The 144,179-nt window shown below is 39.7% G+C and overlaps 2 long non-coding RNA genes across 4 annotated transcripts; both read right to left on the reverse strand.

Moving 5' to 3' along the window:
• Window positions 1–502: 502 nt before the first annotated feature.
• LOC143653025 (uncharacterized) lies at window positions 503–22,627 on the reverse strand. Of its 3 annotated transcripts, XR_013161029.1 has the most exons (5): window positions 22,392–22,627; window positions 9,123–9,320; window positions 4,815–5,010; window positions 1,257–1,362; window positions 503–918 (listed from the first exon to the last, which is right to left on the reverse strand). It is a non-coding gene; the product is annotated as an uncharacterized LOC143653025 (long non-coding RNA). The 3 variants fall into 3 exon arrangements; XR_013161030.1 differs by lacking the exon at window positions 9,123–9,320 and having other exon boundaries at window positions 511–865; XR_013161028.1 differs by lacking the exon at window positions 9,123–9,320 and having other exon boundaries at window positions 511–918.
• Window positions 22,628–43,668: 21,041 nt separating this feature from the next.
• Window positions 43,669–120,273, reverse strand: LOC143653026 (uncharacterized). Its single transcript, XR_013161031.1, has 3 exons — window positions 120,194–120,273; window positions 115,316–115,411; window positions 43,669–43,736 (listed from the first exon to the last, which is right to left on the reverse strand). It is a non-coding gene; the product is annotated as an uncharacterized LOC143653026 (long non-coding RNA).
• Window positions 120,274–144,179: the final 23,906 nt, after the last annotated feature.

A 144,179-nucleotide genomic window follows, 5' to 3' on the forward strand; every position in this document is an offset into this window, starting at 1 on the left:
GAAGCAGATAGGCAACCTTTCCCTCTGCCTCTACACACCTCAACCTTCAGGGTTGGGAGCTGAAAGAGGACTCCTTCCACAAATCATCTACATGGCCATATCCAGATGGGGAGAGTGTTGTGCATCATATTTTAGTCATTTTTTGTAGCTACTTGTTTTACCAGGCTTTGTAAGCACCCCTAGATTTCAGAATATAAATTATTAATGTCCAATTTGGAAAAGTCAGCAGCATTAACGGCAGCACTGGCAAAGTAAATGAGAAGTGGAATACCACGAGCAGGGTACTAATTATCTGGCACTCCAGACACAGGTGGGCAGATATATGAACCCTGTCTACCCTGGCCACCATGATGCATTCTCATGGGTCATATTTATATGGTCTCTGCTTTATCTTATGCTCTGTCATGGAGCCCTCTAGCCCTCTAGCCCCAGAAACTTTCATACTCAACTTTTTCATTGAGTTGAGAAAAATTGGAACCTCTATTGATAATTTTACTTGCAAGGTGAGGCGAAAACTTCTCAGAGAGCTACCTCTTTCCCCTCAGGAAGATTTTATTAGAATAACCATTCTGAGCACTTCTCAAAGACACGCTGAAGGAAAAAGGAGAGCAAACTCAACTTGGGAAATGATACCAATCGGTGAAGACAGGGTCTCCCCCACTTTGATGGGGATCGACCAATGTACTGTTGAGATGAGTATTACTGGATGCATGAAATGAGTGTGAAATGATGGGAATTTAAAAAAGAAAGTCAGTGCTAAGAGGATTGTGTTCTCTCATTCTTCTTTTTGGTTCTCTTGATTTCTTCTGTCTTCCAGTCTGTACCTCATGATTCTCAGTCTATCTTCTTTCTCTCATTTGGTTCCCTGGAAATTCCATCCTCAATTCAGACTGCCTGCTGCTGTTTATGATGCTTTTCCTGTAGTATCATTTTGACTTTATTGGGCTGAAGGGCCTCTTCCTCCACGACAGAGGTGAGGGAGGCAGGGTCAGGGAGGTGGGGGGGGGGCAGACACTGCTACTCTGCCATGGTGACCTTGGGTTCGGGGAAGTGGTAATCCTGAAGACACTCAGGGCTGGTGCTGAGGCTGTGGAACCCTCTCAGGCTCTGACACATCTGAGTCAGGCTCTATGGGCTGAGTCTGATCGGCTTCCATGGAAGAGACATAGCTGTTGTTTCTGGGGGATGGACTTGAGGGCTGGGGCACAGGTGGCTGGCTCCCATTTTTAAGGGGTTTGCTATCTTTCCTGTCCTACCTTCTCTAGGGACTGAAGAGGCAGATTCCTACTCTGAGAATAGTTGGTTTGTAGTCTGGGCAGTTGTGTTTATGTGACTGCTTCATTGTATCATGTCTTGGTGGCCCTGCAAATTCAGAAAACAAAAATGATATAGAGCACTATATTGGGTCAATAGTATGTACATTCCTAGAACAGAGCCTTAAAAGAAACAGCATATATATATATATACATGCATATATATTTTTGTTTCTTATTATCAACATCAGGAATGAAACAGTATTTTCTCACTTTACATGGCGTATGACACCATTTAATATGATTTTATAGCCTTTTTCTCTACAGTTTCTCTACTTCCCCCATTAGATTTCTTTGAATTTGTTCATATAGTTTGGGATTTTAGATTGATATTATTAACAAATTTAATAATATTCTCTGTAATAATAATATTCTTTATAATAATAGCCAACTGTGAGCTAGAGACTGGTCTAAACACTTTACATTTAATTCTCACAAACTGTGTTTCAATCATTTACAGCAGTTTTCTAACCATTTTAACAATAATTATTATACTCTTGTAATCCATGAAGATTAAAGGAGGAAGTAAAACAAGGGTCCTGCAAGGGAGTAATTAAATGATAAACTAGGGCATCTGAATGGGGCTAAGCAGAACATAATGACAGTTTGTACTGATTTTATGTTTTTAGTTTGTACTAATTTTATGTTTTTTTCATGTTCTTTCTGGTTTTGATGGGTCTTTTGGTGATGTGGGGTGTGCCAGCTTCAGAAAGTTCAAGATATATGATGTTTTGGTTTGTTGAAACTGCCAGAATGCAATATACCAGAAATGGATTGACTTTTATAGTGGGGATTTATTAAATTACAAATTTAGAGTTCTAAGGCCATGCAGATGTCCAAATTAAGGCATCAAGAGTGAGATACCTTCTCTGAGGAAAGGCTGCTGGCATCTGGGGTTCCTCTGTCACATGGAAGGCACATGGCGATGTCTGCTGGACTTTCTCTCCTGCTTCTGGTTTTGAAGATTGTCTAAAAATGTCTCTGGGCATTTCTTTCCCTCTTAGCTTCTCCTGGGACATTTTCTTTCCCTGCCTTCTTTCCAAAAAGTCGCTGCCTTTTATCCTCTCGTGAAGGACCCTAGCAAGGGGATTAAGACCCGCCTTGAATGGGATGAGTCGCATCTCCATGGAAACCATCTAAGCAACATGTCCCACCCACAAAAGGTCTGCCCCCACAAGGATGGGTGAAAAGAACATAGGCTTTTCTGGGGTACAGAACAGCTTCTAACCAGCACACATGGTGAGCATGCCTGGACTTGCTGAAACCCTGTTGTCCTCATACAGGAGTGAATGCTTGGCAGGACCAGAATCTTGAGATCACAGTTTTTACTACTCAAATATGGCACAATTACTTAATTGTCTTGGGATTTTAGGGAAGAAGTCATCATTCAATCTGAATTTTGTTACTTTGAAAACAGTTGTGTTTTATCTTATAGGGTGCTTAAGATTTTTCTTTCACTTTGAAATTAAAGAAAAAATCACAAGGATAGAAAAAGTATGGGCATTATTTTATTAGTTTTACTTTTGTTAAGAATCCCTTTTGATTTTCTGACTCAGGTTGGTACTGAGCAGGTGGATATTTAGGGCTTTTCCACATGGGTTGAAAGGGGGGAGGAAGTAAAATGAGGATCCTGTAAGGGAGCAATTAAATAGTAAGCTATGGCATCTAAACTGGGCTAGACAGAGCGTGAAGACAGAGGAGAATGGATAATGGATAATGCAATAATGAAGGGAATCAATGTGTAGGAGGTCTTGTTGGGGATACATAATTATTGCATTGGGCATGCTAAAATAAACTTACTGGAAGAGAAGAAGGACTGGTGAGAAAGTGGAAAACCCAAAGTTGAGATTTTTTTGGCAGTCCTCTTTGATTTAGGCAATGTTGGAGGGATTGGAGTTGGGGGCTGGGATGGAGTGGTGGGTGGCATGGAGTTCAAGGAGCTGATTGACCAGGCTGGGTTTGGGGTAGGTCATCCACATGGATGTTAGACTAGACAGAGGGGGAGGGCAGGAGCAGAGATGGAAATACAGACTATGACTCCAGAGGTCTAGAGTGGCCATAGGGTCTGTCTAGGAGGTTAGTAAGTAGTAAACATGAGAGGGGTGGTATAACTGCAAGGCAGGGCTGCTTCAGAGATCAGAGGAGGAAATATTTGGGCAGCAGCAAAAGAGGCATGTGTGGCAAAGAGGACATCTTTTACATTAGGAGACTTGATTGGAAAAGTTAACAGCATCAACTTTGTAAGGCTTCAGGTGAGGCAGTGGCTTTAGGGGATAATTGTGTTATAGGAGAAGGTAAAGGTCCATGGGACTTGGTGGAGTTTTGGGCCAACTAAAGGGTAAGTGGATCAGCATGGAGGACATCCAGATTAATTTGAGTAGGGTGATCTGGCTGGCACCGGATGTCCAAGCAGGAAAGATTTTAAATAGTGTCTGAGATGAAGAGGAATGAGGAGAAGGCACAGCTGGCTTCCCACACGACCCTGCACTTAGAAGGGCTCCAATGATGGTTTATTCCTCAGCATAGGTCATGTAGCTAGTCCTGGGAGGGGGTTCAGGTCTGACCAGGAGAGTGCAGTTCACACTAGTTCCTGGATGCCTTTGGGTGTGCTGGGCTGATTGCTTGGATTCACAAGCTCATTGGTGTCCTTCCCAAAAGTGTTAGAGCAAGTGTTTGTGTTAATCGGCTGCCACCGGGTGCCTCACTTCCTTCCCAGACATCTCCAGGTGGAGTATCTGGGGTTTCTTTTTGGATTTCTTATTCTAACTTTGTGGATCATTGGTAAGAAGGAGTGGATCACATCAAGCATTTTTCAATACAGACCACTCTATAGGATGCCTTGTAGAAGGTTCTAAAGTTTTCTAGCATAAGAATATCTCCATTTCATAGTTCTCACCACTGGTAATAGCTTTGCTTCTAATTTTATGAATTTTGGCCATTTAATGAGAACTGGGGTGCGATGAGAAAGAAGAAATACAGTTACATGTGTTTTAATTGCCCTTATAAGAGAATATTTTTCTTTCTCTTTCTTAATATGTTCCCCCCAACTCTTTTTAAAGGATTGGAGAAATATCCTTATCCTTCAAGTTCTCTCTGCCCTAAGAGACACTTGTATTATTAGACTTAACTGATGGCTGGATATATAATTTAATTTTGGCAAGTTGCCAGTACTCATTGTAGCCCAACTCAGTGCAAGAATAGAGAACTATTGACTACAGGAAAATCAATTCAGGGCTGACCTAGCAGCAAACAATGTAGTATCAGTAGGTTACTTCTTTCTGAAAAGAAATTCCTCTCTCTACTTCCCCCCACCTCTCTCTCTCACTTTTTCTTCCCTTTATAACCTGTTGCCTTATTAACTGCATATACTTCCACACAACATCATCAATTCACTGCTGCATTTCACATTAAGTGCACAAGAAAAAATCCCCACATAGCACAGATTAGTTCCTGTGCATACAAAATGATATCTAAATAAGCAAGACCTGCAAGGGAAGTGACCTTATTCATCTTGTTCATTCTTCACATTTTATCTCATTTAAGAAGCATGAAAATAAAATTCTTTTTGCCTTCTGACATGCTCTGTGGCTTGAACAGCCTGTAACAGTTATGTATGTTAAGAGGAGGACATGTTGGGGTCTTCTGAATGTCATCCAGTTGGCCAAATCCCAGGGCTTTCTACAGAGAATATTGATACCTAAAAAACATGCAAACAAAACATTAAACTAATGAGCTGACTGTTGGAAAGGAGTGAGGGAACTGAAATTTATTACAGACCTACTGTGCGTTGGCTATCAGCCAGCTGCCTTCATTCACCATCTCATTGAATGATTTAACAACCCCAAATAATTTATTTTATATTTCTCATATGAGCAAAATGAGACACAGAGAGATTGAGGATAAGTCATGGATGGAGGCAGGATTGCCTAGAAATAAAGCTTCCATTTTTTTCTCATTACCTTGTTGTGTTACATTCTAGATTCTGACATATGAGATGTGAAGGTCTAGTTCCATGGTGAAAATGGAAGCCGAAGCAAGGTTTAAATACAGATTCCCTGACCATTTGGGGTGAGGCATATACTGGGGCTGGTGTCCATTTGGTAACCATCTAGGGAGCAGACTTGGCTTTTTGAAGAATGTGTACATGACACAACCTGACCTTTTGGCCTCCCCAAACACATCCCTGCAGTCCCATTCCAATCTGTGTGTTCTGTTGCTTTTACTCTCATCCTTCTCTTGTGGGAAGTGATCTGCACCACGTGTCATGGGGCAGAATGAAAATGGAAGGTATTAAAGTACTTAAAAATTGGCATCCTTCAGCAAGAGAATGAATCCCAACTCCTTCTTAACAACCTCTTATTTTTTTCTTTGTAGATAAAAAAGTTGGCACATTGAAGGGAAAACTCCGTGGGTCTTGACTTCCTTCGGAGCTTGCTTCCATTCCCCAGTGGATTATGTTTAGTATCCTTTCATCCAATCTTCTGGATCTGAAGTTTTGAATCCATATTTCTGCTGCTGTGATTACCTTTCAGCACCTCCCTCCCACCTGGGTACACAGTGGGCATGCATACTGGCATGCTGCAAGTGGTAGTAACACCTCAGAGACCTTCATCTGTATTGGACCTGGAGCTGGGTAGAAGCCTTAGATTTGTGGGGCAAGATTAAATTTCTAATTCAACCCCTGGCATTTTTTTTTACATAGGCAGTTGCCTGATTTGTTGGAAATCCTGATGCTATCCAAGGATAGGTTATATCTCTGCAATATCCATTTCCTTACAGAGTTTGGATTCTCATGCATCTTAGCAATATGGGATATTTCAGTCTACCTAAGTAACACACTCATAAATTCCTTTCTCGCCTTCTTTTTCTAAATATTATTGGGTAAAGATTAAATGCCGGGAACTAGAAATTCAGAGACCAAGAAGATACAATATGATAGTTGGTAATCAGCGTGTAAAATATTGATTATAACAATAAAAATTATTATGGATAAAGGGCATCAGAGAACATCTTACAAAAGACATTTCCTTCGAGGAGAACCTTGTGGGTGGGCATGGGAAGGCTGAGAAGTCAGGACAAAGGGCACTCAGGCAGAGTTAGGGCAAGAACAGTTTTGGCATGGTTGAGAAAGAATAGTTGGTGGATAATATAGCATAAGCATATGGAGGTGGATGGCAGAAAGTGAGATGGAACAATGGGTGGGAGATATTGAAGACATAGACCTTACCTGCTATCATAAAGAGTCAGAATTTTAAATAAAAAGAGTGCAATGGGCAGATTTGTACTTTAGAATAAAGCCTAATGATGCAGCAAGGGTGGACTGAGCTGAATGGGGATGAGGAGGGACCATGGTGAGGAGACCCATGCTGAGGCTAGCTGAGCACCTGATTTAGATAACAGGTGATGGAACTAAGGATGAGTAATGTATTTTGTTGAAATCCTGAAGATAGAATGGCTGGAACTTGGTTATTGATTAGGATTTGAGTCATTTGAGAGAGGAAAAGATAAAGAATGGTCCCAGGTTTCTAGCTTGGACACCCAACGGGACAGAGACCAGGCTGTCTTTTAATGAGGTGAGGAACACAGGAATATAGAAGGGGGTTGTTGAGGGGATGGTGGAGAGCAGAAGGCATGCTGTCTTTGTGGCATTGCTTTCTGTTGCACTGGAAACATTGGCTGAAGAGCAAATTTACCCCACGGTGATGCCAGTAGAGTTCTTCCTCCTTCTGTAGCTCCCAGGACACTGCCAATGGGGCTGGTGAGCTAATATCATCCCCAGTTCTCCATCCTAACAGATATAGGCACAGGATATGAGCAACTTGAAAGATGCATGAAAAGAAGCAAGGATGTCTGCATCTCAAGTTGAATGATTGAGGCAAGCCAGGGCTTTCTTGAATACAATGAGATATAGGTATCGGACCATAGTTTACAGTTAATAAATCTCAGCATTGTCCCCAAATTGTAGTCATTCAGTATTCAAAAGAGCTTCCTGTGGCAGCTTATAAGTACAAGCTGAATGATCAGAGCCATTAAGTGATTCACATTATTTTGTGCCTGGCATTGTCTCTGGTGATTATAACTCTGACAATGTCCTGGCCAAAATATTCTCTTGTAGAGGACCCTCTGCACTTGTCTTCATGAATAGACATGGTGAGCAAGGGAGGTATGGGCTGTCTGGTTAAACACAGAACAGAGAGAACAGAAACTCTAAAATCTTGTTGAATCAGGACAGTGCATGAAGAAGAAACCCATTTTTCTGCTAAATATGAGCTCCCGCTTTATGCAAGTCATCTTTATGGAAAATAACCTTACTGGCTAACTCTTCCAAGAATGCTTACAGCGCAGGCAAAAAGATAAGTCTCAGGGTTGGTGAAATGCCTTAATCATGTCTCATACCATTTCTGGAGGGTCAGGAAGGTACTGGGAAATAGCAATATTGTGCTCCCTATCAGGAATCATTGTGTAAGCTTCTGGAGTGCCATTCTTTGCTCTGTAGGCCATGTTATCTCTCATCATCAAAACTAGAGTACAGTATAGTAGCCCATGACAAACTCTGGGATCTGTCCTGTAGCTACTTGTCGAAGAGTGCTTTGAAAACGATTGCTTTTGTATTTCTTTGCTTTGTATATATGTTACACTACACAATAAAAAAAGTTAAAAAAAAACCTACATAGAATATAAAGAAACATTAACATATCCTGTTTTTTCTTTTCCTTTTTGCATGGGCAGGCACCAATACATTCTGTTTGAGAACATTTTATTAAACATTTTTGGAATACTCCTTCCTACCTTCAAAGTTAAGGTATAAAATAACCTTTTTAATAAATCCAAATCTACACTAAACTCACATTCTTTTGTGTGAAGAAATATGAAGAAATGGGCGTTAATCTTTAAAAGTTAACCATTTCACTGCAGAAATGTCTTTATTCTATACCAATATGGTTTTGCCCACTGAAAATTTACAGCTGTGGCAGTGTGCTCAGGCTACGTTGATACTGGCCGTATCCCTCTTCTCGGGATCCAGAGTTTCACCAATTTCATGAAACTCTTCACTAGCACATTCATTCCCAGGTCATCTCTAGCACTGTTTCCATCAATCAGAAGTCCCTGCCATAGGACCTCCTTGTCAGTCAGGCTCCCACCTCATCAGTGAGGTGTCAGCTGAGGTCAAACTCCCACAGTGCAGCGTGTGAACTTCTGAAAGCCTGAGACCTCAGCTGGGTGCTCCCGCCGCCCCTCGCTGCAGCCCCAGCTTGCTGCCCCCGCCCATCCCCCACCTAGAGGCCATCCTGGAGGCCACAGGAGGCCACAACCTGAGTTTGTGAACTTAAGTTTAACTAACAGGACTGGGTTAAAACAAAGCAACAAAACAAAACAAAATGAAACAAAAGCCAGAGCACAGAGCTGAAAAGAGGCACGGAGGATGGATCAGGCGAGATGAGTCACCCCATGCACCCCATATTTCCCGGGATCCATGCCATCCTTGTCTCAACTCTGCTCCCGTTGTCATAAATATGCAAAGTCATGCAGTTGTCCAGCCCAGGGCCAGCACGGCCCATCAAATTTTATCTGCATTCTCTGTGTAAGGAGAAAATTATGAGCTACAAATCCAACTGAAGGCAGAGACAATTAATGCAGAACACACATAGCTAAATAAGCTATTTAAATGTATGGCTACAAATTCCCAGTTCTGCCTATTTGGAGGGGGGCCAGCAGGTGAGAGCCCATCAAATGGTTCAGAACTGACTGCCAGGCAGATATCTAAGTATAAAACCCTGGAGGGTTCCTCAGGAGATGTTTATGAAATACCTTTATGAAGAGTGGTGGAGGGCTCCATGGACAGGCAGAATGCTGGGATGTGAATGAAGCAATTGTCACTCTCCTGTTCCCCAGATGGAGTTAAATTTGGCCAGAGAGACACAACACTTGGTAAACTGAACATGAGCATTAGCTGAACTTGGAGTCTTGGCCTGGGGAGTCTCCGAATGGGCCCAATCAACATTCATTCTGAGAGTTGGGAAGGAAGCATGTTCAGAAATTTAACATTCCACTTTCCCCAAGTCCTGTAAGGTTATGGTAAAATATTGTATAATTTGAATATTTGTAGGGATACTAAACTTTGAATCAAAATTGGAAGTAGACTAGGAAATAGGTTGGCTAGACTAGCTGAGACTATGATTACAACTGTTGACTTGGAAATTTTCCTAGAGGTAAAGTGATAAGGTAAACAATTTTGTTGGTTTGTTCTGGGGAATCTCTTGGAGTCCATGGGTTTTGCTTCTTTCCTCCAAGATCAAGAATCTGTTTTATTGTCAGAAGGCACAATTTTTCAGGTCATGACTTCCCAGGTTATTTGAAGTCAAGGAATCTTTGTGTTAAAAAATTATTAGAAACATAGATATTTGAGGTTCCTTTGGCATGTTGACCTCTTTTTCCTGGCATATTATTGAATTTGACTGTAGAATAAAGGCACTTGATAGGATTTCTATGAAATTGTCATTAATTAAAAAAAAGATTTGGGAATATCTCTTTATAAACTTCATATTTGAAAAAATATCCTTTGGAAAAAAATCCAAATAACATTTGTTTGGTTGGGAATCCTTTATAAAGAGGTAAAATTCATTGACATGGGATTGAAGAGGCTTCATCATTAATGCATGATCTTGGGCAAACAACTTCACCTTCCTGAATTTTCATTTCCTCATCTACCTAATAGGAAGATTGGATGAAATATGTTGAAGAGCTGGTTTCTATCCCCTGCCCGGCTCTTCCCAACTGTAACCTACCGAAGACTTACAACTTGCTACTCTAGGTGTTCAAGGTGTGTCCCGGGACCAGCAGCAGTGGCATCCCCACCTGGCACTTGTGTGGCGCACAGTATTTGGACTCCACCCCAAACTACAGAATCAGATTCTATGTGTTAATGAGACTTCAGGTGATTTATAAACACACGAACATTTGAGACATGCTGATCTACAATCCAAAAGCTCCTGTATTTACACTCCAGTGTCTTGATTTGGGCTCCAACCACCTCCTTACCCTGCACCACTTTGCTAGCTGGACATACTCCTCTCCTCTGTACTTTCCTTTTCCACTTCCCTCCCCTAAACAAACTGAGCTCCTGGAACGTGATACCATTGACAGACTCTTGTATGCACTTCTGCTCAAGTCAGTTGAGTAGTCAACTGTATGACATTCATATTCTTGGGTAACCCATACTGTTTGTCTTTTCTATGAAGTCTGTTAGTATCTGATAACCATACTGATTCAACTGAATAATTTAGTGTCCAGAGTGAACAAAACAGGACTTGAATCTAAATTTTACCTTAGCAGCCTCACTGCTGTTAAGAAATGTTGTATGCTACAAATGCATCTAAAAAGTACATGTTCACTTTCCTTCACTGTATACCCTACTGTGGCCCAAATACATCAGATACTTTTATGATGCACAGTGTCTTCATTCAGGGTTTCTAGGGAATGTATATTTGCTATGTCTGAGTTGTTTCATGTATTTAAGATTAATTACTGTGTGGATTTCAGCTCTGAAAACTGTTTCCAGTGTTCTAGTTTCAAGGACAGACATTACCAGACAATTAGGCTATGATTATATGGTAGTTGATTTGCAATTCTCAAGGTCAGGATTAATAGAATAAATATAGTGCAAACACAATATTGGCATTTTTAACCTTTTTTTTCCCTACTGAAAGAGAAAATCATTTTCTCCCTAGCTTGCTGAGCCAGCTCTCTTTGTGCAAACAAAAGCCACCTCCTGTTATCAGTCATTGCTGGAAATAGGAGAGGTGGCTCCTGGATCAGGCTACTGTCAGAAACAGCACAGCCATTAGCCTGGGGTCATCACTCTTGGTTGATGATTTCAGACTGATAGGACAAAAATTTGTATAGGATGGGAAAAAAGAGGAGGGGGGTTCAGGACAAAGTGGGGCAGGTTTCATGAGCCAACATATTTTTTGGATGAGAAAGTTCAAAATTAAGACTAGGAGATACAGGCCCAGCAACAAAGCAGCTCTAAGATTTGTGAGACTTCTTACTTTATATTAAGGGCAAGTAAACTATGTTTCATGGGCCAAATCTGGCCAGCTGCCTATTTTTTTCTTTTCTTTTTTGTAAATAAAGTTTTATTGGATCCTAGCCCTGTTCATTCATTTATGCATTATCCATGGCTGCTTTGGTGCTATGATGGCAGAGTTGAGTAGTCCTGATAGAAATTCTATGGCTTGCAAAGCCTAAAATATTTATTGTCTGATCCTTTACAGAAGAAGTTTATCAATTCCTGCCTTATACGCATTTTTTTTTAGTTTTAAATATGGGAAGGGGGATATTGATGGAATTCAGTTAGGGTCAGGATTTATGATGACATCTCCCCCTACTCCAATGCAAAATTTGTGTCTGAACAAACATTGAAAATCTCTTGAGCTTAAGACCTCAGTCAATTGGTCCAGCTGTCCTAGGTGAAATACTTAAGCATCTATTCTTCTAACAAATTGGGCTTATTCAGACACACACCCATAATCCCACAGTACTTGATTCATCAGTAATGATGTGCCATGTAGCCATCATCTCTCCAGCATCCAAAAGGTCCTATGACCTACTATCTTAGTTTGCTGGGTTGCTATGACAAATACCACACAATGGGTTGGCTTAACAATAGGGATTGAAAGGTTCATGCTTTTGAAGTTAGAAGAAGTCCAAAATCAAGGTATCAGCAAGATTTTGTTTTCTCCAAGTGTCTGTAAGTTCTGGTGCTGACTGCAGGGCAATTTTGTGTTCCTTGACTTGTATTTCTGTCTCAGGCCACATGGTGATGTCTTCTCCTTTCTAGCTTCTGTGACTTCCAATTTCTTGTTATAAGACCTCCAACAATTCAGATTATTCCCTACACTCATTCAGTGGGCCCCTCACCTTAACTACAATGAACATTTTCCAAAGGTTCTGTTTACAATGGATTCACACCACCAGACCCAGATTAAAATTAAAATGTGCTTGTTGGGGTACATTATTCAACCTACCATAGTTACTTTGCTTCACTTGAGCACAAATCCAACTACTGCATCTGGTTACCAAGAATGCTGTGTGTGAACTGGGCATGTATACACAGGGGAAGGGCTGGGAGGCAGCTCATGGCTCAAGAGAGCCCACCTGGTAGCACCAGGGAATCCTAAGAAAGTGTCACATCACTTGCCTTTCTGATATGCTCTGTCACCACTCAGATCCTTAGCCCAGGGCTCTGACCTCCGGAGTCCTTACAGCTCTAATTGCAGTCAATTTGTATCAATAAGAGGGCCCTGTTTTCTCAAGAAGTCTGCCAAGAAAATCTAATATTTTAAGCAGGGAAAAGCGTCAAGTTGTCAACAATAGAAATGACAAAACTCCCTTTCTTTCTTTTTTTACGTTTTTTAAATTTGAAGATGAAATATACAGTAGGTGTTTTAAGTCACAATTGTCAAAATTTCTGGGGATACTATCTTTCCTCATTATGGTTGTATTAATTAAAAGTCAATTAGAAAAAAAGAATTTCTATTATAGATTATTTCTGGCTTTTTGGTTCTGCCTATTTGAGTTGAGGTCTGTAAGGTATTTGGTAAATTCTTTCTTCTCTCTTTACAAAAGCATAGCTTATGGAGGGCAGAGAAGGAAAGTTTAAAAAAGACATACTGGAGCAGATCATGGGTGACAGGAATTATTTTCGATATTTTACCTTGCTGACTCCCACGTCTCAGAAGCCTTTAATATGTCATTACCTCAGTGTGAAGCAATTAAGAGTAGAACACAACCTTTCAATCATGGCCTGTGAAATCTCAGGTTTTACTTCAGCCTTGGGTTGTTAAATGTCAGTAATTATATTATGATAAGCCTTCAGATTCAGGTTATCCCATCAAAAGCAAGAAAACTCTGATAAGTGTCTGATAAAAGTAGTCTTTAGAGTCACAACAGGCTTGAACTCTTAACTCAATAGCTAGCACACTAGCTGTATGGTCTTGGACAAGTTAATTAATTTGAGCCTGGGCCTATGAGTAACTGAACACCAACTTGGGGAAACCAAGATACTCTGTAACTAAACCTGCCCATCATGGCCTGACTGCTATTGGGCACAGATTTCATTCATTATGTTGAAAGTGGTCCATTAGAGATCACACTCAATCAGACAGTGGTCCATTTAAATAAAGTTTTAAACCGAGTAATAATAAAATACTAGTATACATACTTAGATAAAGTTTACTTGGAGTAAAATAAAATATTCAATGGGAATGAAAACATCACATTCAGGCTAGTGGTTATCTTAGGAAGTGAGGGGAGGGCAGTGTAATTGGGGAATGCTTCAACTTCATTCATTCATTTCCTTTTTACACTGAGTGTAGGTTCACAAGTGTCATTTATTTTATCTTTTTAAATTAGTAAAATCTCTCATGCATAAAGTAAGAAACTTCTGAAGATATTTATAACTCTAATAAATTACCAAAGACAAACACTTTCCATAATGAGGAAGTTCAGGGTGAGACATAAGGTAGAAGTGGAACCAGTGGCCTATCAGTGGCAGACCCAGGTTTGCATCTCCATCTTCTTACCCCAAGCCCTGGGGTTTTCCCCAAAAGCACAGCCATACTCCCAGCCTGCATGCGGCATAGGCTGTGCACCATAACACACGCTCTGTTCTAATTTGCTAGCTGCCGGAATGCAACACACCAGAGACGGATTGGCTTTTAATAAAAGGGGATTTATTTTGTTGGTTCTTCAGAGGAAAGGCAGCCAACTTTCCACTGAGGTTCTTTCTTATGTGGAAGGCACAGGATGGTCTCTGCTGGTCTTCTCTCCAGGCCCTTGGGTTCCAACAACTTTCCCTGGGGTGACTTTTTTCTGCATCTCCAAAGTCCTGGGCTGAGCTGCGAGTGCTGAGATGAGGAATACCGAGCTGCTTAACTTTGCTACGTTGCAATCTCTCATTTAAGCACCAGCCAATTAAGTCAAATGTCACTCATTGCAGTAGACATGCCTCCTAGCCGACTGCAGATGTAATTAGCAACAAATGAGGTTCACATACCATTGGCTTATGTCCGCAGCAACAAGACTAGGTATGCTCACCTGGCCAAGTTGACAACTGAATCTAACTAACACACTCTCCTACAAAGTAAGAGTTGGCAAACTTTTTTCTAAGGACCAGATGAAAGTATCTTTAGTTGGGCAGGCCACATAGGCCCTGTTGCAAATGCTCAACTCTGTCGTTTTTGGTACAAAAGCAGCCACAGACCATACATAAATGAATGGGTATGACAGCTACAGGATTTGTTGGACTCAGTGCAAAGGAAAATGCAGGGCTCCTTATTCAAAATTTATTAAGAATTTCAAGCAACAACAATCAAGTGCAACTGCAAGTTCAAGCCAGGTGGGCCAAGTGCAGAGCCCTTCTGAACATGCGGCTGTTTGCAACTGGACTGATGGCACACCCATGAAGTTGGCCTTGGTCATGGTCCAGGAATTTTTTTTTTTTTACTATAGTAGGTGATAGGTTGGATTTGGCCCAACAGCTATAGTTTGCCAGATCCCTGCTATGCAAAATCAAATAGCAACATGTATCTCTACTTTGAGTAGGTGGATGCTGTCAATTCATCTATTCAGCCATCCCTCACTTTATCCACATCTGTGTGCCATGGACGAAAGTCTATATGATGGCCATTGACTTAGAATTGGCCCCTGCAGAGGGACCGTTATGGCCCTGGAGGGTCCATCTGCCAGATTACCCATGGGAAAACAAAAGAGGCCTTTTTCTTCCCGTTCTTTCTTTCTAGGTAACTTTGTGTTGACTTTCTCCCAAAGTGTCCTTGACATCCGAAATGTTTTCAAAGACCACTTTTGAAATAAATACACAGTAATACTTTCAGAAACTTGGGAGCCTTTGATTAGGATTTGCTGACTCTTTCAGAACATGTCGTGTCACTTCTCTTGAGTTTTCAGGGAGGCGTTTATAGTGTCTGGAATATTTTTTGTATGCGCTTTCAATTCTCCAAATCAGAATCGGGCTCTTGAGGAGTCTGTGGACTGGGCTTGCTGGTTTCCATTGCAGCTCACTTTGTTTTTTTGTTCGAGGCCTGATTAGTCAGAGTTTGGCATTTTAAGACACTAATCTTTCTTCAGGTAGCTGAAGAAATTAACAACAACAACAAAATCCTATGGTGACAGTAGTGGGAGCACAACCTAAAGAAAAGAAGTGGTCTGCATGATTGCAATGGAAACCTACCTCTTTTGCCCACTTCCTATCTTTGGGATTGGCTTTTGCATTTGAGCAATGGATTCATGTGATATGAGATTATTGAACAACACATGTATTCTGTGTGAAGTTTCAAAGTCCTTTCCACAAAGCACAGAGTTGTGAATAAAGGGTTTATATCAGACTTGGTTGATCCGGGCCTATCTGGGAGAATGAACTCCAAATCTGTGTAATCGTAGTCCTATTTTCCTAGAAACTGTAGAGTTAGGATAAATGTGGAATATTGTATCCGCTTTGTCTGCTGCAATTCTCCCAAACCACTCAAACCTCTTGTGTAGAGACAGACTTGTCTTGGTAGAGCAAATCAGCGAGAGAATCCACTTGTATTGCATCCCAGCCACGTGGGCACAGAGGCCGATCATCAGGCTGGAATGGGGGCATCCCATTTGTGTCAGCGATTGCTTTCTGACAATCAGCTTATAGGGGAGACTGATGCAAATGGCTACAAGATTGCCTTGTTTACTATCAAGGCATAAATGCTGCAGCATAACAGCCTGGGTCCAACCAGCACAACAGGGGAAAGGTTGTCCCAGCTGGAGCAAACAATCAGCAACAGCACAAAGAAATAGCTCCCAATTACAGGGGGAGTAGGTAGGGCTGTGACAAGGCATATTTACAAGTCAATCTGTGAGCTGGGTCAGAGATGTTATTAGATTTGTAACCCCTAGAAGATCTAGATATGGAAAAGGTGAATTTCTTTTGGCTGCCTCTTGGGTAGCTCTGGGTGTTCCTGCAGCAGACAGCTTCTTGCTCTCAGAGGACTCTTCATGGGGATATGGACTGGGCTGAGAGCAGAGAGATGGAACTCACTCAGAATTACTCACAGAGTTTAGACAGATTTCATTGCTTGCCTTTCTAGACCTACTTCTAGGAGGGGGAAATATGCTCTGCATATTTGCCTTCCTAGCTAATGTGCAATGAGGGTGGCAGTCATTTTCCATCTGCAGGTCTCTGCAGGGAATCACTTGGATTTGAGGGATGAAAAGTGGGCCTGCCAAGCAGGTTCTGCTTTCCTGTCTTCCAGGAGAGCATGTTCTTGGTCCTTGTGTCATTGGAAAGTACGTGTGAGCCCCATCGGGGATTTGACATGATGGAGGTATAAGCTGGCATAGATGGAGGTACAGAGGGAGTGGTGGTGGGGGGGAGGTGATAGCTGGGAGGCAGCACATGGGGACACACAGGCAGCAGTGGGAATGACCTGGAAGACTCGGTCCAGGGATTGAAGGCATTTCAGGAAAGGATGCTTGTAGTACTCAGGGTGCACCTGAGAGGAGGGGAGGTCATGCTGGGCCACGAGGGGGAAAGGAGTGCCTGGGAACCAGTAGGGCTGGAAGATGGAAATGGGGAGAGTGGGGGCAAGGAGGTTGGCAACCAGCTTTCTAAACTTAATCTTCTGGAAGATTCCACCACACTCTTCTTGTTTTCTCTTCTCAGTACACTGAAGTGAGGGTTGCAAATATTGTCCGTGAGGTCCTTAGCATGACCATAGCAATAGTGTCCTAATACCTGACAATTTCCTTTAATAATTATGTTTCTGCATATGTGGCAAATAGGTTTTGTGGTGTGGGTATAAGATTTTAGCATAAGAGCATAAAATAGTTCTATTCTCCTTGTTAGAGTTAGCACTCCTTGGGGTTGTGAAAAATTGATGGTACTAGAAACATTGAATGACAAAACAACAATGTTATAAATAATAGAGCTAACATCGATATGATTCTTACTATGGGCCATGTGCCCTTCTAAGCACTTTTCGTACATTAACTCATTTAATCCTTATAACATCCAGGTGTCAGTGTCATGATACTGGGCCTACCTTTTTATATCTGTGGGAACTGAAGCCCAGGAAGTCTAAGTGGCCAAGTTCAGGTAGAGAACCTGGAGAAGATGGCATTTGGACCAGGCAGTGGTCTTCCTTGGGGTCTGTGCTCTGGACACTGGACCATGCTGCCTCTCCTGTTCCTGTCATGACCTATGCCCTTAGGCAAGTGACCTCCTCTCTAAAATGGAGATCCACAGCTTACCCCACTGGGGCATTGGCAGGGTTGAGCACATGGAATGTTCCTAATCCAACCAGGACCTGGGACACGATCGTGGGACTTGATCTTCCTTCTGTGTCCTTTCTCAGAGGATGGGGTGATTTGTGCTCCCTTATTCCAAAAGGAAGATGAAGCAAAGCCAGTGATGTGGCATCACTGGGTTTTAGAAACATGACAATTTTGCTGATGAGTAATGGCACCTAGGATATATTCATCTCTCTATTTGGAGAAATGATAAGTTAGCAGATGCATTATGTGTATCCTGACAAGCCCCATTGTGAGAAAACCCTGGGGCAAGTAGACTGTTTTCCAAAAGATCCTCAAGGAAAAGCCAAGGAAAGACCTGAATCAAAGGTGGAGAGAATGTGAACTCATGGTGGATAGACCTGGGCACTGGTCTTGCTGGGTGCTGACCCTGCTGGGTACTGGCCTTGTTGGGTGCTGGTTCTGCTGGGTGTTGACCCTGCTGGGTGCAGTCCCTGTTGGGTGCTGGCCCTGTTGGGTGTTGGTTCTGCTGGGTGCTGACCCTGCTGGGTGCTGACCCTGCTGGGTGCTGTCCCAGTTGAGTGCTGACCCTGCTGGGTCTGGTTCTGCTGGGGGCTGACCCTGCTGGGTGCTGGTTCTGCTGGGTGCTGACCCTGCTGGGTGCTGACCCTGCTGGGTGCTGTCCCTGTTGGGTGCTGACCCTGCTTGGTGATGGCCCTAATGGAGAATAGTCTTGCTGAGCACTGGTCCTGCTGGGTGCTATTCATGGTGTGGCCTTGGAAGTCACTTCTCTCTCTGGACCTCTGTCTCCTTATTGACATGCAATGGAGCTGGGGTTGGAAAACATCCACGATACCTTCCTACTTGGAAAGTTCATATTGTCCCCATCAGAGACTTCTATCTTGGGTTTTGAGAACTGTTGCAATTGGATCCCAGCTCATAGACTTGGGATTATCTGAGTCCACCAGCAGCCACAGGCTGTGAGACCACAGAGAATGCAGGGGGGGGGGGGCAGATGGCTGGGTGCTGACCCTCCTAAAGGGGGCCGCTGCTTCTCCTGTCCAACTGACTGCCACCTTGTGGAAACGTTGGTCCAGAGTGACAAGTTCTTCTAACTCCTCAAGAAAGGTCAGAAATCCATATTTTTAAGTGACATTTCCTAACTTAAAACATGGAAAATCACTGAGAGAGTCAGGAAAATATTCTTGGGCCAGATTTGGCTTGAAGATCACTGTGACCCCTACTCTGGAGCAATGAACCCCAGTCTCTGGTCTTGGGAGCCAGGGTGGGCTGTGAAGAAGCTTCACTCAACACAGATATTCGCTGACAAGTCTGGGACACCTGCCAGAGCTTCAAGCAGCAGACTCAAGTTAGGCTCCCCTGGCATCCTCCCTCTGTTAAGGCCAGAAGTGGCTGGTGACATGGAGATCCTGGTTCCTTGACATGGTTCATTTCCTCCCAATATTCCAGACTGGGTGAAATAGCATTGTGGTTTCTTCTATTTTTGCCAATATGCCTGTTGATATTTTTGTCAATATATTGAGGTGGGTCATATTTTTGACAACTACAATAAAGACAAAATACCACTTCCTACTGCACCATTGGGTATGCATTCCCTAGCATTTGCTTGATATATAAATATTCATGTCTTTGTTTTTAAAATCCTGTCTCTTTTCCTTTTAGGTATGTCCTTGTAATGGTGTATGCATCTTATTTATGTTTTTAACCTGGTTAATGAGTTAATTGGGGAATTTAAGCCAGTTTTGAGTCCCAAAGTTTAAACTCTATTTGTCATTCTTTCTCCTCTTCCCTTTTAATTTATTTTATTGTTTATTGAATTGACTCAGAGTTCTTTGGTTTTTCCTTCTTTTGGAATGTCTTCGCGTTCCTATTCCCCCTATTCTTCCTTTAACCTAATTTTATTTCTCTCTTCCTCTTACGGTTCTGTAGTTCATTTTGAGATTATCTGGGATTTTGGTTTCAGATTGTGATTTATGAATGTTTTGTAAAACCTCCAATTAATGGTTATTTAAATTTAACTACAGGTTTTACTGATTTCTTAGTTCTCATTGACTACCTTGTCTCTCACATAATTTTCTTACTTGCATTCATTTTTTATAGTATGTATTCAATGAATTCTTTTAATAATGTACTGTGAGAAGATATTTTTTTAAGTCCTTGCATGCTTGCGTATTTCTATATTTTGCTTTCCTTTTGGATATTAGTTTGAAGGGATATAGGATTTTAGGTTCAAAAGAATTTCCTTGAGAATTATGAAGATTTGCCTCTTTTTTTTTTGTATCCAATGTTTCCAAAGGGAAGTTGAATGCTAATCTGGTTTTTATTTCTCACTGTGACATTTTTTTTGCGTTTGTAGAAGTTTATATATTTTTTCAGTGTTTTGAAATATCATCATCTTCTAGTTGTGCCTTTTCTTTCCAACCTGCTTAGCACTTGGTGAGCCTTGAGTCTGAATTTAATATTTCCTCAATCCTGAGAAATTTTTATTTTTATTTTTATTTCTTTGATTACTTTATACATTTTCTTCTCTTTCTGTAACTCTTTTTTCTAGCAGTTTTGTTATGATGGACCATTAAAAATTTTAGTAGCTTAAAATAACAGTAATTTATCATGTTTCTTGATTCTGACATTGACTAGGCTGAATTTTTGCTCCAGGCTGTGCTGGCTGGGCCCATTCATCTTTGCCATCATGTGGAAACTTAGCTGGAACACCTAAGTTCATTTCCCAATAGCTTTTCTCTCCATGTGGAATCTTCCTCCAGAGTCTCTCCACATGGCCTTCCTTATGACAAGGTGAGTGGGGTTGAAGAGGAAGCTGTCTTAGTTTTCCCAGATGCTATGATGAATACCAGACACTGGTATTTGGCCAAACAAACATAGGAATTTATTAGCTCACAGCTAATAAGACATCAGTGGGGCAATGCTTTCTCCCCAAAGTCTCTGGTGCTCTGATGCTAGCTTGCCACAACCCTAGGGGTTCCTTGGCTTGTGTCCTTACCTCCCAATCTCTAGGCAACTTCTCTTTCCTTGTGCCTGCTCTTCCAGTTTCTTCTAACTTCTGCTTCTGGCTCTGCTGTATGACATTCTCTTGACTCCTGGTTTTTGGTTTTTTCTTTATAAAGTCAGTAATTAAGATGACCACAACTAAACTAAAAATAGCATCTTCAAAAGTTCTTATTTACAAAAGTTTCACAACCACAGGAATGCAGATTAAGATTAAGAACATGTCTTTCATTGGGGCACATATTTCAGCCTGTCATAGGGGCATTCCAAGAAGACAAAACCCTACTTGCGACTCTGCTGATGCCCCATTGTCAAAGCAAGTCACATGGGCAAGTCCAAGTTAATGGAGAAGTTTCTCTGTGAGAGTATAAAAGCTAAGAGGCAGGGTTTATTGAAAGGTAATAGTGAAATATTCGACCAAAGTTGGGGTGCTAGTAGCTTACCTTCTGAGTACAAGATTTTTTGGTCTCTTCTGAGGTTTAATATCCATCTGAGACACTGCCTAGCCTTTCCCAGGGCCCACACTCTATGGTCTAGTTATTGGGAAAGTGTTTCTATCACCACTTAGTAGCTCTGGTGGGGAGTCAGAGGCATTCACTTTATCAGCTGCCCTAAATCCAGCTTCTTAATTCAGCATGTTGAGCGCTTTGTAATGCCCTCATTCTTCATGTCTCTCAGCCTCAGGGTGTTCCAAAGCCCAGCAGTCAGTGCAATAGTCTTAGCCTGCATGGTTTTGGTTGCAACTTTCTTTCTCCTTGGCTGTACCTTTCTGAATCTTCTTTCTTCCCTTTTTCCCCAACTGGAGATATGATGCTGTCCTTTAAGAAATATAAATAGGGTTTTCTTCCAGAAATAGGTTTACCTTTATGTTTGTGTGGTGTGTGTGTTTAAGGTGTTTCACTGCAGTCTTTACAATTTAATAATCAAATATTAATTGCCTTTAGCCAGTATTTGTTGAACGACTCAATTAACAAGATAGAATCCATTGGCTGAGCTTCATAAAATCTGTTATCAGAAGCATTAGTGTTGGGGGTACACCAAGAGATCACCTAGATTAGCGCTTCTTAAACTTTGTTTACAGTTCATCAGCAGTTTCTTACTGCACTAATGATAAGGCCCTGCTTTCTTAGTAGTTCATAAAGGAACTTTTGTTGTCTATCTACAGTGTTTAATTATATGGCCCTGTTCCAACCCAGCTCTTGGAGGGCTTAGGTCACAGCAGCCCAAAGATCAAAGGACATGGAGTTCAACATGAATGTTAATTAGGACTTACAAACAAGAGAGACCCTTCCATGGTGGCAACTGGCTGTAGAAAATGGAAGTTGATGCTTTGTGAAGGGGGTGGAGGGAGTGCATAGGGTATGATAAAGGGTTTAAAACAGAGTCTCAGCAGGGTTTCATGACACAAGGGTTTGGAGGTTTGTTATCAACAGAGATCAAGGGAAGGGAGTTTCAGTGTCTTGTTTATGATACCATTTGTACATTCTTCTCCTCCTGAGGAGGTTTGATGACCTTTAATGTCTGTCCCAGTCATGTAGACAGCTATGTGCAATGATCTGCTCTCAATATGGAGGGGAATTCTGGGCCCTGGGTCCCCACAGGCCCCATCTGTTACTGTTTCAGTTTGCTAAAGCTACTGGAATGCAATATGCCAGCAATGGGTTGGCTTTTTCAATGGGGATTATTTAGGTTACAAGTTTACAGTTCTAAGGCCATGGAAATGTTCACATTAAAGCATCAAGAGGAAGACACCTTATCTGAGGAAAGGCTACAGGCATCCAGGGTTCCTCTGTCACATGGGAAGGCACCTGATGATGTCTGCTGGTCCTTCTCTCTTGATTTTCATTTCAAAATGGCTCTTTCACCTCCTGTAGGTCCTTCTTACTTCTCCCAGGACATTTTCCCTCTAAGCCCTCTCTCCTGTTGTTTCTGTCTTTTATGTTCTCGTAAAGAACCACAGCAAGGGGATTAAGGCCCACCTTGAATGGACTGGGTCACATCTCCATGAAAGCAATGTGATCACAAGGTCTTACCCAACAATAGGTCTGTCTGCACAAGGATGGGTTAAGAAAATATGGCCTTCTAAGGCATATATGATAGCTTTAAACCAGCATCCCTACTGTGAATTGTTTCTTCTTCTATATTTGAGCCAATCTTTATTCAGGCCCTTAAAAGTGTTACTCTTTTTCAATTCTGGGTTTCTGCACACACATGGTTTTCTGTTGGGAAGACCCTTCCCTCTTCATTAGGTGGTGTTCTAGTTTGCTAGCTGCCAGAATGCAATATACCAGAGATGGAACAGCTTTTAAAAGGGGAACTTAATAAGTTCTAAGGCCATGGAAATGTCCATAGCAAGTCTATAGAAATATCTGATTTAAGGCATCCAGGAAAAGATACCTTGGTTCAAGAAGGCCAATGAAGTTCAGGGTTCCTCTCTCAAGTGAAAGGGCACATGGCAAACATGGTGGCATTTACTGGCTTTCTCTCCAGGCTTCTTGCTTCATAAAGCTCCCCAGGAGTCATTTTCCTTCTTCATCTCCAAAAGTTGCTGATTGGTGAACTCTTTGCTTCATGGTTCTGTAGTGTTCTGAAGCTTTCTCTAAAATACCTCTTCTTTTATAGGGTTCCAGTAAAGTAATCAAGACCCACACAGAATGGGTGGAGACATGTCTCCATCTAACAAAGTTGAAAACCCACAATTGATTCAGCTCTATCTCCATGGAGATAACTTAATAAAATTTCCCACCTATAGTACTGAATAGGGATTAGAAGAAATGGTTGCTCCCACAAGATTGATTAGGATTAAACCACGGCTTTTCTAGGGTACATAAATCCTTTTAAATTGGCACAGGTGGTTAACTCTAACCCATGTTTTAGATCCAGCTTGGAATTTACTTTCTCTGGAATATAGACTAAGATTCTGCCAAATTGCTGAAGCTGGCTCAAAATGCCCTCTACTATGCTTTAAAATTCTCCTGTGTTTGCATTTAACACACTGCAATGTAGTCACGTATGTACTGTCTGGTCCACCTTATAGACCATTAATTCTATGAGGCAGGACTGTATTAGGTATCCAGCTGGTAGCACATTATTAGGATAGCCTTTCCCAACTGAAACTCGTTTGATACAAAAACATTTTTCTGATGATGGGCTAGTGATTCTGGGGACTTTAGGAATGGATACATTCCTAAATGAATTATCAAATTAATGTGCTTCAGGAGAACCTTATAAAATTTGGAGAACATTTTCTATCATTAGCCTACATTTGAACATCATGAAGTGCCTGCTTAACACGTTGATATACATTTGCAATCTGAAAGTGCTGCTCTGGCATCTTTGCACAAGGAAGGCATGCTCCTATAATGCATCCATTTGATATACTAAGGTGTGATAAAAATTTCCAGGGGAAACACTGTTCTGCAGCTAAAAAGTTAGAAAATCCTGGCCAGGGCATTTCAGAGATGCAGAATGGATGTGCTCTTAAATTTAATCCATTTCTGTGGGTTTAAACTCACTGTAAGTAGGATATTTAGATGAGGTTACCTCAGTTAATGTGTGACCCACCTCATTCAGGATGGGACTTGAGCCTCTTACTGGAGTCCTTTATGAATGGAATGGAGTCCTTTATAAATGCAATGAAGAGAAAGAGAAAGAGAAAGAGAAAGAGAGAGAGAGAGAGAGAGAGAGAGAGAGAGAGAGAGAGAGACAGAGAGAGAGACAGAGAGAGAGACAGAGAGACAGAGAGACAGAGAGACAGAGAGAGAGACAGAGAGAGAGACAGAGAGAAAGAGAGAGAGAGAGAGAGAGAGAGAGAGAGAGAGACAGAGAGACAGACAGAGAGAGAGAGAGAGACAGAGAGAAAGAGAGAGAGAGAGAGAGAGAGAGAGAGAGAGAGAGAGAGAGAGAGAGAGAGAGAGAAAGAGAAAGAGAGAGAGAGCTATGGAAGCAAGAAGCTGAAAGCAATAAAACCTGGAAGAGATGGAAAAGACCAGCAGACACTGCCGTGTGCCATGCTGTAAGATAGAGCAGCCAAGGATTGCTGGCAGCCAGTCTTCAGAAAGCAAATCTTGCCTTGATGATGCCTTGATTTGGACATTTTCCTGGACTCTAACTGTAAGTGAATAAATTCCCATTGTTCAAGTCGACCATTTCAAGGCATTTGCTTTGAGCAGACTAGGAAAGTAAACTGCAAGGCCATTTCTAAAACTAGGCATAAAAGACACTTTGATATTCTTCTCTTTACTACATTAGGGGAGCCAAAAGTCCCAGAGCGACTGTAATAATTACAGAGCCTGGAGGAAAGGTTAATAAAAGGTAAAAGGAAAAACAAAGGAACAACATGACCACACTCCCTTTCCCACCATAGATTTTCTCTCTGTCCTCCATTGTGGCGTTTTGGGCCAGGGAGGGGGGTGTTAATTTGGAGGAGAGATTGAATTTTCGTATTAGAATTGCCTGGACATTTCTGCTTCTGAATATGAGACCACTTGTTAATAAACTGAGAAGACTGAAAAACTAGGGGGATCTGTCCGAGGTTTCATTCAGGAGCAGGCAAGAATGATTTGGCTGAGCAAGTTTAGCAGAAACCTGAGAAGAAACACATTTGCTTTCCTCTTGCACCCTGTTGGGTCCAGCTCGTTCAATCAACCAGTTACACTTAGTTTCCTTTCTTGTTAATTTCCTGCTGGGGCCATGCTGAGGGCAAAAGACTGGGTGTGAAATCCTTTGGTTTGGAAGGTTTTCTTAGAGTAGTATTTCCCAAGTGTGTCCCATGTTCTATTGGATGCTAATAAGTGCCAATTGAAAAGAGTTCTCTGTGGCCAAATAATGTGGGAAACCATTGGGCTAAATAAAGCTCAATTGCATTCTTTACTGCAGTCCTTTCCAAAGCCTTTAAAATACTAAATATGATATGAGGATATTAGGATAGCCTTTCCCAACTGAAACTCATTTGATACGAAAACATTTTTCTGATGATGGGCTAGTGATTCTGGGGATACTTTAGGAATGGATACATTATAGGTGCATGCCTTCCTTGTGCAAAGATGCCAGAGCAGTGCTTTCAGATTACAAATGTGTGGCAGGATAATATGTTGAGACATTAACTGAGATTTTTGCCCTTGCTTCTCAGCCTATACATGTCATGCAGCAATTTCAGGTCTGCTCTGTTATAACTCACTATCCTGAGCAAGAGGGCTTCTTTTAGATGTTTTGTTCTCGCAGGTGTGCACTGAAGACCTCCATGGAGTGCCAATTCACAGAAGTATCAATGGGAGCTGCGCCATGGTGCAGCCCATTTCCCTGTGAGCGTCTTCTGGAAAATGAGGTGGATGACCTACTTGCTCTCAAATCACCAAATTCTATGCCCATCCTGAGGCTCATTCCTTTCTTTGCAGGACCTCCTTCTGAGATACCCACCAATCTGCATGTGCCCTGTTCTCCTGGGATATATTTTTGAGATTCTGGAGTATAGTAGCATGGCCTTTTAGTATAAGGCTTGCTTGGGGCGTGGGGAGGCTCAGGGCACCAAGGTCCTTAGCACAAAAGCTCTGGAACTGGGCAACGATGGAGATCCCGTGCAGAGTGAAGTCTGGCATGGATGAAACAGCAGCATCTGTCATTTGGACAGGGGGCCCCAAGGAGAAAATTCCATTTGACTAGGACAATTCTTTTCAAGGTCCAACTTAAAATTTCCTCAATACCTCACATGCAACTTTTGCCCTTGTGGTAAAAAATCCTATGGTTGAATAATAAAGCACTGCTAGAGGAAGGGAACCAACAGCCCAGGAACACGTTACTGCCTTCCTATGCTTGTTGTTGATACTTGGTGGAGCTTGGGAAATTACCGGGGTAAACACGGACCCTCCCGTGTGCTTGTGGAGAACACTTTCCAGAGCCACCGAGCCTGATCAGCTTCCCCCTCACCTCTCCACACGGCATCTCACCCCCTCCTCTACAGCCTGTATTCCCAGAACCTCCAGGCACTGAGGAGGATAAAAGAAGAGAATGTGGCATGATTTAGAGGAGTTAAAACAAACACCCTGTGAGTGTCTCAAGAGAACAGGGCACCTGAAAAAAAGAAATGCACAATTCATCTCAGATTTCCCTTCAACACAGAACTGCCATCTCCAGAGGCAGATATGAAGGAGGTTGTGACCCAAGAATTCTCTGTTCAGCCAAATTGTCGGCCAGGTGTGAAGCCATAAAAAGACACTTTCAGAAATGAACTCTCTTAGAAAGGGTGCCACTTTCTTTTTCTTCCTGGAAACTGCTCAGAGACATATTTCAGTTGACCAAGAGAGAAATTGAATCATGGATTCATGAGCTGATTACGCCAAACACTGCAAAGAAAATCTCAGTATATGCCAAAGAGTAAAAAATAGCACAAGCCAGGTTTTCTGACTGAGATGCAACAGAATGAAAAGCATATATAATTAATGAATAAAAAATAATTTTCACATTGACCTGCTGGATGTAAGATAAAATAATAGTGCAATTATAGGCTATTTAGCAAATGAAGAAATGGATACAAATGAAAACATTTCAAAGTTTAATCATCATCATTTCATCTATGAATAAAAAGTTATCAAACCATCTGGTTCTACTTGTGCCAAGGGAGAGAGGGTGGGGTAATAGCCCCTACTTCCCCTACAAAATGAGGGAAATAGGAGCATTTGGCACCTGAATTGCCCCCCAAATAGGAAAGCTTTGAGAGAGGGTAGATGAATTTATTCGATAGAAGTTAGCTGAGGGGAAAGAAGAAGTATATTAGGATGTCACTCTTGAGGGTAAAGGGACAGAAGTGGAATCATAGATGGCAGTATCAAAGAAAGTCCAGCAGTCTTTGTAATGTAGATAAGTCCTTACTCCAGTTCCCAAGTCCCTGTTTGTGGCTAACTCGCTGGGTCTGCAAGGACCTCCCTAAGAGGCCCATACTACCAGCTTGAGGATCTTGCCAAAGTCCACCCCAAAGCCTGGACTTTGGTGGCCTTTTTTGGAGGTCCTCTGAGCCACGTCTGAACCCAAGGTCAGGAGGCTCAGGGCAGTGGTCTGTGAAATGACTTCCCCATGGCTGCACAGGACAGTTTTGCTGAGACCCTTGCCACAAGACTAATGGAGAGATCTGCCAGCTCAATGCTTGCCAGCTGCCAGTTGCAGTTCTGCCTGCTCCAACCCACGCCTATTGCCCAAGCACGACGGTGGGGCCACTGTCTCTCTCTCCATTTATCACCTTGTTCCTTTCCCCACCCAGTGCTCACTGGAGGGCACTAATCTGGTCATGACTATGGCCCACAGCTGGGGATAGCTCCGCATGACTGCAGCTCGGGAAGCCTTGGGATGTGAAATGTGAGGTCTGCCTGCTTTATGCCCAGAATGCGGCAGTGCCTCCATGGGCATTGGGGTGACCACTGGGGACACACAGGAGAGGGGACATCCTGGCATCCCTCGACAGGAGCAGAAGCAGGGCTTCTGGTTACTCTGGATGCGTGGGCTTCATGGAGCCCCAGAACATGGGGTCAGAGCCTCATCCCCTCCTGCTGATGCCAGAGCAGCTCCAGCACCTCCAACCGTAGGCTCCTGGGGCTTGAGCCTGTGGGCATTCACAGATGCCCTCCCACCATCCTGCTACCTGGCTTCCTCATTACTCTTCTTGCTTTCAGACTCACACGGAAGTGGAGCTCCACTGACAGCAGAGCCGAGCTCCACTCCAGGTTTAGAGTCTTGCTGCAAAAAAGAATTCAAGGACGAGAGAAAACACCAAGATTTATTGATGGGAGAGTACACCCTAAATGAATGAACTCAGGTGTGCCCAAGAGAGAGACACAAGCTGGGCTGGGCTGGGTAAGGTTGGTTGGTTTTATGGGGGCTTTAGCCCATAGTAATTTTTCTATTTTTGTCCTGTGATTCCATGTGTTCCTATTATTTCAAAAGAGTCGATTACCACCTGCATTTGTGGCTCTCTTGTTAAGTACTTATCACATTGTTTTAAAGAGTTCTTTCTGTTGGCCCAGTAGGAAACTAGTTTTCAACTTTCACAGCCAGAGTTAGTGGTGAAGTCAAGTCTTAGCTCATCCTGGGGTGTTGGTCCTGAAACTTTTAACCCTTTCATGACCAGGTAGAGAACTAGTGACCATAGCCCAGATGCCTTATTCTATCCTGCCTCAATACCCTCTCTGAAACCTTCCAACCTCCAGCAGGAGTGATTTCTCTGCACAGCAATTCTGACCATTTCTCCCTCCATCCTTTAAATTCTTCAGTGACTGTCTATTTTTCTTTGGCTAACGTCCAAATGTCTTAAGAAGACTCCACAATTCTGTGTCCCTTCTAAGCTATTTTGCTCCTTTTCTCTCTCCAGTTCTGTTCTCCAGGCTCCCCAAGTGTCTTGGACTTGCATACTGTGGACCTTATGTTCATGTGCTTCTCACTGCCTCTTTGGAACCCCTTAGCTCTTCTTCAGCTGAGTGATTCACTACTTCTCAGACTATGGCTCTTAGCTTAAATATTACTTTAGCTGGAAAGCATCCCTGAATCCTTGAAGCCAGACTCAGGCTCCACTTCTAAGCTTTGGAAGCATATTCTGTTTCTCCCCTCACAATATATATCATGTTGAATTACATTTGCTGATTTTTTGGAACGCCTCTCCCCCCCCTGCCCACCTTCTTTCCAACAGATCATGGTTACAGGAACTACCTTCTAATTCCTTCCTTCCTTCCTTCCTTCCTTCCTTCCTTCCTTCCTTCCTTCCTTCCTTCCTTCCTTCCTTCCTTCCTTCCTTCCTTCCTTCCTTCCTTCCTTCCTTCCTTCCTTCCTTCCTTCCTTCCTTCCTTCCTTCCTTCCTTCCTTCCCTCCCTCCCTCCCTCCCTCCCTCCCTCCCTCCCTCCCTCCCTCCCTCCCTCCCTCCCTCCCTCCCTCCCTCCCTCCCTCCCTCCCTCCCTCCTTCCTTCCTTCCTTCCTTCCTTCCTTCCTTCCTTCCTTCCTTCCTTCCTTCCTTCCTTCCTTCCTTCCTTCCTTCCTTCCTTCCTTCCTTCCTTCCTTCCTTCCTTCCTTCCCTCCTTCCCTCCTCCCTTCCTCCCTTCCTCCCTTCCTCCCTTCCTCCCTTCCTCCCTTCCTCCCTTCCTCCCTTCCTCCCTCCCTCCCTTCCTTCCTTCCTTCCTTCCATTTTAGGTCCTATTGCCTTTTTTGTGTGCCTGGCATGTAACTGGCATTCAGTAAATGCTTGCAGCATCACAAGACTAATAGCTGTGTGCAAACAATGAAAGCCCTACTTGCCCACAGTGTGAAGGGTTGCCAGTCTTTCAGCCAGCATAAGCTACTAAAAGCTATGTTCAGAGGGCTTACTCTGGGGTGGTGTCTGATCCTAGAAGAACTCCATCTTGCATTGTATTGTACTGAAGAAGGTATTAAAGAAGATGAGAGGGAGATATTTTTCTCTCCCCATTTTGGTGTCTATTGTGCCTGAAGGAAAACTGCAGAAGCTTTGAGTTGTGGCATCCTTAGCTTGTTCCCCTCTTCTTCCCCAGACAGTTTTCTTCCTGCCTGCCTCCTGCCTACTGCCTCTTCACTCTTGGCCCATGTTCCACTGCATCTGCACTGCAGTCTTGAGTTGTAGCCACCATCTGAGTAGCATTTTCCTTATGTGAACCAAATATAACCTGTTGAAGGGTTATAGAGACCTGAGTATAGATCCTTTCTTCCTGTCTCTGTAGGTAGCTATGTGACCTTGAGAAAGTTGCTGCACTGGTCAGAACCTCAGCATCTTTATCTGCAAAATTGGCTTGTTGGGAGGATTTCAATAAATCGAATAATCCCATGTGGGCACACTACTTCTTGCCATGCCTGGTACAGAGTAAATATGACTTTGGGATCGTCTCTCAAGATTAGACTCTTACACAAATAGGGACAGATCCTAGAACCTCTTCGGTTCCCTGAGAAAGAGTCATTAACCTCTTCAGAAGGTGAGAGATCTATAGGCTGTGAATCTGACAGTGCCACTCTTGTTGTCAACGACACATAAAACCAGGCTGGCCTCCATCTCTACTCCCTGCCTGGTGCTCAGTGCTTGCTGTATAGGGAACACTGCTGTAAAATCCGGTGGCTTTGCTGCAAGGTTGGCCCTGTGACTTATCAGAAATGTAGGAATCCCACCCGCCAGTCAAAGCTGAGGTTGGGGTTGTAGGTTCATGAGACCAGAACCCTTCTTCTAAGGGATACTATCACTGATGCCTAAATTTCAGGACAGCTGGCTTTCACCTTTTGTCAGAGGAGATCAGAGTGAGTCTGTCGCCTCTGGTGACATCTAAGGCTGGCAATTACCCAACACAATGACCATCCGCCCTCAAATTTAATACAGAAATCAGGTGTGTTGTGAAAAGGGCCTGAAAAGACTTTAATTTTCTCAGCTCTCTAAGGCTCCATGCTAGCTGCAGTGTCCCCAGCACAAAGGCACTGTCTATCATGTGCTTTGCTGAATACAACACTTAACCCAGCTATGCAATCTTCCCAGACAGCTCAACAATTGGGGGCTCAATCAAGACTCAGGACTTCTCCTCTTGTCCCCACAGACCTGCTCCTGCTTCCCTCTTTCTGGGAGAAAGAACAAGTCCATTACTTGGAGTGGCACTAATGTTTATCATTGGCTGACAGGAAGTATCTGCCAGCTCTAGTGACTCTGGAGGCACTACCCCATAACCTTACAATCTGGTTTTCCTAGGAGGGGAAACAATAGTCTGTCCGGTTCTCCAGCTCTATTTCCCCTTGTAGCTACTGAAACACAGAAGCCATTCCCCTGGAAATTTTGAAAATTTCTGCTGAAACTGCTAACCTGTGAGTTATTGAGGACCAGTAAGTCTTTTCCTTAGCCTCAGATCAGAATAAGCTGGGGCTCAGCTCCACAGGTATTAACTGGCAATCTGACCTCAAATGTATGACTTAGAGAAATTGCTCAACAGAGGGAAGCTTGCTCTGCAGGAAGCCACAAGCAAATGGAAGAAGCATTGAATTGGGGTGTGGCTGATGTTTAGGGAATCGTGGGAGGAAGTTTTTATAAGAAAAGAGGTTTTACAGTGGATCCAGGTGGATGATGTTTTGGTCTATTGTTAAATGTTGTACTTCCTGTAGTAGAGTTTTAACAATTTTGATGAATTAGCTGCAAGGCCAGCTGAGCAAGGGAGAGCTGGTACCTGGGCTTGGAGAACTGGCTGAGTTTCAATGGGATAGCCAGCTGCCCACTATGCAAACATCCAAAGGAGGCAGGGGTTCTGGTCTGATGGTGTGAAAGCATCTGGGATAGGTGGTACATCTGATATGTATAGAATGGCAGTGAATTGTTAAAGTGAGGCAGCCCTGGGCAAGTGAAGAGGATAACCATATCTTGGTACTGTATAGAGGTCCCAGCAAGGAGAGCAGTTGTCCCAAGTTGGAGAGCTGAAGGCAGTATCATATGGAGTAAGCCCCCAAGCCAGGAATAGATCTGGGAAATGGGCCTCATCAGAGCCAAGGGCCCTCAAGCGCTGGTGAATGGGCACCCTCAGCCATGAGCTTTTCTGACATGAGGCTGTAATGGTCGGGCAAAAGACAAGGCTGTCTCTTTTATAAAGAAGGGGTAAAAATAGGTAAAAAGGCCAGCTGGCATTTTCCTGGAGAATAATCTCCTCCTGCCATGATGAATGCAAACATAACATTTTATATGTATTGCTGGCACCCAGGGTTGTGTTTGCAGCGTAGACTAGAAGTGCTTAGAAGCCAAGGTTGTTTCTTGCCACAGACTTACCTTTTCACATTTCTGCAGTATTCTGTGGTCATGCTTATCTGTACCTCTTGCTCTGTCTCTCCACTAAATTGCCTCTTTCTCCACCATTTTGCCTTTTATTTTTACTGTCTGCTATGATTATCCACTGTGGCATAATAAACCGCCCTAAAACTCAGTGACTTAAAACAGCCCCCTAAATTTTTTGTTACTATATTCTGTAAGCCAGGAACTCAAAAAGGGCATACAGCAGATAGCTTTACTTTGTGTCTTGATGCCTGGAGCCCAGATTGAATGGTTGGGGGTTATCAGAATTACTGGGGAGTGGAATTATCTGAGAGCTTTTTAACTCACATGTCCAACATCTGGGCTGGATGGGGTGGAAGGTTAGGCTCTGTGGGGATCTCAACCAGAACAGCCATATGAGAGGCTCCTTAAGTACAGCAGCTCAAGTCTCTGAGATCAAGTGGGTCAGCCTTGTTCTGGCCTTCATGACAGAGCCTTGGAAATCACATAGCATCCCTTCAGCCATACTCTATTGGTGGACGCAGTCATGAGTCGCCCACATTCAGTGGAAAGGACATCTCTCAGTGGGATGAGTGTCACAGCATTCGTGGCCATGATTTAGAACTGTGACGCCCTCTGTATTTTGTACCCGCTCAATCATTGCTGCTTCTAACACTTCTTCTGCTTTCTTTGCTCTCATTCAATCAAGCAGGAGCCCTCTCTATTCAGGCAGTTCTTTTTCTCTCTCGCTCTCTGTTGTCTGTCTGAGTCTATCTGCTCATTTTTATGGTTTGTTCTTGATGCATGGTTGCACGGATGAGGTTATTCTTTATCCTTCCCTCAGGAAAGGTTGTCATTCAGTAGGGTTTGTAGCAATGACATCAGAAAGATCACTTACAAGTAGTATTATTCATACATGGCATTCCTAAGATGCTTCCGGTTCCTTCTCTTCTCCCAGTAGTTTTATCAAAGGTCAGCCTTTATGGGAAATAAGGAATGTGGAATAAATCATTAAGTTTCAGTGTCTCAACTTTCCCGGCTCTCCTACAACTCTTCTCCATGCATATCCACCCATCCGAGATTTTTGTCACCTATGGTGACATATTTTATTCTGATTGTTTAACAGTGTGCTGGTCTGGTCTTTCAGACTCCGTGGAAAGTGTATAGAGGTGGGAGAATATGTGTTTTAGTTTGTTTAAGTCCATCCCCACCTACTTCAGTGCCAGTCAAGAGGTAGTCTTTGTACTTAATATGTATTTGATAGGCATGAAGGTCAGGTTCAGGCTTATATCAGTGTGATTATAGGTTTTATTTTGTGTATGTGCTTGGTCTGAAACAGTGAATATTCATACTAGGTGGCTCGGTGATTTGCGGCATCATTTTGGAACATCACCGTGATCTTTTCTGTTGTAGGGGTGGATAAGGAGCTCTGGACTTGGCATCAGAAGATGAGGACTGAATCCTGACTCTGCCAATGAATACTGCCGTGACCTTGGTAGGGCACACCCTCGTTTTGAATCTTAGTCCCCGTAGCTATAAAATGGTAGTAATGGAAACTATTATTTAGAATTAGGATTAAATGGTGCCAATCTTTTATGGTGAAGATTAAATGAAAGAATTTATGGGGAAGTGTTTGTAAAATGCAGTTTTAAAGGTTTGTGATTGTTCGTTAATGGGCTGAGTCAGGGTTTGTTAACTCAAGGAGCCAGAGAGAAGATTCAAATGACTAAAAAAGCCTGAGCTACATAAAGAAGAAGGGGCACAAGCCCCTGCCTGGAAAGAGATGTTTCTATTCATCTTCAGCAGTCTTCTCCCTAATTCAGGACCAGGTGACCAGGTTTGATTTTTCTAGGGAATCTAAAAATGCAGGATGTTATGTTAATCCTTCTTAATTTAAAATGTTTGCTATTAACAAATAAATTTGTAAGCATAAAATTCATAATGTGAGACAAACAAAATATTTCTGCAACCCATCTTTGGCCTAAATGCTGCCGATTTGAGATTTGGTTCAAAAAAGTTGCTGAGGAACAAGATGGCATAGACCCATTTCTCTCCACTCTTCCCAGCTAAGGACAACTATAAACCCTGGAAATAATACGAGACAACCACAGGCGAGCTTTGAGAGTTGGAAAGAGGAAGCACTGGTTAGGGACCCTGGGATGGGGAGAACAACATGGCATCAGGGCATCTTAATATCCCACCCAAAAGCAGGAGAGGCTCCAGGCCTGGTGTCTCCCAGCTCTCGACCTAGCAGCAGAGAGTGAACCAGGTAGGCTCATTCCTCTTCTGAATTGAATGGGAGTCCCAATAACAGCAACAGGACAGCCTGGTGGTACTCAGAAGAAGGATCAATTGGGATCCCGGCTGATAAGAAGGATCCAGGAAGAGAACTTCCCTTCTATGCTAGAGCTGAAACTCTCCTCCCCCACGTAGAGGTACCTGGGCAGCCAAGCAGCAGTGGCCAGGGGAATTCTGTTGCAATCAGTAGCCTAGCCCAGGAAGTCTCTTCCCCCAACATAGGTATCAAGTAGTTAGTGACTCTGGCAGTGGCATCTCAAGCACCTGACCCAGGAAATAATATTTGTTTCACAGGGCTGGAAACCCATTCCCCTACCAAGACACTCCATGTAGCCAAATTGGGGAAGTCCCTTCTCTTCTGTGCTCTTCCCTCAGCTCAAAGACATTAGCAAGGATCAATGGGAACTTCAATGGCACCAGATAATAAGAAGACCAAAAGAATACTGCAGTGGTTCTGAAAATCAGACTGCCATTAGAACGGCAGGCCACAAAACATGCCAGGACCTGTGTGTGAACCCTAAAACAGGGTGACTGCATGCTGACATGTTAGATTTAAATGGGGCCAAAATTTTAAATATCCAGCATATTATAGAAAATCACCTGTCATACGAAGTACCATGAAAATCATAAATTGAATGATAAAGCAATAAATTCACTGCCAACACTGAGATGAGTCATATGTTGGAATCATTGGACAAGGATTTTAAAGCAGCACTCATTAAAATGCTTCAGAAATCAATGATTGATCAGGCAATGGTGGCTCTCCTGCCGTGCCAGGAACCTGGGTTCATTTCCCAGTGCCTGCCCATGTTAAAAAAAAAAATCAATGATAAATTCTCTTGAAACAAATGAAAAGTAGAAAACTTCAGCAAAGTAATAGTAGTGATAGAAAGAAAGAACCAAAGGTAAATGGGGGAATATTTGAGAAGACACAATAAACACCCTGATGAACTTAATGCTAGAGAAAAGATGATAAAAGATATAATCAGTGAACTTGAGAAAAGATCAGTAGAATTTACCCAGTCTGAATAATAGAGATAAATTGACTGAATATATGAACAGATCCTCAACAGATACTCCGTGGGACAATAACAAAAAATTCCATCATTTATATGATTGGAGTCCCAGAAAGAAAAGAAAAACAGAGTAGGGATGAAAGAGGATTTGCAGGATTAATAACTGGGAACTTCCAAACTTGGTGGAAAGCATAGGCCTACAGATTCAAGAAGCTGAAGGAAGCCTGAATAGAATAAATCCAAAGATACGCATATAAAAGCACATAATAATTAAACTTCTGAAAGTGAGAAAAAAAAAGAAAAAAATCTTAAAAGCAACTAGGGAGACATGACACATTACCTATAGGAGAATACCAATTCAAAAGACAGCATATTTCTCATCTGAATCCCTGGAAGACAGAAGGAAATGGCATAACATTGTTGTAATGCTGAAAGAAAAGGACTCTTGCTGTAAATTCTATATCCAGCAAAATTATCCTTAAAGGATGAAGGGGAAATAAAGGAATTTACTTTTGGATGAAGGAAACTTAAAAAAAAAAGATAGTTACTACCTGTTCTAGCTTGCTAGCTGCCGGAATGCAATATACCAGAAATGGCTTTTAAAAAGGCGAATTTAATAAGTTAGACGTTTACAGTTTTAAGGCCATGAAAATCTCCAAATTAAAGCAAGTCTATACAATGTTCAAACCAAAGCACCCTCAAGAGGTTACCTTCACTCAAGAAAGGCTGATGAAGTCCAGGTTTTCTTTCTCAGCTGGAAGGGCACGTGGCGAAGTCTCTCAGATTTCTCTCCTAGCTTCTTGTTTCATGGAACTCCCCCAGGGGTGTTTTCCTTCTTTACCTCCAAAGGTCTCTGGTGGCATGGGCTCGTGGTTCTGCTCAGCTTTGCTGTGGCTTTCTGGTGGCTCTAAAAAGGAACTCTCTCCAAAAACATCTCTTCTTTTATAGGATTCCAGTAAACTAATCAAGACCCACATAGAATGGGTGGAGATATGTCTCCACTAATCAAGCTTAATACCCACAACTGATTGAGTCACATCTTCATGAAGATAATCTAATCAAGTTTCCAACCTATATTGTTGAGTAGATTAGAAGAAATGGTTGCTCCCACAAGATTGATTAGGACTAAAACATGACTTTTCTAGGGTGCATAAATCCTTTCAAACCGGCACACTAGCCCATTAAGAAGAATGGTTGAAGGAATTTCTCCAAACAGAAAGGAAATAAGAAAAGAAGGTATCTTGGAGTACCAGGAAGAAAAAAAGAATGATGGAAAGAACAAGAATATGGAAAATCCTCATGATATTACTAAGTCATATGTGATGATTGAAACAAAAGTATAACACTTTGTGATACTTAAGAAAATGATATTTAGCAGTGGTTTTAAAGTTGACACCAGTAGACTGAGGTGAGTCACTTAATTATATTGTGATACCCAGAATAACAAGAGAATGGTACAAAGTGATATATTTAAAAATGCAATAAAATTCAGATAGAATGATAGCTTGAAAAGCTGTTATGTACCCCAGAAAAGATCATTTACATTTCTGTGCATGTAGACCTATTGTGGATGGGGCTTTTTTTTTTTTTTTGCATGGGTAGGCACCAGATATCGAACTTGGGTCTCCGGTGTGGCAGGCAAGAACTTTGCCTGCTGAACCTCCGTGGTCCACCCTGGATGGAACCTTTTGAGTAGGCTATTTCAATGAGATGTGACCCATCCATTCAAGGCAGTTCTTAATTCTCTCTCTGGAGTCCCCTATAACAGGATAAAGGGCACACAGAAAAGAGAGAGAAACACACAGAGAAGCTGAGAGAGAAAAGCCAGAAGCTGAAGACAATGAAACCTGGGAGAGAAGAACCAGCAGATGCAGCCATGTGCCATCGCACATGACAGAGGAGTCCCAGATGCCAGCAGCCTTCGATCAGGAAGAAGGTAATGTCCTGTTGTTACCCTGATTTGGATAGTTTTCAGGAATTCAGAACTGTAAACTTGTAAGTTAATTCCCATTGTAGAAGCTAACTCATTTCTGTTATACTGCATTTGGTCAGCCTTAGCAAACTAAAACAGATGGCATCCTAAAAAACATCAAGTGACCCACAGGAAGGCCAGAACAGAGAAACAGCAGAATGAGAAAGAGAGGACAAATAAGCATGTGAAAAGATGTTATGCATAGTTAGCCATTAGAGAAATTCAGATGCAACCACACTGAAATATTACTGCACATCTATCAGAGTGGCTGGCTACATGGTGGTAATGGTGACATAACGTTGTGACTGCAATCAACATTACTGAATTGTACAGTTGAAAGTGGATCAAAATGGAGAATTTTAGGCTGTAAATACATGAACAGAATAAAAATCGAAAAGAAAAATCCATAAAGTTGTAAAAAAAAAATAGGGATAACACCTAATGCTGATGAGAATGTAGGGAAACTGGATCACTGCTGGTGGGAATGTAATATATGGTAGCCACTCTGCAAAAAACTCAATATACAACTGCCATCCGACCCAGTAATTGCACTCCTGGACATTTATCTCAGAGAAACAAAAACTTATGTCCACACAAAAACCTATACACGAATGTTCACAGAAGCTTTAATTGTAATAGAAAAAACTGGGAGCAATCCTGATGTTTTCCAATGGGCAAATGGTTGAACAAACAGTGGCACATTCATCCCATAGAATGAATGAAGCAATAAGAAGGGACAAACTAATGGTGCGTGAAACAACTGGGATGTATCTCAAGGGAATTATGCTCAGTGAAAAAAAATACAAAAGTTTACATAATATGTGATTCCATTTATTTCCATTTTTCCATTTTTGAAATGACAAAAATTTTAGAAATGAAGGCAGATTAGTGGCTGCCAGGCTTTAGGGGGATAGTGAAGGGGGGACAATAGGAAGGAAGCAATTGTGATTATAAAAGGACCCTCATGGTGACAGAGCTGTTCTGTGTCTTCACTGCAGTGGTAGATATATGGACCTAGATTTTAATAACATTCCAGAGAACTAAATACATGCACGCACAAAGGAGTATTATTCTTGGGGAAATCTGAATAAGATCAATGGATTTTATGAATGTGAATATCTGACTGCACTATTATATATAGTTTTCCAAGATGTTACTATTAGGGACACTAGGTAAAACATATATGATTTCTTGTGTTACTTCTTACAAGTGCAAATGAATCTACAATGATCTCAAAATAAGAAACAATTTAAAAATGATGCTGAGCTGCACACTGCAGAGATTGTCTCACTCCTTTTCCAACATTTCTGTGGACACATGCAGGCCTGGAATCAAACTCTGTATTTAAAATCTTAGGAATGACAATTAAATTAGAGTAATCGAGGAATTGCCTTTGAAATGGGCCTCAAGGATGATCCATGATAGGGCTAAATTTTTGCCGGAAGTAAAATAATTTTTTTCTGCGTTGCTGGAAGATTGGAAAATATTCTGTTTTTTAAATCTTTCCTTTCCTTTCCCTCTCCTTCCCTCCCTTCTCATCCCCTTCCCTTTCTTATTCTTTCTTGTCTTTTTCCTTCCCTTTCCTATTCTTTTTAGTCTTTTCCCTTCCCTTTCCTTCCCTTCCCTTCCTTTCTTTTTCTTCCTTTATTCTCAAAAGTGAATTCACTGATTCCTTCTTTAGAACTTGTGAGATATGACTTTATCTCTGAAAAGCAAACGCTCATTTTCTGTCATATCAAGATATCTTGGTTTGGACCAGTTATGGGAGTAACTCCTCTTGTTCTTTGAATATTAGAAACTATTTGATTGGAGATGAGAGGCACAAAGAAACTATTTCTTATCAAATCTCATTAAAGAAATGGTTTTCCATCTTCTGTTCCTATTGAAGGCGGTAGCAGGGTTTCAGCGTGGAAACCTCTGTAGCCGAGTGGAACCAAGAATTAAACACAATTCGTGGATTCATTGAAAGTAATGGACTAAGGCAGACCTGATCATTTGTAGCACATAGATGCTTTATTTCACCTGCATTTTATAGCTAATGCTAGCATATTAGCTCCTGTAGGAAAAAAAAAAATGCACACATTCCTTCATCTCTTTACTTGTCATATGACTTGTCCTCTAAAATAAACCATTGTGAGGGTGGGAGTTGTTGACAGGAGGGAGGTGGGAGAGTGAATGAATAATGGAAGAACCATGATCCTGTTTTTACATGATTTTATTCATTAGATTTTGACATTCTTATAAACCCTTAGAGACCTAAAAGGGAAACATTTGATAAATCTATTGAGTCCTACTATGTACTCAGCCTTATAGTATTTGTTAAGGGGATGAGAAACAAAGTCAGAAACCCTTATCTTGTTCTCACAAAAATCCTGTCAGTTAGAAATTTTGACTTGTCCTCATTTCACAAGAGAAAAAATGGGTTCTTGGATAGGTTAAGAGAATTCTCTATATTAGGGCCATTATGAGCCCTGGAGCTTGGGTTGTATGCAATTTAGTTGATTCCAATCCCTAATATCTTTGCTCTGTAACACACTGTAGGATCTTATAATCTCTTGAGGAAATGTTGAACATATTAAACCCTGAAATTGCTCTCTCTCTCTCACACACACACACACAGAGTACAGAATTAGAGATTAGGGGAGTCTTATAACCAGCTCATAATGGACATTCATTCTACATAGTCACTTCAGGGACTTGTATTTCCTTAAAATTGTCATCCCACTCACCCAACATATGGTCTACTCAGGCATGCATAGCTTGTTGAAAAAGCTTTGCCAACCTACTCAAGGCAACAGAAGAGTTTGGAAAAATCTTTACTTCATGTATTTGAATTTTCCACAAGAAATTCATATTTGCCACAGAAATGTTAGGTCATACAACTCAGTGTGAAGAAAAACAAAGCACTCAACCCCATATACATCATGTAATGAATGAAGATACAATTCAAAATTAAAACAAAAACATGAAATAGCTAAAAACCACCACTTCAAAATTATGTGAGATCTACAAAAGAAAACTACAAAATTTTACTAAAGAGCTTAAAAGTATCAAAGGTGTGGGAGGCTGTTTGCTAGCTGCCAGAATATGATATACCATAAATGGAACAGCTTTTAAAAAGGGGAGTTTATTAAGTTGCAAGTTTACGGTTCTAAGCCTGTGATAATGTCCAACTAAAGCAAGGCTATAGAAATATCCAATCTAAGGCATCAGGGAAAGATACCTTGGTCCACAAAGGCTGATAACATTCAGGGTTTCTTTCTGAACTGGAAACGAACGTGATGAGTCTGCTAGCTTTCTCTCCAGACCTTGTTTCATGGAGCTGCCCAGGGGCATTTTCCTTCTTCATCTCCAAAGGTCTCTGGCTGCGTGAGCTCTCTGGTGTCTTGTGGCTCTGAACTTTTTCCAAAATGCTTCTTCTTTTAAAAGATTCCAGTAAACTAATCAAGACCCTTCTGGAATGGGTGGAGTTACATCTCCATCTAATCAAAGGTTAATACCCACAATTCTATGTCTCATATTTCTGTGGAGATAATTTAATCAAGTTTCTAACCTACAATACTGAATTAGGATTAAAAGAAATGGCTGCCTCCACAAGATGGATCAGGATTAAAACTTGGCTTTTCTAGGGTCTATAATCCTTTCAAACCAGCACAGAGACCATTATAAATATAAACTAGCCAAAAAAGCATAAGGTTGAAGACTAAGTGAAATACAAATACATAATAAAATGACTGTTTTTATAAAAATCATGCACATAAATTTCTTAAAATCAAGCAGAACTGAAAAAAAACAAAGACAAAGAAGAAAGTTCAAATCTCCCAGAATCTCACCATACAGAAGGATCAACTGTTAAAATTTTGAAGCTCTTTTCCATCATGTCCACTGACATAGACATATATGCATAATATAACAGTTATTGTTTTACATTCTGCTTTTGTAATCCAACTATATGCTTATTTCCCTGCAAATGAATGTAGATATACCATGAGATTGTAATGGCTGTTTATTATTCTCTCTTGTCATTGTACTCTCATTTATTTATACCACTCTGGTACTGATTGCAGTTTAGGTTGGTTATGCTTTAATATAGGTTCACAGTGCATAAACATGTTGCGATGAATAACTTTGTGTTCTGTCCCTACAAAGGTTACATGTGTAATAAATGAGGAGACAAAAGTCAAACTTCAGATCTTAGATTCTTAGCCCTTTTGTTTTTCTGTGATGATCTGCTAGAAAGGAATATCTAGGCTCAAAGTTACGCAAATCTTTATGATTCTACTGTTCTGGAAATAATGTTACATCTGAGCCCGTGTCTAATAATCCCTGAAACTGCCAATCATTTTTGTTTCCCCAATGCATAGTCACCTGTGTGCTGGTTTGAAACTGTTATGTACTCCAGAAAAGCCATCCTTTTAAAATCCTAACCCAATCTTGTCGGAGCAGACATGCTTAGCATAGAACCTTTGATTAGGTTGCTTCCATGGAGAGGTGACACACCCAATTGTGGGCAGGAACTTTAATTAGATTCAAGGGGGGTGATAATCATTTAAGGTGTGTCTTAATTAATTTACTGGAGCCCTTCAAAGAACCAAGACAGGGAAACATGTTGAAGAAAGCTCAGACACAGATACTTGGAGACAGACAGAAGAACCTCAGAGAGAAGGCAACTGGAACCAGGAGCTGAAAGCAATGAGATCTGGGAGCAAAGAGCCAGCAGACATTATCATGTGCTTTCTCATGTGACAGAGAAATACTGGATACTGCCTTTCCTACAAGAAGGTATCCTCTTGTGGGTGCCCTAATTTGGACATTTCCATGGCCTTAGAATTGTAACTTGTCATTTAATAAATCCCCTTTATAAAAGCCAATCCATTTCTGACATATTGCATTCTGGCAGCATTAATAAACTGAAACACCTTTGTAAAAGGTTATAGGTTCCATTACACAAGGATGGGAGGAAGAGGAACAGTAAAAATTCTTAGCAGGGTACCAGGGTCTTTCTCCAAGGTGACATGGACTTCCTTTCACTTAAAGGGTTCTGGGGCTTTAAACTGTCTCAAATCTGGGAATTCATTGAGGGGCTGTGACTCTTTGTTTTTGTGATTCAAGTTAGTTTTTTTTCACTTGACCTAGAACACTTCTGCTTATGCAGAGCAGATATGAATTTAGTAGACTGCCCATTTATTTTACTTCTAGCTATCCCACAACCTACTAGCCAATGCCATAGGTCTCTGCAAGTGATACTATTCTGATTGCTTCTTTGAGGCTATTATCTATTATGGTAGCCATACCCAACTTGTCTTTGTTGATTAAGTGCTTGCCACTTGTCTCCTACCAACCTGGGATCCAATCAGCCCTGGTGCGTTTAAGGCTCAGTGAACTGAACTCCAGTTTCAGTGGCAGCAGTTCCCACTTTTCCATTACATCCTTGTGTAATGGAACCTACAACCTTTTACCAAGGTGTTTCGTTTGCTAATGCTGCCAGAATGCAATATATCAGAAATAGATTGGCTTTTATAAAGGGATTTATTAAATGACAAGTTACAATAATATCTGGCAACAGAGCTCTTGAGTGATGCTGCTCTCACAAATTTATTCCTCACAGTCCTGGTAAAAGGACTGGGCTGGGTGAGTAGGTTTTACATGATAAATCCACTTAAACATTCCACTCTCTCTAAGCCTTTTGATTACTTCATCTACATTATACCAGAGCAGTTCTGGAATTTCATCCTCAGGGAAAGTAGGCTACCTTTTGATTCATGCTTCAGTCAACTACTTCAACAAACAGAACCCTTTTTAATCCCTTGACATACCCCACTGAATCCACAATATCTGCTTAATGGGCCCATATCTATAAGTTCAGCCTGATCCAAGTTTATGTTCCTTCCATCATTATCCCACTCCCTTAATATCCTTTCCCGCACAATTTCTAAATTTTTCGTCCATATAAATTGGAAAAATCATGCAGTTCTTTTGGAGTGTATCATACCTTCAAATGGGTCACACTTTGTACCTCATCTTTTAGGGCCTGTTGAGACTTCAGTCTAGTTAAAATTCTGAAAGAAAAGAGGGGTGGTGGAGATAGGTCATGAGAAGAATTAGTAGTGTCTTGCAAGCCAACTACTTCAGGGAATTCCATTGAGGCTTCATCTAGTGAAACAGGATTAATCTCTTAAGGTATAAGAGTGAGGGTTGCTTCTTCAATGAGGCAGTTATGAGTTTATCAGGTACAGCAGGGTGGATCTCTTTAGTTAGAGACTGGATGACTCATTTCTTATGGTAGACTGGAGGTTCAATGGCTGATTCCTCAGGGAAGACCATTACAGGTTAATCTGGCAAAGAATGATCAAAATCTAGTGTTTCAATGTCCTTACCATCATCATTATCAACCAATATGCCCCCATTCCAATCTTTGGGATCACATTTCTTTCCAATCGATGCCCTTACTTTAATTTCAGATAACCTACGAGGTTGGGGATTCAACTTATTTTGTAATTCAGCCATGTGCACAATGAGACTCTGGGTCTCGTTTTCAGAAGTCTTAATTTTTTTTCATGTGTGCACACATAAAAAACTTTTGTTCCCTTCATGTGGTGCATAAGCTAAGAGTTTGATGGCTTGAACTCATTCTTTTAATATCCTTTTAACTCATCCAGCATATTTTAGGAACAACCAGACAATATCATTATGTCTTTTAACTTCACAAAACTACTCTGTTAAGGTGTCAAATACACTCTCTCCCAGAATCTTATAAATTATAAACATTTGAGTAGCAGTATCTAATAGTTATATTTTGCCTATCTTTGTTGCCAATTCATGCCATGGACTAGATCAGTGCCATCTTGGTAATTGGAAATACAGCCATTAGTGCCTTTGAATCTAATCAGATTAGAAAACCAATTCCCCCAACCCCAGAACCAACTCAGAAATCTCATCCTTAAGATTCTGTTTCTCAGGACCCATTCTTTGTACCAACCTGTATTAGTCAGGGTTCTCCAGAGAAACAGACTGAAAGGATATATAATAAAGCAAATATTATGAAATTTATTATAGGAATTGGGTCACACCACTGAGTGGATGGAAAAGTCTAAATTCCTTTGGGCAGGCCAGAAGCTGGGAATTCTGATGAAGGTTTAAGATGAATTCTCAGGGAGAAGCTGGCTGGCTGAAGTAGAAACAGAAATTTCTATTTCTATTCCTTCTGACTGCTGACATCATCAATTCTTTTAAGGTCTTCAATGGATCAGATAAGACTCTTCACTGATGAAGACAATCCCTTAGTTGATTGGAAATGTAATCAGACATAGATGCAATCAATTTACTGATTATTTACATCCATGAAATAGCCTCAAAGTAACAATCAGATCAGTGCTTGCAAACCAAGTTGACACATGAACTTAACCATCACAAGTGGATTGATTATACTAATATCAGAAAGAACAGTTTTCACAATGAGGAGGATTACCAGAGATTAAGATGGATATTTCATTATTATGAAAGAGCCAATTGTTTTATTTTTTTAATACTGCCAGAAATGCAATACACCAGAAATGGTTTGGTTTTTATAAAGGGAATTTATTAAGTTTTAAGGTTATAAAAATGCCCACATTAAGCCATCCAGAGAAAGATATCTTGGTTGAAGAAAGGGCTGATGATGTTCAGGGTTTCTCTGTCATCTGGGAAGGCACAAAGAGACATCTGTTAGCTTTCTCCTGACTTTTCATTTTAATAGGCTTCCCTGGGGGCATTTTCTTTCTGCATTTCCAAATGTCTTTTGTCTATATCAACTCTGAAGCTTTTTCCAAAATGGTTCCCTTTTAAAGGACTCCAGTAAGCAGATTAAGACCCACCTTGAATGGGTTGATTAACATCTCCACAGAAACCATCTAATCAAAAGTTCCCATTCACATCTGAGTGGATCGCACCTCTATGGAAACAACTTAATCAAAAAGGTCCCACCCAACAATATTGAATAAGAATTAAAGAGCATGGAGTACACAAAAGTTTCAAACAAGCACACCAATTAATCAGGAAAATATAAATGCATTTAGATCCGATAACAGAGCATCCAAATGCATGAAGCAAAATCTGACAAAGAGGGAGATATAGACAAATGAATAATTGTATTACTATTCTCAGTAACTGATAGGACAGCTAGAGAAAAAATCAAAAGCATACAGAAGACATGAAAAACACCACCAAACACCATAATTCAAGTGATCATATAGGATACTGCTCATAAGAACTTAGAAAACCAAGACTTGCTGGAAAACCACCAGAAGCTAGGAGGGGCAGGGAAGTATTCTCTCCCACAGGTTTTGGAGGGAGCATGGGGCTTCCACCACCTTGATTTCAGATTTCTGGCCTCCGAAACTGTGATATGACAAACATCTATTGTTTCAAGTCACTAATTTGCAGTACATTTTTATGGCATCCATGAAAAACTAAGACAGCAAGTAAAACAAAGATTGAGAGTTGACCTTAGATTGGTAAGAAAGAAAAGAGATGTTTTATTGGAATAATGGGGAAAAGGAGTGATTGATGTAAGTTTAAGAAGAATTGGGGGAGAAAGCCATCAGAAACAAATACAGTTAACTCTTTAGAGGGGTTTGCTTTAAAGATAAACATAAAAATGGGGGTGGTATCTGGAGAATGTGGATTGTGGAGGGATTTTGTTTTAAAAAGAATGTGCAGTATTATTGTATATGTTAGCTGACTGGAATGACCCAGTAGTTTTGGTGACAAGCACTTGAAGATTTTCTGTCCTAACTGCTTCTGTTTTCACCATGAAACAAGTTGCAATGCCATGAGTTGAGGGTAAAAAGAAAAAAATGTATGGGGGGTTTGAGGAGATAGAAAAATGTGTGGATCCTTTTTAAAAATATACTGAAGATTTTCAGATATCTAGTGAATATTTTTCATCAATTTACTCAGCCTTAGTGAAGAAGCTTTTGTCCAGTATTGGGATTTGAGGTTGCCTCTATGCGAGATTATATGTGACCCTGTTCATTTAACAATTTGGGCTAAAGAAGGTAAAAGAGGACATTTAGATAATCTGTAGTTTGTTGATTATTGTTTACCTTTTGTTAGGGGATTTAATTAGCTCTTAGGTGAAGAGAATGTTGGCCAGGGAAGTTTCCTACTTTCCTCAGGCATGTGTTTCGGTTTGCTAATGCTGCTAGAATGCAATATAGTAGAAATGGATTGGCTTTCATAAAGGGGACTTATTAAGTTACAAGCTTACAGTTCTAAGGCCATGAAAATGTCCAAATCAAGGCAACAACAAAAGAAACCTTTTCAGAGGAAAGGCAGCCAGTATATGTTAGTTGGAAAAGCACCTGGCTGGCATCTGCTGTCCTTGTTTCTGGTTCATTGCTTTCAGCTTCTGATTCCATTTGCTTTCCCTCTCTAAGCATCTAAGGGTCTTTTATTAGCTTCTCCGGGGCAAACTCTGGATTTCATTTCTTAGCTTCAAATCTTCAAATGACTGTATCTGGTTTCATCTCTTTGTTCCCTGTGTGGGTCTGAGCTCTTTCTATGTTTTCTGCCTTTTTTTTTTTTTGTATGCTGTGTGATGGGGGTCACATTTTTTTCCATGCGAATATCCTATTAATGCATCACCATTTGTTGAATTTTTGTTGTTTGTTTTTGGAAGTGCATGGGCTGGAAATTGAACCCACGCCTTCCACATGGCAGGTGAGAATCCTACCACTGAACTACCCTTGCACCCCTATGTTTTCTGCCTTTTATTCTCTTCATTCAGGGCTCCAGTAAAAAGCACTAAGAACTACTTTAAAGGGGTGGGGTCACATCTCCATCTAATCAAGAGATCCCACCACAATTGTGTGGTCACACCTCCGTCGAAACAACGTTGTCAAAAGGTCCTACCCAAGCAGTAGGTCTGCCCCACAAGATTGGAATAGGATTAAAAGCACATGGCTTTTCTGGAGCATGTAACAGTTTCAAACCAGCACAGCATGTCTAAAGATGACAGAAGGATTTGACCAAGAAGATCAGGATCTACATGCTTGAGTGCTCATTGTAGATTTACAAAGCAATCTGAGCAATTTTCTATTTTTACTAACCATTGTATTCTCTCCATAATCTGGAAAATAAAACCTTGACCCTTTAAATTTACTTTCTTTTGGCTTGCCCACCCATCAGCTCAAGCTGAATTGGGCACTTGCATCTATTATTCTCCAGCTGAAGTAGCCATTTGCATTTCCTGATACACATCCCTGGTAGGTATCTTGTCTGTTTGGTTGCCTTCCCCTAACATCACGTCCTGAGCAAAGCCTTTCCTTTCCTTCCACCCAGGACATCTTCTCAGGACATCCTTTCTGATCCTCATCTCCCACCAGAACCTTCCTTATCACCCATTTTGCATATTATCAAAATAATAGGTTGCATCAACAACTTCTCACAAAGTGTCCTCTGCAATAATGAATCCTTGGGTGATGTGACATTAATCATCAATAAAAATGGGTTTCATACACAAAATATTTCAAAAACAGGGGATGCCTTATACCCCTCTGGACATTTTTGATTACATATTTAAAGCTCCAAGAAATCCTGATAGCGTTCTCCAAATTTATTTCACATTGCTTTTCTTGAGCATAACAGCCATAGGCCTGGAATGTGATAGAAATTGTTTTGGAAAATGGTGAGCTGGAAGGAACCTCTTATTCCAGTGAATTCTTGTGGTATTTTAACTCTCCCTCTGCTAAGGCACTTCACTCTTTCAACTTTCTGTATTTATACATATGCTTGAGTCCATTGCAAAGCTGATCATTCCTCAAAGGTAAGGAATGTCTTCAAGGAACTGACAATAGAGTCATCTTTATCTCTGGTGCCCAGCATCATACTTTGCACAGAATGAGGGCTCCCCAAATATTAGTTAAGATGAAGGGATGCACCACTAAGAGGCTTTGGGGAGGGAGTTCCTAGCCGCATTCTCTTTAAAGTGATTATCTTTCATTTGCATTTTCATGAGTGTTATTTCATATGGTCCTAAACACCACGCTGAGCAAAACAATATGAAGCAAAATGATATTACTGTCTCCACTTTATAGCAAAGGCTTTTGAGGCCTAAAAGGTTAATTAACTTACTAATTATATAGCAAGTCATTTGCAGAATTCTAAAATCCAGATCTTTTAACTTCTTTTTTATACCCTCTTACAGTGTCTTAATTCAGCACTTCTTCATTCTTCCCTTGATCATGCACATTTCTTCTTTCCCTGGGAGAAAATGTAGAACAAAAAACTGCATCCCTACTACCAAATGCTCACTCATTTTACTGACTGAAACTGATTTTGAAAGAACTCTGATCTCCAGAAAAATTCAATAGGAGAAGTAGGAAATTTAGAAAAAAAGAAAATTCCACATTTGAATCTAGACATTTTATCACAGTGATGGAGAAATATTTCACTGCGATAGAATTTCTTAATCTAACATCTTCCCTTGAGTGTTCTATTGCTGAGGCAACTGGAAAGTCCAGAGCTAAATACAGACAAGTCACCTTTCTTCGGTAAACTTCACAGCTATTTTTATATGCAAAGCAGAGGGAAAGTAAGAGATTTTTCAATAGTTACCCAACTTGTTCAGATCTTAGTGATTAACTGGCTTTTTTGGCAATAACATAATTGAGATCTTCATCTCTGGATGTAAATGTTCAAAAGGGCTTGGTGTTAAACAGTATTTGTTTAGTATGAATAGGCCCAGATTCTGTCATCTTTCTAGAATCACCAAATAATATTGCTTTTTCAAAAAAGGTATGTTAGCTCACAAAATATTTGATTGTCCACTTTCAATTTGGACCAAAGCAAGAAAGCACGCACATCCCCAACAAAAAATTTCAGTCTGTATTTGAAGGTTTTCCTTTCCAGACACAAGTGGGGAGACACTGCCCCAGCCACCCGCAACCCTTTTGCCACTCTATTCCCAGCTTTTACACCAGCTATAAAAGGTACATTTTCCAACTAAAAAAACCATGTTCCAATCAAAAGGTTTTATCCACTTCATGAATAATGAAGCCTCTGGTCTGTTTTGCAAAGTGGTAAGTAGTCTTGAATTTGTGCTTAGAGTGGAAGGAAGTTTAGCCAGTGTTGATGCCATTTAGGAGAGGGGTGAATTTCACTCTGGCTTTATCTCACATGTGCACTCATCATTTCTCAGACATTAGTTTTCTGTTTGAGGATGTCTTATTCCTCAATTACTCTGAAGTGGCCAGTTTCCAGCTAAGATCCAGCCACCTCACCATCAACTTCTTATAGCACTGATTACACAGACTCAAAGCAGTGGCTGTTTAGGGCCAGGCTTTCTGGGAATGGCTCGTCTGAGGTTATGTTCTCAAAGCTTGAATACAGCTGAACAAATAGTCTTGTTTTATTTGGGAGCTCTTGACCATGAAGCCCTTTTATTCATTCATTACTTATTTCTCATTCACCTCATGTGTGTCCACTCCATTTTTTTGAGCTTTTTTTCTGAAGTTTTTTCCTTCAAAGAGCTACCATTTTGAGTTGCCTTAAATTGACCTTGTGAAGATCTGTTTACAATTATGCATACCTCCTTCTTCCTTTCCAGCTTTTCATAACTAAATTCTTCATGTCCACCAAGTCTCAGCTAAAATGTTTATTCCCCATGAAGATTCCATGCATATTCCAAGGATTTTAATTCGTCCTTGGCTCCATTTACTCAGATTGTAGCACTCTGCTGTCATGGAACTCAATCTAGTTTTCCTTTTCCCATGGACCTCCTCACTGCATATGGAGAACCCTGCCACTGTCATAGAACTAGAATTCTTTATGAAATGCATCAACATGTTTTAAACACAGTTGAGTTGCAAGAAAGAAAGGATAATTGATACATGTTAGAAATGAAAAGGTTTCTGGAGACAGATTGGTAAGGGTGATAGCTAGTCCTTCAGTGGTTTTATTGGCTTGTAGAGATCGTCAATTTTAGCAAACTAGGAGTGTGGATTTTAGCACTTACATGTGGAGTGAAAATGAACCTGGATATTGCTTAAGGCAGAGAGCTGGAACTGAGACCACTGTATAAAATAGTGAAGGCAGGAGGACTGGGAGGGAGAACCATGAAATAATGGCCTTGAAAAAATATGACCTGACATAGATACAGGCAAATGACAAGAAAGCTTGTCGGTCTCTGCCTGGGCTCAGAGTGGAAAATATTACCCATGATAATCTGTGACCATGAACCTGTACCCCCCAGAGTTGTGTTTCTAATTTTTAGTGTTGGTTTGTTTAGGGGCTCAAGCTAAAAGGAACAGGACTTTTAAAACTTGATGTGAGAGGAATTGAATTTATGCTGATAAATTTGAAAGTTGTGATGAAAGAGAACAAATTATAGAATACTATAATGCAGAAGCATGACATAAAGAAATAGGCAATTCCTGGGAGTACAGGGGCAGTTCAGTGGTAGAATTCTTGCTTGGCATGTGGGAGACTGAGGTTCAATTCCTAGGCCATGCATTCCACGCCTCCCCCCAAAAAAATCAACAAATGGTGCTGCAAAAACAAGAAATGTGACCCCCACGTCACAGCATTCACATAGAGATAGAAAATTCCTGTAAAAAGAACTGAATCAGTAAATACAAATTTACCTGATTGCCTTTAACTCAAACTAGATACAGGCTATTTAGGGACATCTTCTAAACCTCTGAGGAATAGATAATCTTTACTTTATACAAATAATTTTTTTAGAAATTAAAAAAGAAGGAAAACATCCAATTAATTTTATGAGGTTATTTTTATGCAATTTTATTGTGATATATCCATATGTCATATAATCATCCAAAGTGTACAATCAGTGGTTCCCAATATCAGCATATTGCTATGCATTCATCACCATGATCACTGTTTTTGTGCATGCTGCATGGGGGAGGAGGTCACGCTTCATTCTGTTTCCATGTGAGTATTCTGTTATTGTAGCACCATTTGTTGAATTTTTGTTTGCTTTTTTTTGGGGGTGGGGTGTGGGGGAGGTGCATGGACTGTGAATTAAACCTGGGTCTCTGGCATGGCAGAAGAGAATTCTACCACTGAACTACCCTTATATCTCCACCATGATCAATTTTTGAACATTTTCATTACTCCAAAAAATAAAAACAAGAATAAAAATATAAAAGAACACCCTAATATCCCATCTCCCTTATCCTCCCTATTATTTATTTGTTTTTTGAGCTTTATTTTCTTACTCACCTGTTCATATACTGGACAAAGGGAATTCCAGTTATAAAGTTTTCACAATCGCGCAATTATACCATAAAAGCTATATAATTATAGAATCAACTTCAAGAATCAAGTCTACTAGATTACAATTCAATAGTTTCAGGCATTTCCTTCTAGCTTTTCTAGTACACTAATACCTTGATTCCAATATCAGGCCAAAGGAAACATGATAAAGAAAATTATAGGTTAATCAATTTTACTTATGATCAGAGAAAAATCCTAAAGAAAATATTGGCAAACTATGTGTGTGTATGTGTGTAATAGAAACAGAGAGAGACAGAGGGAGGGTATTTCTAAATGTATTTTTACTACGTAGTTTTCTCCCAGGAATCTAGGAGTAGTTTTAATTGAAAAATCCATAACTGAAAGTTTTTAACACAAAAAATGGAAAAAATATTCCCTAACTAAAAATGGTTTTTGCTAAATACCTACAGCATCTATAACGCCTAATGGTGAAATACTAGACACATTACCTTAAAAGTTAGCAGTAAAAAAAGAATGCCCTTTATCATTATTTCTAATCATTATTGTACTGGAAGTTTGAGGCAGCATAATATTAGATTGAAGCATATAAAATTGATGATATTCAGTTATTTTTCACCAACCATCTAGTATGAAAGCAGGAGAAGAAATTAATTTAAAAAATGAAGAACTGAAAGTAACATTATGCATGGAAGATATGTTTGTCTGCATAGAAAATCTAGGAGAATCCACAGAGAAATTATTTGAACAAGAAAGTTTGCAAGTTACTGGACATAGGATAATATTCAACATCAATCATATATTCATACATAGCAATAAATAATTAGAAGAAAATTTTTAAAAATCACCATTATTATAGAGAAAAAGTCATGAAGTTCCTATAAATAAATCTAATAAAAGTTGTACAAAAATGTTAGAGAAGTAACAAAACATGACTGACAGAGTTAGAAGATCTAAGTTAACGATGAGATATAAAATGTACACATATTGGAAGAGTCAATATTATAAGAATGGTTATTTTTTCAAAATTATTTTATAAGCAACGAGATTCCAATAAAAATTGCAACAAGGTATGTATGAAACTCAGTGTGTTTATCCTAAAATTCTGAGGGAAAAGTAGGAGGATAGGATAAGTTTAAAAGAGAAGAACAAATATCAAGAGCAAATCTCAAGAAGATACAAGAATCAAGAAATTGTGAGATTGGCATGGGGTTTGTCAAATAGAGCAACACTATAGAAAAGAGAGCTTAGAAAGAGAGCTACACATTAAGCTCAGCCAGACACATGGTGAATGTCATTCAACATTGATGGTAAAAGAATGGACTATTCAATAAATCTTGCTAAGATAACAGACTAACAATATAGAAAAAAAAAGTAAAATCATGTACTAGTTTTACATCTCTTCCAAAAATAAACTCAAGAAGAAACAACTTTAAATGTGGAAAGAAAAAAAATTGAAACTTTTAGAAGAAAATAAGAAAAAGATAAACAACTCCAGCAGAAGAAAAAAATAATCAAAGTATCTGAACAGAAGAACAGACAATTCACAGAGGAAGAAATCCAAGAAATGAGAGGGATGGGGAGGGAGAAGGAGAGGGAGAGAGAGAAGGGAAGGAAAAATCTAAAGAAGGAATAAAGGAAGGAAGGATGGAAGGGAAGAAGGAAGGAAAGGGGGAAGACAGGAAAGAAAGTAAGAGAGAAAAGAGCTCTTATCTTCTCTAGTAAGCAAGGGAATATAATTTAAAACAATGAGGTTTTATTTCCTATTTAAAGAATTGTTAAACATTAGTAACTGATAAATTTGGTGTAGATTTAGAAAAGATGAACCTTCATACACTGCTGGTGGCAGTGCAAACTGGTACAAGCAATTTAGAGAACAATCTGACAATTCCTAATAAAGTTGAAAATGGCATATCCTTTTAAAAATATTTTTATTGGTAAATCTTAACATATAAACAAACAGACATTCTTTACATATGAAAATTCCATACATGGTGTACAATTAATGTCTTACAATATCACCACATAGTTGTGTAGTCATCACCATGATCATTTTTTCGAACATCTGTATCACTCCAGAAAATGAAAGAAAAAAGAAAGAACTCACATATACCATACCCTTTTCCCCTCCCTCTCGCTGTATTTCAATCTACCCAATTTACTTCAACCTTTGTCCCTCTTGTTATTTATTTCTAAAATCAATTTTTTACTCATCTGTCTATGCTCTAGATAAAAGGAGCATCAGGCACAAGGTTTTTGCAGTTACACAGTCACATTGTACAAGCTATATCATTATACAGTCATCTTCAACAAACAAGGAAAATAGCATATCCTTTAACCCAACAATTTCACTTCTTCCCTAGAGAACCTCTGGTATGTCTAGGTACAAGCATTTTCATTCAGCACTGTTTGTAAAGCCAAATGGTGGAAACAAATGGAGCACTCCTCAGGAATGGAATGAACGAATATAGTGTGGTTCAAATGTCCAGTGAAATACAGGTAGGTAGAATGAACCACCCAGTTCTACATGCATCAACACAGAAAATCTGATTAAAGATTTTAAATCACCTTCTTTGAACAATAGTGAGTTCCAAGGACTCCATATAGCAACATGTAAATTATACTAATCTAGTTAGGACAAAGATAAATATAATATCGTCTATGTTCTAAACCAGTTTAACTTCTGTGTGAGACCAAAGACGTTCTCTTGAAGGTGTTGCCTAGTGCAGGAAGAATCCATTGGCCTGAGAGAATAGGCTGTTGGGTGTGCATTCACTTTCTTGGAAAAGGACAGAAGCGCTTCATTCCTGACTCTGTCTTAGGTACGGTCTGGAAACTATGGCAGCAACAATGTCATGGTTGGGGTGGGAGGGAGTGAAAGGAGGGGTGAAAGAGTAATGGGGAAGTGAAAGGCTGAAATAGGAGTGTGAAAGTGGGGGAGGGAGAAAGATGAAGGGAGGAGGAGGGAAGATCGATGAATAAATGGGGAAGGAAACTATAATAACAAGAAAGGAAGAAAATGGTGAAGAAAGACAAAAGAGAAAGAAGACAAGAACAATAAATGAAAGTGACTAGGATCCTAACAGTTCTAGGCTTTACTGGTGACAGAGACTTCCTCACTTGCTGGCCAGAGCTTCCTCCTTTGACTGAACTTATGGGGGTCCCTCATGTAACTGTGTTTGTAACCCCTTGATAAAAGAACTCATGGCTGAAAGGATTGGATGCTATTTCCAACAGGATTTAACTTCCCTTAAGGCAAAATTTAAGCAAGCTTCAGCTTCTGGAAGAGCAGAACTTGAGCTTCTTGTTGCAGGCTCAACCTCTCCCCACCCACTGGGGCCTCCAGGCCAGCCCTGAGCCAGCTGGTTCATAGCAAGCTCTACAGTTAGTTGGGTTGCCCAGGAAATGACAGTGTCTCTGTTTGCCCAGATCCTCAGCACCGTGGGCTCTGCTTAGATTGCTGGCTGTCTGGAATGCATGCCAGACTGATTGAGCTCTCACATGCTCTGTGATAGCTGCCAGCCCTGGCTGCTGGCTGGAGTCCTCAGAGAGACGTATGTGTTCTTCAGGAGACAAGATTCCACTGTGGGGACACCCTCCACCTTCCCTATAAGTTCCTTCTTTCACTCCAGATCAGATGGCCAGGCCTATCGACGCCTGCTTCGATCAAGCCCTGACTTGTCCTCTTCCCTCTGGGCTGACATCAAAGTGAGAAATCTACCTCTCTCCTTAGGACTTGCCTTGCAATTGAGTTGAAATAAAAATGAAACAACTACATCCACTCTTTCAACTTTTTCCACTCCCTGTCAGGGGAATCTGGGAAATACAACTGGAAAGAAATGTTGACAGTTGCAGGATGGGTGGGCTCTAATCATCATGGCAAGGAGTTTAAACGTTATTATGTAAAAAGATGGGAAGATTATTGTAACTATTGTGACAACTGTTGAAAAATTTTAACGATGGAAGGGAGGTGACTTGGTTAGTGGTGTGTAGCAGACAACAAGTGTGGAGAATGTGTGGGAGGGAAGAGGGATGGGAGACTGGGGAGGAAAAGTTCCATGTGGCAGCAAATGTGGCTCTAAACACATGAATGAAGAGAAGAGGTTCTGCAGAGATTCTGAACTTTGATCTGCTCCCTCAACTCCATGTTCAGGAGTCGGGGAAGTTTTCACCGTCACCCTCCTGTGCCCAGCAACCTATCTCTTGTTTCTTGAGTTTTTGTATATTCTAGAAATAAAAAGAAAATTGAGGTTTCCCACATGGGCTAAAATGTGTGATGTATTAGTTACTGTGCTGGTTTGAAAGGGTTTATGTACCCTAGAAAAACCATGCTCTAATCCTAATCAATCTTGATAGAGCAATAGTTTCTTCTAATCCCTATTCAGTACTATAGGTTGGAAACTTGATTAGGATATCTTCACGGAGATATGACACAATCAATTGTGGGTATGAGACTCGATTACATGGACAAGTGTCTCCACCCATTCTATGTGGGTCTTGATAAGTTTACTGGAATCGTACAAAAGAGGAGACATTTCAGAGAAAGTTCTTTTTGAGAATAAGGAGAGAGATGCAGAACCACGACAGAAGGAGGAGAGGGCCACAGAGTCCACCAGCCAGCAACCTTTGAGGATGAAGAAGGAAAACACCTCCCAGGGAGTTTCATGAAGCAAGAGGCCTGGAGAGGGAGCTAGCAGATGCTGCCATGTTTGCCATGTGCCCTTCCAGCTGAGGGAGAATTGCTGAATGTCTTCGGGCTCCTTGACTCAAGGTATGTTTTCCCTGGACACCTTGGATTGGACATTTCTATAGACTTACTTTAATTTGGACAATTTCACAGCCTTAGAACTGTAAACCAGCAACTTATTAAATTCCCTCTTTTAAAAGCCATTCTGTATCTGGTATATTGCTTTCTGGCAGCTAGCAAACTAAAACAGTGACCTATTGTGGCATAAAAAATAACCCCAAAGTTAGCAGCTTAAAACAACAAACATTTATTGTTTCATAGTTTCTGAGGGTCAGGGATCTTGGAGTCACTTAGCTGGGGGGTTCTGGCTCAGTCTATTGCAAGGTTACAATCAACTGTTGCTGGGAGAAGAGCTATTTCCAAGATCACTCAGGTGGTTATTGTCAGGTTTCGATTTCTCATGGCTATTAACTGAAGATACCTGTTGCTTCCACATGGCCCTATCCGTGGACTGCTTGAGCGCCCTCATGATATAACACCTGGTTTTCTCCAGAGCCAGTGATGAGACGGAGAACAAGAAAGAAGCTGTAGTCTTTCACCACTTACTCTTCGAATTTACACACCATCATGTCTGATGCTATTGGCCACATTGACCAACACTGGTCAATATAGGAGAAAACTACCCAAGGCAGTGATTATCAGGAGGGGAGACTTTAAAGGGCCATTTTGGAAGCTGGCTACTACACATGGTGAGAGCAATGCCATATGACATAGGTGCCTGTCCCTCCTGCTGGGCTGTCAGCAAGCAAGAGACCGAGTGTTGCTGAGGTGAGCCCAAGGAAGACTTTGGGTTCAGGTGGCAGGGAGTTTTCTTGTGACAAGTGAGTTTCTGGGATCCTGAGTAATGCTCTTCCCAGGGTCTCTTTGCTAGAGCCACATACCCTGACCTCCCTGACTAAACCCTACGCTTTTGTGTTCAGTTTCCCAAGGACAAATTCTCAAGCTCCCGGCACAACCCCATTGCTTACTATTCAAACTCTCTCCCATCACCTGACATATTTTAACCTCAGGAACATTCTTGCGAATTTTTATTTTGATTGTTTTGATTTTTTTAAACTTTTTACTGTATAGTATAACATATATACAAAGCAAAGAAATGAAAAGGCAATGGTTTTCAAAGCACTCTTAAAAAAAAAGTGGTTACAGGACAGATCCCAGAGTTTGTCATGGGCCACCATACAATCCTCTCACAGTTTTCCTTCTACCTGCTCCACAATATAGGAGGCTAGAGGGCTTAAATACTTTTTTATCATCACGATAGACTTTTTTCTTTCTTTTTTGTGAACAATAACATATATACAAAAAAGCTAAAACTTTCAAAGCACATCACCATAATTAGTTATAGAACATATTTCGGACTTTGACATGGGTTACAATTTCACAATTTTAGGTTTTTACTTCTAGGTGCTCTAAAATACTGGAGACTAAAAGAGATATCAGTTTAATGATTCAGCATTCATATTCATTTGTTAAGTCCTATCTTCTATGTATAACTCTATCATCACCTTTAATCTTTCCATCCCTCTCTCTGGGGTTGTTTGGGCAATGGCAATTCTAAACTTGTTATTGGAAGGGTCTGTAACTAACATGAGGTAGGGAGATGGAGCTATGTGAAGTTCTGGAGAGGCTGGGCTAGGTTTCAGGGCTTATCTGGAGCAGGGACCCATCTGGAGGTTGTAGGTTTCTGGAAAGTTACTCTAGTGCCTGAAACTCTTGTGGAATCTTATATATTGTCCGAGGTGTTCTTTAGGATTGGCTGGAATGGTCCTGGTTGGGGGTTGGTAGCGTATGACAGGTAGCACAGTCTACCTGAAACTTGCATAATTGCAACCTCCAGAGTAGCCTCTCGACTCCATTTGAACTCTCTCTGCCCCTGGTACTTTATTAATTATACTTGTTTCCCCCCTTTTGGTCAGGATGGAACAGTTGATCCCATGGTGCCAGGTCTGGATTCATCCCTGGGAGTCCTCTCCCACATCACCAAGGAGACTTTCACTCTTGGGTGTCATGTCTCAGATAGGTGAGAGGGCAATGATTTCACCTGAGAGTTGGGCTTAGAGAAACTGAGGCCACATCTGAGCAACAACAGAGGTCCTCCAGAACTAACTCTTAGGTATGCCTATAGGTGGCTTAAGCTTCTATGCTACCTATAATAGCTTCACAAGAGTAATTCTCATGATTGAGGGCATGACCTATTGACTTGGGTATCTGTAAGGTTTGACACAGTATCAGGGGATTCCCTGATGGTAAGGTTTAATAGTTCCACAGTCTTTCTCCCTGCCCTCAGGGGGCTTTGCCAATTCTTTTTTATTATCTGCTTAATACACTTCAGGATGTTTCCAGGCAGTACAATAATCTGTACAGGATTAAAAGATCTCTTTCTTATTCTGTGCTTCTTGTGATTCAGTTGTTCAAATGTATTATACAGATAGGTTGAATTAGATTATGCACTACAAAAAATTTCAGTTCCAGATCAAATAAATCTTTCTTCCGTTGGTCTCAAAGAGTATGTGTAGTTCTAAAATATAGACACTGTCTTCCTTACCCCTAGGTTCTGAATAACTTTAACCCCAACCTGTTTGGCTTAGTTCTTATCTTTAAATATCAGGTGATATATATAAACAGCCTCTCAAAATCCAGAAATAATAATCACCAGTCTGGACTTTATGTGTCTGCTCTAAAAGCTTACAATCTAGGCCCCTGTTTTCTTACAAGCGTTTTCTAAATGTTATTTTTTTTTTGTTCCTGGCTTATTTCATCTCACCAAATGTCCCACATGTTCATTCACATAGTTGCATGCCTCACAACATTGTCCCTTTTTGCAGCAGCACAACCTTCATTCATAAGTATACACCATCGTTCACCAATCTACTTCTCCAGCAGTGCATCCTTCAGACACCTGCATTCATTGGGCATCATGTAGAGGGCCCAAAGTCCACAGTCCATCAACATTCTCAATTTTAGATAATTTCATTGTTCCCAAGAGACAGAAAACCAATAAACATACCTTCACCAAACAGGAAATCTAAACCTCCCTCTCCCCATTATTTACTTCTGCTGTTGATGTGGTAGTGCTGATGGTTTCCTTTTGACCATAGCTCATAGCATGCAATAACAGTTTTCCCCTTGTAACCTGGACTTAAACACTCTTTATACAAAAATAATATTTTGAAGTAATTCTTAGAAGAACTCATTCATAATTGTAGTGTGAGTCAGTGGGGCACGTAGGTCTATACAACCCCTTTCAATCTTGTTCATCTTTAATATGGTAATACTACTTCCAAACTCACTAGAGAATAATCTTTGGTCCTATCTATTCCCTTCGATTGGAGTTCAACCTCATTAGCTAATGGTTCATCCATCTCTAGCTTCTATGTATGTCTACGTCCCCTATATTCTGTATAATAAGCCTCTGATTATACCTTTATGCTGGTCATAAAACTGGAATGGTATAGTATCTGTCCGTTAGTTTCTGGCTAATTTCACTCAGCATTATGTCCCCAAGTCTCATCCATCTTGTCATGTGCTTCAGGATGTCATTTTGTCTTCCTGCAGCATAATATTCTTCCATATGTAGAATTTTGTTGATCCACTCATCTGTTGATGGGCATTTGGTTTGTTTCCATCTTTTGGTGATTGTGAATAATGCTGCTATGAATATCAGTGTGAAAATGCCTGCTTGTGTCATTGCTTTCAGCTTTTCTGGATATATTCCAAGAGTACTATTGCTGGGTCATAGGGCAACTCGATATTTAGTTTCCTAAGGAACCACCAAACAGTTTTCCATAGTGGCTGCACCATTATACATTCCCACCAGCAGTGCATAAGTGTCCCAGTTTCTCCACATCCTCTCCAACATTTATAGTTTCTTCTTGTTTAATAGCAGTCATTCTTATAGGTATAAGGTGGTATCTCATTGCAGTCTTGATCTGCATTTCCCTTATAGCCAATAAAAATGAACATCTCTTCATGTGCTTCTGAGCCATCTGTAGGGCTCTTCAGAAAAATGTGTATTCATATCTTAAGCCCATTTTATAATTGGATTATTTGTTCTTTTGTTGTTAGGTTGTATGATTTCTTTGCATAGACAGAAAATCAAACCTTTGTCTGATATGTGATTTCCAAATATTTTCTCCTATTGAGTTGGCTGCCTCTTCACCTTTTTGACAAAGTGTTTTGATATACAGAAGCATTTAATTTCAAGGAGTTCCCATTTTTCTATTTTTTCTTTTGTTGCTTGTGCTTTGGGTGTAAAGTTTAGGAAGCTACCTCCTATTACTAGGTCTTGGAGATGTTTCCCTACATTTTCTTCTAGAAGCTTTATGGGAGTAGTTCTTATGTGTTTGAGTTAATTTTTGTGTAGGGTATAAGATAAGGGTCCTCTTTCATTCTCTTGGCTATTGATATCCAGTTCTTCCATGCCTAATTATTGAAAAGATTATTTTGTCCCATTTCAGAGGATTTGAAGGCCTTGTCAAAATCAGTTGGCCATAGATTTGGTGGTTCATTTCTGTATTCTCAATTTGACTTCATTGGTCAATGCTTCTGTCTTTGTGCCAGTACCATGCTGTTTTGATCACTGTGACTTTATAATAGGTTCTAAAGTCAGGGAGCATTAATCCTCTCACATCGTTCTGCTTTTTTTTGGAATGCTTTTAGCCATTTGGAATCTCTCTCCCTTCCAGATGAATTTGGTAGTTATCTTTTTCAAATTTTCAAAGTAGGTTGTTGGAATTTTGATTGGTACTGTGTTGAATTGTAGATTAATTTGGGGAGAATTGACATAGTAAGTATATTTAGCCTTCCTCTCCATGTGCAGGGAATGTCTTTCCACCTATTTAGGTCTCCTTTGATTTCTTTTAGCAATGTTATATGTTTTCTGTATACAAGTCTTTTACATCCCTTGTTAAGTTAATTCTTAAGTATTTGATTTTTTTAGTTGCTATTTTGAATGGAATTTTTTCCTTAATTGACTCCTCAGCTAGATCATTGCTTGTGTATAGAAATGTTACTGATTTTTGCACATTAATTTTATATCCTGCCACCTTGCTGAATTTGTTTATTAGCTCGAGTAACTTCACTGTAGATTTCTCAGGATCTTCCAAGTATAGTATCATATCATCTGCAAATAATGAGAGTTTTACTTCTTCCTTTCCAATTTGGATGCCTTTCATTTCTTTGTCCTGCCTGATTGTTCTAGCAAGAACTTCTAGCACAATGTTGAATAATAGTGGTGACAGTGGGCCTCCTTGTCTTGCACCCAATCTTAGGGGGAAGACTTTCAGTCTCTCTCCATTTAGTAAGATGCTGGTTATCAGTTTTTCATATATTCCCTTTATCATATTGAGGTAGTTACCTTTGATTCCTATCTGTTTTATCAGAAAAGGATGCTGAATTTTTTTGAATGCTTTTTTAGCATCAATTGAGATAATCATGTGATTTCCCCTTTTGATTTGTTAATGTGGTGTATCACATTAATTGATTTTCCTGTGTTGAACCATTCTTGCATTCTTGATATAAACCCCACTTGGTCATGGTGTATAATTCTTTTAATGTGCTATTGGATTTGATTAGCTAATATTTTACTGAGGATTTTTGCATCTATGCTCATTAGAGAGATTGGCCTATAGTTTTCCTTTCTTATAGCATCTTATAGCAAATACCCAGTTTTGGTATTAAAATGATATTAGCTTCATAAAATGAATTAGGTAGAATACATTTTTCCTCAATTTTTTGGAAAAATTTGAGCAGGATTGTTTTTAGTTCTTTCTGGAATGTTTGATAAAATTCCCCAGGGAAGCCATCTGGCCCTGGGCTTTTCTTTGTAGGAAGATTTTTGACAACTGACTGAATCTCTTTATTTGTGATTGGTTCTTTGAAATCTTTTATTTCTTCCTGAGTCAGTGTCACTTGTTTCACTCCAGGAATTTGTCCATTTCATCTAAGTTGTCTAGTTTGTTGGTGTATAGTTGTTCATAGTATCCTCTTATGATTTCTTTTGTTTCTTCAGGGTCTGTGGTAATGTATCCCTTCTCATTTCTGATTTTGTTTATTGGCATCCTCTTTCTTTTTTTTCTTTGTCAGTCTTGCTAGTGGCCCATCATTTTATTGATTTTCACAAAGAACCAACTTTTGGTTTTATTCATTTTTTTTCTATTGTTCTTTCATTCTCCCATGCATTTATCTCTGCTTTAATCTTTGTTATTTCACTTCTCCTATTTGCTTGTGCTTTCTGAAGTTCCTCCAAGTGTGCTGTTAAGTCCTCGATTTTTGCTCTTTCTTGTTTCTTAATATAGATATTTAGGGCAATGCATTTCCCTCTCAGCACAGCCTTTGCTGCATCCCATAAAAGTTGTATTTTCATTTTCATTCCTCTCCAGAGCTACTGATTTCTCTAGCAATTTCTTTCTTGGCCCACTGGTTGTTTAAGAGTGTGTTAGACGGAGGAGGCACCCATAGCTCGTGGAGTACTTGGGCCACGTGCATATCGCACTAGTGGGATCTCCTGCAAGATGATTCAAGTGAGGCCTCAAGCAGGCACCAGGAATTGGACCCAGGTCTCCAGCATGGCAGTGATGCAGATATTCTAAAACTAATCATGGTTGATGAATACACAACTATTTGAAGATTAAAAAATTGAATGTAGTGACTTCCGGAGAAGATGGCGGCTTAGTAAGATGTGCGGGTCTTAGTTCCTCCTCCAGAACAGCTACTAAAGAAACAGAAACGGTACAGAACAGCTCCCAGAGCCATGACAGAGACCAAAAAGACAGCGTACCCCATTCTGGAACAGCTGAACCGGCTGGGAGAATCCGCTGTGGTGAGATCCCTGAGGGGCGCTCACTTCCCCGGGCTGTGGCGGCTGGCGGCCGGAGCCCCTCCCTCCTCCCTTCCTGGGCCAGCTGGGAGATTTGGATCGGAGGTCCCCCAAGCCACGGAGGCCGGCGACCGGGGTCCCTTCCACACACGTGGCTTCCCGGTCCAGCTGGGAACTTTGGATCGGCACTCCCCCAAGCAACGGTGGTCGGCACCCCCCCCCATGCTTGGTGTCCCGGGCCGGCTGGGAGACTTGGATCGGCACTCCCCCAAGCTGTGGTGGCCGGCGCCACTACCACCTTCCTTCCCAGGCCAGCTGGGAGATTTGGATCGGTACTTCCCCAAGCCGTGGCGGCCGGCGAACCTCCCACGCGTGGATTCCCGGGCTGGCTGGGAGATTTGGATCAGCACTTCCCCAAGCCGCTTTGGCTGGTGACCCTCCCCCCACAGCGAGAGTCTTCCAAAATTAAAGGAGCAACAGCATCATTTACTGGTGGGACCCGCAGACAGATGAGTGCCACATACTGGGCAGGATAAGAAAAACAGAGCCCAGAGATTTCACAGGAAAATCTTTCAACCTGTTGGGTCCCACACCCAGGGAAATCTGATTAAATGCCCAGACGCCAGCAAAAAATAACGGATCACGCCAGGAAAATTGAAGATATGGCCTAGTCAAAGGAACAAACCAATAGTTCAAATGAGATACAGGAGCTGAGACAACTAATTCTGAATATACGAACAGAAATGGAAAAGCTCTTCAAAAACCAAATCAATAAATTGCGGAAGGACATGAAGAAGACATGGGCTGAACAAAAAGAAGAAATAGAAAGTCTGAAAAAACAAATCACAGAACTTATGGGATTGAAGGACAAATGGAAAAGATGAAAAATCAATGGATACCTACAATGGTAGATTTAAAGAGAGAGAGGCTAGAATTAGTGAACTGGAGGATGGAACATCTGAATTCCAAAAAGAAACAGAAACTATAGGGAAAAGAATGGAAAAAATTGAGCAGGGGATCAGGGAACTCAAGGACAATATGAAGCGCACAAATATGCATGTTGTGGGTGTCCCAGAAGGAGAAGAGAAGGGAAAAGGAGGAGAAAAACTAATGGAAAAAATTATCACTGAAAATTTCCCAACTCTTATGAAAGACCTAAAATTACAGATCCAAGAAGTGCAGCACACCCCAAAGAGAATAGACCCAAATAGGCGTTCTCCAAGACACTTACTAGTTAGAATGTCAGAGGTCAAAGAGAAAGAAAGGATCTTGAAAGCAACAAGAGAAAAACAATCCATCACATACAAGGGAAACCCAATAAGACTATGTGTAGATTTCTCAGCAGAAACCATGGAAGCTAGAAGAGAGTGGGATGATATATTTAAATTACTAAAAGAGAAAAACTGCCAACCAAGACTCCTATATCCAGGAAAATTGTCCTTCAAAAATGAGGGAGAAATTAAAACATTCTCAGACAAAAAGTCACTGAGAGAATTTGTGATCAAGAGACCAGCTCTGCAAGAAATACTAAAGGGAGCACTAGAGTCAGATACGAAAAGACAGAAGAGAGAGGTATGGAGAAGAGTGTAGAAAGAAGAAAATCAGATATGATCTATATAATACAAAAGGCAAAATGGTAGAAGAAAATATATCCAAACAGTAATAACACTAAATGTTAATGAACTGAATTCCCCAATCAAAAGACATAGACTGGAAGAATGGATTAAAAAACAGGATCCTTCTACATGCTGTCTACAGGAAATACATCTTAGACCCAAAGATAAACATAGGTTGAAAGTGAAAAGTTGGGAAAAGATATTTCATCCAAATAACAACCAGAAAAGAGCAGGAGTAGCTATACTAATATCCAACAAATTAGACTTCAAATGTAAAACAGTTAAAAGAGACAAAGAAGGACACTATCTACTAATAAAAGGAACAATTAAACAAGAAGACATAACAATCATAAGTATTTATGCACCAAACCAAAATACCCCAAAATACGTGAGGAATACACTGCAATCACTGAAAAGGGAAATAGACACATATACCATAATAGTTGGAGACTTCAATTCACCACTCTCATCAATGGACAGAACATCTAGACAGAGGATCAATAAAGAAATAGAGAATTTGAATATTACAATAAATGAGCAAGACTTAACAGATATTTATAGGACATTACACCCCACAACAGCAGGATGCACCTTATTCTCAAGTGCTCATGGATCATTCTCAAAGATAGACCATATGCTGGGTCACAAAGCAAGTCTTAACAAATTTAAAAAGATTGAAATCATACACAACACTTTCTCGGATCATAAAGGAATGAAGTTGGAAATCAATAATAGGCGGAGTGCCAGAAAATTCACAAATACGTGGAGGCTCAACAACAACACACTCTTAAACAATGAGTGTGTCAAGGAAGAAATTGCAAGAGAAATTAATAAATATCTTGAGGCAAATGAAAACGAAAGCACAACATATCAAAACCTATGGGACGCAGCAAAGGCAGTGCTAAGAGGGAAATTTATTGCCCTAAATGCCTATATCAGAAAAGAAGAAAAGGCAAAAATGCAGGAATTAACTGTCCACTTGGAATAACTGGAGAAAGAACAGCAAACTAATCCCAATGCAAGCAAAAGGAAAGAAATAATAAAGATTAGAGCAGAAATAAATGAAATTGAGAACATGAAAACAATAGAGAAAATCAATAAGACCAGAAGTTGGTTCTATGAGAAAATCAATAAGATTGATGGACCATTAGCAAGACTGACAAAAGGAAGAAGAGAGAGGATGCAAATAAATAAGATCAGAAATGGAAGAGGAGACATAACTACTGACCTCACAGAAATAAAGGAGGTAATAACAGGATACTATGAACAACTTTACGCTAATAAATACAACAATTTAGATGAAATGGATGGGTTCCTGGAAAGGCATGAACAGCCAACTTTGACTCAAGAAGAAATAGATGACCTCAACAAACCAATCACAAGCAAAGAAATTGAATCAGTCATTCAAAAACTTCCCAAAAAGAGAAGTCCAGAACCAGATGGCTTCACATGTGAATTCTACCAAACATTCCAGAAAGAATTAGTACCAACTCTCCTCAAACTCTTCAAAAAAATTGAAGTGGAGGGAAAGCTACCTAATTCATTCTATGAAGCCAACATCACCCTCATACAAAAACCAGGCAAAGATATTACAAAAAAAGAAAACTACAGGCCAATCTCTCTAATGAATATAGATGCAAAAATCCTCAACAAAATTCTAGCAAATCATATCCAACAACACATTAAAAGAATTATACATCATGACCAAGTAGGATTCATCCCAGGTATGCAAGGATGGTTCAACATAAGAAAATCAATTAATGTAATACACCATATCAACAAATCAAAGCAGAAAAATCACATGATCATCTCAATTGATGCAGAGAAGGCATTTGACAAGATTCAACATCCTTTCCTGTTGAAAACACTTCAAAAGATAGGAATACAAGGGAACCTCCTTAAAATGATAGAGGGAATATATGAAAAACCCACAGCTAATATCATCCTCAATGGGGAAAAATTGAAAACTTTCCCCCTAAGATCAGGAACAAGACAAGGATGTCCATTATCACCACTATTATTCAACATCGTGTTGGAGGTTCTAGCCAGAGCAATTAGACAAGAAAAAGAAATACAAGGCATCAAAATTGGAAAGGAAGAAGTAAAATTATCACTGTTTGCAGACGATATGATACTATACGTCGAAAACCCTGAAAAATCCACAACGAAACTACTAGAGCTAATAAATGAGTACAGCAAAGTAGTAGGTTACAAGATCAACATTCAAAAATCTGTAGCATTTCTATACACTAGCAATGAATAAACTGAGGGGGAAATCAAGAAAGGAATCTCATTTACAATTGCAACTAAAAGAATAAAATACCTAGGAATAAATTTAACTAAAGAGACAAAAAACTTATACAAAGAAAAGTACAAAAAACTGCTAAAAGAAATCACAGAAGACCTAAATAGATGGAAGGGCATACTGTGTTCATGGATTGGAAGACTAAATATAGTTAAGATGTCAATCCTACCTAAATTGATTTACAGATTCAATGCAATACCAATCAAAATCCCAACAACTTATTTTTCAGAAATAGAAAAACCAATAAGCAAATTTATCTGGAAGGGCAGGGTGCCCTGAATTGCTAAAAGTATCTTGAGGAAGAAAAACGAAGCTGGAGGTCTCACGCTGCCGGACTTTAAGGCATATTATGAAGCCACATTGGTCAAAACAGCATGGTATTGGCATAAAGATAGATATATCGACCAATGGAATTGAATAGAGTGCTCAGATATAGACCCTCTCATCTATGGACATTTGATCTTCCATAAGGCAGTCAAGCCAACTCACCTGGGACAGAACAGTCTCTTCAATAAATGGTGCCTAGAGAACTGGATATCCATATGCAAAAGAATGAAAGAGGACCCATATCTCACACCGTATACAAAAGTTAACTCAAAATGGATCAAAGATCTAAACATTAGGTCTAAGCCCATAAAACAGTTAGAGGAAAGTGTAGGGAGATATCTTATGAAACTTACAATTGGAGGGGGTTTTATGGACCTTAAACCTAAAGCAAGAGCACTGAAGAAAGAAAGAAATAAATGGGAGCTCCTCAAAATTAAACACTTTTGTGCATCAAATAACTTCATCAAGAGAGTAGAAAGACGGCCTACACAATGGGAGACAATATTTGGAAACAACATATCAGATAAAGGTCTAGTATCCAGAATTTGTAAAGCGATTGTTCAACTCAACAACAAAAAGACAGCCAACCCAATTACAAAATGGGAAAAAGACTTGAACAGACACCTCTCAGAAGAGGAAGTACAAATGGCCAAAAGGCACATGAAGAGATGCTCAATGTCCCTGGCCATTAGAGAAATGCAAATCAAAACCACAATGAGATATCATCTCACACCCACCAGAATGGCCATTATCAATAAAACAGAAAATGACAAGTGCTGGAGAGGATGTGGAGAAAGAGGCACACTTATCCACTGTTGGTGGGAATGTCAAATGGTGCAACCACTGTGGAAGACAGTTTGGCGGTTCCTCAAAAGCTGAATATAGAATTACCATATGACCCAGCAATACCATTGCTAGGTATCTACTCAAAGGAATTAAGGGCAAAGACACAAACGGACATTTGCACACCAATGTTTATAGCAGCATTATTTACAATTGCAAAGAGATGGAAACAGCCAAAATGTCCATCAACAGACGAGTGGTAAATAAACTCTGGTATATACATACGATGGAATATTATGCAGCTTTAAGACAGGATAAACTTATGAAGCATGTAATAACATGGATGGACCTAGAGAACATTATGCTGAATGAATCTAGCCAAAAACTAAAGGACAAACGCTGTATGGTCCCACTGATGTGAACCAACATTAGAGAATAAACTTGGAATATGTCATTGGTAACAGAGACCAGCAGGAGTTAGAAACAGGGTAAGATAATGCGTAATTGGAGCTGAAGGGATACAGACTGTGCAACAGGACTAGATACAAAAACTCAAAAATGGACAGCACAGTACTACCTAATTGTAATGTAATTATGTTAAAACACTGAATGAAGCTGCATCTGAGCTATAGTTTTTTTTTTTGTTTGTTTGTTTGTGTTTTTTGTTTTTTTCTTTTTCCTTTTTTCTTTTTTATGTATTTTTTATTTTTATTATTATTTTCATTCTTTCTCTATATTATCATTCTATATCTTTTTCTGTTGTTTTGCTAGTTCTTTTCCTAAATCGATGCAAATGTACTAAGAAATGATGATCATACATCTATGTGATGATATTAAGAATTACTGATTGCATATGTAGAATGGAATGATTTCTAAATGTTGTGTTAGTTATTTTTTTAATTAATAAAAAACAAAACAAAACAAAACAAAAGAGTGTGTTATTTCATCTCCATATATTTGTGTATGCTCTCATTTTTTGGTGGTTATTGAGATCCAGCTTTATCCCATTGTGAATAGAGAAAGTGCTTTGAATAATTTCAATATTTTAAAATTCATAAAGACCTGTTTTGTGCTCCAGCATATGACCAATGCTGGGGAATGTTCCATGAGTACTAGAGAAGAATGTTTAACCTTGTGTTTTGGTTTGCAGTGACCTACAGATGTCTGCCAAGTCTAATTCATTTATCAAGTTATTTAACTTCTCTGTTTCCTTGTTGATTTGTTGTCTGGTTTTTCCATCTATAGAGGAGACTGGTGTATTGAAGTTTTCTATTATTATTTGTTGAAATATCTATCACTCTCTTCAGTTTTGCCAATGTCTGTCTCATGTACTTTGGAACTCCTTGATTGGGAGCATAAACATTTATGATTTTTATATCTTCTGGGTGAATTGACCCTTTAATTAGTATATTGTGTCCTTCTTTGTCTCTTATGATGTCTTTACATTTAAAGTCTATTTCATCTGATATTAGTATAGCTACTCCTGCTTTCTTTTGTTTACAACTTGTGTGGAAAATCTTTTTCCATCTTCTCGCTTTCAATCTATTTGTATCCTTGAGTCTTTGATGAGTCTCTTGTAAGCAGCATATAGCTGGATTGTGTTTATTAATCCATTCTGCCAATCTGTATCTTTAAATTGGTAAGTTTAGTCCATTAGCATTCAAAGTTATTACTGAAAAGCCACATCTTGATTCCACCATCTTATCTTTTTCATTTTATTTCTCAGATGTGTATATTCTTTTCCCTCTTTATCTTTGTATTATTTAAATTACCCTTAGTGTACTCTTCAACTCTGTGCCCTTTTGCAGACATCCGTTTCATGTCTTTTTTTTTTTTCAGGTGGCAAAACTCCTTTTAGTATTTGTTTTAGGGCCAGTCTCTTATTGACAAATTATTTCAAGACTTCTTCATCTGTGAAAACTTTAATTTCTCCTTCAATTTTGAAGGACAGTTTGACTGGGTACAGAATTCTTGGCTTGAAGAGAATTTCAGGATCTTGAATATATCATACCACTGCTGTCTCACCTCCAGGGTGCTAGTTGGGTAGTCTGAAGTCAGTCTTATCTGATTTCTCTTGCATGTAGTAGACTGTTTTTCTCTTGCCACTTTTAGGATTTTCTGTTTGTCTTCAACATTTGACAGACTGATTAGTATGTACTTTGGGGAAGGCCTATTGAATTTATTCTGTCTGGAGTTCATTGGGCTTCTTTGACTTGCATATTTATGTCCTTTATGAGGGTTGGGAAGTTTCCCCCCATTATATCCTCAACTACTCTTCCTAGCCCTTTCCTCCTCTCTTCTCCTTCTGGAACACCAATGATTCTTATATTTGCATGCTTTGTTTTGTCCATCATTTCCCTGAGTTCCCATTACACTTTTTCCATCTTTTTTGCCATTTGCTGTTTTGAGTCTTTGAAGTCAATTATCCTGTCCTCTATATCACTTATTCTTTCTTCTGTTCCTTCAAATCTAGTGTTGTGTACTTCTAGTATGTTTTTCATTTGGTCAACAAAGTCTATAATCTCTGTGATTTCTGCTATTTTTCTATTTATTCTTTCAAAATAATATTCTCTCTGTGCTCTTCTACTGTCTTCTTGATCTCCTTTATGTCATTTGTTATCCACTTTTTTTTATTAAGTAGAGTGTTATGAACATCTTTGATTAGTTGTTACAAAGTCTGTGTCTCCTCTAGTGTTTTAATTTGGTCATTAGGCAGGGCTAAATCTGTCTGCATTGTGATATGCTTAGTGATCGTCTGCTCTCTTCATTGCATGTAAATATCTTGATTGATTTACTTTGGGAGTAGTATTCTAAGGCCTTGTGTTTGTGGGATGGTTGCACAGCAGAGGGCAGGGCATTGGATGGAGCACTCAGTAAGGTGATTTATTTCAGGGAAGATATGGGCTCAGGGTGGGGACGTTACACTGATGCTTGTGAACCTGGGCACCCAGCGGCCAGGGAGGATGTAGCTATGCAGGTTGCACTGGTCTGGGGGGTTTAACCCTGGTGTGTGCTGGTCTAAGCATGGGGCCCTTTGTGCACATGCGTAGAGCTGTGGCAGCTGGTTGACATTACCCCTTCATGGACTGGGGACAGATGTGACCTGGCTGTGTAGATCGGCACTTTCCCAGAGCTGGAAAGTGAGGTTGAGGGCTGTGTGCATGCATGGTTATAGGACGGCTGTACGGTTCTCAGAGATGAATGACATGATTGGGGGCTGTGCACATGCGTGGACCTGGGAGTGCCCTAAAGGAATGTGCTGAGCTCAGGGAGGGTGGGGTGAGGCTGTAGGACACTATGGGCAGGGGACAGGGGTTAGCCTAGGTATGGAGGTTAGTGCCGGAAACATTTATATGCTGGCAACAGCTTGCAGGGAACAGGGAGGGGGCAGGTAGTGCTCAGGAGTGGTGCAGGAGAGGTGGCTTGGGCTGTATTTGGGGTGGGGGTGGGGGACAGGTATGTCCACTGGGATCTGGTGGGGTGGGGGTACCTGGAGTGCAGGGAACGGGAGCCGGTGATGGGGTTCAGGTGAGTTGCTGGTCACAGGGCTGCCCTGGTGAGGGTAACGTGCCCAAGGAGCATAGCCTGGCTTACTTCCTAGTCCCGTATTCCCGTCTGTGCACTCCTACGGGCTCCACAAATCCAGGCCTCTGTGCCAGGCTCTGGCTTTCTCAATTCCTTGGCCTCTGCAACCAGGGCTGCAGTTTGAGGTGCAGAAGGTTCTCCCAGGTCAGCTGCACTCCTAAATCACCACCTCAGTTGCCCTCCTGACTCTTCTCTAACTTTTCCATGGAGCAGGGCTAATTTTGAGCTACTCTAGTAGGCTATCTTCCTGGGAGTCACCTCTTGCCAACTTTTGTTTTCTTCAGAACCACTCTATCTAGTTTATTCTTTTTTCTCTTCTCCTGGATGCTATTACCCTCTAATTATTTAAAAAGCGATCTTGAAGACCCAGGAACCCAGAACCCAATCATTACCAGTAATAAAAAAAAAAAACAAAAAAAACCTAGTTTCTCTTTCTTCAAGGGGGCAGGAGAGTTTAATCTTTAAAATCTCCCAGGCATTGGGATGGATTCAAACCTTCAAGTGCATCAGGACAAGGAAACTAAACGAGCTGTTGGTATTTCCAGATCAAAATGGGATACTGACCATTTGGAGGGGTATGGAAGTTATACAAGAGTGAGGATATAGAACTCCATTCAAGAGTCTTGAACTGAGGGCCTCAGTGGCATTAGGAAAATCAGGAGAAGTATTTTGGGAAGAGTAACCATTGAGTTCCACTGGCACATCCTGAAATGAAAGGAGGTCAATTTGGCAGGTGGATGATGACACTGGAGATCACAATGGGTTTGGAGATATGTGTAGAAGTGCTGGTAGCACCCGTGAGTTTCGCTGGCATTCCTCAATGCTCCACCCATGGAACTCTGCATGGATTCTGACTCCAGTCGACCGCCATGAAATGAGCCCCTTCTCTGTGCCAGGTCCTGAGTAAGGTACAGGAGATATGGAAGTCAGCCCCTGAGAGGGAGGCTGACTTGCACATAAGCAGGGGCCACTCCACCTTGATTTACCTGACAGGCAGGGAGGTAATGTTCTCTTGGAGGTTGGAAGAGTGAGAGAATAAGTACCAGGGAAGGCTTAGAGACCCTTGCTGGAGATAATCTGAAGAGGGACAAGCTTTATTTCCATGGCTGCCATTGAACTAAGCTACTCTAGGACCCATCAGCAGCCACTACTGTAGAAATCAGCCCCATTGTTTCCTCCATGATGAAAACTGCTGTCCAAACAGACCCCCTAGATCCCCCAGCATAATCTATAACTTGGAATGGCACCTCCACCTTTCTTCTTTGACTCTTGAACTGTTGTTTATCATTGACTCAGAATCCTGGATGCTGCTCAATCATTAGCTCCTTCCAATTTCTATTGACTGCTGCTTTTTTTTTAATTGCCTCATTGAATACTATGAAGAAGTTTTTTTTTCCCTTCTTCTTTTAAAACATTTGTATGTTAATGAAAAAAATCCGCAAATGAAGATAAATTTTTTTTCTTTCTGTTTTGTTTTAACAGATGATTATTTTTCTTGTCTGGGCTTGAACAGAGAAAAACATCAGCGAGGCTTTTGTGGAAATATCCATCTTTTTGCTGGTGACAAGAGAGACACGGGGAGAACGAATAAACCCAGCTGCAGCTATTGTTCAGATCGCATTACAGGCAGCAACACCCCTTCCTTCAACTTTTGTTTTCTTTTCCTGCCTTCTGAACAGCCCTCTGTGAGGCTGTTGTGATTTATACATATTGAAACAGACTTTTATGATACCATAGGAGTAACCCCCCTGCCATCCCATCTAATACAGTGAAAATCCTCTCCCCAAGATCCTATCAGAAGGTAGTGTCCTGGGTCCCCATCTGGACTCTGCTGGCCTTTGTGGATATTATTGGCTAGTCAGTCCATGACTTTACCATTTCTGCCTTGAATTCTTACTCTGGACATTCTTTTACCAATATCCTCCTCTTCGCCAGCCACAGAGGGATGTATTAAGTTGTTGTCCAGTTTTCTCTGTCTGTGATAAATCATTGTAGACCCTAGGGAAAGAGAGTGTGACAGCTTCAAGCAAGACCTCCAGGCAATCTCTAGTAGAAAGTATGCTTTTTATTAATGACCCAGTTCTTCTGATGCTTCTCCTGAAAAGCCCACCTGGTCACCAACAACTTGGTTAATTTTGCCCTTATTTTTTTATGTGCACCTCCTGATGAGCAGACTTATCACACTATAATGTAATCTTCTTTTTACATATGCGTCATTCAACTAAAGAAGAGCCATAGCCTGGGAACACCTTCAGGAACAGGGTTAACATCCTTTTCTTTCTTCATTCTGAGCCGCTGGTCCAGCTCCTGGCAGAGAGTTTGTGCAATGCAAGACCCAGAAAATATACCTCTTCTACTTGTCCTTTCCCCTGGCCTTGCCTGGAGACCCACATGGCCTGTGTAATCTTGGATCAAGCACTTTATCTCCTGGGAATGGGAATTATTTGTGAAATCCCCATGACTTCAGCACAGACTGACCCCATCAGAAATGGTCTTTGATGAGCTTGGAGCCTGGCTGTGGGCTTAGATCCAGCCCCTGATTGACAAAAAAAAGGTTTGAGTTACTATGAGTGCAGTGCTAGTGATAGGACGGTGGAGGCTTGATTTTCTGGCTTCTGTAAGGATGCTGAACTGTGTTACCAATGGCAGCAAACTCATGACCACAGGGCATCAGTGGACAGGGAATCTACTTAGCTATAGACCTCTTGATTGATACCTTCCCACACTGAAGAGGACCCCTGCTCTCAGGTTATGAGGGAAGAATTTAGTCAGTTAATTCCATTTTGACATTCCCTTCTTGGACGTCAACTGAGCCTAGAGACCACAACTTTCTCGGATAGCCTGGCCCCTTGGCATGCCCACAACTGGAAGGAAAGGCAATTTGTTTTCTGCAGCTCAGGGTAGGGCCTTTGAGGTTTAGGACACTCATAGGAACCATAAAATGATTTTTAGCTATTGGAGGTCAAACAGGCTGCCTAGGAAGTCAAGGAGGTTATCCCACATAGGAGAAGTCTGAGTTCCCACTGAGGATTCAATCCCACGGGTCATGTGCCAGGAGGCATTGAAGGTAAAAGCATGTGCTTTCTCTGAGGCCTGAGTTCACATTCTGGTTCTGCTACATGCTGGCTGTGAGATCTTGGGCAAGGGACTTCACCCTCCTGAGCTTCGATTTCTTCATCGGTCATGCATGGATACTAATGACTTCTAATTATGGTTATTATTTGCTGCATTCAGTGAGGTTTGTATGCACATTTAGCCCTGGCATATACCAGGCTCAATAAAAGATAATGATGATGGTGGTGACGATGATGATGATCTGACCCCCAGCTCTCCCTAAGCTTTGAACCAGAGCTGGGAGTCAACCCCACCTGTTAAACAAAACTTGAACTCTGTGAATTTGCAATGACCATTAACCCTAATGGCTGTGCAATCACTTTTCGTTTTTTTGGGAAGCATTTAAAGAATAACACCTAATTGACATTGACAATTTTTACTTCTAGGATGCCACTTCATCTTCCCCAAACCTCATGAGAGAGTCATGTTCATTTTACATATGAAACCACTGAGGGCTGAGAGGTCAAAGTCACACGCAATGTGTATAAGGCAGTGTCAGGAGTAAACCTTGGTCTTTCTGGGATCAGATTTCCTATGTGGGCAGTTTACTGCTCTTTACTTATAAAGCAAAGGAAAGATCCAATAGTGATACACACTAACCTATAAATAACTGTTATCAGATAAAAGCATTATCCCTTGTTCAAGCACAGATCAAGTTCGTGCAAAGCATGACCAAAAAACACAATGCTGGGAGACTGAAAAACATGCCAGGCACAGAAGCAGACATAAATTTATTGGGATGCAGGAACAAGAGAGAGCCTTTGGTGGCTTCTGGTCCAGAGAGGTAGCACTGCAGAGGAAGAGGAGTGCAGGGGCAGTATGCAAATGATTTTAGAACAAAGACATTCCATATAGTATGAGGGCATTGGGCTTCTAATACATTCATTAAAAGGGGCTCAAGACCTGATGTTTTACAAAGATTAATGCTTAAGACTAAGATATAATCAGTGCCATTTTACGTCCATGATTACATTCTTTTCCCTCCTGGGAGATCGTTTACTTTCTCGACCTTTGTCCTGGTTAAAGCAGTCTTGTTACATGCTCTGAATTTCATTCCCTTTTAGGAGAGGGTCAGGTCCTGGGCTACTATGGCCTTCCCACTGAATCACAGGTCCCAGAAAGACAACGTTAAGATAAAAATTTTCCCTGCCCTTGGAAAACTCCAAGGTGCTTATGTAAGCTGTGATGCTCTAAAAAGCCTTACCTCTGACCCACACATGAGTGGGAGTCACACTCCTTTGGAGAAGACTCTGGGTGGATGGGCTGTGTAGATTGGTTTGCTGGAGCTGAGAGCTCTGATACTGAGAGCTGGAGAAGGGGGACATGAAGCAGATTGAGCAGAGAGTACCAAGATCATGGAACCAGAACGATGCAGGCCATGGGCTGAAATCTGCTAGGGCATTCCCTAGGTCTCTATACTCAACAGGTCCTCAGAGGATTTGACCATTCTCAGCCAGAAAGGACCAAGATGAGGTATCTGCCAGAAGACCCAGGAGGTGTGGTCAGCATACCTGTTCAGGGTGATTCCCTGCACACACTTGGATGATAGTTTCTCACATGGTGCACTCACACGAACACAAGCTCACCCTCACACTTACACATATACATATCCCAGCCTTGAGTTCCTTGGCCCTTTGTGAAAGGGGAATTTCACTGCCTTTACCATTATCACCTCATTTCCTCCTGCTTGGCTGAGCCTCCTCCTTCCAGCTCTCCACAGCATCACAAACAAACAGCTCCATTTGTGGTCTTGAGTTGAACAGGTTGCTTCTGCTTGGGTGTGGCTGTGATTGCTCTCTCTACTCCATGTGGCTGCTTCCCCCCTTCATGATCAGAGATCCCTGTGGGAGTCCATCTGCTTCAGGTGCTGAAGCCACTTAAGTTTTGACTTTAGAATCAGGCGCTGTTTTCCTTCAGCATCAATCCATCTCCTGGTGGTTTCAGCTCATTTGTTATTGCTCCAAAATGAGATGGTCACAGCACGATTTCAACTTTATTCCCCACTCCCTGCTTATTAGGATGTTCCACAAGGAAGAACAAAACGGTAGTGATGCATCTTAGTAAAAAAAAAAAAAGCACTTTGCCAATCAGCTGATCTAGAGTTCTACTGCAGACGGAATTATAGCCTCCATTTGTCTTTATTACTCTTGCTGATGTTGGAATCCTGCTCCTTTCTACGAAGCTGCCTCTGCCTATGAGAAATTACCTTCCCTACAGACTGACACTTAGGAGAAAGGTTGGCCAGGACCAGCTTCGTCGACACCTGAGCACAGCTTTCAGCTGTTGAAAGGGCAAGTCCCAACAGGACTTGGAAAAGACAGAGCGATGAGTTGAATTCCAGGACAATTACTAACTGTGCGACCTGGTCAAGGCAATTAGCTTCCTTGAATCTACATTTATTAAATGGGGAATACCAATAATGTTTTGACTCTTTTTTTTTGTAATCATCAAATTCACTGTTGATTTATTTATTTATTTTTTTATTAATTAACAACAACAAAAAAGAAATTAACCCAACATTTAGAAATCATACCATTCTACATATGCAATCAGTAATTCTTAACTTCATCACATAGATGCATGATCATCGTTTCTTAGTACATTTGCATCGGTTTAGAATGTTTTGACTCTTTGAGGATTCAGTAAGGTGGTGATAGAAAGGGGATGGATTTTAGGAAATGCTTGATAAAAGCCCCATCTCTTTCCTTCCTATGCCCTTCTGACAATGCTTGGATGTGCTTGGATAGGAAAAGTGAATGGCATCATTTTTAAATTTCCAGAGATGAGACTTTACCTAGTCACATACTTTGTGCATTCACATCTCCCAGCACCATGTCAGATAGCAGCACTGAGTTCTGTGTGCCTGCTTTGTTTTGGACAAAGATCTTTCTAGCTGTTCATACAGTGTTGGCAGGGTTTACAGTGACATGTAGAAAGCATCTACCTTAGTTTGGCACATGGGGGATACCTCAGTGAGTATTAATTCCTTTTCCTTTTATTCAGCACTTGCAGAAAATGGGGCCAGCTAGCCAGACAGGTGCATACTAATCTCAAAGCCATTCTGGCTGCACTGTGTCTCTGGGAGCCTGTTGTGTGGATACTTGGGCTGAGAGGATGAGTCAGGCAGCCGCAGTGCCAGGCTTCTTCCAGCAGGGGTCTCTGTGATACAGGCACCCTCAGCACTCCGCCCGGTCTTGTGGATCCAGGGAGAAGAAATGCAGGGTTGTGTCACACTGTCTAGCTAAAGGATGTTTACAGAGGCAGAGCTGGGCACTTTCTTGGATCTGAGGATGACAAGTGATGCAGTCTGAGTTATGTTAAAGCACAATGGATAAAGAAAGAAAACAGAGAAGGGCATTTTTGTCAGGAAAAGGAAGAAATTCCTATCCCAAGAACAGAATACTTTTAGGTAAAGGAAAAGGACACATTTTATCTGAGTGAGGGATTGGGAACTTGGAGGAAAGCTTCCAATGGTCAAAGATATTGAATAGAAACAGTCTTTACTTCTTATTGTTCATAGTCCTATAGTCTTTTCATTGGGAAACCATGCCACATGTTTCAATACCTTTTCTTGAATCCTTTAAAAAGGGAAAAGTATAACCAAGCTTGAAAGGAAAGTCCTTCAAGGGGCTTTTTAGAACTTAGAGAGGCTGCAGGTAGTTGCAAGACCTACTTGAATCTTAAATATCTTTGTATGGAGCTTTCAACTATGGCACATATGTAGATGTGTCCCTTAGGGTTTTCCATTCCTGAACATCATAGATTTTCTAATTGAAAGCACTTTTGCAGCTTCTCTAAATTGTGAATGTTGCCTTTAGAGCATTCACTGATTAAGACAACAATGAGATGTTCTGGTGTGTGCTGTTTTGAAACTGTTGCATACCCCAGAAAAACCATGTTATTTAATCTTGATTCAATTATGTTGGTGGGATCTTTTTGATTAAATTGTTTCCATGGAGATACGACCCACCAAATTGTGGTGGTTTCTATGGAGATGCGTCTCTACCCATCCAAGGTGATCACTTACTGGAGTCCTTTAAGAGGGAACCATTTTAGAAAAAGCTTCAGAGCTGACACAGACAGGGACGTTTGTAGATGCAGAAAGAAAATGTCCCTAGAGAAGCTGTTTGAGACCAGAAGCCAAAGGACTAGGAGACACCAGCTGTATGCCTTCCCAGATTGGCCGTTCTTGAGTCAAGCTACCTTTTCCTGGATGCCTTAGTTTGGATATTTTTATGACCTTAGAATGGTAAACTTGTAACTTAATAAATTCCCTTTATAAGAGCCAACCTATTTTGGTATATTGCATTTCTGTTAGCAGTAACAAACTAAAACATGGGGTAAGGAGCTAGAACTATAACTGTGCAGAAAGAAAGGGTGGATTCTGCATTTGGAACTAGTGGAAATCTGTTGTTCTTTGTTCCCAGGAGGAGTTGGTTGTTGGTCAGTGCACATAGCTTCTGATAAAGCAGGTACCTTTATCTACTAAAAATAGTACGTGTTGAGTGTGTCATAAGCTCAGAGCTCTGCAGCGTCTGGGGAAGATACGGGGAGGAATAGGCAGAGTTCTGGTGCATAATGAGCCGGCTACTCCAACCTCTTGATATGATTAGAAATGGGTTTGCAGATGGTTTTAAAAGTCCATTGAGGAGATCTGAAGTCAGGCTTAAATCACCTACAGGAATCATCAGTGTGCTAGTATGGGAGTGAGGGGCTAGGACGTGCTTTAAAATTTAAAGCAATGCAGAGCAAGTGTTAGTCTTTGAAATCTGTTGGGTCTGTGTGGGTGGAAGAGTTTGCAGGTGAAGGAGAATATTACAAAAGAGGCCGGAACAAGTATGGTGTGGTTAGGATAGTGCCTAGAACGGCCCAGCTGGAACCTTGGGGATGGGGTATAAAGAAGTGAAGGTCAAATTCACATTGGTCATGACATATTAAAAAATAGAGAATGAACATGCAATTACTTCCTGGGGTAACAGGTTACCACTGAGGAAATCCATGTTTAAGGAACCTATATCTTCTATATTCGCCATGTCCAGGTAAGGTGCCGATGACCCCAAAGGCCCAAGATGAAACTTGAGATTCCACATTTATTCCACTCTCTATATCTCTGACACCTACATTTGACTGAACTTTTGGCTTCCAACAGCCCGCAGGAGGCTGCAACAGGGCAAGATAATAGACCCACAAATCGAAATGAGAGAGGCCAAAGCAGGAAGATAGGCAGGAAGGCTCTCGAAAGTCATCCAGCTGTGCTAAGATCTGGGCCCACTCCAGGGGATGGGAATGCTTATGAACAGAGGGGTGCACTCCAGAAATCCTGGGAAGGGGCCTTTGGAAGGCTTGGGCTTGGCTGAATGCAGGATGAAGCAAAGAGAGGTGTCAATGATGATTTATTCTGGGCAATTGTCTGCTTTGGATGCCCAAAAGCATTGTTATTATATACGTGGATGCAGTTAAACTTCACCAGTTTCTATCCCAACTCCTAGTTCCCAGGGAAGGATTAATGAGGAAGATCTGCTTCTGAGGGTGCTGTGCTAACACCCAAGGCATACATGGTTTAGGCCTTGATGGAAGGGAGTCCAGTCATTCTTTTGCATCCTCATGGGTGTCAAGTCCAAAGGCTTCCATAGGCACCAAAGAATCACACAGCACCTTTAGACAGGAAGGATCACTAAAGTTTCCAGTCCTTGGCTGGAGGTCATGGATGGCAGAATTCACCTGTTTTGGTTTGCCAAAGGTACCAAAATGCAATATGCCAGAAATGAGTTGGCTTTTACAATGGGGATTTATTAACTTACAATTTACAGTTCTTAGGCTGTGAAAATGTCCAACACTAGGCATCAATAGTATGGTACTTGGACTCTGCTGACATCTGGGATGCCTCTGTCACATGGGAAGGTACGTGGTGATGTCTGCTGATTCTTATCTCCTGGGTTTCACTGCTTCCAGATTCTGGCTTCAGTGGCTTTTCCTCTCTCAGCTTCTGTGGGTGTAAACTTTTTTTTGGGGGGGGGTGTATGGTCCAGCAATTGAACCCAGGTCTCCTGCATGGAAGGTGAGCATTCTGCCACTGAACTACCCATGCACCCCTAGAGATATTTTTATTACTAAACAATGCTTTGTCAAGAATTAGCAGAAAAAGAATACAGTACTTGTAATGTTTACTACCAATGATCACCCCCAGAATTTTAAGGATTTATAAAATCATCGTCATGTGTACTATTATTTGAAAAGTGTTTTAAGACCAGCAATACCTTACAGTGTATCTTGAATAATACTAGGTTGGGAACTTAGGAAATTTTAATTGGCATATTGGTATTTTATGTTTCTATTTATCTATGGTAACCAGACTTCAACTTGGAATCACATTAATTGTACAATTCCATTTTTAAGAAGATATGTGGGCCCGATCAAACAGTTCCAAGGAATTTTAGAAAAAGTATTTGAGGCCATGGCAAACTTTATCATGAAATAAGATAGGATTCGTGACTTTCAGTTTTGGTAATGGATGTGTCCATAAGCACATTATCAATTGAACAGAGAGCTCAGACAACTGAGAATAGCTCTTACAATGAATATGTAATGTTGTATTCTTAGAGCTTTAAACATTCTTAAAGCACTGACCTCTAGATCAATTAGTTTTTTAAATTGGTGCATTATAATAGGAAAAAAATGGAAACTAAATGTCAACAAGACAATGATACATAAATCGAGATACTTCATGCCTCAGAATGCTAGACAGCAGTTTCAATGATGAGCTACATGTAGTACATCAGTAAATCTTAACATATGGAATGGAAAAATACCTTTCACTTCTGGAGTTTTTATGTACAGTCCAAAAACATACAAAACAAATGTTATGGACACATTGATAATAAATATCAAGCATATCTGGGAACAATACCAGCTTCAGGACAGTATTACCTTTAGAGAAGCAAGGAGTAAAAGGAATGAGGTTAGGGAGGGGTGCTTTCTTTAATTTTTTAAAACTTTCAAAGATATTTAAAAAAAAGCAAACGGTGGGTACGTGAGCATTTTGGTTCACTAAAGCTGCCAGAACGTAACATGCCAGAGATGGATTGGCTTTTAATAAGGGGATTTATTTAGTTACAAATTTATAGTTCTTCAGAGGAAATGCAGCTGACTTTCATCTAAGTTTCTCTGTCACATGGGAAAGCACACGATGACATCTGCTGGCCTTCTCTACTGGTTTCTGAGTTCCAATGGCCTTCCCCAGGGTGATTCCTTTCTGCATCTCCAAATGTCTGGGCTGAGCTGCCAGTGCTGAGATGAGGCATGCTGAGCTGCTGAGCTCTCTTCTGAACTCTCTTTTAAGCCTCCAGCTAATTAAATTAAACCTCACTCATTGTGGAAGGTGAGAACCGACCACAATGCAATTAGCCATAGATGAATTTCACATGCTGCTGATTTAAGTCCCCCAACAACAAAATAACGGGGCATCATCACCTGGCTAAGTTGACACCTTAATCGCACTACCACAATGAGCATTTTATGTTGTCTATGCTTTTCTGAATCTGGAAATACTTGATCATCTGTCTATCAAATTTCTATTCTATCCGGACCTGCAAAAGTGATGAGGATGTAAAAATTAATATAACAATGCTAGTGCTGGCCCACAGGAGCTCATGAGCTAGTTGGAGGAGAGGCCAGTTATGAGACAGGTATAACCAGAGAACGGCATGTGCCATAGTGGAGGCATTGGTGCAGAGTGGGGTGGGGCAGTGACAATGGCAGAGGGGCCTCTTCAGAGGAGCCCTCCTTCCCTCTCAGCTGAGACTTGAAAGCTAAGTAAGTGGTAGAGGAATGAAGGGCATTCCCAGAAGGAAATATTTCAAACATGCAGAATACAAGTAGCATCCACAAACTTACTCCTTGAGTTAATTTTTTTAAGAAATAAAACACTAAAGTGTCCTTTGTACCCCCTTCTTGGTCCCATTCCTTTTCTTTCACCCTAGACCCATCCACTCTCCTGAAGTTGGTTGTACCCTTCCCTTTCCCATTTGCACATCTTTGTGTGCTTCTATAAACTAACTGTCATGTTTTCATGTTAATATTTGCATGAATTTCAATATATCCTACATATGATTCTTCAAATTTTTTCCCCTTCATTATGTTTTTATCTATATTGATGAAATTAAGATCAAATCATTGATTTAAACCATTCTTTGGCATTACATCGAATATCATTTTCCCTATTTGTGAATGTTTGCTGTTTTTAATTTTTTTATATTATAAGTAATACCTTAATGAATATCCATGTACCCTTGTGGCAGCCTTGGGGGTATGTATGCATAGCCTCAATTTCATTAGATATTACTAAATCGCACTAATAATGTGGTTATAGTAATGTCTCCCTTTTACTTTATTTCTAAGTGAAATCATGGCCTTGCTCATGGGTAGTAAGTATTGTTATAATGGAGAATTATAGACTGAAAATTAGGATGGGCTTCAGCTTCCAGAACTCTGGTTGGATAATTTGTATCAAGTCATTTCATCTGAGTCTCTTTCTGCATTTCCAAAATATGAGCTGATTGAATATAATCGCTGAAGTTTTCTCCAATATTGATGTTCTGTGTTTTTTTTCACGTTTTAAATGCAATTATTTTTGCAATATATTATATATTCACATAGCATATAATCATCCAAAGTGTACAATCAGTGGCTCACAGTATTATTCTATAGCTGTGCATTCATCACAATCCATTTTAGAACATTTTCACTGCTCCCCCCCAATAAAAATAAAATAAAAAATAAAAATAAAAAAGAACATCCAAATCATCCCATACTCCATTCCCCCTATTATTTATTTATTTATTGTCTTTTGGTTTTCACTCAACTGTCCATACACTGGATAAAGGGAGTGTTAGTCATTAAGATTTTCACAATCACATGTTCACACTTTTAAAGCTCTATAGCTGTACAACCATCTTCAAGAATCAAGGCTATTGGATCAGAGTTCAACAGTTTCAGGTATTTCCCTCTAGCTACTCCAATACATCAAAAACTGAAAAGGGATATATATATATTCCCTTTATATATATATATATATATATATATATGCAGTATATGTATAAGAATAACCTCCAGGATAACCTCTAGACTCTATTTGAAATCTCTCAGCCACTGAAACCTAATTCTGTTTCATTTCTCTCCTCCCACTAGTCCGGAAGCTGTGGGTGTGTTACTGTCTGGCAGCCATCTGTGGCTTCTCTGAGCTCTCTGGGACTTGTCTGTGTCCTTTATTACCTTATAAAGGACTCCAGGAGGTAGATTAAGACACACCTTGAATGAGGTGGATCACATCTCACTGAAACAACCTAACCAAAGGACCCCACCCGCAATAGGTCTGCAGCCAGCCACAGGAAAGGATGAAAACAACACGGCCTTTTCTGGGGTATATAACAGCTTCAAACTACCTCAACTTCTTTGGCGATTCACCAGATCATTTAGCTCCATAGGAAAAACCAAGTATAAGGAACTTTCTGATAGATATTTAATGGCATTATGTGATATTTATATTGAAGTGAAGAATTATCGTGCCATTTGATGCACACATTTCTGTGACTCCTTTTATTTATTTATTTATTTTTTACATGGGCAGGCACTGGGAATCAAACCCGGGTCCTCTGGCATGGCAGGCAAGTGTTCTTGCCTGCTGAGCCATCTGTGGCTCCTTTTGACAAAGGAACATGGAGGCTGCCTTCTGATGCAAGAGGAAAGAATAGAACAGTCATTGAACATGTAATAGGAATCCAGCTCAGCCTTAGTATTAGGCATATAACACTGAATATGTCCATGACTCTCAACAAACCTGTGGACTAGAGGGTAATGTCCCAATTTCAGAGCCTGTCACTTGACTTCCCTGTTAAGTGGTGGACCTAGATTTTACATTTTTTTTTTTTAAGCATTTTTTTATTTTATTATTTTTTGTTTGTTTGTTTGTTTTTTACATGGGCTGGGGCCGGGAATCGAACCGGGGTCCTCCGGCATGGCAGGCAAGCACTCTTGCCCGCTGAGCCACCGCGGCCCGCCCTGGACCTAGATTTTGAAATCACATCTGTTAAATGAAGTCAGTGGATCTTCCATGAAAACAAATAACCTCGTATTTATTTATTTATTCAGAGGCAATACAGTCAGAAAATATTGCTCATAGGTGCTATTAGAGTTAAAAATAAATAACACCCAAATGCAACACTCTTAAGCCTGGGTTCTTGTAATCATTCATAAACCTTCCTCAATGACACCTGTCATCCTCTTCACCTTGAGAAAGGCTGAAGAGAATTTCTATTCAAGGTTAACAAGTTGGGATCAAAGATTCAGTCAGTGTAAAGTTCAAGTCCCAGTCCCCAAGGTCTCTTTATTCCCCATGCTTATAAATTCAGCAGACTCACTCTGTAGTCACAACTGCTGTGTGTTCAACAGTTTAGAGGAGATCGGAGTGAGGATATGCACCATTTAGTCTGCATTTTGTACACTCCTGCTATGAGCTGGCTCCATGACTGGCATTGGAGAGGCAGGGAGGTGGGGCAACTCCCGGCCAACTAGGGGTGCAGAGAAGTGATTGAGTCATTTCAGAGCAGGGAGATGCATGTCTCAGCAGAGAACAGCTGGGCATGCGGAGGAAGGAGTCACTGACTCTGCTTGATGCAAAATCAACATAGGGAGGGGTCTAGTTTGGTGAGTCATGTCACGTGTCCGTGGGAGGTGCTTGGGAATGAAAGGCAGGGCATGATCTTTGAGGCCTTGTATGTCAGGTTAAGGAATTTGTCATTTATCCTTTGGCTATGGAGAGCCACTGAAGGTTCTGCTTGTTTTTTCTCTCTGCATACTCCTGTATCCTTGATCTGTAGCTTCGGCCACACTCCTCCTCTCTGATCTGGGCAGGACTGATGCCCAAGTGAAGCAGGGGATTCTTGAGCACTCCTGCTACTACTCAAACTCTGTTCTTATAACCGGACATCTTCCTTGGCTTGGAGGCTCCTACTCTGCTCTGCTTTGGTCTGCAAAGAACTGTCAGTCCCCCAGGAGTAGAAGCTGGCCCCTGGACTTGATATTGATGCCATTCTTTTTCTGTGCATCACTAAGCCAGGATTCCTGGTCTCTGCATGATTTTGGGGATATCTCTTTACTGTGTCTTGGAACCTTTATCTCCCAACCTTGCTGGCCAGGTTTCTTTGCCAGAGCTAATGGTGAGAAAGGGAGAGGGCTATTCCCATCTCTAATGACTGGTTGAGTGCCTGCAGTGGGGTAGAGCTTTACCTGCCCTGGTGCTAGACAGATAGCCTTAGCCCAGTAATTGCTTACTCTTCATCTTCATCCTGATGCTATTGTGGAAATCTACCCTGGTCCTCCCTCTTCTTGCAGGTCATTCATGAGGTCAGTTTGAACTTTAGTGTGGTTTTCCAAAGTATTAATTCTTGTTAAGAGTTCTCCAATTAATCGCTATTATGACTTTCTATATTCCTTGGAGAGATTCTGCCAGGAATTTTGAATAACATTAATATCCTTATTATGGAATTTTTAATTTTAATTTGTGTCTTGGCTATTTGGAATATGCCCTCAAAACTATATTTTTTTTCATGAAGGGTATATGTGTGGTATGACTTCTGAGATCTTAAATCTTTGAGACAGTATTTCTGTGGCATTCATAATCTAAAGACAATCTGCATATGAATTTCAGACTTTCAATACTTTTACTCAAAATTTTATAGATATTACCAGTCTGTCTTTCAATCTTTGATATTGCAGAAGTGAGCCTGATTTTTGATTTCTTGTGGAGAATCTATTTCTAAATTCAGAGTCATTTACTAAATGTGTATTAACTGAATCCTATTATGTTAAATTGCATGAAATAGCTACTTTTTGAGTAGGTCAAATGATTGAATATTGCCAATTTCCTACAATTCAACTAAATATCATATGCATGGCACTGGGATAGCACTAAGGAAACCCTAAAACATCAAACATTTCCTGTCTTTCAGGTGCATAGAGCCCCGTGGGAAGGGAGCAATATAAGCAGTTAATTGACTTAATTGTTAATTGGCATAAGTATTATAAAAGTTAAGACAAAACAGTGAAAAAAAAAAGGAGCAGGATAGGAGTACCAGAGAAGGTAGTTTAGGTGCTTTCTTATATCCTCTAACTACTCTCTCTCTGAATTGCATGCTCTTAGATTTATTTTCTTTATTCTTGGTGGGTGGGGTAGATGATGGAGAGAGCATGTGAAGGAGTATCCAGGCTGCCTCAAAAAGCAGAATCCTGGTAATCAAAAAGCTACCCTTGGAAATCTGATAATGGTTTAAATATCCAGAATATATAAAGAAATTCTACAACTCAACAACAGAGAAGTAAACAGCCCAAATAAAAAATGGGCCAAGGACTTAAATAGATGTTTCTCCAAAGATGATGTTTAATGGCCATTAAGTATATGAAAAGCTGCTCAACATCATTAAACATTAAAAAGGGTAAATCCTAACTACAATGAGATACCACTTCACACACGCTGGCATGGCTATTATTAAAAAAACAACAAAAGAAAACAAGCATTGAAAAAGATGCACAGAAATACAGACCTTGGTATATTTTTTGATGGGAATATAAAATGGTGCAGCTGCTGTGGGAAAAAGTATGGCAGTTCCTCAGAAAGTTAAAAATTGAGTTACCATTTGACCTGACAATTTCACTCATGACATTATTCTACTGCTTTGGTTTGTTAAAGCTGCTGGAATGTAAAATACCAGAAACAGAATGCTTTTTTATTTTTTTGCATGGCAGACATTGAGAATTGAACCCAGGTCTCCGGCATGGCAGGCGAAATATTCTGCCACTGAGCCACCGTTGCCCACCCAGAATGGCTTTTTAAAATGGCTTTTTTTTTTTAATTGTGAAATACAAATTTATATACAAAAAAGCAATAAATTTCTAAGTGCATTTTGACAAGTAGTTACAGAACATTTTAAAGTTTGGTATGGGTTACAGTTCCATGGTTTTTCATTTTTTCTTTTAGCTGCTTCAAGACACTGGAGACCAACTGAAATATCAGTATAATGACAGCACTCATACTCATTTGTTAAATCGTATCTTCTTTGTTTACTCCTTCTTCTTTTAAAACAGCATACATATATAAAAGCAATAAATTTCAAAGTACATTGCAACAATTAGTTGTAGGACAAATTTCAGAGTTTGGTATTTGTTACAATGCCACAATTTTAGGTTATTATTTGTAGCTGTTCTAAGGTTCTGGAGGCTGAAAGGAATAGCAATATAATGATTCAGCATTCGTATTCAATTTGTTAAAACCGACTTTCTCTGCCTAACTCCACCATCATCTTTGATCTTTTGTACACTCTTTTAGGGGTATTTGGATTATGCCCTTTCTAATTTTTTCATGTTGGAAGGGGCTGTTGATAATATGGGATAGGGAGATGGAACAAGATGTTGTTCTGGAAGGACCAGCCCCTCTGCATTTCAGGATTTATCTGGTCCAGGGACCCATATGGAGGTTGCAGGTTTCTGGAAAGTTATCCTAGTGTATGGAATCTTTGTAGAATCACGTATAATGCCCTAGGTATTCATCAGGATTGGCAGGGATGGTTTTGTTTAAGGTTTGGTAAGTTATGATAGGTGGCAATGTCTAACTAGGGCATGTGTAAGTCATCTACAGTATAGCCTCTTGAGTCTATTTGAACTGTCTCAACCACTGATACCTTATTTGTTATATTTCTTTCCCCCCCTTTAGTCAGGATGGCATTGTTGATCCCACAGTGCCAGGACCAGGATCCTCCCTGGGGCTCATCTTCCATGCCGCCAGGGAGAATTTTATCCTTGGATGTCGTGTCCCACATAGTGGAAAGGGCAATGGTTTCACTTGTAGAGTTGAGCTTAGAAAGAGAAAGGCCACATCTGAGCAACAGAAGAGATCCTCTGGAGGTGACTCTTAAGCATGCCTACAGGGAGACTAAGCTTCTTTGCTACATACATAAGCTTCCCAAGAGCAAGCCTCAAGATCAAAGGCTTGGCCTATTGATTTGGGTGTCCCTAATGTTTGGCACAGTATCTGGGGATTCCCTGGTGGTAATGTTTAACAGTTTCATAATTTTTCTCCCATTCTTCAAGGGACTTTGCCAACACTTTTTGATTATTTGCTTAATATACTCTGGGTTGTATCCAGGCATTACCTTACATTATAGTATTAAGCTATACAGAATTAAAACCTCTCATTCTTATTCTGGGCTCCCTGTGTTTGGATTGTTTAAATGACTTATCCAGACAGATTCAGTTAGATTATGTGCTACAGAAAACCTATGTTCTGGGCATAATAAAACTTTCTTCCTTTGGTCTCTAAGAGTAGGTGAAGTTCTAAAACATAGGCAATGTCTTCTTCACCTTTATATTCTGAATTACCTTAACCTGGACCTTATCAGCTTCATTCTTATCTCAGTACCAGATTCTACATATGCAAAAAACACTGCAAAACCCAGAAATAACAATCACCCCTCTGGGCTAAATGTGACTGCTATAAGAGTATAATCTAGGCCCCAGTTTTCTTATAAGTATTTTCTGAATGAAATCATATAATATTTGCTCTTTTGTTTCTGGCTTATTTTGCCTCACCAAATGTCCCACAGGTTCATTCACATCGCTGCATGCCTCACAACTTCATTCCATTTTGTAGCAGCAATATGTTCGATCAAATGTTTACACCATTGTTCACCAACCTACTTCTCAGTCAGTGCATCTTTCAGTCACCTCTATATCCTGGGCTTCATGTATAAGGTCCAAAGTCAACGGTCCATCAACGCTCTCAATTTTAGATAATTTCATTCTTCCCTAGAGAAAGATAGCTAATAAACACACCCTCACCAAATAGAAAATCCAAACCACCCCCTAACTCTTGTGCTTTCCCCTCATTACGTACCCCTGGTATTGCTGTGGTACTGTTGATGTTTTCCTGTTAAACACAGCCCAGAGCATGCACTATCAGTTTTCCCCCGTAACTCGAAATCACACACTCTTTGTACAAGATTCATACCTTTGCAGTAGTTCGTGCAAGAATGTATTCATATTTGTAGTGTTAATTGGTGGGACACATGAGTATCCAACCCCTTTCAATCATGTTCCCCTTCAATATGGTAATATTATTTATAGACCCACTAGTGAACCACCTTCACTTCTGTCTATTCCCTTACAATTAAGTTCAATCTTATTAACAAACTGTTCACCCATCTCAAGCTTCTGTGTATCTCTAGGTCCCCTATATTCTTTATTATAAGCCATTTACCATGGTCATAAAAGTGGAATCATACAATATCTGTCCTTTTGTGTCTGGCTTATTTTACACAGCATTATGTCCTCAAAGCTCATGCAGCTTCTCATGTGGCTAAAGACATCATTTCATCTTACTGCTGCATGATATTCCATCATATGTATATACCATATTTTGTTAATCCACTCTGTTGATTACTCTGTTGATGGACACTGTGAGTGTTTCCATCATCTAGCGATTGTGAATAGTGCTACTATGAACATGAGTATGTAAATCTCTGTTTGTGTCAATGCTTTAAGCTTTTCTGGATATATACCGAGTAGTGCTATTGTCGAGTCATAAGGCAACTCGATATTTAGTTTTCTGAGCTACCACCAGACTGTCTTCCATAGCAGCTGTACCATTATATATTCCCACCAGCAGTGCATAAGTGTCCCAATTTCTCTCCAACCTCTCCAACATTTGTAGTTTCCTGTTTGTTTAATAACAGTCACTCTTATAGGTGTGAGGTGGTATCACATTGTGGTCTTGATCTGCATTTCTTTTATAGCCAATGGGAATGAGCATATTTTCATGTTCTTTTTAGCCATCTGTATTTACTCTTCAGAAAAATGTATATTCATATCCTTAGCCCAGTTTATACTTGGGTTGCTTGTTCTTTTGTTGTTGAGTTGTATGATTTCTTTATGTATATAGAATATCAAACATTTATCCGATGTGTGATTTCCAAATATTTTCTCCCATTGAGTTGGCTGCCTCTTCACCTTTTTGACAAAGTCTTTTGACATGCAAAAGCATTTGATTTTGAGGAGTTCTCATGCATCTATTTTTCTTTTGTTGCTTGTGCTTTGGGTGTAAGGTTTAGAAAACTACCTCCTGTTGCTAGATCTTGAAGATGTTTCCCTACATTTTCTTTTAGGAGCTTTATGGTACCGATTCTTATCTTTAGGCATTTGATCCAATTTGTGTTAATTTTTGTATAGGGTGTAAGGTAAGAGTCCTCTTTCATTCTTTTGGCTATAGATATCCAATTCTTCCAAGACCATTAATTGAAAAGACTACTTTGTCCCAGTTCAGTAGATTTGGGGGCCTTGTCAAAAACCAGTTGACCATAGTGGTCTATTTCTGTGCTCATGAATCAATTCCATTGGCCAATACTTCTATCTGTGTGCCAGTACCATGCTGTTTTGACCATTGTGACTTTATAATAAGTTTTAAAATCTGAGAGTGTTAATCTTCCCACTTTGTTCTTTTTTTAGGATGCTTTTTGCTATCTGGGGTCTCTTTCCCTTTCAGATGAATTCAGTAACTAGCTTTATCAAGTTTTCAAAGTAGGTTGATGGAATTTTGACTTGTGCTGTGTTGAATCTGTAGATCAGTTTGGGTAGAATTGACAGCTTAACTACATTTAACCTTTCTACCCATGAGCAGGGAATGTTTTTCTACCTACTGAGATCTTCTTGGATTTCTTTTAACAATGTTACGTCATTCTCTATGTACAAGTCCTTTATATCTTTAGTTAAGATCATTCCTAGGTGCTTGATTCTTTTAGTTGCTATTTTGAATAGAAGATTTTCCCTTAATTGACTCCTCAGTTAGATCATTGCTTGTGTATAGAAACATTACTGATTTTTGCACATTAATCTTATAACCAGCCACCTTGCTGAATTTGTTTAATTAGCTCAAGTAACTTTGTTATAGATTTCTCTGGATTTTACAAGTATAGTATCATGTTATCTGCAAATAATGAAATTTTTACTTTTCCTTTTCCAATTTGGATACCTTTTATTTCTTTTTCCTGCCTGATTGCTCTCACTGGAATTTCTAGTACAATGTTGAATAGTTGTGGTGACAGAGGGCATTCTTGTTTCATTCCCGGTCTTAGGGGGAAAGTTTCAGCCTCACATGATTGAGTACAATGCTTGATATGGGTTCATATATGCCTTTTATGATGTTGAGGAAGTTACCTTTGATTCCTACCTTTTTAAGTGTTCTTATCAGAAAAGGATGTTGAATTTTGTTGAATGTTTTTTCAGCATCAATCGAGATTATCATATGATTTTTCCCTTTCAATTTTTTAATGTGCTATATCACATTAACTGATTTTCTTTTGTTGAGCCAACCTTGCATACCTGGTATAAACCCCACTTGATTGTGGTGTATAATTCTTTTAATGTGCTGTTGGATTCGATTTGCTAATACTTTGTTGAGAATTCTTGCATCTATGTTTATTAGGGAGATTGGTCTGCAGTTTTCCTTTCTTGTAGCATCTTTACCCGGTTTTGGTATTAAAGTGATAGTGTCATAATATGAATTAGGTAGTGCTCTTTTTTCCTCATTTTTTTTTTTTTTTTTTTGGAAAAATTTGAGCAAGATTGGTGTTAGTTCTTTTTGGTATGTTTGAAAAAATTCCCTTGTGAAGCCATCTGGCCCTGGGTTTTTCTTTGTAGGAAGATTTTTTATGACTGTTTGAATCTCTTTACTTGTGATGGGTTTGCTGAGATCTTCTTGGACAGTGTAGCTTGTTTGTGTGTTTCCAGGAATTTGTCCATTTAATCTAAGTTGTCTAATTTCTTGGCATATAGTTGTTCATAGTATCCTCTTATGATTTTTAAATTTCTTCAGGGTCTGGAGTAATGACCTCTCCTCATTTCTGGTTTTGTTTATTTGCATCTTCTCTTTTTATTACTTTGTGTAGCTAGCCGTTCATCAATTTTAGTTTTTCTCAAAGAGCCAACTTTGGGCTTTATTGATTCTTTCTGTTGTTCTTTTGTTCTCCTATTCATTTAACTCTCCTTTGATCTTTGTTATTTCTCTTCTATTTGCTTTGGGGTTAGTTTGCTGTTCTTTCTCAAATTTCTCCAGGTGAGCAGTTAAGTCCTCAATTTTTGCTCTTTCTTCTTTTTTAATATAGGCATTTATGGCAATAAATTTCCCTCTCAGCACGTCCTTTGCCACATCCCATAAGTTCTGATATATTGTATTCTCATTTTCATTCATCTCCGAATAGCTACTGATTTCTCTAGCAATTTCTTCTTTGAACCACTCATCGTTTAAGAGTATGTTATTTAATCTCCATATATTTGTGAAAGTTTTCGTTCTTTGGTGGTTTTTGAGATCCAGCTTCATTCCATTGTGATCAGAGAAAGTGCTTTGAATAATTTCAATGTTTTTAAATTTATAAGACCCAGTTTTGTGCCCCAGCATATGATCTATCCTGGAGAATGTTCCTTGAGCACTAGAGAAGAATGTATATCCTGGTGTTTTACGGTGTAATGACCTATATCTGTCTGTTAGGTCTAATTCATTTATCAAATTGCTTAAGTTTTCTATTTCCTTGTTGATTCTCTGTCTGGTTGTTCTGTCTACAGAGGAGAGTGGTGTATTGAAGTCTCATACTATTATTGTTAAAGGTCTGTCACTCCCTTCAGTTTTGCCAATGTCTATCTCATATTCTTTGGAGCTCCTTGATTAGAAGTACAAACATTTATGATTGTGATTTCTTCTTGGTTAATTGTCCCTTTTACTAATATATAGTGTTCTTCTTTGTCTCTTATAATGCCATTACATTCAAAGTCTATTTTGCCTGATATAAGTATAGGTACTCCTGCTTTCTTTTGGTTGAAAATTGCATGGAACATCCTTTTCCATCATTTCATTTTCAATCTATTTGTATTCATGTATCTAACATGAGTCTCTTGTAAGCAACATATAGCTGGATTATATTTCTTAATCCATTCTGCCAATCTGTATCTTTTAATTGGTAGGTTTAGTCCATTAATATTCAAAGTTGTTATTACTGTAAAGACATTTCTTGAATACACCATCTTATCCTTTGAATTTTATTTGTCAATCTATGTTCTTTTCCCTTTTTCTCTTTTTATCCTTTAGGCTACCCTTACTGGTACTCTTCAATTCTGTGCCCTCCTCCAGACCTTCTCTGTTATTTTTTTCAGCTGGCAGAACTCCTTTAGTATTTGTTGTAGAGCTTGTCTTTTGTTGACATATTCTCTTAGTTCTTGTTTGTGAAAATTTTAATCTCTCCCTCAGTTTTGAAGGACAATTTGGCTGGGTACAGAGTTCTTGGCTGGAAGTGTTTCTCTTTCAAGATCTTAAATATATCTTACCACTACCTTCTCGCCTCTGTGGTGCCAGTTGAGTAGTCTGAATTCAGTCTTATGTGGTTTCCCATGTATGTAGTAGATTGTTTTTCTCTTGCTGCTTTCAGGATTTTCTGTTTCTCTTCAACATTTGACAGACTGATTGGTATATGTCTTGGGGTAGGACTATTTGGATTTATTCTATTTGGAGTTTGTTGGTCTCCTTTGATTTGTGTATTTATGTCTTTTATAAAGTTTGGGAAGTTTTCCCACATTATATCCTCTACTAATCTTCCTAACCCTTTATTCTTCTCTTCTCCCTCTCAGACACTGATGATTCTTATATTTTGTGTGCTTTGTTTTTTCCATCATTTCCGTGAGATCCAATTCAAAATTTCCATCATTTTTGTCATTTGCTCTTTTGTGTGTTCAAAATACTTGTCCTGTTCTCTAATTCACTTATTCTTTCTCCTGCCTCTTTAAATCAGCTGTTATGTGTCTCTAGTATATTTTTGATTTGGTCTACAGCATCTGTAATCTCTGTGATATCTCCCATTTTTCTACTTATTCTTTCAAATTCATCTTTAAGCTGTTCTAGTGTTTTCTTGATTCCCTTTATGTTATTAGGCATCCCACTGATTTTATGTACTAAAATTATGTGCGCATCTTTGATTAGTTGTTCCAAAGTCTGTGTCACCTCTGGTGTTTTAATTTGTTCATTAGACTGGACTGTATTTGTCTGCATGTTCATATGATTAGTGATCTTCTGTTGTCTTTGTGGCATGTAAATATCTTGATAAGGTTACTTTGTACGTTGATTTCCTACAGTAGACTAAAGCTTTGCATTTGTGGGATGGGTATGCAGCAGGATGTGGGGCACAGGGAACAACAGTCGGGTGATGAATTGCAGTGCAGGTATATGCCCAGGTCAGGGACTCTATGCTGAAGCCTGTGAACGTGGGATGCAGGTCACAGGATTGTGGATGTGTGGTGTGGTGGCTGTGGGGGCAAAGTGCAGCTCAGGCAGGCTTTGAAGTGCAGTAGCAGGGTTCAGCATGGGGGACACAGAGATAGGGCATGGCAGGTGGCAGGTGGGGAGAGCTGAGGGGATGTGCTGGGCTGTTAGGTGGGCAGCATGCAGGTGGACATGTGAAGCGTGTGGGTCATGAATATCAGGGTGTGGGGCACAAAGCACAGAAGTCAGGTCACTGAGAGGTTGGAGCACAGTGTACCCTTGCACAAGGGGTGGAGGCCAGGGGAGCTGGGATGCAGATGCATGAGTGTGTAGGGGCAGGACACAGGTCATGGAGGTTGTGGGATATGTCTCGGGGTGGGTGATGATGGGTGAGAGGGGCCCTGGCACAGGCCCGCAGATGCAGGAGAGGGTGGTTTAAGGGTACCCACTAGTGCAGGGCTTAAGCTATCTGGCATAAACATGCCCCAGAGCACCTGCCAGGTAAGGGCACTTGTGCCATGTGGTGGGGCAAAGGTGTGCATGTGTGCGGGGCAGGGGCTGTGGGACACAAGCATCGAAAGGTCCATAAACAGATATGTGGGTGCCCAGCAGGGAGGAAGTGGCTGTGCTGGTGCATGGATCTGGGGGACAGGGCCCTGGTGTGCATGTGGCAGCAGAACTCAGGGGCAGTGGGGTGGGATTGTGCCTGTGTGGGCTGGGCTGGGGGCTGGTGTGGCCTGGGTATGAAGGTGAGCACCTGCAGCCTGAGTGCACAGGTGACTGCCTGCAGGGGGCAGGGAGGGTGAGATGGGGGTTGATGGGCTGTCCACGGGTACATGGGATTTGGGAGAGGTGTGGCAAGATGTGGGCTTTTGCGGCAGTGGTGGCTTGGGATGGGACAGACTTGTGTGCATGTGGGGGGAGGTGTGGGGTGGGAATGAGGGAGTCAGGGTGGGAGTACTTGGAGTGCATTGAGGGTGCAGGTGAGTGGGGTGTGGGGGAGTTGTGGGTCACGGGGTGGGGGAGGGTAGCATGTATGAAGGTAGCACATTCAAGTAATGTGGCTTGGCTTACTTCCCTGTTCCAGTCTCCCTATTCCTGAACTCCTGACAGCTCCAGGCCTCCATCTGGAAATGGATGCACATGGCTGTTTTCACCAGCTGACCAGTCTCTGGTTCTCCGCATCTCAATTCTTCTGCTTTTCAAGCAGGATCTCCCTGTGTGGTGTAGAAGACCCTCTCAGGTCATGTAACCCTGGAATCACTCTCCCAGTCTTTTTTCTACCCCTTCTCCAGCTGTTCTTCAGAGTAGGGATGAACTAGACCTATCTATTCTGCCATCTCCCCAGAAGTATGGAATGGCTTTTAGTAAGGGAATTTAATAAGTTACAAGTTTTCAGTTCTAAGGCCATGGAAATGCTCAGCGTATCCAGAGAAAGACACCTTTACTTAAAGCAGGCCGACGGGTCCAGAACATATCTGTCAGCTGGGAAGGCATGTGGCTGGCATCTGTTGGAGTCTTTGGCTTCTGTTTTCAAACAGCTTCCCCAGGGGTGTTTTCTTTCTGCATCTCCAAACGTCTGGGTCTCATGGTGACTCTGGGCTCTGAACTCTCTTCAAAATATTTTCTCTTTTAAAGGGCTCCAGTAAACTAATCAAGACTCACCTTAATTGGGCAGAGTCACAACTCTGTCCATTCAAAAGGTCACACCCACAACTGAGCAGATCATATATTCATGGAAACAATCTAATCAAAGGGTCCCACTCTACAATATTGAATAAGGATTACAGCAAGGCTTTTCTGGGGTACACAACAATTTCAAACTAGCACATTCTACACTCTGAACCCCCAAAAGACATGTTCTTCCCATATACAAAATATATGCATTCTATCACAATATCCTAAAAGCCTTAAATCATTTCAGTAACAATACAAATAGAATGCCAAGTCAAAAAACACAAAATCTCATCAATATCAGTTAAAGCCTTGGTCAGTCCTAAGGCAAAATTCTCCTCTGGCTGTAAAACTGTGAAACTCAGAACTAGTTATCTGCTGCCAATATACAAAAGAGGGATGGTCATAGGATATGTGCTTTCATTGCCATAGGGAGAAATGATAAACAGGGGTCACTGGACCAAAACACTTCTGAAAACCTGAAGGGCAAGCTCAATTAGCTTTCAAAGTCTAAAGTCATTTATAGAATAAGGTTTAATCATCTGGGTTTCAGATATGGCAATCCCATCCTCCCTAAGGGTTTACAGTACAGCCTTGCTCTCTGCAAATGTTTGGGTGAAGGCTGTAAAAATGGGGAATCATTGGGAGGACCATCTTTTCTCAGCTCCAACCTCTCCTAACATTGGGTCAGCACCCAGGCTCTCTGCCATTACTGGGGCACATACTCACCCTCCCCTCAAACAATGGGATGATTGCTACACTCCTTGCAATCCCATGCTTATGTACTCAACCCTGTCTGAGGCCTGGAGCACTTAAACTCTTCACGAGCATCATGGGAGAAGGCTTGCCCTCTGTTTCTGGGACAAACTCACCCTCTCCACATGTATGGGTGAGTCTTCTCACCTGGCTAGAGATTTCCTTGCTCCAAACCTTAGCTTCCATGGTTTTGCCCCTGATCCTTTTCCTGTTCCTTCTAGTCCAGACTAGCAGTGGTCCTGTTTATATAGATCCTGCAACACTTTTGTCAGTTTTCCGTGCAGTATGCAGGGATTATAACTATCAGATAATAGGACATTCCACAAATCCTGTATAGATAACTCCATCTCCTATCCTGGTTTGTTCTCACAGGGCTGACTGGTTCCATGCTTGGTTAAATCCTCACATGAGGCACTAGCCACTGAGTCTTCTTTCTTGGGAGCCCCAAATTTTCCAGACCATCAATTTCTGTTTCCTTCAAACCCAAGAGTTCAGTTCTCAACTTATCTCTTTCCTGTCACATTTTACTAGAGCTGAAAGGAGCAGCCAGGCTGTATTTTACACATTTGGTTTGGGAATGTCCTCAGCTATCCAAGGTTGTCGCCTTTAAATTCTAACTTCCATCCAACAACAGTACTCAATTTGGCCAAATTATCTGTCATTTTGAAACAGGGGTTGTCTTCCTTCCAGTTTGCAATAACACATGCATTATTTCTGTCTAAATTCTTATTGGGAGAACCTTCAGTGTGCATATCTCTGCCAATAGTCGTTTCAAAGCAATTCAGGCTCTTTCTATCAAGCATATCACATTTCTTCCAGAACCTTCCATTTATCCATTTAAAAAGCCATTCCAATATGTTTTATATTTGCAAACTGCAGCACGCCACTTCTCTGGTACCAAAATCTGTTTTGATTTGTTAAAGCTGCCAGAATGCAATATACCAGAAATAGAATGGTTTTTAAAAGGGGAATTTAATAAGTTATAAGTTTATAGTTCTAAGTCTGTAAAATGTCCCACTAAGCCATCCAGAGAAAGATACATGATTTATGGAAGGCTGATGGGTTCAGAACACCTCTGTCAGCTGGGAAGGCACATGCCTGGCATCTACTGGTCCTTTGGCTTCTGGCTTCAAACAGCTTCCCTGGGGGAATTTTCTTACTACATATCCAAATGTCCAGGTCTTGTGTTGGTTCTGTCAGCTCTGAGCTTTCTCTAAAATGTCTCCACTTTTAAAGGACTCCAGTAAACTGATCAAGATCCACCCCGAATGGGCAGAGTCACAGCTCCATTTGATCAAAAGGTTAAACCCACGATTAAGTGGATCATATCTTCATGGAAACAATCTAATCAAAGGGTCCCACCCTAATATATTGAACCAGGATTAGAAGAACAAGGTTTTCCTGGGGTACATAACAATTTCCAACCTGCACAACTCCAAAGATTTGAAAGCAAAGGCTTGGAAAGATATTTGTACACCAATGCCCATCGCAGCATTATTCGCAATAGTCAAAAGGTGGAAGCAATCCAAATATCTGTCAAAAGATGAATGGCTAAACAAAACGTGGCATATTCATACCATGGAAACTTATTTGACCATAAAAAGAAATGAAATGCTGGCACATCATGCAACATGGATGAACTTTAAAGAGAATTATTGCTTAATGGGTATGAGTTTCAGTTTGGGATAATAAAATATTCTGGAAATATTAGTGAAAGTTATACAATATTGTTAAGATACTTAAGAATTCCCCACTTATAAATGGTTAAGATGATTTCTATGTAATGTATCTTTCACCACAATTTTTTTTAAAGTAAAAAAAAAAAAAAAAGTTACTTCTGGTTATACTGACCTTGCAGCCTGTGGTGAAGAGAAGAGAGGTCCTCGCACCTGTCTACAAGGAAGCATAGCCCAGGTGGCCACAGAGAACGTGTTTGTATCAAGTCCTTTTGGTTTTGTATTTAGTAAACATTATTCTTATATTCTGGCAATGGATTAACTCCTAAAACTTTTTCTCAGTGGTTTTTTGTTTTGTTTGTTTTTTTTTGCTTTTTGAGTTTTCATGTTTCTTTTTTTTTTTTTTTTGAGCTGTTTCTGATTCAGAGGCTCCTTACCAAATGCCATTTTAATTCAGAAGCAATAGGCATTGGGTTAAAGCAAGCCTGAGGTTTACATGCCTCTTTGGAAACTGGATATTGGACTTTTGGGTAGTCATTCTGGGTCTCCCCAGGAGCTGGATCAGTGCCCCTAACCCTAGTTCTACATTCTCTTGGCTCCCTTCCTTTTCCCAAAATAGTATACCTGAGTTTTCTGATTCCAGCAAGCCCACCGAGGTGATGCCAGCATTATTTTTCTCCTTTAATGAACACAGATCTTCTCCAATCTTTTCTTCTCCTGCTTTACATCATCTCTTCCTTCCTCTCTTGTTTCCCCAGGCACCCAGATACCTGATTTATTATTTAGAGGGAAATATTTAATCTTTTGAAACTAGTATTTAGTTAGCTGGGGGCACGTAACTCCTTTTTACAACATACTTGAATGGGGTTTCTCAACTTTCAGGGTCTTAGTTTTGGTTATAAAGTTTCTGACAAGCAAGACTTTTATTGGAGTGCATCTTACTCATTAGTTGCTTCACAACTATGTATTTACACCATCAAGGTGGGACCCTGGCAGCCCACCTGCCTTGATTCTGTAGGTGTTACAGGACTGGGATTTGTATAATTGCTTCAGGTATTTGGAGCCAAATCTGTCATCTCCATGACTGCTTCATGGCTGGAGCTCTGTTCCTGTCAACCAGTGAGCATCAGCAGGTGCATCCAGGCTGGGTGCCAGAATCAAGGTGCCAAGAACCAGGAAACTAGCAGCATCTCAACCTGCATGAAACCTTTTCAACCTGTTTGAAAAGATTTGGTATAGATGATAGGGAGTAAAGAAAATTTTATTTTAAAAGATTTCTAAGATGCTTCATGAAGTGATACTTTTTATTCCCATGGTTTAAATATTTTCTACACATTTGCTTTGAATTCCAGACCTTTATATCCAACTACTTACTGGACAATTCCACCAATATATTTGAAACTGAATTGCCAATTTTCCCCATCTCAGCCATCAAATTCTTCATCTGCTTCCCTCCCTACCTCAACAGCCAATTCTTCTTCTTTCTCACTGTAAATTCTATACAGTCATTTTGATTTTTCTCTATTTCTCATACCCTGTATCTAAAATATCAAGAAACCCCACTGACTCTACCTTTAAAATATATATAACTAGATGAAGGGTAGTTCAGTGGTAGAATTCTCACTTGCTATGCAGTAGACCTGGGTTCAATTCCTGGACCACTTTCTGAAAAAAAAAAAAAGCAAGCAAGCAAACTAAGAAAAAACAAACAAAAAATTCAACAAATGGTTCTGCAATAATGGGATACTCACACGGAAAAAGAATGAAATATGAATATACATGAGGTATATATTAGTTATATATATATATATATATTATATATATATATAACTAATCCAACAACCCCTCACCTCTAGGTCTTCCACCCTAAGTCAACATCACCTCTTACCTGGACTACTGCAAAGGCCTCCTAATTTCACTTTGTTCTACTTCAGGCTATTTCAACAGTAGCAGCCAAAGAGAGTCTTTTAAAATTTAAGTCAGATCACATAATTCTTTGTTTAAAACCCTCCATTGTCTTCCATCTCATTCATATAAAAACCAAGGTCGTTACAATGTCCTCTATGATCTGGTTCCCTATTTCAGCACTTTCTAGACCCTGTCTCACTCTCTCTACTGGCTTCTTTGTGATTTCTCAAACATTCTAGGTATACTTCCTCCTTATGTTTTTTTTTCCTTTTTTTTTTTTTTTGCTGGATGCTTCCTGTGTTTGGACTGTTTTGTATCCACATGGCTGACTTCTTCATCTCATAAAGGTTTTGTTTGTTTCATCTTCTTGATGAAGGTGTCCCAGACCACTCTGTTTAAAATTACAATCTGTCATTCACCACTGCCCTCATTCCTCATTCCCCTACCTTGCTTTTTAAAAAATTTATCCAGAGCAATTATAACCCTCTAAAATATAATGATTAATTTATTTATTGTGTCTATTGCTTATTATCTGTGTCTCCTTTCCCCTAAAGTAGACTCTATGAGGGCAAGGTTTTTGTTTTGTTTACTAATGTATCACAATTATGTATCTATACTTGGCCCATACAAGGTGCAAAAATGTTTTCTGAATGGATAAAAATTCTATTAAATCCAAAGAATGATTTCTTCTCATTATCAACCTAAAATTATAGCTACAAAGAACGTGTTACTGAGGAATTTTGCAGCCCCAAGTTTTATGAGTCTAAACTAAATCCCAATAATGCTGTTCTTTTCAGCTTTAGTTTGCAGAAAGCTATAGGCATGAAAGAATGTAAATAAAATCCATCACTAATCACACTGTGTTCAGATGACACATTTTTTGTAGCATGCCTTTCTTGATGAGTGAAGCAGTTTGTTGATTTACATTATGGCACCAGTGCCTCTTTTCATTAGAGATGGCACTTTGAGTCCTTGTCTGGAGAGATTTCATCCAAGGTCACAACAGGAGTCAATGGAAGAGTGGAACTAGAAGTCAAGTTTGTCTGTGTCTAGATAATACTGGGTTAACATGGTGATGGACTAGATAAGCCTGATATATTGTCTCCTGATTGTCCCCTGAATCCTCATTGTCATTCACAAAAATCCTGATGACACTCACTGCTCTGTAATTAAACATAAGAAATGCAATCTGTTAACATGTGGATGGGATTTATACTTACTGGACAGTGATGGGGATGAATTGAGACTCATTTTTGGGATGTTACAGGTTACATACATCATCCTCTGAAAATAAAGACTATAACCAACTTCAAAGATTGTGTAAAGATAACTTGATTCACCTCTAGTTTTCAGGTGCAGGAGCCTTATTTAACAGAAAAAGGGATGTTATCCTTCAGTTGCCTGAGAAATACTTCCTAAACCATCACCTCTTATTTATCTGCATCCGTTTAGAAAGCAACATTTTTAGGACATATGGCTGTAAATATAGGGTTTTAAAATAAGTTATATCTGAGGTTTCTTAGTAAATGAGAGAAGAAACTATAAACAAGAGCAAAAGCAGAAAATATTTCAGGGAGTTTCAGTGTTATCATAACTTATGTTGTCTAAATGATAACTGATCCATTAGTTTGGAAAGTAAGCCTGATATTTGGCACAGGAGATCTAACCACAGATCAATGGCTGGAAGCAATGAATTTAAGCCAAGGACTATACACATCAAATATTCCTTAATTAGACACAAGAGGAAGATACTTCAAGAACCTAAATGGATGGTAAGAAGGGTATAGGAACATTATGTTGACTGTTCTAGCAAATGCCAGGTCCAGACAGATGTCTCCCCATTCAAATGTTAGTGTGGAAAACAGTCATCCTGGGGAGAACAGATGGAAATCAGCTGACAATAATGACAGTCTAAGATCCTACTGTACTGAAATCCTTATGAAAACAATTATACAAGTTGTACATAATTTTAAAAACAGCTTCCTAAAGGTACTAGAGCGTGAACATTAGTAGATCAACTGGTACAGAGTGCATACTCAGAGGAGGGCAATTATGTGAAATGAGTTCCTGTTTCCATGATGCTTAGCCTGGGGCCAAGTATAGCTTGTGAGGCAGCAAAGCAGGGGGTGGTACGATGGTCAGGGGAAAACAAACTGCAGTGTTTATGGCCTAGGCAATGAAAAAATTCAAGCCAGGGACACTGTAGCCACTGAAGAGAGTAGAAGAATCTGACAGAAAGAGCCAGAGGGGAACCCAAATTCCTGCATAAAAGCCTCAAGGTGCCTCAAATAAAGACAAAAGGTCTGAACTGAGACAAGAAACAAAGTTTGCAGTTCAAACCCACCTAAGTTAACTAACTGCCTACTAAACAGCACTCATTGGAAAAAATTAATAGAATCCAGATTCTATAAAATTTGATACTCATAATGACCAAGACACAATCTAAAATTGACCAGAATTAAAATTAAAATTAACTAAGAGAAAGTAGGACGTCCTCAAGAAGGGATTTGGCAAACTACAATCTGTACCAAATTGACCTCATGTATTGTTTTTGTATCGACTGCAACTTAGACTGTGTTTTAAACCTTTAAAGGGCTGTTAAAAACCACAAAAACAACAAGGAATATGTGTCAATAACTTTAAGACCTGTTCCACAAAGCCTAAAATATTTACTATACTGCCCTTTACATAAAAAGTTTGCCGACCCCTATTCAAAAGAATTGGAATTTAATTGAGACCAATCTTAAGACAGTCCAGATGTTGGAACTAATCTACAAGGTTGTAAAGAGGCTACTTTATCTGTAGTCAATAAAGTAAAGTAAAAATGCTCACAATGAATGACAAGATGGGAATATTGGAAGAAAACAGATGATGAAAAAGATCCAAATGAAAATTCTAGAACTGAAAAATACATTATAATGTATAATGTGTTCACAAATGGATATGACAACCAAATGGAGATAGTAAAGAATAAGTGATTTTGGGGTGCAATCAATATAAAATAGTTCAATGTAAAGACACAGAGAGGAAAATGATACAAGATGGAAATTTGGATTCTTTGAAAGAAAGAAGAGCATTATAAATGATAACAATCTGGATAAGTGGTTTTCCCTTTTAGTTTTAAAATTATGCATGTAACTGTTTAAAATATAATTATAACATTATAAACACTGGTGTTTAAAATGTATGTTTAAGTAATATATACAATAACCTAGCACAAAGGATGAGGGAGGTATACATTTATAAGTTTTCTATATTTTATTGGATTGGTAATATGTCAACTGTAAATAGACTATGAAAAGTTAAGGATATAAGTTGTAGTATATAGAGAAAACAGTAAAAATTAATGCAAAATGTTTATATGAAAAGCTAATAAAGTTACCATGGAATTCTAAAAAGCATTATTGTAAAAATTGAAGCAAAAAAACAGGTAATGAGGAAAGAGAAATGAAAAAACAGGATACAAATAGAAAACAAAAAATAAAACAGAATAGCAACATTTTTTTTGAAAAGATTGAAAACTTTAATCACCTGTTTCCACAAAAATATTCCTGCTTCTCACAGAAATCAGATTCAACAATCAACATTTTTTTATTATTAATTAAAAAAATTAACTAACACAACATTTAGAAATCATTCCATTCTACATATACAATTAGTAATTCTTAATATCATCACATAGATGCATATTCATCGTTTCTTAGTACATTTGCATCGATTTAGAAAAAGAAATAGAAAGACAACAGAAAAAGAAATGAAACGATAATAGAGAGAAAAAAATAAAAAAAGAAGAAAAAAAAACTATACCTCAGATGCAGCTTCATTCAGTGTTTTAACCTAATTACATTACAGTTAGGTAGTATTGTGCTGTTCACTCCTGAGTTTTTGTATCCAGTCTTGTTGCACAGTCTGTATCCCTTCAGCTCCAATTACCCATTATCTTACCCTATTTCTATCTCCTGATGGTCTCTGTTACCAATGACATATTCCAAGTTTATTCTCTAATGTCGGTTCACATCAGTGGGACCATACAGTATTTGTCTTTTAGTTTTTGGCTAGTCTCACTCAGCGTAATGTTCTCTAGGTCCATCCATGTTATTACATGCTTCATAAGTTTATTCTGTCTTAAAGCTGCATAATATTCCATCGTATGTATATACCACAGTTTGTTTAGCCACTCGTCTGTTGATGGACATTTTGGATGTTTCCATCTCTTTGCAATTGTAAATAATGCTGCTATAAACATTGGTGTGCAAATGTCCGTTTGTGTCTTTGCCCTTAAGTCCTTTGAGTAGATACCTAGCAATGGTATTGCTGGGTCATATGGCAATTCTATATTCAGCTTTTTGAGGAACCGTCAAACTGCCTTCCACAGTGGTTGCACCACTTGACATCCCCACCAACAGTGGATAAGTGTGCCTCTTTCTCCACATCCTCTCCAGCACTTCTCATTTTTTGTTTTGTTGATAATGGCCATTCTGGTGGGTGTGAGATGATATCTCATTGTGGTTTTGATTTGCATTTCTCTAATGGCCAGGGACATTGAGCATCTCTTCATGTGCCTTTTGGCCATTTGTATTTCTTCTTCTGACAGGTGTCTGTTCAAGTCTTTTTCCCATTTTGTAATTGGGTTGGCTGGCTTTTTGTTGTTGAGTTGAACAATCTCTTTATAAATTCTGGATACTAGACCTTTATCTGATATGTCGTTTCCAAATATTGTCTCCCATTGTGTAGGCTGTCTTTCTACTTTCTTGATGAAGTTCTTTGATGTAAAAAGGGTTTAATTTTGAGGAGTTTCCATTTCTTTCTTTCTTTCTTCAGTGCTCTTGCTTTAGGTTTAAGGTCCATAAAACCACCTCCAATTGTAAGATTCATAAGATATGTCCCTACATTTTCCTCTAACTGTTTTATGGTCTTAGACCTAATGTTTATATCTTTGATCCATTTTGAGTTAACTTTTGTATAGGGTGTGAGATATGGGTCTTCTTTCATTCTTTTGCATATGGATATCCATTTCTCTAGGCACCATTTACTGAAGAGACTGTTCTGTCCCAGGTGAGTTGGCTTGACTGCCTTATCAAAGATCAAATGTCCATAGATGAGAGGGTCTATATCTGAGTACTCTATTCGATTCCATTGGTCGATATATCTATCTTTATGCCAGTACCATGCTGTTTTGACCACTGTGGCTTCATGATATGACTTAAAGTCAGGCAGCGTGAGACCTCCAGCTTAGTTTTTTTTCCTCAAGATACTTTTAGCAATTCGGGGCACCCTGGCCTTCCAGATAAATTTGCTTATTGGTTTTTCTATTTCTGAAAGATAAGTTGTTGGGATTTTGATTGGTATTGCATTGAATCTGTAAATCAATTTAGGTAGAATTGACATCTTAACTATATTTAGTCTTCCAATCCATGAACACGGTATGCCCTTCCATCTATTTAGGTCTTCTGTGATTTTTTTTTAACAGTTTTTTGTAGTTTTCTTTGTATAGGTCTTTTGTCTCTTTAGTTAAATTTATTCCTAAGTATTTTATTCTTTTAGTAGCAATTGTAAATGGAATTCGTTTCTTGATTTCCCCCTCAGCTTGTTCATTGCTATTATATAGAAACACTACAGATTTTTGAATGTTGATCTTATAACCTGCTACTCTGCTGTACTCATTTATTAGCTCTGGTAGTTTTGCTGTGGATTTTTCAGGGTTTTCGATGTATAGTATCATATCATCTGCAAACAGTGATAATTTTACTTCTTCCTTTCCAATTTTGATGCCTTGTATTTCTTTTTCTTGTCTAATTGCTCTGGCTAGAACCTCCAACACGATGTTGAATAACAGTGATGATAGTGGACATGCTTGTCTTGTTCCTGATGTTAGGAGGAAAGTTTTCCATTTTTCCCCATTGAGGATGATATTAGCTGTGGGTTTTTCATATATTCCCTCTATCATTTTAAGGAGGTTCCCTTGTATTCCTATCCTTTGAAGTGTTTTCAACAGGAAAGGTTGTTGAATCTTGTCAAATGCCTTCTCTGCATCAATTGAGATGATCATGTGATTTTTCTGCTTTGATTTGTTGATATGGTGTATTACATTAATTGATTTTCTTATGTTGAACCATCCTTGCATACCTGGGATGAATCCTACTTGGTCATGATGTATAATTCTTTTAATATGTTGCTGGATTCGATTTGCTAGAATTTTGTTGAGGATTTTTGCATCTATATTCATTAGGGAGATTGGTCTGTAGTTTTCTTTTTTTTGTAATATCCTTGCCTGGTTTTGGTATGAGGGTGATGTTGGCTTCATAGAATGAATTAGGTAGCTTTCCATCCACTTCAATTTTTTTGAAGAGTTTGAGCAGGGTCGGTACTAATTCTTTCTGGAATGTTTGGTAGAATTCACATGTGAAGCCATCTGGTCTTGGACTTTTCTTTTTGGGAAGCTTTTGAATGACTGATTCAATTTCTTTACTTTTTTTGTGATTGGTTTGTTGAGGTCATTTATTTCTTCTTGAGTCAAAGTTGGTTGTTCATGCCTTTCTAGAAACTTGTCCATTTCATCTACATTGTTGTATTTATTAGCATAGAGTTGTTCATAGTATCCTGTTATTACCTCCTTTATTTCTGTGAAGTCAGTGATTATGTCTCCTCTTCCATTTCTGATCCTATTTATTTGCATCCTCTCTCTTCTTCTTTTTGTCAATCTTGCTAAGGGCCCATCAATTTTGTTGATTTTCTCATAGAACCAATTTCTGGTCTTATTGATTTTCTCTATTGTTTTCATGTTCTCAATTTCATTTATTTCTGCTCTAATCTTTGTTATTTCTTTCCTTTTGCTTGCTTTGGGGTTAGTTTGCTGTCTTTCTCCAGTTCTTCCACGTGGACAGTTAATTCCCAAATTTTTGCCCTTTCTTCTTTTTTGATATAGGCATTTAGGGCAATAAATTTCCCTCTTTGCATTGCCTTTGCTGCATCCCATAGGTTTTGATAAGTTGTGTTTTCATTTTCATTCGCCTCGAGATATTTACTAATTTCTTTTGTAATTTCTTCCTTGACCCACTGGTTGTTTAAGAGTGTGCTGTTGAGCCTCCACGTATTTGTGAATTTTCTGGCACTCTGTCAATTGTTGATTTCCAACTTCATTCCTTTATGATCTGAGAAAGTGTTGTTATGATTTCAATCTTTTTAAATTTGTTGAAACTTGCTTTGTGACCCAGCATATGGTCTATCTTTGAGAATGATCCATGAGCACTTGAGAAAAAGGTGTATCCTGCTGTTGTGGAGTGTAATGTCCTATAAATGTCTGTTAAGTCTAGCTCATTTATTGTAATATTCAAATTCTCTGTTTCTTTATTGATCCTCTGTCTAGATGTTCTGTCCATTGATGAGAGTAGGGAATTGAAGTCTCCAACTATTATGGTATATGTGTCTATTTCCCTTTTCAGTGATTGCAGTGTATTCCTCATGTATTTTGGGGCATTCTGATTCGGTGCGTAAATATTTATGATTGTTATGTCTTCTTGTTAATTGTTCCTTTTATTAGAAGATAGCATTCTTCTTTGTCTCTTTTAACTGTTTTACATTTGAAGTCTACTTTGTTGGATATTAGTGTAGCTACTTCTGCTCTTTTCTGGTTGTTATTTGCATGAAATATCTTTTCCCAACCTTTCTCTTTCAACCTATGTTTATCTTTGGGTCTAAGATGTGTTTCCTGTAGACAGCATATAGAAGGATCCTGTTTTTTAATCCATTCTGCCAGTCTATGTCTTTTGATTGGGGAATTCAGTCCATTAACATTTAGTGTTATTACTGTTTGGGTAATACTTTCCTCTACCATTTTGCCTTTTGTATTATGTATATCATATCAAATTTTCCTCCTTTCTACACTCTTCTCCATAGCTCTCTCTTCTGTCTTTTCGTATCTGACTCTAGTGCTCCCTTTAGTATTTCTAGCAGAATTGGTTCCTTGGTCACAAATTCTCTCAGTGACTTTTTGCGTGAAAATGTTTTAATTTCTCCCTCATTTTTGAAGGACAATTTTGCTGGATATAGAATTCTTGGTTGGCAGTTTTTCTCTTTTAGTAATTTAAATATATCATCCCACTGTCTTCTTGCCTCCATGGTTTCTGCTGAGAAATCTACACATAGTCTTATTGGGTTTCCCTTGTATGTGATGGATTGTTTTTCTCTTGCTGCTTTCAAGATCCTCTCTTTCTCTTTGACCTCTGACATTCTAACTAGTAAGTGTCTTGGAGAACGCCTATTTGGATCTATTCTCTTTGGGGTGTGCTGCACTTCTTGGATCTGTAATTTTAGGTCTTTCGTAAGAGTTGGGAAATTTTCAGTGATAATTTCTTCCATTAGCTTTTCTCCTCTTTTCCCCTTCTCTTCTCCTTCTGGGACATCCACAGCACATATATTTGTGTGCTTCATATTATCATTCAATTCCCTGATCCCCTGCTCAAATTTTTCCATTCTTTTCCCTATAGTTTCTGTTTCTTTTTGGATTTCAGATGTTCCATCCTCCAGGTCACTAATTCTAACCTCTGTCTCTTGAAATCTACCATTGTAGATTTCCATTGTTTTTTTTCATCTCTTCTACTGTATCTTTCATTCCCATAAGTTCTGTGATTTTTTTTTTCAGACTTTCCATTTCTTCTTTTTGTTCATCCCTTGCCTTCTTCATGTCCTCCCTCAATTTATTGATTTGGTTTTTGAAGAGGTTTTCCATTTCTGTTCATATATTTAGAATTAGTTGTCTCAGCTCCTGTATCTCATTTGAACTATTGGTTTGTTCCTTTGACTGGGCCATATCTTCAATTTTCCTGGTGTGATTTGTTATTTTTGCTGGCGTCTGGACATTTAATCAGAGTTCCCTGAGTGTGAGACCCAGCAGGTTGAAAGATTTTCCTGTGAATTCTCTAGACTCTGTTTTTTTATCCTGCCTAGTAGGTGGCACTTGTCTGTCTGCAGGTCCCACCAGCAAAAGATGTTGTAACTCCTTTATTAATGCCACTATTGGTGTTTGGTTTGACCTAGTCCCTGCCACTGTCAGAAACTCCCTCCTCTCCCTCCTGGCAGCCGCCTGTGGGGGAGGGGCACCAGTCACCTGCCGCCGTGGCCCGGGGAACTCACCACCGGACCGGGAAGCTGCCTGTGGGGGAAGGGTGCCGGTCGCCGGCCGCCGCAGCTTGGGGAGCCCGCTGGTCCAAGACTCGTAGCCAGTCCTGGAAGCTACCCGCGAAAGAGGGGCACCGGCTGCTGCGGCTTGGGAAACTTGCCTCTCCGAGACTCTCAGCTGGTCCAGGAAGGAGTGAGGGAGGGGCACCGGCCACCAGCCGCTGCAGCCCAGGGAAGTGCGCGCCGCTTGGGGAGCTCACCACAGTGGAGTCTCGCAGACAGTCTAGCGGGTCCAGACTGGGGTACACTGTGTGTCCGTTCCCTGCTGTGGCCCCGGGAGCTGTTCTGCGTTGTTTCTGGTCACCTAGTAGTTGCTCTGGAGGAGAAACTAAGACGCACATACCTTACTAAGCTGCCATCTTGGCCCCCTCCTCCAGAATAGCCACATTTAACCTACATAAAAATTAATGTATTAAACATATCCATTAAGAGGCAGAGATTATCATAAAGGATAAAAAAATAACACCACTATATGTTTTCTACAAATGCGACAGCTTACATTTTAATCACAGGTAGGTTGAAAGTAAATGAATGGAGAAAGATATGCTAGGCAAACAGTAATCGTTAAAAGATTGACAATCATTTACACAAAATAAAATAAAATAGCTTCTAAGATTAAAATATTGCCAGAGACAAGAGAGAACATTCTTAACAACAAAGGGTCAATTTTTTAGAGAAGCATAAAAATCATAAGTATGTATGCCACTAATAAGAGAACTTTAAAATATGTGAGACAAAAATTCAGCAATTATAGGTGGAGAATTTACAACCCCTCTCTCAGCCAAAGAACTGCTAGGAAAAAAATCAGCAAAAACATGAAAGATATTAACAGCACTATTAATGACCTCAATTTAATTGATAATTACAGAACATTATACTCCAAAATGGCAGAACATACATTCCTTTCAGGACTATATACTAAGTGTACTGGGATACACTATGCACATAGTCATAAAGCAAAACTCAATACATTTCTGATAATTAAAATAGAAAAGTTTCCTAACCACAATGAATTTAAATTAGAAATTATTAACAATAAGATAATTAAGAACCCCCCCAAATATTAAAATTCTTCCAGTGAACAATTTTAATAATGTGTGGGTCAAAGAGAAAAATCACAGGGAAATTAGAAAATAATTTTAACTGAATAAGGATGAAAATACCATATATCCAGATTCATGAATGCTGCTAAAATAATGCCTAGGAGAAAAGTTATAGCTTAAAATTCTTATGTGAGAAATGAAGATATAAAAATCAATTATCTCAATTTCCAACCAAATGAAAAATAAATTTAAGTAAACCAAAGCCTAAAAATATCAATAAAATCGATACATCTGTGACAAGAGTGATCAAGGAAATAAAAGAGAGGAGAGCCAAATTGGCAATATCAGTAATACAAGAGGGGATATCAATTCAGATCCTATAAAAATGTAAAGGGAATAGTATGAACAACTTTACATGAATAAATTTTTTAGATTTAAGAAAATGGACAAATTCTTTAAAAGACCTATAACTAAAAATGACTGAGGAAAAATTTGAAAACCTGAATATCCTTCTATAAACTAAAGAAGTTGAATTCATAGTTAAAAACCTCCACACAAAGCAAACTCCATGCTCAAATGACTTCACCAATTAATTCTATTAAACAGTTTTAAAGTAAGTAATACTGACCATCAAAATACTCTTTCAATATACAGAGTAGGAAGGAACACTTCTCAACTCATTTCATGAGACAAGTATTCCTCTGTTATCAAACCAGACAAAAACATTACAAAAATAAATATACACCAATACTTTTATGAATATAAATGCAAAATAGTTATATATTTTAGAAAATCAAATACAAAAATATGTAAAAATGATAATATATCATGGGCAAGTGGTGTATAAGCTGGGTATATAATATTAATATAAAATTAAAACAACAATCAATATAATTTACCTGTTCAGAGACCAAAGGGGGGCACTTACATGAGTTTTTCAAGAGATACAGAAAAGACACTGGATAAAATTCAATATTCATGTAGATAAAAACACACAGTAAACCAGCAATATAAGGAAAGCTTCTCAACGTGATTAAGGACATCTATAAAGAAAATAAAGTTACCACACACATTAGTGAATGTATAAGATCAAGAACAAGGCAATGGTGCCTGCTCTCCTTACTTCTAGTCAAAATTAAACTACAGGTACTAGCCAGTGCAATAAGGCAAGAGAAAGAAGTGAAATGGTTAAAATTGGAAAGTATAAAGCTAGAACTGTTTGCTGTAGATCACATTTTCATGTACATAGGCAATCCTTAGTTATCTATAAATGGTTTCTAGAATGAGTTCAATAAAAGTTAAGGATAAAAAGTCAATTTTATTTCTTTATAATAGAAAAGTATACAAATTTAAAAATACAAACTCAATTTACAATAGCATAAAAATAATACACTTAGGAATAAATTTAATAAAAGATTTTCAAGACTTGCACACTGAAAAGTCCTAATGTTTCTGTTCTAATTTGCTAACTGCCAGAATGGAACATACCAGAAATGGAATGGCTTTTAAAAGGAGGAATTTAATGAGTTGTTAGTTTACACTTCGAAGGCCAAGAAAATGTCCCAATTAAAACAAATCTATAGAAATGTCCAATCAAAGGCATCCAGGGAAAGATACCTTGGTTTAAGAAGGCTGATGAAATTCAGGGTTTCTTTCTCAAGTGAGAAGGCACATGGTGAACACAGTCAGGGCTTCTCTCTTGACTGTAAGGGCACATGGTGAATATGGCATCATCTGCTAGCTTTCTGTCCTGGCTTCGGTTTCATGAAGCTCCCTGGGAGGCATTTTCCTTCTTCATCTCCAAAGGCCGCTGACTGGTGGACTCTGCTTCTCTTGGCTATGTCGTTCTGTTCTGCTCTCTTTGAATCTTCCATTCTCCAAAACGTTTCCTCTTTCATAGGACTCCAATAAACCAATCAAGACCCACCCAAATGGGTGGAGACATGTCATCACCTAATCCAGTTTAACAACCACTCTTGACTAAATCACATCATCCAAGGAGCTGATCTGATTACAGTTTCAAACATACAGTATTGAATAGGGATTATTCTACCTTTATGAAATAGGATTTTGATTAAAACATGGCTTTTCTAGGGGGCATATTTCCTTTCAAACCAGCACAGTTTCCAAGTAAGGTTAACAAAATTCTACATAGAGGGAAGGATATGTCACTTTTATTGATTGAAAGGCTCAATGTGGTTTAGAAGGCAATTCACTCCATATTGATATATAGATTCAATGCAATTTTCATCCAAGTCCTAGAAGTCTCTTTCAAAGAAATTGAAAAGCTTGTTTTAAAATTTGAATGGAAAACACAAGGATCCTAAATAGGCCAAACAATTTTGAAAAACAAAAAAACAGGTTGGAGGACTTTTACTACCTGATATTAATACTTAATAGAAAGGTATAATACTCTTGGAGGTGTAAAGTGTGGAACTGTGACAAAGATACACATATTGATTGATGAAACAGAATAGAGAGGCTAGAAATAAACCCACCCCCCCCACATATATATATATATATATATCAATTGATTTGTTACATAGGTGTCAAGATAATTGAATGGGGAAAAGATAACTCTTTTCAACAAATGGTCCTAGAATAGCTAGATATCTGTAAAAGACTCTTACCTCATACCATTTATAAAAATTAACTTGAAGCAGATCATAGATCTAAATATAAGGGCTAAAACTCTAAAATGTCTATAAGAAATCATAGTATAAAATCCTTGTGACTGGATTAGGTAAAGACTTCTTAAAAAGAGCATGAAGCATAAAAAATGATAAAATTGACTTCAAAATAGAAAACTTTCCTTCTTGAAAACACAGTTAGGAAAGACACAGATAAGGAGAAAATAGTTACAAAACATTTTCTGGGTCTATGTCCAGAATGTATAATGAGCTTTTCTACTTGATATATCAAAAGGTGGAATTTAAGGAGAGAAATATTGAATAGAAACTTTACAAAAGAAGATACATGAATGGCCAATAAACACAAAGAAATGTCAACTTCTCTGGTCATCAAGGACATGCAAATTAAAATAATGAGATACCCTATATACTCAATATAATCACTAATGTTTAAAAGACTGACCATACAAAATGCTGGCAAGCATGTGAAGTGATTAGAGCTCTCACACTTTTTCAGTGGTAAAGAAAAATGGTCCAGCCACTTTGGAAATGGTATAGCCATGAGTATTCCATAAAGGGAAACAAATATTCATCCTATGAACTCACAACCCCACTCCTAAATATCTATACATTATGGGTCGATTTGTGTCCCCCCAAAGACATGAAGTCTGAACTTTCAGTTATGTAAATGTGAACAGATTTTTAAATATAATCTTTGAAGATGTTATTATTTAAGATGAGGCCAAACTTCCTTAATCCAATATGACTGGTAGCCTTATATACATAGGAAATTTGGATACACATAGTAAGACAGAGACAGACAAAAAGATGATCATGTGACAAAGGCATAGAGTGAGTTATGCTGCCCAAAGCCAAGGAGCACCTTGGATTGCCAGCCACCTACCAGAATCCAGGACAGAGGGATGGAACAGAGTCTTCTCTTTAGAAACGAGCATGGCATCGCTGACACCTTGATTTTGGACTTGCATCCTCCAGAACTCTGAGAAAATGCATTGCTTTTGTTTAAGACAACTAGTCTGTGGTACATAATAATAGCAGCCCTGGAAAACTAAGATATGAATCAAGTAAAATAAAGATGTCTATCCACGCAAAGACTTGCGTGGGAATGTTTATAGTGGCATTATTCAGAATAGCCCAAAATTGAAACACCCCAAATATTTATGAACTTTGTAAATGGATAAAGGAATTGTAGAATACCCATACTATGGAATACGACTCAATAATAGAAAGAGAAATGCAATTTGAATGCACACAACAATGTGGATAATTCTCTAAAGGAAGTCACACATGAAGGCCTGTATTTCATTTATGTGAAGTTACGAAAATGGCAAAAGCATAGGCACAGAAATCCTGGGGCCAAAATTTGAAGAAGGGGATTTTCTGCAAAGTAGCAAGAAAAGACATTTCAGGAAAATACAAATATTCCATCTCTTAATTGTCTACATACAAGAGACATAAATACTTGCCTATATGCAATTACAAAAATTCATTACATTGTACACTTAAAATGGGTGAGTTTCATTGTGTGCAAATAATATTTAATAAAGTTTGAAAATGTCATCGTAAGCTCTATAAAAATACATTTCAACATAATATTAAAGTATAACTCTATAGATTCAAAGGAAAACAATATCTCTAAAAGTGATCACGTTTTTTCAAACAAAAAAGAATTTTTGAAAATTCTCTTGGTGTTCTCAAAAAGCATCAAAAAGTTGTCTTTTCTCTACTAGATATTCAGAAAATATAATGCAATAACAGGGTAATATTGAGGCACAGATGTAAAGAAAACTTGGTTACATTAAAAAAAAATAGTTCAGGGCCACGGTGGCTCAGCAGGCAAGGATGCTTGCCTGCCATGCCAGAGGACCCGAGTTCGATTCCCAGTGCCTGATCATGTAAGAAAAAAAAAGTTTAGGATAACCCAGAATACAAGCAGTGGAAGTAAATAGACAATGAAATCTTTAAAGTACTGAATTGATATATTTCAAAATAAATTATGTCAATGACAAACTAAAAACAAAACCAAACAGAATGGAGAAGAAAATTCAAAGTGATAAAGAGAATGATAGATATGGAAAATAAGCATTGTGTCGTCAACCTGGTATTTTAGTTGTAACAAAGAAATAAAACTTGAATCCATGAATAAGAAAACATTATCAAAGTTAATATAGAAGGTATTGTCCTTGAAGTAAAAGAAGACCGACTCTACAATTCAATGGGCTTATTGAGAAGTGGATAAAATTAATCAAAACTAACCTCTAGTAGTTATATTCTGTCAAAGTGTTTCATTTTAAGGATCAAGAAGAAAAGAAGAGTTGCAAAATATCAGTTTCATATAAAGGAACTTATTTTCTCTTCAATACCTGTCTTCTTAAAAACTTCTTATCTCAAAACACTAAAAGAAAAGAAACCCATGCCAAGTCAATTTATTCCTCATATCAAAATCCAACCACCATCTCAAAGATACTCAACTACTATGAAATTGTCCTAAACCAAGCAAGCAGAATATCCAGGACTTTAAAGGTGTAATCCAACCTTTCAGGCCTTGAGTTTTTGCATGAAAGACCTAAAAGGTAACATGAAAACCAATTGGACATATTAATCTACATAGAAGGGAATTTCTTAAAGCGTGGCTGCAAATCTACAACGTCAAAGTTCAAACCATTGTTTATATAATTATAAAAACCCAAACTATTATTTAGCACAGATGATTTTTAGGCTAAATATAACTATTGTATAGTAGTGTTCTAAGTCCATAACCAGTGATTTTTTTTTATTAGGGAACTTGTAGGTTTACAAAAAAAGTCATGCATAACATACATGGAATACAGAGTTTCCATATTCCTCCCTATCATTAATATCTTGCTTTGGTGTGGTATGTTTGTACAATTCATGAAAGAACATTTTTATAACTAAACTATTAACTATAATTGTACTATTAGCTCTAGTCCATAGTTTATAATAGGGTTCGATGTTTGTGTTGTGCAAAGTCTTATGATTTTTTAAAAAAAATTTTATTCTATTAACATATACAACCTAAATTTTCCCCTTTTAACCACATTCACATACATAATTCAGTGTTGTTAACTAAATTTACCACGTTGTGCTACCATCAACACCATCCATTACCAAAGCTTTATAATCAACACAAATAGAAACTCTGTACAACTCAACATAACTAGTGATATTTAAACCAGTAAGTTATGGAAACTGCATGATCAAAATGACATTTTCCATTCTGGATGTATGGCAGGCTGATGGCCAAAGAGCAGCCCATTATGTCATTCAGGAGAAAATTATCAGCTACTGGAAATAAAGGGACAGAGTAAAGGGCAAGGATGTATATACAGACATTTTTGTTATTTCTATGAGATTTTGGAACTTACTATTTGTTCATCATAATCAAATGTAAGTTTAATTATATATTTATAAAATTAAAACCATTCATGAATTTAAAACATGATTTCTACCTTCCAAACACTATATAATGCACAAGCAAAAATGTCCATTAAATAAAAGAGGAAGTATAGTTGAAATGGCAAGAAAATTTAGAAACTTTACTGCATGAAGCAAAATAAAAATAGGAATGTATATACCAGTTATGATGACAAATTTAAAGGGTTTAACCCCTTCTCCCATTACAAACCCAATTCTATATTTTATGTAGTCATATTGAAGGTATGTTACCTTGAATGCTGCAGTACTAAATTATTAAAAAGAAAAGATGAATGAAATTTTATGTTAATACAAAAATAACTAAAGAGACTATTACATGGAAAAATCATTCTAAATTGATTAAAGAAAGTAATCAATTTATAATCAATACTTATAAGAAAGTATAAAGTTTTAAATTTGTATCAAGGATGACACAATAATACAAATTGCAAATACAAAGATTATGCAATTGTCTATGATCAAAGAAATGATGATATATGGAGCCTATAAACAGTACAATAAATAATTATATATCTAACATTTCATCCCTCAAAAAGAGACTATGCCTTGTTTTCAAACATATATGGATCTATTATAAATAACTTAACATTTATTAGGCCATGGAAAACTTAAAAACATAAGAAACCATAGGGGAATAAACTTAATGTGAAAGCAATCATAAGTGAGTAACATAAAGCTAAGGATCTGGGGAAATTTTTGTGTGAAAATCATGACAAATTCTCTATATCTTCAAAATACAAATGCTATATAACAAAAATAGCTGCCAACTATATAAAAAATGGAAATGTGATAGGAGAAATTTCATCTAACATTATAATTCATATGGCTGGTAATTGTGTGGAAAAAGTTCAACCTTTCTAATAATAAAAAAGCTATATTAAAGTCAAAACATAATTTCACCTCTGAAATTCAAAAATAATTTAAAAATATATGATACTTGATGTTGACAGATAAGATGAGTCAGGGATTCTCACATATTTCTGTTGAGAATATAAACTTGTAACAACATTTCTGGAAACAAATTTGGAATATCTGCTTTGACACAGTAATTTCTTATCCAGGAATATTTCCTAAGGACATTATCAGAGATATGCCCAATTTTTTGTTACATGCTCATTACTTGGCTAAATATAATAATGAAAAATATGCAAGCAAGTGGAATGTCCAACCTGGGAAGAAAGGTTAAACAATTGGTATACAATCTGCACAATGGAATATTATCCAGATATTAGCTTGCGTATTTTCAGAGAGTATTTATGGTTGAGGACAGTTGTCCTCAGTATAATACTAGGTTAAAACAAAGCACGATACAAAACTGCATATTTGCTACATGCCCTTGACAGACACATTTACTTATCTCAAACCCATGCTCCTTTCTTCTTACTATTAGAACCCTAATAAGCATTTATATAAAGGAGATTAAATAAAATTTAAATTAAAAAGGAAAACTAAAGATATGGGCAGAATCACAGAGTAGACATGACTGGCAACAAATGAACGAACTAGAAGATTAGGCAGAAAATGTTGCTCAGAATGCAGCACAATGGGGAAAAAAAGAAAAAACACATGAAAAAAAGTTGAGACACAAAGCATAAATCCAGAAGGAGAGAAGGAAAGACGAAAGTACAGGAAACTGGTATAGAAAAAAGCCATGGATCCTCAAACTGAGGGGACGCCTGAGATTCCAAACCATGTGAATTTCACAGTATATTTCCACATCCTGATCTGGATGCTTTCACTCTGATCCTTACAGGTGTCCCTAGATCTCCAGGGCTTGGCCTGGTCCATCTGCCTACAGCTTCTATGTCCCCAAGAGACAGATCCATCTACGGGAGTGGAGGAAGTGGAAGGAGATGTACAGGGTTGGGTCTTGCTCTGCAGTGCCCCAGCCAAGCCCACTGCCTGCTGTGTTTTGACATCTTCCTTCTCCCTGATTTCCACCTCTGGGCCTAAGACATTCTCACTAAATGCTCTTATCTTTTGGGTTTTACTCTCCCAAGTGTTTCCTCACTCCACCCCCACCACCACTGGGCTGTAGATTGCCTCTTTTTTTCAGTTCAGTTGACATTTTCTTTCTTCTCCACCAAGAGTTTTCCTTCTCTCTGTCTCTCTCATTCTTGCTCTCTGTTCTTTCTTAAATGTCCTTGAATTAAGTTTTCCACTAATGTCTATTGCTTTGTTGTAGAGCAAGGAAATCTTTGATCTATGCTGAGCCAATAATTTCAAAATGAGGACATCTTTTCACAGTTCAGTCAGTGCTTAAAGTGGGGTCAGGGCTGACGAGGCTAAAGGGACAAATACGTACCCAGAGCTGATTCCAGTCATCCCAGATATGAACCTGAAGAATGCTAAGAGACTGTTGCCCAGATTGAAAGTGTCTTGGACACTGCCTGGGTCCGAGGCACCACAGTTTGGTTGAGCAGGGCTTGCAAAAGCAAGGGCCATTGTTACGTGAACACTGAACCCCATCCTGACTGACCACAAAGGCTGGGGGCTCTGTGATTCTCACTGGGTGCAAGACAGAACAGGCTAAAGCAGTGGCCTGCTTGCATCACCTTTATTTCCCTAAGCATGTAGGACTTCAGCCAGGGAAATTATGAGCCCAGCTGGGAGAATAGGAGAGGTAGAAGAAGGAGAAATGATATGGAGATTCTCAAAAGAAGATGCTAGAGAAGGCAAGATGCTTTTTACTGATGTCTGTCAATGAACCGGAATGAGGGAAGAATAAGTGCTCAGCTTTGCAGCCCTTCCTTCTACCCAGAACTTGCTCTCATCACCTTTTCTAGAAGCCTCATGTGGCTTCAGATAACTCATAGTAACTACAGACCTCAGTGCACAGTTCAGAAGAAACCCTAAACCACAGTCAAACTACGGTGGAAGCACCAGCTGGACAAAAGTAGCTTCCTGCCAGCATCCCAAACCACTAGTCACCTAATCCAGTGGATAAATCCTCCCAGGCAAGCCAGAAAAATAATAAGCATGCATAGCACAAGGGAATATTTGGATTTATTTCTCTTTCCAAAGAGAGTGTCGATGTTTTGGGCTGTGGACGGCTCTGGGAATATCACAGAACTCTGCTCTCTTTTGCCTAGGGATTCATTAGAAGGATTTGCAGAAAGCTGGGTGCTCTGTCTGGCTATTGCTGGAATCACTGCAGAATGTCAATACAGCTCTCCCTTCTGAAACCATAGGCAGAACTCTGGGGAAACCCTAGAGGAGCTCACACAAAATTTCCATTTTTCAAAACTGACATTTCACTTCCCATGATCATGAGGGGATTTACTTCTGAAAGGTAAATAGCTTCTTCCCCTGATGTTTTTCTGCTTACCTAGCATACAGGCAATACAGTGAATTTCTCTGGAGTGCCTGGGGTGGCTCAAAGGTTTGCGAATGTGAGCCATTTGCATTCTATTTGTGTGTCTGGTAACAGTAACATCATTACTGCCTGAGGTAAACTCTAATCTCTTCAAAGGCAGAGGCGCCAACAGATTCAAGTGGGCTTTGGGCTTCTCTGTCTGCTGATTTCATTACAGAGGAAGCAAATAGCAGACAGTGAGAGCATGAATTCAGGGGCACCCAGGACACAGGACACTGTGAGAAGAGCGTCTCAGTTTTCCTGGCTGCTATGACAAATACCACACAGGGGTTTGGTTTAAACAATGGGAATTTATTGGGTCACAGTTTTGAGGCTAGGAGAAATTCAAAATCGAGGGATCAGCCAGTTATGTTTTCTACCTGAAGACTGTAGCATTCTGGTGCCTGGCTTGTATGAAATCCTTGGGGTTCCGTGGCTTTGTGCCTTTTCTGATGGTAATGTCCTTTCCTTTCTCTTCTGCTTTCCGGGGAGTCTGGCTCCAGCTTCTCCCAGTGCTTTCTCCTTCTATGCCTGAATTTCTGCTGCATCTAAAGGACTCCAGTAAAACCGATTAAGGCCCAACCTCATTCACTGGGACCACATCTTAACTAAAAACAACTTTTTCTGGAGGCTCTGTTTACAATGGGTTCACATCCGCAGAAATGCAGATGAAGATTAAAAACATTTAAATTGGAGTACATAATTCAACAGAGGGGGAGCCACAGGACCTTTGCCTCTGCCCCACAGAGCACCTGGGAGAATGGCTCAAAGTGGGCAGGGTCTGGATTTACACTAGTAGCAACTTTTCCACACAGAATTCCTGAAATAGTTGCTATCTGAAAGGATAACTCTGTGGGCCAGATTTAGATCTGCAGTGACCTGTGATGGCAGAGGTTCCCGCAGACATAGAGCATCTCCAGCCCCAATTCCCAGTCAGCCTTACCATGCAGCCCACAGCCCTTCCTGGGGTTCTCCTCCAGGGTCCCTCACCATGCTTTCTTCAGCTTGGAACTCCATCTTCACCCCCACGTGTGTCTCTCCTTAAGCATGCCTGGGATGATTACACAATTTCAGAAGGTTGATGACTGAAATATTCAAGGTAAGCAAGCTTGTATGGACTCTTGTGTTCCTTGGGCTGCACCATCCTGTTTCACTTCGGCTGAGTGCTGCTACTGGGTTGGTAGGAAAATGCCCTTGATTACCTCTGGGTTGGGTGATTTCTATGTTGTTTAACACTGCTTCTTAGGTTTTCTTCATGGGGCCGATTTCCCTTAATATTCGAGTGTGCCAGCCTGGCTTCTCCGAAGGTGGTGGTTCAATTACAAAAGCGAGGCTCCCCCCACTCCTAAGCCCAAGTCATTGAGCTTGTGTTCCTGCTATAGCGGCTTTTATACCTTGTCGAACTTCATAGCAAGTGCATGAAGAATATGAACAAATACTATTAACATGAGACAATCTTATGGAAAGGAATGTGTCTAAATAAAATATGCATCCAAAGGCCCCTCTGGCAGGAGGGCAGGTAGGCCAGCAAGACCCTGGACTGTGGGTTTGGGGGCTCTGCCCTTGCAATTTCAAGAGAAGCTTGTTTGGGCTCCCCAGTCCCTTATGATTCTGTTTTTCCATTTGAAATGTTGAAACTGTAGCAAGCAGACCCCTTGCAGCAGGTGGGCCCCTCACCCCTCCTGGCACATTTAAACTACCTCCTCTTTAAAAATTCCCTAAATTCCTCTGCATAGCTAGAACTACATGTAAACAAGATGCTTGCCCCGAGAATGGGTAAAATGGCAAGTGGGCAAGATAAAACAAATTCCTGTAAAGAAACCCCTCCCCTAACCATTCATCCACTTCTGCAAACCCAGCTTCACACCCTTTCTGATTTAAATCAGCAATTTAATGTGTCATCATCTTTAATGTGTCATCGTCTCTATAAAAACTGATGTTAACATTTCGTTCGGGGCTCAGACTTTCAGAGGCTACTTGGCTGAGCCCTATAGCCATGGATGAATATTTTCTACTTCCTGAAACTTTGGAGCCTTGGCCCCAGTTTGTTCTGTTTCATGCAACATTTCTGGGGGCTCTTCCAGGATCGAGAGACTAGTGACATTATCACCTCCTTAGCCCACGGTGGTGGTGACCAGACCAGAGGCCCGACAGAATCCAGTGCCAGCAACGGGGCTTTTCCCCATCTCTTGTATTCCTGACCTTCTCTGGTGGGGCACCTATCACCGCTGGAGCAGCGACAGATCCAGGACACTTTCCGGAACCAGGTTTCTAGAAGCACCGCCTGCCTGACAGGTAAGCGCCCAGGTGCATCAGTGTCAGCCCGCTCGTAAAAGGCCAGGGGGGCCTGAGTGGAAGGGGGGCCTGATCACCTCCCAGAGACTCTCTGAGTACTGGTCTGCAGTTGGAGGACCAGGGGAAATGGAGGTCTTCAGCTCTGGTTTTGGGGAGGGTGGTGCAGGAGGGGTGTTGGAGTGTGTGCATGGGATTGTGTGAATGAAAGGAAGTCCTGGGCCATAGGAGCCGTGCACCAGGCTGCGAGTGAGTTTGGATTCTGCAAGTCCATAGCGATCCTCATATGGCTCAGGGTGGACAACCCCGAAAGGGGGGTCAGCCAGGGGTTTATTCCAGACCACCAAAGCTAAGAGGCACCCAATGTCTCTGCTAGGGGAGTGGCCAGACCAAACAAAGTAACAGTTTATTCAAAACCCTTTGTTGTTTGTCTGTAAGCCTTTTCCTTAAACGCTGGCGCCACAGATATGAGAGGGGAAGTTAGTAAGACACCATTTCAGTGCATGATGTCTAAAGCATTTACTGATGACTGGGGAGTCAAGCTGACCCCTGGCCGATTTAGGGAACTGTGTGAGTTAAAGTGGACCACTTTTAGGGAGGATAAAAATAAGTTCTCTTGTATTATGGCTTATCATTACTCTGTCTTATAAATTAAAATTTTCATATTTCAGAGTAAGAGGAGAACATCTGTTTAGGGGCTTTAAAGTTTATCTCATTAAGAGAGTCTACCTGCCATTGCGTGACCTTGGTAAGAAACAGTTGAAATGTGCACTCTATCTGGGAGGACTGGCTATCCTCCCAGAAGGAGGTGTACTTTAATAAAGATATTCAGGTCCCAGGAAGCTCCTCTTGGTCCCTAGCCAGTTCCCAGAGGACCAAACTGGGCCCAGTCACATAAGCTAATTGAAATTTGGCCACTATTATGTGAAGATATCATAAAAGAGGAAAGAAAAAAAAACTGTATACAAGCAGTTGGAGAAAGAAAGAGGAAAAATTTAGGAGGAGAGAGAAAAGAATCTTATGAGAGAGGGAGAGCACCTCATCAGAATCTTATGCTCTGCTAGGGATCTTAACAAAGGAGACTCTGAATGCTGTCTCCAAGATTGCTGTGGATTTCTACTAATGAGAGTTAAAATGCTGCTTCTGAAACTCTCCAGCACTTCTCTTCAGGTGCTGGTACCATCTTATCTGGTGATGTAACTATGCTTTATTTTTGAAGACTCTTTTAATTATTATCTTTTAATTTTTTCTTTAACTGCTTTCCTAATAAAGTCTATTTTTATATAACTGAAGTCTGTGTTGTCTGTGAATCTGAACCTATAAATTAAATGGTCACAAATATTATGTTGCCTTTCGTGCAACAAAATTGGCACTGTGGGCAGGATTTGCATTTCAGCATGGTTTCATAGTGGTGAAGGTCAGTAAGACAAGCTTTAGAGAACTTGTGCAGAAAATATGGACTGTGTTTTTCTAATTATTGTAATGCTTTATTAGGGACATTCTTGATAAATTTGAAGTTGTCTGTTTCTTGTCTTTCTTGTATGCAGAATGTTTTTGATTTAAATGGTTTGTCTCTCTGGTCATACTTTCTAGCACTACAAAATATTTGGGAATTTTTAGGTCAGTAGCCCCTCTTCAAAATTTGCTTGAAATGGTGTAATAGTGAGTTGTAAGCTTTAGACATAGATTAGGAGATAATGTCATTTTTGAAAAAGTCTTCTAAGCTTAAAGTAAAAAATTTAAAAAAATCCCAGGATGAGATGATTTATCTTACTCCTTGCAAAGGAATGGGCAAAATGCACAGGACCCTGTGAAAATTGGGGGAATAGAATTAAACAGGGAGAGCCTATGTAGGTTGCTCTGTGTCTAGAAAACATCCCATTAGAAAAAGGGAAAGAAAAGGATGGGCTTTGTTAATGGAATACAGAAAAATGTGTGAGCAGAGAGATCGAGCAATCTCTGAAAAAGAAGAATTATGAAAAGGAATTGGCAGAATTACAGGAAAAACTTTCCATGCCACAGAATTAAAATTTTGTTTTGTAAAATCAAATTTGTAATTATCAGTCAGTAGCTGAGAGGGCCACAGTCCATGTGGCCCAATATTAAACATAAAAAGAGATGAGGTAAAGTGAGCAAAGGAAAAGTGTATATGTACTAGCCACTGCCACTGCCAATTGGGACCCTGATAAGTGGGGCAGTGATGTGTGGGATGAGGCAGATGATGAAAAAAGAGGGACATATTTTAGATGAGAAAGGTTATCAGAAAGAAAAGAGTAAATATCCTTAAAAAATAGGAGCTGGCTCAAAAAAAAAAGGCAAAAAGAAGAGAAACAGGGCAATTAGGTTACTTTCAAAATTTTTTCAAAATAAAAGAACAAAAAATAACTGACATTCTTAGGTATTTTACTCAGAAAACTGGTGAGTCATTTGACCTGAATAGTCAAAATTGCTGATGCAGGGTCTGGAGGAGTGGTGTTGGACTATTCTAATTACATAAAACTTGTAAGAATTAGCATTAATCCTTTTATACAAACTGCTTTTCAAGAGTTTAGCCAGCAGACTGGAAAACATTCTAACTTGCTGGCATTGGCTGCACAAAGGTGCAATAAACAATGCCCTGCTGACACTATGTGGCCACAAAATAATTGACCCTGGTACACTTTGTGAGATGCTACGCAGAAATTAAAAAAGAAAGTTAGGAAGTCAACGATTGGGGGAGAGGGTGACACATACCACCTCCTCCCTGTCAATGCTTCACAGAAAAATGCCATCATTAAGGCAGCACTTCCAGCATATAAATACTTGATAATAACTTTACTATTAGGAGAAACAGGCAATTCACTTAACAGTGTCTTAAATAAAATGGCAGCGCGGGAGGCATGGGAGATTGGAATATAAGGAAAGGAAAGGCCAAAAAATATATAATGGGAAATAGTTCCCCAATAACAGAAACAGGATTTCCTGCAGAGAAATATTCCAAGCCATGCTGGAAGCTGGGGTCGACTGAAAAAGTATTAATGTTTTGTCAAATAATGAGATAAAGAGAATGTATAAAGAAAAATATAAACCAAGTTATAATCATAAAGTGAATAGTTCTCCTATTCCTGGCAAGGCAGTAAACCTGCATCCAACTCCCTTGGATACAGAGGTCTGTACTCTCATTTAATCCCTTTCTTCCAGACAAAGGAATTAGGCCAGACCCCATTATCTTTGACTCAAATTTGCAGCTCCCCTTTGGTTTTATGTTTCATATTTTTAAATTAGGGAGGCTATTTAATAATGAGAAACTCCTTGCTTGCAAGTTTTATCCTTACAGGTTTTTGAAACAGTCTTAATATGTGCCATTAATTCTTATTAAAAAATTGTATATTGATGTTTCAAATATGCATTAAGTAAAGTATTTTAAGTATTTAATATTATTCTAACAAATTCGATTTTGATAGTAATTGTATGTGGTGAAATGTTTGCTTGAAGTAATGACTTAAGTATGAAGGATATAAAAGATGTGTTTTTACTAGAAGGAAAAAGAGCAGTTTTGTCCTAAGATAAAATAAATGGCTGTTACAGAATGAGGAAAATGTAAAACAAAGTCTGAACAAATATAGCAAGTTGCTGAAGGTTTGTGGAAACGGAAATTATGGTCAAAGTTAGAAAAAGTTTTAGGTGAACTAAAAGGGAAGGTGTTGAAAGCAGTACTCAAATCCTTTAGCATCTACCCTCCCTTACATGAGGTTGAGCTTGGGAACTTGGTATGGGTAAAAGACTGGAAAAAAAAAAGTTCCCTCCAGCCTCAATGGAGAGGTCCTTACCGTGTTGTTTTAGTAACCCCAACAGCTGTTAGAGTTGCAAGATCATCCTGTGAATTCACCATTCTCCAGTCAAGAGGACCACCGCAGTGATCCCTGGGAGTGCGCCCCTGTTTCTGAGTCCGGTGGCACTCCCCATAGCCAGCACCATGTGCCGTACTTCTCTGTTTCTGCTCAGTATGGCCATAAGTCCTTCCAAGGGGACTGATGCATGCCAGGCATGCCTCAAGACCATCTATGTTGTGAAAAAGGTAAAAGCTATAACCAATATTCATGTTAGGGCAATTCTCAGACCTGCATTATTCTGCATGTATCCTAAAGAACGGTCCCCCAGTATGCTATAATCCACCTCACCAGGTTCAGTAATGCTGTTTTTGCTACTCTAGGGTGGCAAGACTATCATCCATAACCCTTAGAAAGGAAAACAGTTCCCAAGTCCGCCTGACCTTCAACACATGCACAGTTTTACCCACCAATGAATCCGACCTTTCCCGTGTAATCCTCCTGGTAATGCAATGCATATGAGATCAAGGGGGAGCTTTGGTGTGCTGATGTGGAGGCCTCCTGGGAGCTGGTGCCATGCAATTTGTCTCTTGTCCAAAGCTATGAGCTGGGCCCTCACTGAGGAAAAACCTGGGTTCCCCAAAACATGTGAATGGAGCTGAGCCCCTGCCAGCAGGTGAGGAAATCCCAAAATTGGTACTGGGCATGGATGCCAGGGGACATAGGCTGTTAAGGAAACAGATCAGAACCTTCTGGGGGGCATTGCCCCTCCCTCACTTTCACACCTCACGTCACCCTGTTTGGCCCTGGAGGATGGCTTGTTAGCCAAAGATGGGTAAGATTCCTCAGGGGGGGAACAATCTAAGACAGGCACAGTCACAAAGGGTCCATCAGCAGAAAACTTGGGGCCAACAGAAGTGGGGCACAGACACTCACCGCCCCCAGCTTTGCAGGGGCCTAAACCCTGCATGGCTACCTTGTTTCTCACTCTCAGCTCAAGTTGGGACAAACCAACCCCTGCAACTAAAAAGGGCAAAATATAAGTGATGCTATAACCCCTTCTTCTAAGTCAGGGTAAGCCTTAAAGGGGGGAAATGTAGCTAGCAGACCCTTGCAGCAGGCAGGCCTCTCACCCTTCCTTGCACATTTAAACTACTTCCTCTTTAAAAATTCCCCAAATTCCTCTGAGCAGGCAGAATATACATAAACAGGATGCTTACCCTGAGAATGGGCAAAACTGCACATGGACAAGATAAGACAAATTCCTGTAAAGAAATGCCTCCCCTAACTGCTCATCTGCTTCTATAAACCCAGCTTTGCACCCTTCCTGATTTAAACCAGCCAATCGTTTACCTTGTCTTTAATGTGTCATCTTGTCTATAAAAACTGGTGTTAACCTTTTGTTTGGCACTCAGACTTTCAGAGGATACTTGGCTGAGCCCTATGGCTGTGGATGAATAAAAACCTACTTCCTGAAACTTCAGAGCCTCAGCCCCAGTTTGTTTGTTTCACACAACAAAAGAAGTTTGCAACATTAGAATGTTCTCTCACATCGCCTAGCCTTTTGTAATTTGGAAAACTCATATATACTACCTCGGGAAACATTATTATCATTTTATTGGTGATAACTGAGTTCAGAGAGGTCAGATGGCTTGCTGAAGGTCATACTGCTAAGAAATGAGAGCTGTATTAAAAAAAATTTACATTCACTGCTTTTCCATTATAACACACATTTATGGATTTGAATCTACCTGACAGCCCTGCTAGATACCAAGACAGAAATTATACAGAGATGGTCAGATGGAAGAACCATTTAAAAATGATAGAATTTTTAGTTTTGACAAGAATGAATAGACCTTTATCCAGCTTGGTTGCAGTTCTTCAGAAATAAAAAAACAAGTTCTCAGACCTTCAGTATCGTGCTTGTATTTTCTCTTGGACTTCATTTTCCTGGTTAATTTTGAGTTCGTTTACTTATTCAAAATCTTTAAATAGATACAGTGTGTTTGGCACTGTGCTAATAGTCTTGGTAAAGAGATGATCAAGACAGGCCTCTTCCCTGGCTGGGACCCTAACTAAGGTACTAGAGTGTTCCTTAGTTTTGAATGGTCCTTAAGAAGCTCCATTCCTGCCTTTCACTTGGGCCTATGTTCTGCCTTGAATACATTTCAGTAAGAAAACATTTTTTTTTCAAATTGATCTAAGTGCAATTTAAAAAATTCAAAGGATTTCAGCATTTCTTTTCCCATTGGAAAAAATTGGGGTAGATTGGAAGGGACCAAGACTTGAAACCAGACCTATCCCCTAATGGGGGAATCTCATCTGGAAACAGATCCACCCTCAGAATCTGGGAGAATGACAAATCTAACAGAAAGATGAGGGTTTCCAAAGGGAAAGAAAAGAAATAGTCAAAGGATAGACATTAAGGAGGTCTAAGGAACTCACAGGGAGTCCAGACAGGCAAATAATGCATAACCTCAGAACTGAATCTACCTTGAGTGCAGGTGGACATTAGAAGAGAGAAGAGCCTCATTAGGTAACAGCTTTCCTGCTGCTCTGTGGGATTTATGAGGATAGCAAGAGCAATGCCATATCCATGCTTAGAGATGTGGGACATCAAGAAAAGGATCAAGATAGCAATGCAGACTGAAGGGAGTGAGGTGGGTGCACAATTATCATAACGGTGGGTACAAAGTGGTGGCAGAGTTCAATTAGACCAAAGACCCTAGATCAGAGTGTGATGGGACTGAATCTATTTAATTAATTCACCTGTTCAATAAGTATTCGTTGAGAGTTTTCAAAATCCAGATAATGTTCCAGGCATAAAAGATACAGAAGTGACTATGACAAAACTAGTCCCTCTCCACATGGTGTTTACATTCTTACTAAGATAGTTGAAAATAAATGATGGAAACTTAAGAGAAAACATGCTTTATTGCTTTTTTATTAATATGTTTTTATTTTAAATAAAATAATAAAGAAAAAGATGAAAGAAGTAGAAACAACCCTAATTCCAATACCTCAAAATTACATAAAGTAAAAAGTGTGATTGTGATGATTAGGTGCATGTGTCAACTTGGCCATGTGATCCTGTACAGTTGTCTGGTCAAACAAGCACTAGTGTGTTATTGCAAGGACATTTCATGGACTTAAATCATCAGTCAGCTGATTGCATTTATGGCTGATTACATCTATGTAATATAAGGGGAGTGTCTTCTGCAATGAGAGAATCCAATCAGCTTGATTTAATTCAATTTGTCGAAGACTTTTAAGGGAGAGGGTGATGACTTCAGCGAAATTTCATCTTTGCTTCAGCCAGTCTGCCTGTTCTGGAGATTTCACCAAAAACCTTCACTGGAATTGCCAGTTTGCAGCCTGCCCTATGGAATTTGGATTTGTGCATCCCCACCATTGTGTGAGATACTTCTATAAAATCTCATATTTACAGATATCTCCTTTTTGTTCTGTTTTCCTAGAGAACCCTGATAAATACAACTTTGGTACCAGAGAAATGAGGTGCTGTGATTTGCAAATTCCAAAAATGCTGGAATGGCTTATTAAATGGATAAGGGAAGATTCTAGAAGAATTGTGAGAAGCATAAAAGGCAAGGCCTTGAAATATGGACTCTAAAGAAACTTCTGATGAGGGACTTAGGCTGAAATGAGGAACATGTAATTGCAAACTGGAAGGAAGGTAATCCTTGTTTTAAAGTGGCAGAGAACTTAGCAAAATTGAGTACTGGTATTGGATGGTGGGAGAATTTAAAAGCAATAAACTGGGACACTTAGCTGAATAGATTTCCCATTAAATGTTGAAAGTGGAGCCTGGCTTCTCCTTGAAGCTTACAGTAAAATGTGAGATGAAAGAGATAAGCTAAGAACTTAACTCTTGGGTACACAGAAATCAAAAACTGATAGTTTTGGAAAATTCTGAGCTTTTGGAAAATAAATCCCAAGAGACTAGTGCCCAAATGAGCTTTTAAACAAACATAGAATTGGTCAGCCATTTCAGCATAAGCCAGGATTGGAGATGGAATTATTCCAGAAAGGATCTGTGGAAAGTCCTGGTATCTGATGGTTGTGACTCCCATATGCTGCATGCCAAGCAACAATTCTTTTGCAAGATTTGTATAAACAGAACCACTGCCAGTCTGGACTAAAAGGGACAGAAAAGTGACAGATGGTAGGAAAAATGACTTCAGAGGAAGAAACTATGGAAGCAAAGGTCTGGACCAGAAAACCTTGGGACAGGAAAACAGACCCACCTGGACAGGGTAAGTTTGCCCTGGAGTTTACAGAGGATGGAGCAAATTTCCAGGGAACAGAGGAGAGTCTAGCCAGCACCCCCTTGTTCTGAAGAGGTGTGTGCCCTGGACATGGCAGAGAGTCTGGGCACTGCCCAGATGCTTGAAAAGGGTAAGGTTGAGAATAAGGTGGTCTCCCCAGTGCTCCACAATGTTATAACCCTCACCCCAGCATTTGTAGAGAGCAGGACCATTTTGTAATCCATTGGAAAAGGTAGGATTGCCACTCTCTCAAACCCTGGGATAAAACATTATTCTATAAATGACTCTCAGACTTTGAAATCTAATGGAGTTTGTTTTGTGGGTTTCCAGAACTGTTTGGAACTTTTGAGCTCTGTTTTCCTTCTAATTTCTCCCTGTGGAAATTGGAATATTTATAACATACTGTCTCTTCTTTGTATATTGGAAGTTAATAACTTGTTATCTCCTCTAGCTTCTCAGGTCCACAGCCAAAGGACAATATTTGCCTTAGGACAGACCATGCTTGTAACTGATTTTGGTAAGACTTTGCATTTATTTATTTTCACTAAATAATTTAAGCTTTTGTGATATTGTGATTGAATGACTGTATTTTGCATACAGTAAGAAAATGTCTTTTTGGGGTTCAGAGGGTGAAATGTCCTGATTTGAATCTGTTATGTACCCTATAAAAGCCAATGTTCTTCTAATGCAATCTTGTAAGGACAGATGTATTGTTAGGAGGGACCTTTTATTAGGTTGTTTCCATGGAGACGTAACCTTTCCCATTCAATGTGGGTTTTAATCTGCTTTTGGAGCCTTTTAAGAGAGCAGAGAGTTTAGATACAAAGAAGGAAACACCCAGGGGGAAAACATCAGGACACACAGGAGTAGAGACAGCCATTTGAAACCAGAAGCTTGGAGAGAAGGACAGCAGACATTGCCAGGTGCCTTCCCATGTGGCAGAGGAAACTTGTATGCTAGCTGCCTTTCCTCTGGGAAGGTAACCTCTTCTTGGTGCCTTAATTTGGATATTTTCATGGCCATGGAATTGTAACATAACTTAATAAAGCTTCTTTGTAAAAGCCAATCCATTTTTGTTATACCACATTTGGGCAGCTTTAACAAACCGAGCTCATGTCCATCACATAATGGGTCCAGTGGGTCCCTGGACCCATACTGTGGTTATTTCCTCAGTTCTGTAATGTATAACTGGAACAGACATACTCAGCAACTGGAATAATCCCCATATTGGTGCTCTGATCATGAAGTGAGGACTTGTATGGTAGGAAAATTCAAGTGGAAGCCACTAGCCTTCATGGAAAATAGTAAATCGGAAGCAATACCATATTCCTGGAGGGATTGTAGAGGTTACTGCCACTCTTAAGGCTTGAAGGATGCAGGGGTGGTGATTCCCACCACATCCCCATTCAACTCTCCTATTTGGCCTGTGTGGAAAACATATGGGCTTTGGAGGATGACAGTGGATTATCATAAACTCAACCAGGTGGTGACTCCAATTGCAGCTACTGTTTTAGATGTGGTAAAATTGCTTGAACAAATCAACACACCCCATGGTTCTCATGTAGCTGTTGACTTGGCAAATGATTTTTTTCTCAATAGCTGTTAGTAAGGACCACCAGAAAGAGTTTGCTTTCACTGAGCAAGAGCAGCAGTATACCTTCACTGTCCAAACTCAGGGATATATCAACTCTCCAGCCCTATGTCATAATCTTCTCTGCAAGGGCCTTGATCATTTCTCTCTCCCACAAGACATCACACTGGTCCATTATATTGATGATATCATCTTGAATGGACTTAGTAAACAAGACATAGCAACTACTCTAGACTTGTTGGTAAAGCATCTGCATGTCAGAGGATGGGAGATAAATCAAGCAAAAACACAGAGGCCTTCCACCTCAGTGAAATTTCTAGATGTCCAGTGGTGTGAGATATATTGAGATATCCCTTCTAAGACAAAGGATAAACTGTTGTATATGGCTCCCCCACAACCAAAAAAGAGGGTCAGTGCCTAGTGACCTCTTTGGCTTTTGGGGACAGCATATTCCTCATTTGGGTGTGCTATTCTGGCCCATTTACTGAGTGACTTGAAAAGCTGTTAGTTTTGAGTGGGAAGTGGAACAAATGGAGTCTCTCAGACTGTTCAAGGGTGTTGTGCATGATGCTCTGCCACTTGAATCATATGATCCAGCAGATTCAATGGTACTGGTAGTGTCAGTGGCAAATAGAGATGTTGTCTGGAGCCTTTGGTAAGACCCTATAGGAGAATCATGATGCAAGCCCTTAGAATTTTGGAGCACAGCCTTGTCATTCTCTGAAGATAACTAGTCTCCTTTTGAGAAACAGCTTTTGGCCTGCTACTGGGCCTTAGTAGAGACTGAACGTTTAACCATGGCCTACCAAGTAACCATAAGATCTGAGTTGTCTATCATGAACTGGGTGTTGTCTGACCCACCAAACCATAAGGTCGGGCATGCCCAACAGTGTTCTATCATGAAATGGAAATGGTATATTAGAGATAGGACTCAATTGGGTCCTAAAGGCACCAGTAAGTTACATCAGGAAGTGGTCCATGGCTCCTACTCCTGCCATGTTACCTTCTCTTTCCAAGCCCAGAGCTATCACTTCTTGGGGAGTTTCTTACAGTCAGTTGGCTGAGAAAGAGAAAACTTGAGCTGGTTTACAATGGTTCTGGATAATATGCAGGTACCACTTGAAAGTGGACAAGTGAGGTGCTACAGCCCCATTCTGGGATGATCCTGAAGGACAATGGTGAGATGAAATCTTCCTAGTGGCTGGAACTTCGAGTAGTGCACCTGGTTGCTCATTTTGCTTGTAAAGAGACCTGTCCAGAGGTGTGTTTGTATACTGACTAATGGGCTGTTGCTAATGGTTTTGCTGGATGGTCAGGGACTTGGAAGGAGCATGATGAGGAAATTGGTGACAAAGAGGTCTGGGGAAGAGATATGTGGATAGGTCTTTCTGAGTGGCAAAAACATAAGAATATTTGTGTGCCATGCAAATGCTCACAGAGGGTGACTTCAGCAGGAGAAGGCTTTAATAATCAAGTGAATAAGCTAACTCATTCCATGGATACAAGTCATCCTCTTTCTTTGCCACTCCTGTCATTGCCCAGTAGGTTCATGGACAAAGTGGTCATGATGGTAGGGATGGAAGTTAAGCATCAGCTCAGCAATATAGACTTCCACTCACCAAAGCTGGCTTGGCTATGACCACTGCTGTGTGCCCGATGCACCAGTAGCAGAAACCCACACTCAGTATCTGATATGGCATCATTCCTGAGGTGATCAGCCTGCTACCTGGTGGCAGGTTGATTACATTTGACACTTTCCATCATGGAAGGGGCAGTAATTTGTTCTAATTCTAATAGTTACATACTCTAGATATGGCTTTGCCTTCCCTGCTTGCAATGCTTCTGCCAAAACTACCATGTATGGGCTTACGGAATGCTTATCTACTATCATTATATTCCACATAGCATTGCTTCTGATCAAGAAGCTTACTTCACAGCAAATGAAGTGTGGGAATGGGCACATATTCATGGAATTCTCTGGTCTTACTATGTTCCTCATCTTCCAGAAACAGGTGAATTGATAGAATGGTGGAATGGTCTTTCGAAGACTCAATTATGGCAACATCTATGTGGCCTTACCACGCACGGCTTGTGTAGTGTTATTCAGGAGGCTGTGCCTGCTCTGAATAGGCATCCACACTACGGTGCTGTTTCTCCCATAGCCAGGATTCACAAGTCTAGGAATCAAGGTGTGGAAATGGGAGTGGCACCACTCACTATCACCCCTGGTGTTCCTCTGAAAAACTTTTTGCTTTCTGTTCCTGAAACCTTAAGCTCTTCTGGTCTACAGGTCTTAGTTCCAGTGTCTCCACTGGGAGACAAAACAATGTTTCCATTGAACTGGAAGTTAATACTTACACCTGGTCACTTTGGGCTTCTCAAGCCTCTGAATCAACAGGCAAGGAAGGATGATTGATATTGATTATCAATATCAAAATCATTGATATTGATGATTGAGATTGAATATCTCCCCTATTTGCAAGGGAAAATAGGGGAGATAGAACTGCAACTATACAATGGAAGTAAAGAAGAGTTGTACTGGAATAGAGACCCCATAGGGCATCTCTCAGTACAACCATGTCCTGTCATTAACCTCAATGGAAAACTGCAAAAACTCAAACCAGGCAGGACTACCAAAGGCCCACAAACTTCAGGAATGAATGTTTGGGTCACCCCACCAGTCAGAGAACCATAGCCAGCTAAGGTGCTTGCTGAGGGTAATGAAAACATGAAACGGGTGGTGATAAATATGAATTATGACCATGTGACTAGTTACAGAAACAGGACTATAATGGTATGAGGATTACTTCATGTTTTGTTATGAGTGTGTTTGTATTTGTACATAAAGCAAATATCTTTGATTTCTTCTCATCTTGTCCCCTTATATGCAATAAGTTGCATTGTTCATGTTGCAATATTTACGTTACAGGATAGCAAGTTTAAGATATCCACGGGCTTGTGCCCTATGCTGGAGAAATTTAGTGCATTTCTGCATTGAACATAGTACAGGTGATTATTATTAGGTGAAAAAGTTTGTTACTGTGTTCTATTTATAGGTACATATGTATTAAGATGATGTGTTCAGCTGCCAAATTGACAAGGGATGTACTGTGATGGTTAGGTTCATGGGTTAACTTGGTCAAGTGAGGGGGCTCAGTTGTTTCAGGCAAGCACTGGTCTTGTAACTGCTACTGTAAGGACATTTTGTGAACTTTAATAATCAGTCAGTTAATTGCATCTATGGCTGATTACAGCTATGATCAACTAAGGGGAGTGTTTTCCACAATGAGAGAATCCAGTCAGCTAGACTTAATCAAATCAGTTGAAGATTTTTAAGGGAGAGAGTGATGACTTCAGCAGTCAGAAGACAGAACTTTCATCTTTACTTCAGCCACTCAACCTTTCCTGGAGAACTCATCATAATCTTTTGTCAGAGTTGCCACTTTGCAGCCTTCCCTATGGAATTGAAATTGAGCATCTCCACAGTTGCTTGAGGTACTTTTATAAATTTTCATACTTATAGATATCTCTTGTTGGTTCTGTTTCCCTAGAGGGCTCTAAAACAGTGATTTTCCTGCATCCATTCTAACCTACCCAAAATATAGTTTATTCAATTTCAGATTTTTTTCTAAATTCTTATAGGTATTGCTATATATTTTGTACATTTCAGTAAGTAGTTTTGCTTCATTCACTTAACAATGTGTTGTGGACATATTTCCAAGTTAGTACATACATATTCACTCCACCATTTTAATAGTAGCCTAGTAGCTCACAGTATGGATGTGCCTTAATGTATTGAACTATTTCTTTCTTAATAAGCATTGTGTTGCTTCCAGCTTTTGAGATAGACAATTAATGTTGTATCTTAAATCTCTTCTATATAATACTCTAACTAGTCCCAGATCACAGTGTTGGGTTTGAAGGTTATAATTTCATAGGGACAGTGATGGTAAGGAAGCTGGGAAGCAGGCATAGCCTGAGAGGCACCTGGGAACCTTCCTTCCTAAGTCACCTCACAAATACTAGCAATCCATTGGTCCCTCATTCTTGGTTATGCACCTTCCCTGTTGTAAACTTGTTGCAGATGCAAGGGACCCTGACTCACCTTGTGGCTTCTTTACCTGGGAACAAGGGGGAGTGCCTTTGAGGTAGCTTAGAGTTGGGTGGTGTTTCTCCTATCTGAGTGAAATTTCCTAGTTGGAGAAGAATATACATCAGTCAAAAGAGAGAAACTGGAAGAAAGGAGGATAGAAAACATAGTAATATTTTTTCATAAAAATAAACTTTGCAAAAGTTTGATGCAGTTACTGAAAACACTTAGTTTTCTATGAAGTTTGAAGTTCATGAAAATGTCTTTTCATGGAATGTTAGACCCGATTTCTATTTATTTTCTTTCAAGTTCCTTTTAAGAAAGGACGGCCTGTACCAAAAGTTAAGTGTCAGGACTCCAGAAATTGCATGCCTTTCTTCACATCCCAGCTTTTCCATTCCCCAGCAGATCACCTTCCATGGTACAACCGCATACCTGAAAAATTTTTTAATTTAAGATTTCGAATACGTTTCCTGAAGAAAAAAGTATCACTTTATTGTAGCAAATGTTAGTAAAAGTGGTGCTCAAGATAAGCTTGTCTCATTATTTTCCTATTACATTCTTCTCTGTGCTGGTGTTTTATTTATGCTCACTGGTGTTAGGCTACTTCCACCCCTTGCACTTTATTATTCCTTTTTGTGACTTTTTTTTTTTTTTTTTTTTTTTTTAGAAAGGGAGGAAGGGAAGGAAAGACAGAGAGAAGGAAGGAAGGATGGAAGGAAGGAAGACATCTTTAAACATTTTCTTGTTTTATTATATTTTGTTTGTTTGTTTGTTTTTTACATGGGCTGGGGCCGGGAATCGAACCGAGGTCCTCCGGCATGGCAGGCAAGCACTCTTGCCCGCTGAGCCACCGCGGCCCGCCCCCTTTTTGTGACTTTTAACAGTTGCTAGCGAAGAGGGCCATTCACTTTTTCAAGGTATCATTAAGGGCATAAGCAACTCTGCTAATGTTTCCTGCTAGAGCTTGGTTCTTTATGCATCACCTCCATTTGTACTTTATTTTTGGTTTTTGTTGCATTTGCTACATTTTGTTCTTTATATTTCAAATTAAGGAAAAGATTTTATGGAAATCTTTTACAGCACCTCACTGTGAGTCATAGGTGAATTATGATGCTATAGAAATTCAATAAACTGAGTCTTCTGAACATCGTCTTGAGAGAATGTTGAAGCAAAGGAAAGAGATAGGGTCATAAGGTCTGGGCATGAGATTCTACCATTAACCACACGTTGGGGCAAATGGCAGTGGGCTTTTGAGGCTGACTAAGAAATAGTTCAAATTTAGCTTTTTGACATCTCCAATGGGATTATACATATAGGCACAGAGACTCAGGATAAAGAGGATACAAACTTTAAAATTTGTATCCTATTACAAGACCAACATCTGCAAGTATTGATTAATTTATTTTCATCAATTTCTAATTGTCTTATAATCAGTGTAATTATACAGCATATGTATTTTTGCTTTATAAAAATAGCCTTATTGAGATATAATTGATACAGCAGATATTAAGTGCGCACAATTTTATAACTTTTGACATACACATACATCTGTGAAACAATCACCAAAATCAAGATAGTCACCCAAAAAGTTTTCTCTTGCCCTTTTTTAAGTCCTTCCTGTTGGTCCTTTTACCTGTTCAGGCAATCACTGAGCTGCTTTTTTTCATTGTAAATTAATTTTTATTTCATAGACTTTATAAAAATGGAACCATAAAATATGCACTATTTTTTTTTAGTCTGTCTTCTTTCACACTGCATACTTATTTTGAGATTAACCCATGTTGTATGTGCAAATTGTTTATTCAGTTTTATTGCTGAGTAGTATTCCAGTGTGTGGATATACTGGTAGTTTCCTCATTCACCTATTGATATTTTCATTGCTTCTACTTTTTGACTATTACAAAAATATCTGCCATGAAACTGTGTAAAAGAATTTTGATGGACATATGCTATCTTTTCTCTTGAGCAAATACATAGGAGTGGAATGGATCAAAGATCTAAACATTAGAGCTAAGATCATACAAATTTTAGAAGAAAATGTGAGGAAATATCTTAAAAATCTTATAATAGGAGGTGGTTTCCTAGACCTTACACCAAAGAATGATCATTGAAAAAAGAAATAGATAATGGGATATCCTCATAATTAAACACTTTTGTGCATGAAGAAACTTGGTCAGGAAAGTAAAAAGGCAGCCTGGGCAATGGGAGACAATATTTGGAAACCACATTTCAGATAAGGCTTATTATCCAGAATATATAAAGAGATTCTTCAACTCAACAACAAAAAGACAAGCAACCCAATTAAAAAATGGGGAAGAGTACACAGGTTGTTCAGTGGTAGAATGCTCACCTTCAATGTGGGAGACCCAAGTTCAATTCTGGACCATGCACTCCTCCTGGAAAAAAAAAATGGGGAAAAACCATGAACACACACTTCTTAGAAGAGAAAATACAAATGGCTAAAAGTCACATGAAAAGCTGCTTAACTTCACTAACTATTAGGGAAATGTGAATTAAACCCACAATGAGGTATCATCTCACACCAACTAGAATGACCATTTTGAAAAAGATGGAACATGACAAGTGTTGGTACAGATGTGGAGAAAGAGGCATACTAATCTACTGTTGGTGGGAATGTAAAATGTTACTCTGGAAGGTAGTTTGGTGGTTCCTCAGCAAGTTAAGTATAAAATTGCCTTATGTACCAGCAATCCCATTACTAAGTATATATTCAGAGGAACTGAAGGCAAGGGAACAAACACACATTGCACGCCAATGCTGATACCAGCATTATTTATTTATTTATTTGTTTGTTTATTTATTATTTAGGGTCATAGTCAATAGTATGAGTGTAATATGCTTCCATTGAATGTAACAAAGGCATTATGCCAAAACTAAATGTCAACAGGAGGCGGGCATGAGGGAGGGGTATGGATTCTTTGCAGAGGAAAAAGAAACATCTTCATATAGATTATGGTGGTAAAGGCATGTCTATTTACTTAGGTTGGATTGTATGATGTGTGAATAAAACTGTTTAAAAGCAAACAGAGAGAAACAAGTGCTAGAGAAAATCCAGAGAAAGAGACATACCTATTCACTGTCGGTAGCAAAGCTGAGAGATGTAGTCTGTCCGGAGGGTGGTGTGGTGGTTCCACAGAAGGCTAGGGGTGGGTTGCCATATGTTCCGGCAACCCTAACTCAGTATATACCTGGAGGAATTGAGAGTGGGGACATGAATGGCCATTTGCACACTGGTGTTTATGGCAGCAGTGTTCATGAATCACAATGGGTGGAGGTAGTCTAGGGGTACAATGACAGAAGGAAGGAAGGGAGAACTGTGGTGTATATATGCAAAAGACTACTGAGTGATTGCAAGAGGAAATGAAGCTGTCAGGCATGCAAGTAGGTGAATGAACCTTAAGAACTGTTGAATGAAATGTCAGAAACAAAAAGACAAATATTACCATGCCTCACTCATATGGACTACTTATAATATAAAAACTCAGTGAATTGAAGTTGAGAGCATGGGTTATCAGGTTGGGGCCTATTGTAAGGTGATCTAGATTATACGCTCTTTCAGCAGTCGTATTTATTCAGGAGTTGTAACTGCTATTTCTAAATTCTGAGATACTGAGTTGTTTGTATATAACCTGGTCAGTCACAGAAACTTCAGGTATTTATGTGGTACCTGAAGCTCAGAGTTAGAATTCTGAAGCTATGAAAGTCAGCATTACCTCATACAGGCACTGTTCTAGTTTGCTAGCTGTCAGAATGCAATATACCAAAAACGGAATGGCTTTTTAAAAGGGAAATTTAATAAGTTCCTAGTTTACAGTTCTAAGGCCAAGAAAATGTCCCAATTAAAACAAGTCTATAGAAATGTCCAATCGAAGACAGATCCAGGGAGAGATACCTTGGTTCAAGAAGGCCGATGAAGTTCAGGGTTTCTCTCTCAAGTGAGACGGCACATGGTGAACACAGTCAGGGCTTCTCTCTTGGCTGGAAGGGCACGTGACAAATACGGCGTCATCTGCTAGCTTTCTCTCCTGGCTTCCGGCTTCATGAAGCTCCCTGGGAGGCGTTTTCCTTCTTCATTTCCAAAGGTTGCTGGCTGGTGGACTCTCTGCTTTGTAGTGTTGCTCTCTCTGAATCTCTCATTCTCCAAAATGTTTCCTCTTTTATAGGACTTCAGAAACTAATCAAGACCCACTCAAATGGGTGGAGACATGTCATCCCCTAATCCAGTTTAACAACTGTTCTTAACTAAATCTCATCAACCAGGGAGATGATCTCATTACAGTTTCAAACATACAGTATTGAATAGAGATTTTTCTACCTTTAAGAAACGGGATTTATATCAAAACATGGCTTTTCTTAGGGGGCATATATCCTTTCAAACCAGCACAGGCACTGTTAAAAAAAATTGAGATAGAGATATGAATGAAGTTGATCTGAGTGGGACTAAGGTAAATCAGAATACAGGGAAAAGGATGATATGTTCCATACTTTAAAATTCCAACTTCTATGTGAGACCAAAAGGAGAGATGTTTATTTGGTGCAAAAATTATATTTTCAGCATCACACTGCCTAATTTAACTTATATGGTCAGTTTAGTTGAACATCCTAAGTACATGGAATCTTGAATAAGGTGTGAGATATTTTTGGTTTGCCCTGGGTAGTGTGATGCCCTGATATATCCCAGAGCAATTTGGGCAATGAATTAGAGATATCTGCAAAGTCCCCTTGGGAGACTGGGGAGAAAGGAAGAACTCTTCAACTCCTGCCGCGTCCTCTTTTTCCTCCCCGGTTTGACATGGTTCCCTGGAAGGAAGGGCGGTGGCAAGGCCTTCAACGCCCCAAAAGAGGACGAGGCATAAAATGGTGTAATAGAAAAATACTGGGATTAACGACACTAATTGTGTGTTTCTTTTTGCTGGTTGTGCTCCAAGCATTATATCAAAATGAATCAGAAAGCATAAATTTTGTATTAAGAACTGAAAAAAAGAAATGATACAAATTGTACAAATTGCAAAACTTTATTAATGACTGTTTGGGAAAAATTAGGTTGGGATACCCCCATTAAGCAAGTCATGCTGCAGATGCAGCTGGCAGAAGTGCTTTTAAAACAAGTCACAGAAAAGTACCCCATAAAGAGTAAACAATTACAATTAAAAAACCCTGCATTGAGCCATCCTAGAAATTTGCCTCCCACGACGCAAGGACCACCTAATGTAAAATATAAAATTGGAGACAGATAGTGGGAATCCCCTAAAGGAGCTAATGTTATTGGGAAAAGATTCCCTGACCCTCCATTACCATACACAGGAGTTTACAATGAAGATGGCCATAAAATTGTAGATGTCAATGGTAGGCACGTTAGATTTAACTCTTTAGCATTTATAAAAAAACTTAGAAGAGCAAGCCCCCCTTGGTGTCTTTTGAGGCCTAAAACAAAATGAGATCTTTTACAACAGTTAGTGAAATCACAGTTAAAATGAAGTTTAACATGCTGCCCCTGGTTCAGGGAACCTGTCCAAAAACTTCTAGAGGAAATAAAAGAATTAGAAAAAGTGATACCTATCACCACCCAATCTCCCCCACCACGGCGCCGGTCCATGCTATGAAACAATAAAAAATCTAAGTAGACAATGTAACCTTTTAATCAAAACAAGCTAACCTTTAACCAGATTAAAATAGGTCTTGACATATAGCCTCACCTGTAGAATAATAGGAACAGAAAGTCTAAACTCAGAAAACTGCAAACACAATGTCTGCGGTTTAAGCCAATATCTTGCTGCTATTGAAATCTTATGTAAATGTTCCTAAAAAAATCAGAACGTGTACTTTTGCTTTGCTTCTCTGAACCTGTAAACTTACCTAAAATGTAAGCCATGACACAAACATGATCCTGTGATACCTGTTTTTTTTGGCAAGAATAAGGGTATAAAATCAGTTAAGCAAAAATAAATTTAAGCAACTCTTCTCAGAGCACTCTAAGCTGTCTCTTGGTGTTCTTCTCGCGCCGACGACCCTCCACACCTTCAAGCCCATTCCCTCTGCTGTGGCTGGACCGCGGCAAACTCCCTCATTTACGGAATTCCTGACATTCTCACAAGCAGTGGGGAAAACCAAATCATTAGGCTGAATCCTGAATCTTGAGGTTCACCCTATGAAACTTATTCTTTCAAAGGATAAGCTAAGCCTACTTATCATTATGCCTAAAAGTCACCCCCAGAGAACCCCTTCTGTTGCACAGATGTGGCCTCTCTTGCTCCAAGCCAACTCGGCAGGTGAACTCACTGCCCTCCCCCACATGTGGGATTTGACTCCCAGGTGTGTAAGTCTGGGCAACATGGGACAGAACTCCCAGGATTCACCAGGACCTGGCATCATGAGATTGAGAAAGCCTTCTTGACCAAAAGGGGGAAGAGACAAATGAGAGAACATAAAGTTTCAGTATCTAAGAGATTTCAAAAAGAGTTGAGAGATTATCCTGGAGGTTATTCTTATGCACTATATACATGTACCTTTTTAGTTTATTGTGTATTGGACTGGGTGGAGTGAAGCATCTGAAACTGTTGAGCTGTGTTCTTGATCTTTGAAGACAATTGTATAGTAATATAGCTTTTACAATAGGACTGTGTGAGTGTGAAAATCTTGTGTCTGATGCTCCTTTTATCCATGATATGGACAAATGAGTAAAAAAATATGGAGAAGAAAATTGGGGGGGGGGGGGAGGTAAGGGGTAAAATGAATTGAGTAGATGGAAATACCAGTACTCAATGAGAGGAAGGGGTAAGGGGTATGGGATGAATGATTTTTTTTATTTTAGTTAATTTTTTTCTGGGGTGATGCAAATGTTCTA

Source organism: Tamandua tetradactyla, chromosome 13 (assembly GCF_023851605.1).
Source record: "Tamandua tetradactyla isolate mTamTet1 chromosome 13, mTamTet1.pri, whole genome shotgun sequence".
NCBI classification, from domain to species: domain Eukaryota; kingdom Metazoa; phylum Chordata; class Mammalia; order Pilosa; family Myrmecophagidae; genus Tamandua; species Tamandua tetradactyla.